General features: G+C 47.5%; 2 protein-coding genes across 2 annotated transcripts; one reads left to right on the top strand and one right to left on the bottom strand.

Annotated features, from left to right (window-relative positions):
* Positions 1–28888: 28888 nt before the first annotated feature.
* Positions 28889–56468, bottom strand: Styxl2 (serine/threonine/tyrosine interacting like 2). The gene is made up of 6 exons (XM_028864368.1): positions 56344–56468; positions 55662–55790; positions 42159–42253; positions 40278–40509; positions 38326–38543; positions 28889–32118 (listed from the first exon to the last, which is right to left on the bottom strand). Exons 2-6 carry the CDS (start codon positions 55769–55771, stop codon positions 29372–29374), a joined length of 3402 nt encoding a protein of 1133 aa, XP_028720201.1. The 5' UTR covers positions 55772–55790; positions 56344–56468; the 3' UTR covers positions 28889–29371.
* Positions 56469–59184: 2716 nt separating this feature from the next.
* Positions 59185–95587, top strand: Gpa33 (glycoprotein A33). The gene is made up of 7 exons (XM_037211293.1): positions 59185–59381; positions 76698–76852; positions 80977–81193; positions 86255–86410; positions 92771–92890; positions 93568–93703; positions 94147–95587. The coding sequence occupies exons 1-7, from the start codon at positions 59339–59341 to the stop codon at positions 94277–94279; spliced, it is 960 nt and encodes a 319-aa protein (XP_037067188.1). The 5' UTR covers positions 59185–59338; the 3' UTR covers positions 94280–95587.
* Positions 95588–110769: the final 15182 nt, after the last annotated feature.

Below are 110769 nucleotides of genomic sequence, written 5' to 3'. Positions count from 1 at the left end.
TGAGTGGGCAGCTGGCATAGAGAGGGGGTGCTTAGGAGAGAAATGGTCACTGTGGTAAGTACAGCTGGCCTTGGGAAAACTCGTAACTCAAATAAATTGGCCATGGGTGTTTCTTATACCCTTTTAGGTCCTTCTCCAACTTTGTATTTGTTTGATTTATTGCTCTGATTATAGTATGAATAAGAACCACAGAATATTCTTAAAGGGGAATTACTGGTGATATTTTATTAGTACTGAAATGTGATTTTATTTGTATGTTAATAAATAAAGTTGCCTGGGGGTCAGAGCTAATAGCAAGCCATAGCAGAGCTGGGCGTTGGTGGCACACGCCTTTAATCCCAGCACTTGGGAGGCAGAGCTAGGCAGATCTCTGTGTTTTCAAGGATACAGCCAGCATGGAGGCACACACCTTTAATCTCAATACCAACCATCGAAGACCTGGAGGTCTGTACAGACGGGCAGTGATGAGTAGGTCATGTGGTTGGGTTTACAACCAATGAGAAGGCAGAATAGAAAGTTAATAAAAAGCACAAACACACAGGAAGTAGGTCTCTTGCGAAGAGGTAGGACAACAGCACACTGAAGGGTAAGGTTTTTAGCTCTTAGCTATTGCTCTGACCTCTTGGCTTTCATCTCTGTATTGGCTCTATGTTTCTTATTTAATAAGATGGTTACATCTACAGGGAATAGTCCCCCTCCTACTTTCCATCACCTATCAACATAGATCATAAGTACAAATTGTTCCTGGCACATGCCCTTAATCCCAGCACTTGGGAGGCAGAGGCAGGCAGATCTCTGTGAGTTCAAGGCCAGCCTGGTCTACAGAGCAAGATCCAGGAAAGGTGCAAAGCAACACAGAGAAACCCTGTCTCGAAAAACCAAAACCAAAAAAACCAAAAAACGAAAACAAATACCATTTTCCTCAATCTTTTTGCCCTTGAAAATTACAGCCATGTTTACTTTGATGTTGATTTCCCCCCATTTTTCATAAAATGCAACCAACATTTACTGTGTGGGTTCGATGTACTAGACAGTTGCCAAGGCTCAGCGTTGAGCCATCCTGGGCTGTTAGGGTTACCTACAGGCATTCCAAAAGAAGAGGTCAGGAAAACTGTGTCTGCCTGGAAGTTCGGGATATGGGTGATTTCAAGCTCCCAGGGGTGTGAGTACAGATAGAGGAGATGGGGGTGAGGCAGGTGGGGGGCAGTTTTGGTTTTCATCGAAGACACCAGAATATTTCCTGCCTTTGTACACAGAGCCTAACTACTTTTATGACTTACTTTTTTCATCTTCAAACTTTTCACAGAACTTTCTCTCTATAACTTTTTTTTTTCTTTTTTTTTTTAACCAAAAAGGTGGCCACACTTTTAGGCTTTTCTTTATTGTTTTCCTGAGTGAAAATGGTCTAGACAACCCAGATACTATTAAGACTGCTAGTTTCATGATAGGGCTTTATCGTAAGCACTCCTTAGTGCTTGGTTTTCTTCCAATAATCTAAGCTGCAAGGAGTAGAGTCATCAGATGCCTGATGAACAGCTGTCTGAGCTTTCCCTTACCTTCTGCTTTCCCGGGCAGAGACCTATTCATCCACTGAAACATCTCCTTTCTTTGGCTCTCAGCCAGAATGTCATTGTGGCAGCCTGGCAGCCTTGAACACTTTGTGGAGTTCCCTGGAAGACTCCAGCTGTGAAGACCACTGTGATCATGACTGCTGCTGAACCACAGCTTCTTCTCTAGAAGGTTCTGTTCCAGTTAAGCTGGCCCAAGCAACTTGTGCTGGTTCTGGGAAACTTTACTTTGATATGATAAGCATCAGGGACTAGATGACCTTATCTGCAGTGACTCTGGATGGGTCCCAACCACCTTGTAGCCATCACTGATCATACAGGGCATGGGGAATGTGTTTCCTGGTGACTTATAGATAGTCTGTGAGTAGAGGACTGGCCACTGTACAAAACCCCCCATGCCTCTTTTCTGGCTATATAAATAGCATGCTTCTTGGTCTCTTCAGGCCAGACTGGAGCTACCCTCCTGGGTACTACCACCCTCTGTCACATTAGGCCCAATTAAAAGTTTCTCCCAAATGGTCTTTTATTACCCAGTTGTATTTGTCATGTGTGGTAGCTATAACTCATCTACCACCTCTGGGGTACCTTGCCTGGCCTGTGGAGCATTGGGAATTACATTGCACTGTCAGCCACAGATGTCTAGCAGCTAGAGGCTCATTTTGTTTCTCTCATAGAAATGAAATTTGAATATAGACAGCTGAACACAGAAATGCAGCTTCTGTGGCGTGACTCTCTCCACAAGCCGTCCTTTCGGCTCCCACTCACAAGGCCACCTTAAGGCCACAAATTAGATACTGCCCTTCTACCTATTGAGTCCCTTGTTCTGGCATTGAGAGGAGGGGAGAACGTCAAAGGGGAGAGACAGCTGATTCAACAGTCATTTTGTAAGACCTAGGCATTCAAAGCTAGAAATCCTTTAGTCATGGGGTTTTTCAATTTCCATAAGAGAAGCTGGGAATTCATTATTTCAGCTGTGTATTACCACCCCTCTTGCTCTAATCAGAGTCCTGTTACTGAAAAAGGAGACAGGTTGGATTCTGGGTAAGTAGTTAACAATCACATCACTGCTGTTAATATGGGTGATTCTGGGTAGATAACTAACGATGTTTCATAGTAGATACAGGACCAGAGATTAGTCCCTCCAGAACTATGACATGATACTTCATTTGGTCTACAGAAAAGATGGGTGACTGTCTTTATCCCACCTAGGATAGGTGGAATGCAATGCCTAGTCCTTCTAATGGGACTGAACAGTCACAAAGCCTTAAATCAACATCTTACATGTCAACATGGATCACGCCACAGCAGGCCTGTCAGCTCACACACCTGCTGTTGCAATCTCTCCACTGAAAAACTCGGGTTGGGGGTGAGTGGAAGTTTGAATTACTGATCAAGGGTCCTGGAATTTCCTCTTCAGCTGGCAGTTTTTACCACAGGAAAGTGAAGGATGAAGCAGAGCTTTGTGGTCCCTTCTTGTCCCTCACTGCCCCTCTTCCTTCTTCTCCCTGCCCTGTAGACAGAAGTTTCTGTCCCGCCTGGTCCCACAGCCGTTTGGTCCCAAACAAACACACAGAGGCTTATATTAATTATAAACTGTTTGGCCTGTGCTCAGGCTAATCATTAACTAGCTCTTATGACTTAATTCAGCCCATTTCTATTAATCTGTGTTTTGCCACATGGCTTTGTGGCAACCTGTGTTTTATTAACATCCCCCCCCCCCAGCAGCACTTAAGCACTTAGCATCTCCTCTGACTCTGCCTTCCTTCTGCCTGTATCTTTGCTTGGATTCCCCACCTGGCTCTATCCTGCCTTGACATAGGCCAGAGAAGCTTTTTTATTAACCAATGATAGCAACACACATTCACAGCATACAGAAAGACAATCACACAACACTTTCCATTTTCTGTCTAATCAAAAAGAAAGATTTTCATTTTAACATAGTAAAATTACATCTAACAAAACCGTTACTAGGCAAGAATTACAGTTACAATATCTAGTCTATTTGTATTTGGCAAAATTAAAGAAAATATCTTATCATCTATCCTATTTTTGTGAGTCTAAAGTTTTGTATCTAATTTACTTTTTATCATAACTAAGGAAAACTATAATTATAGCTATCTAGTCTTCAACTCCATCAAAGACCCCAGAAGTATATAATATTACCTGAGTAAACAGGAAGTGCATTGTAAGCAACTTCCAAAATTCTAGAAATGACAGAGACATCTGGCTGCCTGGACAGTCACCCAAGGTTCCTCTGTAACACTGGGGCACCCATCTTCAGCCTACAGGCCTAGAGTCTCTGGCAGACTTTTTAGTGAAGAAGGAAATTTGAAGCATTGTCTAGCCTATGGCAAAGTTCATTAGTCACTTTCCTCTGTGTCCTGCAGAATGTCTGGCAGTATTTTCTGTGAAACAGGAACCTGAAGGACCATCTCCCCTTGTTTTGGCAAAATTCAGTGGTCACTTTCCTATGGGTCCTGGATGTCCAGTTTGTACACCATATTGTCAAGCAGTCCAGGCAAGAACAGTTTCTTACCCAAATGGCTAACTTTTGCCACAAAGAAAGCAAACTCTACATGGAGTTTTTTCTATGCCCATCATCTTTGAAGTAACCGGTGCTGCCAGGAATAGATGTGTCTCAATGTCCAGAAAAGTCTAAGTTCTTAAAACATTTTAAATGGCATATTCTGTAAGTCTTGGAAGTGTTTGAAGATTAACTTACCTAACTGAAATGTATCTATGTATACCTAGAAAACTTAACTAACATGACTATAAATTTGATTGTCATAGATGACTCTTTATTAATCCATATTTCTTAATTATACATTACAATTTTATTTTTTTATTTTTATTTTTTGGTTTTTCGAGACAGGGTTTCTCTGTGTAGCTTTGCGCCTTTCCTGAAACTCACTTGGTAGCCCAGGCTGGCCTTGAACTCACAGAGATCCGCCTGGCTCTGCCTCCCAAGTGCTGGGATTAAAGGCGTGCGCCACCACCGCCTGGCACATTACAATTTTAAATGAGTTGCGTAAACACAATACCTTAAACAAGAGTAGAAATACACATACGGTATAACAAAATTAACTTTAAATTTGAATCAATAAACTGAAATCTATGCCAATGTAAAATATTTTGAGATTAACTGTTGTTTTTTGGATTAGATTCAATTTAATCTACCCCTTTATCCTATCATTTCTATATCATACATTTCTATATCAAATTCCTCTTTCTTCTTTTAGAAAGAAATTGACCAATAACAATTTGTAACCAACCCCCTAAATAAATGCAAACATCCATAATCCATTTTTGGGTGTAGTTTTCTAGGTTACTTCCTGCTGATTGGAGGTGCTGGTAATCTTATGGGGACCCAAAGAAAATTTGAGATTATGGTCAAGTCCTGACTGGAGTAGTCTGTGAGACTGGATCATCTCAGCCAGCAGCCTTGAAGCCTTTCTGGATGCAGAACTCAGAGGAACCTGCAACAGAGGCACTTAATGGGATTATATCGTTAGCAATCCATGGAGTCTGCTTAACGGACAAAGGAATTTATTTGTGAAAGAGAAATCACAAGACAAATAGAGGAATTTGTTGCAGGATCCTGGAAGGGTGAGGCATGATCCAATGCTGTTCTCTGGCGAGATCTGCCCAAGTCCATTCCAGCATCCAAAACCATGAGATAATGAAGAGAAAGCCGTGTACGTGCATCCCAGGTCTTAAGGGTCCCAAGCAGCCACACCCCAGGGGCACGTACTTCAAGCCATAGGCAGGTATAACAGTTACCTGCTACCTCACTAGGGGCAGTGCTTCAGAGCATGGCGAGAACAGCTACCCACTACATCCCCCCTCCCCTTTTGTCTAAATAAGAAAGTTCTAGCCTAACGCAAAACTATATACAATAGGAATGATTATTAAGTATTGTCTGGGAGAAATAAAGGGTAATGACCTAAACAAAATGGAACTACAACCAACAAGAACAACATCAAATAAGAGACACATACTAAAATCCAGATATGTCCAGAACATAGGTAAATGGCATGTTACAGAGATTATTCCAAAAGCTGTCTTATCCTGAAGAATCTGAATCTAGTACTTAATATGTTCTAGCTAAGATATGAAGAGATAGTAATTGGAACTATTAGCTTTCAACCCCATCAAAGACCTGAGAAGGAATATAATAATAACTGTCGGGAGACATGTCTCTGCTGCGGCTGGCATGAGACTGCAGGAAGCCCAGTGTGGCTTCTGTTTCTGTGTGTTCAGGATCCTTTTTAAGCTTTATCAGGTCTATGTGGATCAATGCCCGATGGTGAGTGCCACTTGTTAAGATCAATACACATGAGTCTATTTAATGGGTAATAGGGATTTATTAAGATATAAATTGAGGAAATACACTCACAAATACAGAACTGAATAAACAGCTGAATTTGTCCTCTGCTCTGTCCAGAAGCGAAGGTACCTGGTCTTCCGATCACACCAGGAAGAAGGAAGAAGGAAGCATGTGACCCCTCACCCTTACCTTTTAAGAGGTCACATACAAAGGCAAGAAGCACCACTTCCTTTGGGCCATATAGTCCAAGGTCATGGGCAGAGCAAATACCACTACATTTCCCCTTTTGGTCTTTTAGAATAAGAAGGTTCTAAACCTAATGCAGACTATATACAATAAGAATGATTATCAAGTATTGTCAAGGAGAAACAAAGGGTAATAATATAAACAAAAATGGAACTACAACCAACAAGAACAACATCAATCAAGAAACACATGCTAAATGTCCAGATGATAGGTAAATGGCAAATTACCAAGATTACTCCAATAGCTGTCCTATCCTGAAGAATCTAACTCTATTATGTAATATGTTCTTAGCTAGGATACAAGAAGATTGTAACTGTAACTATCTAAGCTGAGAGACAAGGGGGAGAAAGGCGAGTCAGCAGACGCTGAGTGGGGAGTGGAGTGGAGCAAGATGTAATAGAATACAGGTAATGCCACGATATGTGTGGAGGTACATAGATTAATAGAAATGGGTTAATTTAAGATGTAATAGCTAGCTAACAATAAGCTGGAGCCATAGACCAAACAGTTTGTAATTAATATAAGCCTCTGTGTGTTTACTTCGGACCAAGAGGCTGCGGGATGCAAAAAAATCTTCCATCTACAGCCTCCACCCAGGACCCCCAAATGTAGTCCAGGCTGGCTTCAAACTCATATCTTAGCTTTCTGAGTATTTACAGGTATGCACCACTACTTCCAACTTGCCTTTGATTCTTTTTAAAAAAAAATTATATATTTATAGTTGTGTGTGTGTGTGTGTGTGTGTGTGTGTGTGTGTGTGTGTGTGTATCTGTCTCTCTGTCTCTTTGTCTGTGTCTGTGTGTGCATGTGCCCTGGACTTCATGTGGAGGTCAGAGGACAGGGTTCAGAAGTTGGTTCTCTCCTCCTACCATGGGAGTTTTAGAGACTGAACTCAGGTTGTCAGGCACCTTTACCCCCTGAGTCAGCTCACCAACCTTGCCTTGTGATTTTAAAACAGTATACACTCCTTGCTTATTAATTAATTCTTACTAAACACTTTAACTCAAAGACCAGGGACAAGGGACACCCAGATGACAACAGTGGCCCTGGGAAGGGAGGGTGTCAGAGAAGCAAGGCCTCCTGGGACAAGCTGACAGAAAGAACATTCCTTGTGTTCCTCTGAGAGAAAAATGAGAAGCTGCTCCAAGCTTTGCTTATTCAGTCAAGGTGGGTAGGACATATGTCTCCACAGTTTGACTGCACCCAAGACGGTGATCCTGTCTTTCCTGGTTGAATAGGGAGTCCTTCTGCCCTGTCGGTATTGGATAGTGAGTGCTTCTACATGCCTCATCAGTATTGAATAGTGAGTGCTTCTACATGCCTCATCAGTATTGAATAGTGAGTGCTTCTACATGCCTCATCAGTATTGAATAGGGGGTACTTCTACATGCCTCATCAGTATTAGGGACTCTGCCTTGACACATGGCTTTAACCTACTACCAGAGTAAACATTCTTTGGTTGTTGAGATTGCATGTTTCTGAGTGAACCCCAGAATGTTTTGGTTGAAACCTTCTGGGCTAGCATCTTAGGTGTTGAATAGTGATGAATTGGGAACATGATACACAATAAACATAATAAACACAAGAATTGTTCTATTCATCGTCCATAATTCTATAGTAACTTGCCAAAGCAGAGTATAAAGACATCCCCCTAGGGGTGTGAAATACAGCTACATCAACCCACTGCAGTCATGGATAGCTTCATCCAGTGATTTATCTTAAAAATGCATACAGATTTTATGTTTCATTTTTTGGTCTTGGCTCATGCTTGCGTGCACACACATGAATACTGCATTCTATAGCTTTAGTTTATATTTCTTTGAAAAATAGATGTTCTTCTATCTTCATGGTGTGTGTGTATCTGTCTCTCATCTTCATGGTAGATTTTAGATCCTATTCTTCTGTAGTAACTGGCAAAGTTATTTTTCTAAATAGGGGCTGGAGAGATGACTCAGTGGTTAGGAGCATTTCCTGATCTGGCAGAGGATCTGGGTTTGGTTCCCAGCACTCACATGGGACTTTCAACAGCTCATACATAGCTTCAGCTCCTGACATCTTCTTCTGGACTTCACAGGTACCAGGCATGCATGTGGTACACATCTATACATGCAGGCAAGGACAACACACATAAAATAAAAATAAAGAAAACACACATAAAATAAAAATAAAGAAAAAAAAAGTAGATTGTAAAGTGCTGGATAGTAACAGTTTTGGCTTTGCTGTGCATGCACCCTGTGTCAAAATCACTGTCTTCTGCCTGTAGTATGAAGGCAGAGTAAAAAAAAAAATGAATAAATAAGATGAGTGGGAATAGTTTTCAATAAAACGTATAATAACCGGAAGTAGAGAGAGAATTCTGGGAAGCTGGGAAAGCGGGAATCTGTCTCCTCAACCAGACAACAATTACACCGGCAGAGTCTGTCCTATGAAACTATTTGGAAAGTCTGGAGCCCATTGAAGGGAAGGCTTCAACAGTAAATTGCAGTCAATTTTGGTCAATTTCAGCTCTTAGCACAGAAGCAGCTACCATCCCCCCACTTTCCAGCTTGGCGGCTGGCAGCTTTGACTGTGCCCCTGGAGCAAATTGTTTCTACCTTGTCTCAGGCAGGGGGAGGGAAAATGCTCTCGTCCTCCCCTATCGCGGAGCTGTGCTCATAATCACGGATTGCTGATTCTGATCACAGAGGCCCAGAAAGTTCTAGGCACTGTTGCTGCACCCCCTACGCCGCCGTGTGTCCTCACTCCTGCGGGAGGAGATTTTCCAAAGATTCAAAAAGGCAAGCGCTACAACTCCTGCGTTCCTGTCTTCTCACCCACTGCCGAGTCAGATTAAAGACTAAGACATTCATGAATAATGGAGTGGGCAAAAGTAGGAAGTGAGGCTGGGGGGAGGCATGGTAACCAGGGGAAAACAGAGGCGCAGAAAAGACGTGGATTTAGTTTCACACTTCAGGATGCTCCTTGTTATAGAGGTATCCTAAAATAAAGTTTCGTTTTATTCTTTTGTGTTAAGACCTTGCATTTCTAAGTCCCTTGCTTCTGCCTCCTGAGTTCTGAGATGCCAGATCTGTGATACCAACCCTGGTTTATGTGGTACTGGGAAATGAAACTGGAGCTTCATGAATGGTAGGCAGGCATTTGACCTAGTGAACTATACATACCCCCATCCTTGAAAAGAGCTATTAAGAGCTCCCAGAAAGGTCTTGAGAAGAGAGAGAATTTGATTCTCACAGTTAAATTATTTTATTCAAATAACTGATTTTCGACAACTAAAATCAGAAGCCATACAAAAAGGAAAATCAGACACAGTTGAAAAACAAACAAACCAAAAGGGACAATCTCTCGGAAGAAATCTGATGGCAGATCTGTCAGACAGACACTTTAAAACAGTGAGCTTGGAGACACTCAAGAAAATGATTTGCAGGGAGTCTTGGGGTTTCTATTACTGTGAAGAGACATCATGACCACAACAACTCTTATAAAGGAAAACATTTACTAAATGGGGTGGCTTACAGTTCAGAGGTTTCATCCATTATCATCATGGTGGGACACGGCAGTATGCAGGCAGACATGGTGCTGGAGAAGGAACTCAGAGTCCTACATCTTGATTCGAAGGCAACAGGAAATGAACTGTCTCATTCGGCTTGGCTTGAGCATATATGAGACCTCAAAGCCCACCCCCACAGTGACACACTTCTTACAACAAGACCACACCTACTCCAACAAGGCCACACCTCCTAAGTGTCAGTCTCTTTGAGGGTCATTTTCTTTCAAAACACCACAGGGTCTCTGGGATCACCATGACCAGCAGAATAAGGATCCAAGGGAGGCTGGGTTCAGTGTGACTCAGTAACTAGTGTTGGTTCAAACTTTGGATGAATTAACCCAGAGATGTTAATTTTAGGCATATTTAAGCACAGCACAAGTTTGCAAAATATTTCCTGGTGATAATTAACTCAATCCCATGTGCACAATAAAACTTAAGACATGACTAAATTATGACTCTTTGTAAAGTACATGTGACATCTTCCATAAAGATGGGGTCTATAGTGTTGCTGTTTGTTTTTTACTCTTTTGAGGGACTTGCCACCCAGCTCCCAAATAAATCACACACAGAGGCTTATTCTTATTTATAAATGCCTGACCTTAGCTTGGCTTGTTTCTTGCCAGCTTTCCTTAACTTTAAATTACCCCATCTACTTTTTGCCTCTGGAATTCTCCTGTTCTCTTACTTCAGTAAATCTTGCTCTTACTCCATGGCTTGCTGTGTAGCTGGGTGGCTGGCCCCTAGAGTCCTCTTCCTCCTCTGGTTCCTAGATCTCTCTCCTTTCTTCTTCCAGATTTCTCCCTCTATTTATCCTCTCTGCTTGCCAGCCTGCCTATTTCTCTTTACTGCCTCACTATCAGCTATTCAGCTCTTTATTAGATCATCAGGTAAACACAGGCAAATAACACAGCTTCACAGAATTAAACAAATACAACATAAACAAAAGTAACACTTCTTAAAATAATATTCCACAACACTATAGATTGACTATATGTGAGACCTTCCATAAAGTTAGGTTCTATAGATTGACAAGCTCATGATAAGGGTCTTGAAGAGGATCGAATATGGTCTCAGTCACACAGCACAGAGGTCACCAGGTTATTAACCATGTCTGTTCCCAGTCTTCTGAGCAGAAAACAAGTTATACATCTCTCCCTTGAAGAGGCAACTGTGTGTATTTAACATTTCTGGTTACCTAGTGCTTTTCTGTGAGCACAAGGACCTCTGTGTCTCCCACAATGATATACAAACAAAATGATAACATCAATAAGGAGATTGAAAACCTTAAAAGGAATAAACAACAACAAAAAATTGAAACAGAGCCCGCAAGACAGCTGGGGATCTGAGTTCAATTCTTGGATCCCACAATGGAAGGAGAGAATCAACTTATGAAAGTAATCCTCTGACCTGCGCGCGCGGTGCGCGCGCGCGCACACACACACACACACACACACACACACACACACACACATTTTTAAAAGAGGTGGGAGAGGAGATGGCTTAATGGGTAGAGGTAATTTGTATTGGACTCGACCGACCCACATGATAGGAGAGAAGTGACTCCCGCAAGTTGTCCTCTGACCTCCACACAATACTGTGGAATGTGTGCTCTCCCTTCCAAATGAATATGTAAAAATTATCTGGAGCTGAAAAGTAAATACAGTAAATGTGAATTCCACTGGAGGGATTCAGAGGTAGATTTGAGCAGATATAAGAGGGAAAAAAGTCAACTGTACTTGAAGATACAATGATGAACATTATTACTAAGTTTGAGGAATTGAAAGAAGAAAGTTTGAAGAGGAGTGAGTAGACCCCAAGGAACCCATGAGACCACATTAGGCAGAGAGACATAAGCACTGAAGGAGCTCCAGAAGCAGAGAAAAAGGAGAAAGCAAGACTATTTAGATAATCCTAAAATAAAGAAAATAAAACCCCCAAATTTAAAGAAATGCATGAACATAAACATAAACTAAGAAGTTCAACAAACAACAGTTAACACTAACTCAAAGAGTGTCCCACTATGGTAAGACACAGGCTGAGCAAACTTTCAAAAGATGTTCTAAAGAGAGCCCACTGTAAGGAAATCCACAGTAAGTCACCAGTAGATTTCTCTTTAGAAACTTTAGAAGAGGGCATCAGTGAAATAATATATTCCAGTTGTGAAAAGAAAACACAAAGGATCCAACATCCATCAAAATTTGTCTTTAATAGTGAAGGAGAAATTAAGGCATTTTTAGATAAACAAAGTTGAGGGGATTTGGGACCATTAGATTCTTGGGCAAGAAATGCTCATGGGTGGTGTGCATGTTGAAATAAAGGGACACCAGGCAACTTTCTCCAAAGCTTCTTCACGCAGCTGAACTTTGAGTCTCTGAAACCCTGAACTAAATAAACTCCTTTCTCTCGAGGTAGTTGGAGTCAGGTATTTCATTATGGTGACAAAAGGCTTACTAATGCCAGATGGTAAGTGTAATCTTTGTTGTGATCAGAAAGAAAATAACAATATATACACACAAAGGGGGATGAGAGAGGAATTACATTCAGTACAAAAAAAAAAAAAAAAAATCAAGCTGAGGAGGTTGCACAATGGGTAAGAGAGCTTGCCGTGAAATCATGAGGACCTGAGTTCAGATCCCCAGTTCCCATGTCAGAAAAAAAAATATGGGCACATGTGTGCCTGTGACCCCAGTGCTTCTGGGGTTAGGGAGGTGGGCAGTTTGAAAACTGGATCACTACAGCTTGATGGCCAACAGGCTAGCTCCAGGTTCTGTGAGAAACCCTGCCTCAAGGAAGAAAGGTGGAGAGTGACAGAGCAGACACCTGATGTCCTCTTCCTCTGTCCTCCACATGCCTACAGGTACGCTCACACACCACACACACACACACACACACACACACACACACACACACACAGACACACACACACACACACACCAGACACACACACACACACACCAGACACACACACACCACACACACATCTCTCTCTCTGTCACACACACAACACCAGACACACACACACCACATGCCACACACCATATACCACACACCAGACACACCATGCACACAGCTCTCTCTCTTCTCTCTCTCTCTCTCTCTCTCTCTCTCTCTTTCTCTCTCTCTCTCTCTCTCACACACAAACACACACACACACACACATACACACACACACACTTCAACAGGATACAAAAGAAGATACAAATGTAGGAAACGAGAGACAAAAATGTTAGAAAACAAACAGTAAAATCACAGACAGCCCTTCCTTTTCACCACTCTATTTAAATATAAATAGTAAACTCTTTTTTTGTTTTGTTTTGTTTTTTCTAGACAGGGTTTCTCTGTGTAGCTTTGCGCCTTTCCTAGATCTTGCTCTGTAGACCAGGCTGGCCTCGAACTCACAAAGGTCCGCCTGTCTCTCTGCCTCCCGAGTGCTTGGATTAAAGGCGTGCATCACCATCGCCCGGCTAAACTCTTAATTTATCGACAAGGATTGGCAGAATGGATCCAGCTGTGTACTACAGTGTCTAAAAGAGTCATTGCACACCTTTAACCCCAGCACCCGGGAGGCAGAGGCAGACAGATCTCTGAGTTTGAGGCCAGCCTGGTTTACAGAGAGAGTTCCAAGACAGCTAGGGCTATACAGCAAAACCTTGTCTCCAAAAACAAAATAAAATAAAATTTAAAAAACAAACAAATAAAAGTCATTTTATTTCCAGAAACACAGTAAGTTGAAAGTAAAAGAATTAAAAAAAAAAAAAAAAAAAAAAAAAAAGCCCATACTCCATAACTCCATGCAATCGGCAACCACTGAAGAGCAGAGGTGGGCCAGAGGTGGTGGCACACACCTTTAGTCCCCGCGCTGAGGAGGCTGAAGCAGGATCAGTTCCCAGGCCCCACATGGTAGGAGAGGACAGACTCCTGAAGGCTGTCCTCTGACCTCCCCGTGTGTGCTGCAGCAATTGCGCCCCTCCCCCAAAATGAAGAAATGAAAATCTCATCTTGAGAGACAGGATGATCTCTGTGAGTTCAAGGCCAACCTGTCTATATAGTGAGTTCCAGGACACCCTGGGCTACAAAGTGAGACCCTGTCAGAAAAAAACAAAACAAAAGCAAACCAAAGCAAAGCAGAGGTAGGCGTCTGAATAACAAACAAAACAGAGTTTAAAGGGAAAGGATTAGAAGGGACAAAGCCCTATACCAACAGAAAGACTTCAACACAGCAGACTTTTATAATAATTATAAGCATTCGTGCATATAACAGACCACCAAAGTATATCATGCAAAAGTGATGACCAGAGAGAAGATAAATAAGTCAACAGGGACATTAAACAATATAGTAAATCAACTAGATGTGACAGACTTTCCAGTTCACCCTGCCTAGTAGCAGCTTATACAGGATTTTCAATTGCACTCGGGACATTTTCCAGAAAAGGCCATTTTTCAGGCTACAAATGAAGTGAAAATGTGTTGTTTACACACAGGGGAATATTCTTTCAGCTTTAAAAATACGGGGAGTTTCAGCCTGCTAAAACATGGGTGACTCTGGAGAACATTATTCTAAACAAGATAAATTAACCACCAAAAAAGGAAATAGTGTGTGATTTCAGCTCTATGGGATGCTTGTGTGTGTGTGTGTGTGAAAATTCTCTATTTCTCTAGTGCTGGGGATAGAACAAGTGGTCTCACATGTGCCAAGCAGGCACATTAGCCCCGGGCCACACCCTAGCCACCCTGTGACCTCTGTTTAGTAGACACAGGCCTTCAGTGCTAGCGGAGAAAAAATGTGCTGGGAATTGATGGTGGTTAAGGTTGTAACTCTGAAATATATTTAGTATTAATGAATGAACAGTGCACTTCAAAAGAGTTATAAATTTAGTGACGCACGCCTAAAAAATAAATTATAAATTTTATGTTATGTTCACTTTGCCATAATTAAAAACTGGAGGAAGTTGGGTGTAGTGATGTGTGCCTGCTTGTTATCTCTTCACGCAATAGAGGATTTTGAGTTCGAGGTCTGCCTCATCTAGTGGAGATTCTGTCTCACACCTTCACCACCAACCCTTCAAAAAAAAGGGACAAAATAACAAACAAACAAACAAACAAACAAAACACACACCTGGATGTGGCATTCCCCTTTTTCTCTGTGCTGCTTCTGAGGTGATCACCACCTCCTCTCTGGCATCATGGCTCCCCTCAGAAGTGGTGAAGCCCAGGATGGTCAAAAGAGAACCAAAGAGTTCATCAGGCATGAGGCAGACTGAGATGTCAAAATGAAGCCTAACTGGTAGAAACCCAGAGGGGGGCATCAGGCTCGCACGCCGCAAATGCATTCAGGCAAAATACTCATACATGGAAGTGAAATAAGTAAGTCTTTAACCAAAACAAACAAACAAACAAACAAACAACAAAACCAAAACCCCCAAAATAAAATAGAAAACCAAAACCTAATCTTTTAGAAACATATTCTGGAAATAGAAGATGAAGAAACATTTGCTAGTTCATGTTACCGGGCTAGTATTGCTTTAAATACCAAACCAGACAAAGATATCACCAGAAAATATTATAAAAGCTCTAGTTCATAATAAATGAACTTTAAGTTCAATGTTAATAGTACAATCACATTATTTGACATGGACATCGTTTTGAGTGGCCAGGGTAGCTAACATGAGCATGACCAGATGTTTTAAGTTTCTCCCAGAGAAGCAGGCAGTAGCCTGGGATGGGAAGGGTTGTCTCGGTTGACCTCACTAAAATTCCTTCCCTGGAGAAACAATGTCTTTGCCCCTCACTAAAGGCTCAACAATAAACTGATGTACGATGCTACCAAAGTCCACTCTGTGGCACCATTAAGTTTATTGGCTTACTTACAGAGCATAGGCAAGTGGTTATTTACAGGAGTGTGAGTAGGGTCCCCCCATAAAATGCCAGAGTGGAAAGTCTTTAGCCATCAGGGATGACGGCTCTCCCATAGCTCCATAGACAAGCCCCTTCCTCTATCAGAGAGAATTCCATCATTCTCCCTACCCTTCCTTTAAGGACAGTGGTTCTCAACTTGTGGGTCGTGACCCCTTTACGGCTTGAAGAACTCTTTCACAGGGGTTGCCTACAGCCATCAGAAGACACCATATATTTACATTACAATTCATAACAGAAGCAAGATTACAGTTATGAAATAGCAGCGAAAATAAGTTTATGGTTGGGGGTCAGCACACCATGAGGAACTGTATAAAAGAGACAGAGCATTAGGAAGGTTGAGAACCACTGTTCTAGGAAGTCAACGAGTCCAGCTGGGATGATCTTGCACAATCAGGAGCAGCTGAACTCCCAAAGATGGCTGTTGTTTAGCTTAGAGGATAGTCCTGTCATAGCTGGGCCGACAGAGAACCAAAACGTGACACTCACACAAGCTGTTAACGAAGTATTGGCACAGAATGAACACGCAACGCTTACTGCCCTTAGTGTTATTATATTGAGTGTGTTTTATAACACCAGGGCACAGGTAAGGGTGGGGGGCAATATATACTGATGCTGACCTGAATTTGTACAGTTTCTAGAAGGCAATTGGGCTTGTATTAAAAGAAGGTGTTCTTGTTTTTAAGGTGTCTATGCACTGAAGTTGTAACTTTCTAAGAATTTATTCTGAAGACGTAACTGGACAAACACACGTGTAGCCACGCTGTCTTTCCAGCGGTGTTTACGACCTGGGGATTCAGTCCCAAGTTGTTTGTAAATTGGTGACTCATCTCAGCATGGTTTGTAACACGAAAAGCTTAGAAAAGAGAATTAATTGTTCAATAATAGAGATTGGTTAAAAAAACAGTTTCAGCACGAAGATGGACTACCATAAAGTTATTAAAGTTTTATAAACATAGAAAAATATCAACAGTGATGATCTTCCAGTAGTACATTACAGACAGTTCTACAAATTCAAAATATTTCCTTTTTCTTCCTTCCTTCCTTCCTTCCTTCCTTCCTTCCTTCCTTCCTTCCTTCCTTCCTTCCTTCCTTTCTTCCTTTCTTCCTTCCTCTCTTTCTCCTTCTCCTTCCCTCCCTCCTTCCTATCTTTCTCTCTGTCTTTCTTTCTTGGGAGAGAGTGTGCCCTAACCCCCTCCTTGTTGAGGGCAGGGCTCTTCTCGTTTCATCCACTATCCTGCTTATCCAGGCAGGCTAGCTGGACTTTGGTCTTCCAGGTGATTCTCCTGGTGCCACCTCCTATATTGCTGTAGGGATGCCAGGATTTTATAAGAATGCCACTGAGTCCAGTTCCTTCATGTAGCTTCCAGGGATGGAACCTAGGTCATCACGCTCACTGGGCTAGCACTTTTGTCCCCTGAGGGGTGCAGATACTTTTCATTTAGTTTCACTTTTTTTTTTTTTTCTGTATGTTTCATAATTACATCAATAAAAATGCCTTCAGTGGCATAATGGGCCGTGTGGCCTCAGTTCACATTTCACTATTCTTTTTTTTTTTTTTTTTCCGAGACAGGGTTTCTCTGTGTAGCTTTGCGCCTTTCCTGGATCTCGCTCTGTAGACCAGGCTGGCCTCGAACTCACAGAGATCCACCTGGCTCTGCCTCTCGAGTGCTGGGTCACATTTCACTATTCTTTTAATACTCTCTCATTGAGTTTCCAATTTGCTGAGTGTTCATTTTGCCTTTCCCAAAAGACTGGAGACTGTAGGTCTTACAGGAAGCGCTCCTACCATGGAGAGTTTATTCTTTATTTTTAAATTTTACTTATTATTATTATAATCATTATTAATTATTTTGGCTTCTCAAGACAGCATTTCTCTGTGCAGCCCTGGCTGTCCCAGAACTCACTCAGTGGACCAGGCTGGCCTCAAACTCAGACATCCACCTGCCTCTGCCTCCTGAGTGCTGGGATTAAAGGGATATGCCACCACCGCCCAGGAACATTTACTTTTAATGTGTCTTTCAGACCCAGCTTCACACAGCAGATCCACAGAGGGTTGAAGCAATTCCTGATCACACCAATGTCCCTCAGGTACAACCTCCTGCAATTCAAACATGCGCTTACCTAAGATCACCTGTAATAGGTGCAGGTCTCGCTTCTGTGCACGGTGAACAGAATAGTTCACTCAGCTGCAGAATAGCCCTACATGGGCTCCGAGTCTATTCTGTCTCACTCAAGTTTCCTAAACTACCAAGTACCAGCAACATAATTAAGAACTTGATAGTGGCAATGCTAACAAAGGCCACTCTCATTTACCATAAACATTCTCCTGTAATAAATATTAATAATGTGTGCGGTGTGCACCAACACAGTATGTCTGAGGAAGTATATTTGACACCTTTGGAAAACTGTAATACACTTTATACTGGCAGATTGTTGGGTGCTTCTAGCAAGGGGATTCTGGGAGCAAGGAGGGTTTACGTGTCCCATGCTCAAGCATGTTTATTTCAAGTGTCTTCCAAAACTCTCTGTCTTGGGACAGGTTCTACAACAGCAGCAGGAAAGGCAAACAGCAAACAGCCGAGGGTATTAAAAACATTATGCCCTTGAGCACATCTATATGGTAAACCCTTTCCAACAGCGTCTACTATTGTTTATCCAATGGCATATAAAATGCCTGCAGGAGGAATAGAAGCCAGGAAGCGCATCCTTGGAGACAGCCCTCTGGCCTGCCTGGACCGCTCTCATCAGCAGCTCCAGGATGGCAGGTTCAGCAGGGCGTCCCAGTCATTTCTGCTGTGTGTCCTCAGTGCCTGATTTTACAATGTGGCTTTTTCTTGCTCGCTCAATGCAGTCAGTGCAATCATTTGTGCTGGATGTTGTAAGAATCTGATTTGGTGGTGTTTTACTTTCCACCTGCTGTTTCTGACTCTCTACAAGTTCCTATTTGTTCTTTGATTTTTTTTATTTTTTTGCTTGCTACATACTCAATGAACTCATTCATTCAAAGATGAAAGCATGGCCACCATAGGTCGTTTTCCATACGGAACACAAGCTTAAAACAAAAAGCAGGAAGCAACAGATACTCACAGATCAAATATTGTCTTGAGGGAAAAGGAACTGAGAACACCCTAGACAAGACCAGGATATCCCAATGAGACAGCATCAATACCACAGACCATCCAATCAAAAAGTGTATGCCCCCCAGTTGATTTATAGTACTTGTCCTTGATTTGGGGAGCCTGAGGATAACAAATAAAGTGAACTAGGTATAACAGAAAAGTCTGTAGACTCCAAAATCCCATGCCATTCCTGTAGAGCATCTTGTAACTGGGGAGGCACAGGGGATGGGCAAGACTGTTTGCTCCAGGGTCAGGCAGAAAGGTATTTTAAAGTCAACCCTATCAATCCAGACATGTGGCTTTGTGCGAGTCATTCCACTTCGCTGACTCACGTCCTCATCTTTAAAGTGGTGTGGAGGTGTCTCTCTCATGAGGCTGCATCAAGTGCCCTCCTTGTTGAAGACTAATGAGACTTCCTGCAAACTCCCCAATGGGTGACACTGTGTTTGGTCATCCTGGTATTTCCAGCACCAGAACAATCTTGTCTCGCATTAATTGCCCAGGATGCTTGTCCAAAGAAAGAAGAGGGGATGAATAGAGCGGACAATGGAGTCTTTTATGGCATGTCTAAACTTATTGTTCATTAATAATATACGTCAAGGGCTAGGGATGTATCCCAGTTGGTAGAGTACTTGCCTTGCATATCAGAGATCCTGAATCTGATCCTTAGCACAGCAAAAAAATTGAGCATGGTGGCACCTGTCTGTACACCCAGCACTTGGAAGGTGGAGGCAGGTGGAGGCATGGGCTATATTGTAAGTTCAAAGTAAGACTGGGATACATAAGATCCTGTCTCAAAAACAAAAACAAAAACAAAAACAAAAACAAAAAAAACCTCTGTCTGTCTATCTATCTATCTATCTATCTATCTATCTATCTATCTATCTATCTATCTTTCTAATAGACAGGCAGACATCAGGACAAATTTATTTAATAGATCTATTTTTAGATCTATAGTCTAAATTTTGGCTTTGTGTGAGATCCACATCTGTCCTGACCCCACTTTTATCCAACAGGCAGCTATTTTCTCAGTTTGAGAGATGCTCTGAGGATGGGTGATTCGCTTAATGTCTCTCTTCCCGGACTCCTATGCACACACCCTGAAATCAATCTGGAAACAGAACCCAAATTTCCTGAGACCCTCAGCCCGGGAAAGCCTTGTTGAAAGTCCCCTCCTCCAGGCCTCTGCCACCCTCCGGAAGCCTTTGTCATAAATTGAGAGCTGTATTGCTACCTGTGCAGTAGAGCTTTGAAGGGGAGAGCTGTCTGAAAGACGCACAAATATTGTGACTCCCTGCAATGAAAGCGTCTCTCCCGGGAGCCGGGAAGAGAAAGCGTGTGGAAATCTTAACCTCTTTGAACATGCCATCCTTTACGTAAAGCTCCTCTTTAGGAGCCGTCCCAGGAGACTGCGTGCTTGTCATCTTCCCCATAATCCTTCGCTGTGCACTGTTTATTAGTGAGACGGCTAATGTGCAAAACACAGGAAGGCCAGCTCCAGCCACCGCTTTGTTCAGGAACTGTCTCTTTTGAGTGGCCAAGCCGCCCACAGCCCTGCAGTTAAGAGTCTAGATTTCTCTGTAATTGCAGTTTTAATCTCTCCCCAGGCAAGGATCTTTAAAAGGGCAAAACGGTACGGTACAAAAAGTGGTTTTAAAATTAGACGTTATCTAATTGTAAAGTCCTAAGCTCAAGTCCTCGGTTTCTTACTTACTGTATGACTCTGAGGACATTGCCTCGCCCCTTGTCAGTCTAAGCAGACCATTGTGACAAAATGCCCTGAGCTCGGTAATTTATAAACAACAGAAAAATGTTGCTCACAGTTCTGGAGGCTGAGATATCTGAGAAGAATGCAGCAGCAAATTCAGTGTCTGGTGAAGATTATCTGACTTTGCCTTCCCAACATGTCCTCTCACAAGGTGGAGGAGATAGGTGAGATCGATTCCCCGAAGTATCTTTTATAAGGTAATCCTGTGCTAAAAGCCCTACCTCTGAATACTATTTACTGTCGAATTAGAGGTAAGATTTTACTGTATAAATTGGGAAAAGACACAAACATAACACACCTTCTAAGTTCTTCCATCTGTAAAACCTGCTTCGTGGATTTTCACAGCAGTCTTTAGGGTGAATGGAGCTTGACTGAATGCTTGTCAATTGGCTTTCCATGGAATTTCCAAAGGACAGGCTGAGGAATTTTGGGGGTCTCACTTTCTATGCCCCTCTCTGGGCTGAGAGCAGGAAGCTGTCTCTGCATGGCCTTCCTGTTTCAGGGCTTGTCTGCCATGCACTCTTGTTTGAGAGGTGTAACCCAGGCAATGGCCTGCGTAAGGCAGACTTCTCAGCGCTCAGCCAAGGGCAGTGAGGTACGCATGCTGTCTGCCTTCTTGCCAGCCACAAGGTTTTCGTTGGCCTGTGTTCCCTGGAGGGATGCCTGGTTTTCCTGGAGCAGCCCCTTGTAAATGAAATCACAGCAGGATGGTTGTTGCTGGCCCCGTACAGAGCAGGGCCAGGACTAATTATTACTCTGGTGGCATCTGAAACCTCTCCCTTGCCCCCCCCCTTTCTCCCCCATTATGCTTCCTGCTCTGTCTTGAAAGGCACAGCCACTTGTCAAAACTAGGTTCTATCGGAGTGTTGAAAACACCCCTGTGGCCTGGAGAGAAATGTTTTCAGGGCCTTCCACTGGCCAGTTAGTGGGGCTGAAGTAAGATACTCTTCTCCCAGGCAGCGTGATAAACTATTGTACCTCCATCCCAGAACTCCGACCCGGCTTACCCTCTAACTCTGAGTGACCCTGACATGCGCACAGGCCGAGGCGGTATTTCTCCCATCACACTCTAACCTTCTGGTTCACTCATGGGGCAGGAGGTATCTGGGAATGAAAGAGAGAAAAAACTGATTCTTTGGGTTCTAAATGTGATCTATAATGAATTAAATAGCTAGTAATTAATTCTATGTTTTCAAAACAGGATGAATTTAAAAGCTTATGAACAGCGGGTGGTGGCCAGCAAACAATTCCCACGTGCCAGGAACTGTGCAAAAACACTTGTTAAAAGCTGCCTACCCTGGAGGCATGTGAAGTCTGATGTACAATCAGGTTGTCTTGACTTTGGTCTGGGTTCCCAGTTCCAGTGGTGTATCATATTGTGTGATCCATTATTTCATCTTTGTACGTCTCCAGGTCTTCATCATTTCCCCAGTGGGGCTGTATTTCCTTTATCTGGCTTCCAGGTTCCAATTTAAATGACCCCCTCTTAGAGACAGCTCCCTGAACATCCCAATAGAGCAAACTTCCCATCCCATTCCCCTCTTTCCTCCATCATGTCACCCTGTTGATTCCCTTCCAGCCTCTTATTATCTCCGTCCATTATAAACATTTGTTAGGAGTTGGTCCCCTTGAGACCAGGCTTGTTGTCTAATTGCAGGAGAAACAGCCCAGAATAACAGCCATCCTCAGGAGCTTACGTCCTAGTGGGGTGGGTCAGCCAGCCAGCCAAACAGACAAGCTGATAATAAGTAAATAATATCCTGAGCCTTCTACAGAGCCATTTGTTTATTACATTTCTTCATGACACTGTTGCCTCCTTAAGGGTGAGAGTCATTCTGTCTTGATTTCTACTGAATTCTCAGTGTCTATCACACTGTGTTTAGCATAGCGTATTCTTCAACACCAAGGCAAAACACAGAAAGAGTAGGGTTTTGAAGAGTAAAGGGGATAATTGTAGAGATAAAGGAGATAATCCATGCTAAATCTCTCAGTGTAGTGCCTGGAATGTGGTAAACACTTAATATAAGTGTTGGCTGTTTTTCAATTAGATTACAAAGCTGTGCTCTTAACTACTTTACCATACCATCTATAATAACAGACATAATAATAACTGATTATTATCACAGAATTATATATAACAATGTACAATTACTGAATTCTACTGCATGCCACGAACTGTCTAGGCACATTAAAAGAATCTTATTTAATTATAGTGCCACAATAATCCTGAAAGTTGCAGATCTTTAAGTACCAAATTCCTCTAATAAAATGGAGACTGGGATGAGCATCAAAGATGAGCAGCAGCAAATGCTGTGGGAGTTTAGGGGTGGAGACACGGATAGCCAGGGGGCTGAAAGAGACAAAACTGGGAAGGCACTTCTAGAAAAACCCTAGAGGGGGCAGGATGCTGGCAGAGTGTTGGGTGGTAGGGTGTGCAGCCCAGGCAGAGGAAAAGCCTGGGAGTGAGCACTGAGCCGTGCTCCAGAGAGTGGTCCATCCACACGTGGCCAGGAGGTGGGGTACAAGAATGAAACCTTGCAATAGGGCTGGCAATGGAGGGTAAGGTGTTCCTCAAAGGACAAGGGAAGGGATTTGAGATTTATCCCAGAGAAGATGGGGAGCCATTGAAAGCTTTAAGCAGAGGAATGAAAAGAACCAAAAGTGTGAGCTTTGCGAAGATTTATTTGGTCCTAAGAGAGACGACGGGGCTGGAATTGCTTACCAAGCTATTGTAAGTGTTGAACAGTGGGAAAGAAGAGGTCTGTTTGCGTGGATGGTGTTGGTGACAGATCTCATGGCAGATACTTGCAGCAACATTACCTGGCCCAGGTGAGGCAAAGGGAGGCATCAGTCTCAGCTGAAAGCTTCCAAGTTGGAGTCTTTTGGCCTTTTCTAATGCATTTAACAAAATGTTAAGTTCAGAACCAGATAGCTAGTAGTTCTTTAACTCAGTTTTTTTTTTTGTTTTGTTTTGTTTTGTTTTTCAAGACAGAATTTCTCTGTGTAGCTTTGTGCCTTTCCTGGAACTCACTCTGTAGACCAGGCTAGCCTCGAACTCAGAGATCTGCCTGGCTCTGCCTCCTAATTGCTGGGATTAAAGGCATGCGCCACCACCGCCCAGCTTAAGTAATTATAACTTTTTTATTGTTGTTGTTTTCAAGACAGGGTTTCTCTGTGTAGTTTTGGTGCCTGTCCTGGATCTCACTCTGTAGACCAGGCTGGCCTTGAACTCACAAAGATCCACCTGCCTTTGCCTCCTGAGTGCTGGGATTAAAGGCGTGCGCCACCACTGCCCTTAACTCAGATTTTTTATTTTTTACATTCTCATGAGTGTCTTAAAACTTTTTCTTACCTATGTCTCTATTCTCTGTTACTTCACATAGCATGTTCTTTTGATAGCACACTGCCCTGGTGCAATATTAGTACAAGGATGCCATACAAAGAAGGTTAAGTCTAAATACATTGAACTGAATTACTGGATAAAGCCACTCTGTTTGCCGGCTACTCCTGTGATGAACACTGCGGCCAAAGGCAGCCTGGGAAGGAAAGGGTTTATCTGCCCTGCATGTTTTGATCACAATCCTTCACTGAGGGACGCCGAGGCAGGAAATCAGGCAGGGAGAAACCCGGAGGTAGGTAGGAACCAGTGGAGAGTACACAGGAATGTGGTTCGTTTGCTCGTTCCAGTGGCTTGAGCAGCTTGTGGTCTTGCACAGCCTCAGGCCACTTTCTCAGAGGTGGCTCCGCCCACACTGAGCGGGGGCCCTTCACAGCGATCACCAATCAGGAAAACGCCCCATAGACTTGCCTACAGGTCAGTCTGAGGGAGGCACTTTCTCCAAGTTCCCTCTTCCAGATGACTGTGGCTTGTGTCAAGTGGAGGAAAAAAAAATGAACCAATGCAGCACAGCTACTGTCATGGCAGCCACTAAAGTTGAAGCCAGCTTGTGGGGTGTGGGGGGTGGTGTGGTGGTGTGTGTGGGGGGGGGTGGGGGGGTGTGGTGTGTGTGTGTGTGTGGGGGGGGGGTGGTGTGTGTGGTGTGTGTGTGTGTGTGTGTGTGTGTGTGTGTGTGTGTGTGTTGATATTCATGAGTGTGTACATCCAGGTGCAGTTGTGTTTGCACATGTTTGTGTGAGTGGGGGCCAGAAGGTGATGTCGGATGGCTTCCTCACTTGCTCTCCACATTATTTGTTTTGAGGCAGGGTCTTCCACTGAACCTAGACTCACTGGTTCAGCTGGACTGGCTGCCTTGCAAGCCCTCAGAGCCTTCTGTCTCTGCATCTCCAGCTCTGGGATGGGAGGTGTGTCTCTGTACCCAGGTCTGTATGCGGGTTCTGGAGTTCTGAACTCAGGTCCTCATACTTTCATGGAAAGAACATTACAAGCTAAGGCATCTCACTAGCTCTCAGGTTTTGCCTTTAGGAATCTAAGGATCAAGGAAAGGAATTCCAGTAGACCTGCTTCTGGCTTTGGGGCATGCCTACTTATTCTACAGATGGCTGAATGGGTGGCAGTTGGAAGATCTGGCTCCTGCATCAGCTGGTCTCTATACACACCTGCTCCCAGGTGCCACAAGGACAGAGATGTCTGAAGATGACTGTGAGCACGTGTGGAATTGATGAGAATAAAACCATGTCATCGATGACCTTCACAAGAACAAATGGCTGGATGGAGTCATGCTAAATCTGGTAGGTATTGAGGGACGTGTGACGATTTAAAATATAGATTTTACATGAAATTCATGGGTTGAGGGTGGTGAGTTTGTAGTTGGTACCCGAAGCAGATGCCAGGCACCCTGCAGAGCAAATGGAGCTGAGGAACAACTTGCCACAGTGAAAACAAAATTGGCATTCCTTTAAAATAGGAACTTGAAATCACAACTAGGAAGAGAAGGTGATCCTAGGATCAGGTATATATTTGTGTTTAAGAATCGTCTCATGGAGGATACTATGCCACATGCTTGATGGCTGGTTGTGGCAAGACTTTGATATTAGTTTTCACTGGTTAATAATTCTTCCAAAGCTAAAAGTTTCAGGGAATCCAGAGAAATTCATATTCTTGATTCTGGAACTATCCCAAACACTAAAAGCAATCCATTATCAAACTTGTCCTGACTGATGCACTGACCCTGACTTCCTGGTTTGTTGCCTGTCTGCTGTTCGTCCTTCTAGTCCACACCCACTCTTTGTTCCATCCTGGCTCTGCCCCACAGTGATACACTCTGTATACTAACTCTCTTCCCCTGGGTTTTGGTTGGATCTGACCTATGAGGAGATGGAAAGCAGTTTAGAGTGAGAAGGGGTGAGGCCGTGTTAGGTCGGCTGTTTCAGTTGACCCTCCACCCAGCTCTTCCCCTCTCTAAGGAGCTCCTTCTCCTGGCTCGCAGGGGCACCCCTGTCCCTGGGTACACAGGTGCCCTGTGGTTTCCACACCGTGCAAATAGTCCTTTATGACATTTTCCTTTGAATTGCCCTGTTCGGGTGTGGCCTTTGTTTCTTACTGGGATGCTGTGGGTGACATCTCTTGTCTTGTCACAGCTGCCAAGTTTTCATTTTACCTCCTGGGCTTCAACTTGGGTGAAGAAAAGAAAAATCAAGCCCTCTCCCATCCTTCCCCTATCCCACCTCTAAGTCCTGTGCAGGATTCTACTCTTGTGGGCGGCCTTTCTGTGCACCATACCCCGTATCTAGGAGCTTTCTCTTGGTGAATTCTAGGTTACTCAGGATGGACAGAAACCCTATTCAAAGTGTCTCCTCATCTCCTCTCTGTAAAAAGAAATCCTTGCTCTCTCTGGTAGTTGGTTCTGTGTAGCGGAAACTCTGTCCCAAATGTTAGTTCCTAACTGAGGCCTGATTCGTGTTCAGTGTCTCTGTTGTTTTCACTGGTCAGACCACGCCCTTCAAGTGGTGTGATGGAGATGGTCTCCTAATTTAACACGTTGCTTTGTGTGTCATACCTTTCTATCTGTCCCTGCCCACTGCTTATCTTTCCGTGGACAACCAGCCCTACCGGCTGGAAGTTACTAGCAGAAGAGAAAACAGAGGATATTTATTCCCTCACTCCTCTGACAGGTTGCTAGGGTGTCCCATCTATTCCGTGTGTCCTCCCAGACTCTGGAACCAGCTTCTTCACCCCATTTCTCAGTCCTAAGGTGGTATCAATCTCTTGTGGTTGCTGGTACCTAGTCATTTCTTGGCTCCCTTTATCCTCCCCTGCACCTATGGACGGAGTTTCTGCACTAGAAGAGTTGGTAACTTCTGAGTTCCCAGCTTGTCAGCGATCTCTTTGGGTTTGCCATCTGTTTCCTGCGGTGACTTCCACTGACCTCTACCTTTTAATGTCATTTAGAGACTAAAACACAGCATCACTGGCCATCACCCTCTTCACAGATATTTCTTCAAGCTCATCATAAATCAAATGTAATTTTCATTGATTTGATTTATTAAAATGTATTCTGGACTCTAGGAATAAGCTGAATTCTCAGAATTTTGAGCACAGGATCCCTAGCAGCTATTCCTGGAGTCACTGCGGGCAAAGGCATTTCCTTGGGGCTGGACACTGATCTTTTTCTGGTGTACTGTTCTAGTGAGCTAAATTGGTCTTCCTGTTGGCCATGCAAGCCATTATTGTCCTGTAATCCAGGACTCAACTAAAGGTGGACAGGTTGTCTCTTGGTCTTTTTCTCCAGGCTTACATTCAGGCCAATTTTTGAAATCAATTCACCTTTAATATGTGCTCAACATTCATTCAGCAAGATACGAACTGGGACTGACTAGGAATGGTTTTGATTTCAAAATCCATCGCCTATCTTGATATGAGTGAGATTAATATATATGTGTGTGTGTGTCTATCTATCTATCTTCTATCTATATCTATCTCTATATCTATATCTATATCTACACACACACACACACACACACACATATATATATATATATATATATATATATATATAGAGAGAGAGAGAGAGAGAGAGAGAGAGAGAGAGAGATGAAAAGTAATGGAAAGGCAAAGGGACCTCACTCAATGATACTATAATTGCTCCCTTCAGAAAACTGAGGTTCAAAGGTAGACACCCAGTTGATTGTGCAGACATAAGATGCCTTCCCATATGAATGAAGTGGGAGGGCCCTTGAACTCCCTCACAGACAGAATGTATAGAATGTATAGTACCAGCCTTCTTGTAGGGGGGTCAATTAGGCAGCATTTTATGAATGATGGGATGACCCACCGTGCCTCAGAAACTGGGGACTGGGGCTGACTAAGGGAAGGTCGGCAAAGGGAGGAAGGGGTGAATGGGGCAGGGGCTGAGCATTTTTCTCCAGGCCTCTTCTCCTGTGGTCAATGGAGGGAGATGAACCATGGGCAAAGGCAAGAGTGTGGAGCCGGCAGATCAACCCAGCTGCATTGATGCCTTTTGTACCCTTCTGAGTTTGTGCTGCTCCCATTGGCCTCTGGCCTTGGTGTTACCTTGTGTGCTTCCTGTGATGTGTGATGCTGAACTAGCACACAAGAAGGGTACATAAGCTCTGTGTCCATGAAACTCAGCTTCGGAAAAATTGATCGCATGATTATTACTTATTATCCTCCATCGGTGGGTCCCTCTCTTTTCTTCTCAATAAGCATTTCTTTACCACCTTTCTTCGGGAACTGGAGTTTTTGATGGTTGGCACCTCAGAGCCCTGCATGGCTCCTCATGGAAAGGTACAAATCCAATGATCTTCCCATTCTTCCCTTCAGAAAACCGAACTTCAAGGACAGATGCCACAGAGATGGCACCTGTAGCAGATACTTCCCCATCGGAGGGAAATGAGAGGACACGTGCTTTGAATGTTTGCTCAGCATTAATTCAGGGAGACCAAGTTCAAATCCTGCAACTTCACTTATTCAGGCTGTGTTTTAGAGATGCAAGGGCCTTGGGGGAAGGGTAAACAACCCACCAACCTAACCCATACACAGTTCAATGAAGGATACGGTAGGTCATCCACTGCATTGTCAAATGGCCCTTCAGTAAATTAAAAGTAAGAATGGCCATTCACTTCATTAAAACAAAACAAAATGTCATTACTTTGAATTGAGCATCTTTTTGTCTCTCTTCTTCGCTTGTTTTATTCCCATTCTAAGGGGACCCTCTCTCTACCTCATATGAGCAAACTTGTTCTCTATTTCCTTAGTTTCTCTCAAAGGCTTTCTAGTATGGCCTCTAGCTGGCTGTATTATAGCCTAAATCCTTTTTTGTTCTCTTTAGTAATGAGATGACCCTGGCGATGTTTGAAGACCCAGCTTTCATGGAACACAGCGGCACACAGGTGTGGCTGCCTCGTGAAAACCCAGGTGTGTCTTTTCAAATGAGGTTCCCCTAACAACCAGGGTTAGAAAGGACCAGAACAAAGAACTATTTGACAACATACCAATTTAATGCAGATCCAGAACACTGAAAAGAGACCAGCACAGCGGAGCATTGTAGGGAGGGGTCAGACCTGCTACGGAGTAGGTTCCCTGGGTCTCATTACAAAACCTCTGCAAATAGAACCACGCTCTGCATGCACGGTCTTCCTCGGTGGCTTTTCCAGACTCAGGTCTCCGCTCTGCAAAGGACACTATCAAATGCAGAAGGGAAGCACCAAAGCTTAGAGGGACTTGGGTGACAGAAAGCGCCAGCTGGTCCAGAATTTGGGCCTTACATGGAAGGCGCTCCCTCCTTCTTCCTGTGACTGTACGCTCAGACCCTTTCTTCTTGGGCACTTGCATTTCTGCGTGTCAGGAAGATCCTGTCCACTTGCTCCACCCTTGGCAGGCAGTGGTAAGGTGTTCCCTCATGTTACGTTGAATGACTTCTTTCTGTGTTCCCAGTGTCTCCAGTATGGGCCTCACTCAGCTCAGTCCTCCCTCCTCCTCTGCAGTTTAGTTCTGGTTTCTTCTTGCCGCCGTCTCCAAGCAGCGATGATGGCTTCGTCGTCCATTTCTTCTTCCTCTTGCTGGTTTGTGCTTCTCCGGTACTGGGACCGGCGCCCGGATGCAAACTTCCCTTCCTCTCCGCGTTCTGTCCTCTCCTTCTCTCCCTCCTCTTCTGACCTCGTGAAGCTCTGGGTAAATTTCCTCTTGGCCCCGAACTCAGCGAAGTCTGACTTAGATGACTCTTCCACATCTTCCCAGTCCCTGGGCCTGGTCCAGTTTGGGCGCCTTGGCCCTGGGGACTCTTCCCCATCAGAGGGCTCAGGGGTCCGGCGGAAGAAGTAGGGTTCTGGGCTCTCCTCGCGGGAGCTCGCAGTCTCGCTGAATGTGGACCTGGAGAACTTGTGCATCTCTCTGCCCTCTTTGGTGGTGGAAGATGAGAACCGTGAGGTGTTTCTCACAGTGTTGCCGTCTGCCTCGTGGAAGGATGTGTCCTGTTCCTCTGACCGGGATTTGGAGAACTTGTAACTGCAAGATTTAGATTCAGTTTCCCGGAGCAGGGAAGACCTGGTGTACCTCCCCCTGGAGCTTTCAGACCAATCACTTTGGGGAGGGGACTTTTCTTCCGTCCCGAGGCCTCTGAGCCACGTATTAATATTGCTATCCATCTCGTTGCCAGCTCTGTGGCCATTTCTATAGCGATCAGAGATGGCCAGGGAGGAGGAGGTGTCTGTCTCAGGCTTCTGGGAATTACTGCGGGAGGAATACCGGAAACTTCCGATGGCACTGTCTGTGTCCTCGTCTCGGTCACCCACGCCGCTGTCCTCATCATCCTTGGCCTTCTTCTTCTTGAAGAGAGAGCTGCGCTTGTTGTCTGAGGCCAGCTTCTCCATTTTATACTCGGACATCTTCTCCTGCAGCTCCAATTGCATCTCTCTCTCCTTCCGTCCGAGCTCCTTCAGGTCCACGTTGTCAGCAAAGAGACTGTAGATGGGCTTGCTGGTCCCCCTCACTTTGGTCCCACTGCCTTCAGCCCTGGAGGCCAGTGAGCTGGTGGAGGACAGCACAGACTGCGCGTCAGAGCTGGGTCTCACCTGGCTCTGAGGCGGTAAGCAGCCACTGAGGGAGGAGCTGAGCATGGAGACCTGGTCGTCCCCCAGGCAGCTGGCCGCGGGTGCTGCCTTCATGCTTGCCACAGAGGGAGAGCGGGACAACAAGAGCATTTCATTTTGCTTCTGGGCAAGGGTTTCATTGACTACGTTGGCGATCCAGTTTTGGATGCTGGCAATGGAAATGGTGTCTCCCGGCCCCACTGGCAGGTTAGGCAGGGGTGTGGGGGGCATGTTGCTTGCAGGCTGAGACAGGTGAGGGCGGTGGCTCTGGGTGCTGAGTACTGACGCCGTGTCCCCATCGGCACTGATGGAGGGGGCCGCTGACCAGAATGCAGACAGGGGGATGCTCCTGCTAGCTGAGCTGTCTGCTTCCCAGCTCCCCATGGACTGGCTCTCTTCCAGGGTCTGCCTGCTTCTCTCCAGTAACTCCAGTCTCCGCTGCCTCTTCTTGGCCAAGGTGACATCCTCTCCCTTGCTCATCTCCACCACCTCCTCCTTGTTCTCGCTGCCCACCTTTTTCTGATGCTTCAGCTTCCAGGCCTGGTAAGCTGTCAGGTTGACATCAGAGAGGTTCTTCTCTCCGGCTGCCTCTTCAGTGCCGTGCTCACTGCTTCCGTCCCCCACCTCGGAGTCTCTCTTGTGAAATCCAAATTGGATTCTCTTAACCTTCCACCTTTCCAGGGCAGTGAGCTTGTCCTTGTTCCTGCTGCAGAAGTTGTAGAAGGAGCTGGCCTCCGACAACACACTTTCCTCGTCATCCTCTCGGGCCCTGCCCCCGGCCTCTGAGTCCGCATCCATCTCCTCCCTCTTGCTCTTGGAGTGGTACTTCCGGGCAGCCTCCTTCTCAATCTCCAGCAGCCTCTCGTTCCACATGTCCCAGGTGCTCTCTGTGGACTCTGAGTCGGAGCCGCGTCTTCCGCGGCGGCGTTGGCTGCTCTTCTCCAGTTGCTCCTTCAAGATCCGGATGTCATGGCTGCTCACACTCTCGCTCAGGGTGTGCCTGCGCCTTCTGCTGGCATAGGAGCTCTCTTCCTCCTCCTCCTCTTCCTCCCGACTCCACTGACGGTGGCCTTTGGCTTGGTACCTCTCATTTCGGCTCTGCCACTCCTGGATTATCCTTTCCACATCCCCATCCTCACAGTCATCCCCATCCTGGGCAGAGGAGGCAGAGCAACTGCCCCCTCTACCCTGAGCAGCCTCGCCCTTGGGGAGGCCCTGCCCCTTCCTCCACTCCTCATACAGCTTCTCCTCCTCATCATCATCAATGAGGGTGACTGGCTTAGAGACCTGGCTGACCTTCCCCAAGGAGGAGCCACTCAGGCGGCTGGTGGCATCATCTTCTTCTTCCACCGTCAGTGAATTCACTCTGGCACCCAGTGTGCTCCTGGCATCCTCCTCAGCCTCCTCCTCCTCACCGTACTCCCCTTCCCTCTCCTCCATCAGCTTCTCGTTGAGCTCCCGCAGCTGCTTTAGGAAGCCGTCATTGGGATAGATGGCCCGCTTTCTGCGCACAGTCATCAAGGCCTCCAGGATGGCCATGCTGTGGAAGATCATCAGGTAGGCGACCACCAGCACTGCTGACCTGCTGATCCCCATCTCGCTGCTGACCAGGACCTTCCCTAAAAATAAAACGAGCACAAGAGACAGTGACATGATTGCTCGGCTCCCTCGGGCTGTTTTTCTGGTGGGCTATTTTGACGTGTCGAGCTTTGCGTGTTTGCTTTGACTCTGGTGTCCGTCCATGCTCCAGCCACACAGGCACTTGTCCCATTATTGTCACCTCTGAAGCACCGGGGTCCATTTCTACTCTCTCCCCCCAAACTCTTCCTCATCCAAGAGGGGGAAAGTTAAGGAAGTTAGGAGGCAGAGGACAGGGGCAAAAACTGGAAACTGCTCTTTACAGCCCACGCCGGATGCCACGCCCACCACCTGGCCTCTGCAGGATGCTGACAGCCACGGGCCTCGTTGACTCGCAGATCCACAGACACACACTCCTCCCTGCACAGTGGACCATCTCACTTTTGGAGAATTCTTTCATACATCAGGGTAAAGTGTAACGCACAGCAATAGGCAGCCAGTGTTTCTACACTGACGTTCTGGAATCAACAAGAAGAGCATTTGTACGGACCAGACCTTTTGTACCAAGGCCTTCACAAAGGTCATGATCATATTTGGTTTCCTCCTGGCTAATCTGAGTCCTTTAAGCATTTCCCTCCTGACTGTAGACATTCCCCTCCAAACATTAAATCAAAACATTGAACTTACTCATTTTATTATTATTATTTTTTTGATGAGGAGTTTGTTTTCAGGACAGGACAACTCACATAGAGTAGGTAGTTCCCGCGTCACATGTTTGGACACCTAGCCTCCACTCATACCATCTGTACTAAGCACCTTTTACTATTAGAATGAAATACCCAAGGCAGGTTGCTCTATAAAGAAAGTAAGTTAATTTTTGCTTGTGATTTGAAGGTGCATGGTCTGGAGGCTGTATCTAATGTCAGCCTTTGCTGGCGGGGCCTGAGGCAGTGTAGAGCACCACAGAGTAAGGGACAGGAAGTGTGTGTGTGTGTGTGTGTGTGTGTGTGTGTGTGTGTGTGTGTCCGTCCTCATCTCTGCCTCTTTAAAAGCTACCAGGATGGAATCATGAGGGCTCCACCCTCATGACCTTATCTAACCCTCATCATCTCATAAAGGCTGCATCTTCAAACACTACGGTTGGATCAAGTTCCCACTCTCTTATTATCTCAAAAAAAACTGGGATTAACTTTTAGGTCAGGAAACCCTAGGAGGGGGCACTCAAACCATCCAAAGCGTTGTTTGCAATATGGACAGACAGGTCAAACAATGGTCTTAAATTCTTCTCTATCAACTGAAACTTATAAAACAAAGTCCACCTGCTACTAAGCCATGCCTCCTCCATGTTTGAAGCATAAAGATAACATTACAAATCCCTACTGATACTTTGGGTCTCTTCAGTCTGTCCTTCCAGCCTACAGAAGCTTCCGAAAGGCTCAGCTGTACCATTCAGCAGACATGTTGTCCCCTGGCCTCCCCTTCTGCTTTGCATCTTTCATAAATGTGACAGACACTCTGTCAGTACCTTCGTTCTAATGGCTGTTTAAAATGCAGCCCGAGACCCCCGGAGACCTTCTTCCTGCCTGTCATCAATCTATTTGCCAACAGCCTTTGGAGATGTTTGCTAACTCGGCAGGAGTCCTATCTGATAATATGAATAGGGGATGAGTCTTTTATTATTATATCTTTGCGCCAGCAAGGCCATGTCTTTGTCACAGAGGAGGTCAGAGACGGAGACTGGAAGGGACCCAGGGCATTGCCGTACTGCTCTTGCCAGGCGTCAGCAGCCACTAGAGGGAGGTAACTGAGCAGAGTCAAAATAATAAAGGCCTCTGTTTCCCCGTTTTAGCCCTTCCTGCCACACCTGTGCCTCACTGAGGGCCTTTCCTTAACCATCCGGCCAGGTCACAACCTCCTGCTGTCAGTATCAAGATCCCACACTCATCCCTTGACAGGCCAGGTCGCTTTCGGGACATTACTGCCTAGTCTTTCTCATAAGGGCATCAGATCCTGTTTCGACTCATTCTGGTATAAAGGAGGTTTGGAGTGGGGCAAGTCTTCCTATGCTGTGCTCTCGTCTCTGGGGACTCCCCTGCGGAACCTCAGGGAAGCAGTCTGGAGGACCGGGGGGGGGGGGGTGAGATGGGCTTTGGAGCTTCTGTTCCCTTCATCTACAGCAAGAACAGGATTCTTCTCTTTTCTCTGTAAAGTGCAAGGCCCAGGCAAAGGGTGCACTTGGGATAGAGCTTGCCTAGCATTTGAGAGGACCTGGGTTCGATCCAGAGCACCAGGGAAGAGGCACTGAGCACAACTCCAGGGAGCACCCTCTATAATGGAGTAAAACTATGCTATTGAAGCAAGGTAGAAAGACGGGGGAAATTATGGGGCCACGGGGATGGAGACGAGCCCTCGCTGAAGCCTCTCGCCAGTGGAGATCAAGCGTTCCAGCACTGTTAGCTGTGCTGTGAAGGTTACCCACGTAACGACAACATCCCTTTCATCTGTGGACACTTTATGTTAAAATAGCAATGACCTAGGTTGAAAAGCTGAATGTATATGACCTTGAATTGGTGTCATTCCTCTCCCAGACATTTTCTGGGGGTCTGTTCACTTTGTTTATATCGAGGACACTTAACTTCCGGCATCCCTGGGATCTCGAGTTTTACCTTATCAACTGCAATCCTGCCGCGTGCCCTTCAGGAACCACCCTGTGATCTCATTTAGGTTAGCAACCCTTTAAAGATAATAGCCTCAGAACCCTACCAGAACGGTGTGCCTGGCTATTGTAAAGGCAGCCAAGGGCCACTCCATCAGAGCGGCCAATGCCCGTGCTCTCGGGGGTACCCCACTGTCTTCTTAAGCTCCCCTCTTTCTATCAACCCCTGGTTTGAAATGTGTTTTAAAAAATGTCTTTTAATAAACACCAAGTCTGCTTCATGATGGCTCATCCTGAAATCCTTTTGTGTCAAGGATCTGGTTTTACCTCAGTGGAGAGCGCCAAAAGATTAAGGGAACACCTCGGGCTGATGTAACCCGGGTAACCGCGTGGAGCTGTGCCTCTGTCCCTGCCTCGCTGACAGGATGAAAACTTTCTATCGATAAAATGGCTCCAGGAAGGTGGCCAATGTACACAGTCATCACTTTGTTCAGCCACTGGGCTGATTGGTGGGTGGAAGGACCATCTGGAGAAGAGCCCCGCTTCAAAGATTAAAGAGTGCTCCTGGAGATGGCGCAAGGCTTGAGTTCGACTGTGTCTGCACCCTCTCTACCCCTCAGTGTGTTTTATTAAATTGTGGATTTGCCCTGTATCCTCCCAACCCATAATCCCCCCTTTCTTCAGAACATACCTCCCCACACCCCCAAAGAAACAAGTGCTTGCCCAGAAGCCATCCAATTGCTGCTGTTGATGGAACTCACAGCAGGCAGACAAAGGACCAGAGTCTGTTAGAACTGAGGCAGATGACTAGCTAACGGCAGCCTTCCTGCCTGACACAGAGGGAGAAAGAACACAGAAACCAGGAGTCCTGACAAGGTCTAGTGTCTCCAGCCCGCCATGTTGGGGTCCTGTCTTGAAATTCTTTCCTGTATCTCTTGGCGGCTTGGCTTCAGCATAGTGCTTTTCTGAGGAACTGGAGCTGGTTTTACACTTACTAGCAAAATCCACCCTCCCTTCAACCCCTGTACGCGTGCATTGTATTTATTAGTTTTTTGAGACAGGGTCTTGGTATGTAATGATGCCTGGCTTGATGCTTGCTATATAGTTGAGGTTGGCTTGGAAGTTAAGACAATCCTTCATCCTCAGCTTCTTGTGTGTTGGGACTACACACATTTGCATGACCTTGGGCAGAGGGAATTTTATTATCCCAGAGGCAAAGCCAAAGGACCTGTCTAGGAGTCTCAACTTCCCAGTCTGTAAAATGTAAACAGCAACACCCCATCATGGGGTCACTATGATGAATATCGGTGTTCCTTCCTCCAACCCATCCTAGAGTAAAGGAAAGAAAGACTCCGGGGGAATTCTGATATTTACTTCTCTGCCTCCGAGTAGGACCTACCTTAAGGTGGCAGCCACCACCTCTGCACAGTCCTGATGCCTGTACCCGTAGGACGTGGTTGGTTCAATGCCAGAATGGGGACAGGAAAGGCCCTGGCAAGGTGGGGACCAGGCTTCCCAAAGGTTTAGCCTAAGCCAACAGTTTTCAATCTGTAGGTCACAACCCATTTAAGGGTTGCATATCAGATATCTTGCATATCAGATATTTATATAATTCATAACCATAGCAAAATTACAGTAATGAAGTAGCAATGGAATAATTTTATGGTTGGGGTCACTACAAACTGAGGAACTGTATTAAAGGGTCACAGCGACAGGGAGACTGAGAACCACTGGCCTATGTGGCGTTAATGCTCAGCTTTGCACTGGTGCATGAATCCTAGAAGCTAGGCGTGTTCATAAGCCAAAGGTAGGAAACTTCCTGGGCAGCATCCTCTTCCTTCACAGGCCTGCTCTAGCTTTGGCTCTAAGTTCTGCCAAAGCTCCCTGCTTGCTACGGCATCCATACTCTCCTGCTGTGATGGCCACCTGTTGCATGCACAGCCCATGGCCTGTTTGCTTTCCAGCCCTTTCTGACAGGAAGCTGGCCCCTGACTGAGGGGAGCCCCTGACTGAGGGGAGTCCCTGACTGAGGGGAGCCCCTGACTGAGGGGAGCCCCTGACTGAGGGGAGCCTCTGACTGAGGGGAGCAAAGGAACAAAAGCCTCCTTGCAACAGACATCGACACACTCAACCCCACAGAGATGAAAAGGCCTGATTTTTAAAAGTAAGTTTAAACTGGATTGGTAGCTCATGGCTGTAATCCTGGCACTTAAGAGGTTAAGGCAGGAGGATTACCTCAAGTTGAAGGCCAGCCTGGGTTACATAATGAGTTATAATATAGTCCAGGCTACAGAGTGAGACATTGTCTCTAAAACAAACACAAAAATCCCAGCGTTTAAAAAAAAAAATCAAAAGAAAGAATGAAAGAGAACTCTCTCTCTCTCTCTCTCTCTCTCTCTCTCTCTGTGTGTGTGTGTGTGTGTGTGTGTGTGTGTAATAAAATTTACACACATATTCTGTGTGGGTGGGTATTTTCCAGTAGGAGCTACCAATCCTGGTGATGGGTGGTGACAGCCAATACCATTTCCAGGAATCCCTAACAGTATTATTTCTTATGATGGTGACATTCGTCATGGGGCAGGCAGTGTGCTACATAAGCTTGTTTCTAAGTTTTTATTCCTTACAGCAACTTTAGCATTAGTTAAAAACAAGGACACTATGCTTTCTGGGCAAGGAAAATAGTCCAGGCATAAAGCTAACTAATAATGGACTCCAGGCTGGGCCTCCGGACAGCAAATCCTGCACTTTTACTGTCAGGCTGTTGTCCTTGCAGGGACACCAGCCTGTCCTGGAGAAGTGTGCAGGACCCTGGGCACTCCTCCTGACTCTGGTTTATTCTCACAATGCCTCACACAGCAGCCAGGTCCTGCTCCATCCCCTCCTACTTGACCATTCTCCAAGGCAGAGGGAGTGGCGCCTAGGCCATCAATCACCTCAAAGCCCTCTCATCCTGTGGACGCTCTCACTTCCCCATTGTCGCCTCCCTGACATGCAGCCCTCATGCACTGTGCTAACCAGCCCAGTCTTTTGATTCCTGATCACATCAAACTTGGGGCTTTTACACTAACAGTTCCCTTAGCCAAGAACGCCCTTCTACTCTCCTCCAGGCTAGCTCCTCTTCCCCGTGGAGCTCAAATGTCCTGTCCTTAGTGAGGTCTCCCCAGCACCCTCAGGGAGCTAGCCTGCCCCTCCAGTGTATCTTCCTAGTTAGTCTGCCTTGCATTTACCATGGCCACCTCCCCGCCCCCCTTCCCTCTGCCCTTCTATCCCTCCCTTCCCCCTTCTATCCCCCCTCTCCCCTTTCCTCCTTCCTTCTCTCCCCCTCCCCTCCCCCCTTCCCTCTTTCCTTCTCTAATTTTCCTTGCCCTCGCTGCCTACTGTAATATCTGCTACACCTCATGACAGCGTGAGAACCGTACTCACCACATGTCTGGCCCTTAATAATCGCCCACCGGACGAACTGAGCCTTCTTTCCTTTTTCAGAGAAAGCCACCACACAAAGACAGATTTCCTCCAGGCAATCAGGAGGTTTTCATACCATTCCCCCTTCTGGCCTCTCCAAAGCAGCTGGGACCCTGCAGGACCCGCTCACCTCTGTAGGTCAGCAATGCTTCGTCAAGGAACTCGGCCGCCTTCCGGAAATGCCGGGAGATGTCCACCTCTGGGAAGTCATCCACCTCCACTCCCAGGTACTGAATCTCCAGGCCAGTGTAGAATTCAGAGCCTGTGTAAACGCCGGTGCCGTGTGCAGCGTTCAGGATGTGGGTGATGCCCAGCCTCTTGAGCCGGCCCTTGTTCACAGCCACGCTCCTGGGGAGAGAGGCAGGGCGTGGTTGCCAAGAGTCAGACCCGGTATATGATGGGGAGCATGTAGCTGGGATAGTGCTCCCTCCTCGGCCCCTTGCAGTCTGGGGCTCACTGTTAACGCTTTAATAAAGAGAGGCCGATGCTTTAGGCTACAGCAAGACAGAGAAGAGACAGGGCACCGGCCAAGGAGAAGACCAATATACACTGGAAATGTACATGCATCAAAGCATAAAGATGGCATAAAAGGAAAAATTAGGGGCCCGGAGAGATGGTTCGGTGATTAAGAGCACTGGCTGCTCTTCCAGAGGACCAGGGGTCTATTCCCAGCACCCACGTACGTGGTGGCTCATAACCACCTGTAACTCCAGTCCCAGGAGATCCCTCTTCTGGCCTCAGGCATGCATAGATGTTCATGCAGGCAAAGCATGCATACAAAATGTTTTTTTAAATAGTAAATAAGTAAAATCAGAAGTCCTGTACTCTGGCGTCACATGCTGTGTTCTTCCAGATCCCCTCACACACATCATTTTATTTTGTCCTTATCATAAACTGAAGAAGTAGAGAGGGCAGTTTTGTTCCTGTTTGAAGATTATAAAAATGAATTCAAGAGCTTTTGCTCAAGGCTTGAAAGGAGAAAAAGACCGAATAAGACTAGTTTTCAGGGCTCTTTCTTCTGTAACTGAGTAAGCAGAGCTCAATTTGAAGAGCCCCCGAGGACAGCTTTGCTCAAAGAACCACAGAGGCCTTTAGCTGGGGACATCTGGAGATGTCTGTGACCACGGAATAAATGCTTCTGGACCTGCACATCTAGTGAAAGGTCACTTAGGACTTGATCTGGGAATCAGTTTCTGGGCAACGGATCACTCCATGATGGGGTGCAAGACCTGGTGTTCAAAGCTCTGTCCATGCTGCCTGCTTCAGGGTCCTCACCTCTGTCCTTCAATTCTGGCTCTTGGGTAATTGCATCAGGAAGATATCTCATTAAGTAGCCAATGAATCAGCAAAACTTAGTTTCACAAATTAGCCTACTGGTACCAATTATGCCCTGACAAGACCTTGAAGAGATGGACCATGAGAGCTGTTTTTGTGTTTACTCCAGAAACCACTGATTAACTTAAAACTGAGTTTTTTTCATTATAAAAACAACATCGAGGGGACCTGGATATTTCAAAAGAAACCCAAAGAAGAAAATAAAACCTCCTCTCAGGTACTTTTAACATTCTATCACGTTTCTTTCTAATCTGAGGTTTATGAGAATATGTACATACATGCGTGCACACGTACACACACACACACACACACAACCTAACCAGCATCATACTGCACACATACACTATTCTTATACTTATTGCATACATTCTCATATTTTGTTAAACACGTATGCACATGGGCACTGTCAGTGATTCCTAACATTCTCTTTTCTGGTTATTAGGATGTGGTGAGGTGGTGGAGATGATGGAGTTGGCAAACACCTGTGTCAGGAAGCTACCTGGAAGGGCAAGGCTATGCTAGAGGGCACTGACGGTAAGGAGGAGAGTGTGGTCATTTTGTCTGGGGGGTCTCTGTGTGCAGGGTGATAGGAAACCTTTCTCCACTGTCAGGCCTGGGTAAGTGACCAGGCAGGCGCCATTTGGTGGAAGGAACCATGGAGGCCTTTGGTGAGCTAGAGGAACTTCATCTCAGGGATTACCCAGAGGAGAAGAATAGGGGGCCAGGTCTCCCCATGAACACACTCACTTCTCAGCTATGAAGACATTAGGCCAGACCTCATCCACCTCATTCCGAGGGGCCTCTTGCCGGTCCTGGATCAGGGCCCGCTGCAGGTCCAGCACACAGGGGGTGTTGAACAGGCTTTGGTCGTCCATCTTCTCCCTGACACGGTTGTACAGGTCTTCCACCAGAAGCTGCTCGGCAGACTCCAGCATGCCTGGACACTCGGTGTCTGTTCTGAGACCCCGAGGCTTGAGTTCTAGAGGGGACATGTGGCATTTGTATCGAAGAGTTAGGAACGCCGTAGTCTTCCCCACCCTTTGGGAGAGTCTGGGCCAGCTAGCTACTGGGACCTTGGCACAGATGGGATGCCAGGAGGATCTGCCAGGAAGGATTTACTTAGGACTCAGGAGGACCATGGTATTGGTCTAGACTTGTGCTTAGGATTCACTGCAAGTGGGTATGGGGGAGGGGAAACTCAAGCTGGCTTCTGCCATTCACTTCTCTGTAATGCTGGCTGATAACATTTTAGACCTGGTGTTTGGGTACTTGAAGAATGTCTGCTTCGTGCCTTTAACTCCCACAGTGCCCAGGACAGTGTGGATGGTCATATATATTTACTAAGTGAATGAACGAATGATGTTAACATAGTCCACCCTATCACATCTGGAATGCAAACCCTCTGCGGAAATGTTAAACTTCGATGAGTCAATTATGAGAGACTACCTTCTGAGAAACATTTAACTTGTTTATTTGTTTCATTCGATGTTTGCTTCCCTGCACTGAAGTCCTAGTGTCCATGGTTCTCATCTGCCCTCGGACCTCATCTGTCTACGGTTCTTACGTCCCAGATTCCAGGAGGGTGGGAAGTGTGATCTCTTGAGCCTGTCTCAAGCCAGGACCCAGAGCCTTTCCGACAAGATGTCAGAAAACTCAACTTCTACCTAAATTCAAATTCCAGCTACCTGAGCCCTCTGTCACCAGTAACGATGCCTTGCTCTCACCAACCCCATCAGAAGTGAGGCAGACCACCTGGAGAGGTTGTAGGAGAATTGGAAAGAGTAAAATCGTGAAAGAGGATTGGCCCAAACTTCCTAGAGGAACAAAACAACCAAACCCCCAAAACATTTCAACCAGGATGGGTATCCTTGAGTGAAATATAGTATGTTGTCTGGCTCAAAATTTGAGTATAAATATGAACATCACTACCTATCCTGTATCACCCTAATTTTCCTCATGCCAACCTACCTTATCAATTTAAAATTTTAAAATAACTACTCCTTTTCTGAGTATGTGTGTTGGAGGGCGCATACACTAAGGTGCACGGGTGGAGGTCAAAGAACTCGGTTCTTTCCTTCCACTGTGTGAGATTAGAGGATCAAATTTGGGCCACCGTCCTTCCTGGCGAGGGCCCTTATCCACTGAGTCATTGCGCTGGTCCCACTTTATCAGCTTTCAAAGGTAATTTGAAGACTACCCTTAAGCAGAATGGATACAGATCTAAATGTAAACATCTCTTTGAACAGAACTCTCTGGGTATTGCATATTCCTATCAATTTCTTGGGCTTTTAGGTTTGTGTCTATCACAAGCCCTCCACACTCACCCCTACTCACAGCCCTTGAAGTTAACAAAAAAAAAACCAGAATGGACAGTTCTGGGATCAGAGTGGAGCTGCCTCCCTCCATGACGATGGACTAGAGAACCGTTCACATGGTATGGGATTATTTCCACTTGCCCCATCCAAGTTATTGAGGTGAATTCGGCAGACCTGCTCAGGTCAGATCTGCTGTCCTCAATGCGATGGGCAGCACTGGGCAAGCATGTCTGCCCCTTCCATCGGGCCCCCTGCAAGAGTCTTCAGATGCTACCAGGCCCTCCCTGTGCCCACTCAGATGCCAGCTTCTTACCTTCGTTGATGATCTGTTTGGCAGCCACAGCTGAGGAGAGATGAATGGGCTCCATGAAAATGCTTTCAGTTTCTGCATCTGAGACCACTGAGTACCTAAGAGAAAGAATATCCGTGGGCTAAGCTCAGCATCGTGTGCACGAAGGCATTCCAACAGTAGAAACCTGTTCTGATTTTAGCTATGTGTGGCCAACAACGAGGGATAAAAGGAGGCCCGCACTATGTTTTGAGGACGCTGTGTGATGTGTATTCGACAGCTTGGGTACCCGTCGATAGGAATCTGAGTTAGCACCTCTGGTTCTGGGTTGCCATGGAATGATGTGGTAGTCTGGGTTGTAGAAAGAGGAGTATATGTCCATGGCTGGAGAGCTGACCCTAAGGCCTTACTCTCTTACATGTGCTAATGTTCTACCCCTTCTGCCATCGGTACTACTGAGAATGTCGCCAAATGTGCCTCTACAGGGGTCTGCAGAAATGGTGGACTGGATAGACTGTTCCCTCCATCCCCAATACCTTCTCCTTGCTCGTACAGAGATGGGCGGGCAATAGAGGTGACATGATTCTGATTCCTGATTCTGAGCTCAAAGGATCACGGGTCAGACCGAGTCCAAGGAATCAATACAGTAACATGGGTAAATATCAAAGCTATTTCTCGAAAGAAATTCAACAGAGTCATGAAAAGGAGCACCAAGGAGCATGGAGAATTAGGGCAGAGCAAAGATTAGGATCCTGTAAAGTTCAGTAGTGAACTCCCCTCTTATGGAGGGGTTTTCCAGGTATGAGTGAACGTTGGATTTCCTCGCTCATCTGGTCTTACCTTTAGAAACAGAGTGACTTAAAAAGTGAGGAGATTTAACAGATAGCATTTCTGAGTGCCCACTGGGAATATAACCCTGACCAATGTCCCACCAGGTAGAATGAACTGTTACTCTTGTTTTATAGGTGAAGAAAGTGGATCAGAGCTTGAGAATATTGTCCAAATGGCAGAGTGAAGATGCCGTCAGGGTGGTACTCCTCGAGGTCCAGTCTTGTGCTCTGTCCAATGCCACGGATACCATTAAGGTTGGAATAGTGAGATGAGTCCATCAGAGAAGGCAATTTCACCCGGGTTCCCAGGCCATAGGAAAGTACTTTAGAAAATACTTGTGAAAATATGCATAGAGGGATGGATTTGAGCAGAATCTAGCTGAATTGAATGGAGCGAATTTCAGATAAGCTAGAAGGGAATGAAACTGAATTGACTGCCAGAAAAACTCTCCCGTTAAGTACCCGTGACACCAGAGTACAACCTTGGGAGACTAGTGTACTCGGTGTGAGGCTAGGTAAGCAAAAAATGCCTTGCTAAAAGAGAGCGGTAGCCTGTGGTGGCTCTACGCAGACTGTGGGCAGATCTGCCTTTGCAGCCCCAGGAAGAGCACACTGCGGCATTATCAGCCATAGCTCCCAAGGACTTCCCAGTAGCAATTGGTCATTGAGATCATTCCCATTGTACCCTCAAGTACTCCTTAAGAACAGAAAGTGCATCTTCAAATATGTATGGTTTCAGAGTTACTGTATAAAACTAAATGTTCCCCCAGGGGCTCACATGTTTGGACCGTTGGATCCTAGTTGGTGATGCTGTTTTGGAAGGTCATGGAACTTTTGGGAATTACCTGATAAAAGTAGGTCACAGGAGGTAGGCCTTGAAGGTTGTACCTCTCTCAGGTTCTGGTCTAGTGCCTCCAGTTCCTTGGTCTATGATGGAGGAGCGGTCTGTCTACTCCCTTGACCGGCAGTAGAGCCACTCCAGGGGTATATCATTCACAAGTTGTCATCCACATTGGCGTGGACTTTTTGGTGATGCAGCTGGTCCTATAAGTAACCTCTCACCCATGCTCCTGTAAGTAACTCCAATAAACTCACTAATTCACCAAGTTGGACTTTAGTGGTATCTTTATTTTGGTTTGCTACTGGTTTCCTATCTGGGGTAAGTAGATACTTGTTCATGTCTCCCCAGAAAAAGTCACAGAACACCATATATGGAGTCTGACTACCCAAGGGCCCTGCTGAGTTTTCCAGCCCATGCCAAGCCTCTCAGTGGTGGATCCACCATCCATTCTAGCTGATATCTCAAGAAACAGATTGTTTACTTAGTCCTATCCAGAGTCTTGGCTTGAAAGGAATTAAAGTAAAATAAAGTTATTATCTAAGTTCTTAAATTTTGTTAAGCACAATTAAATAATGAAAAGTGTTATTCCAAGGACTAAGAGGTGAGTTTGGGCACATACTAAGGCATTCCTTAATAGTGTTGAATCAAATCGAAGTCATTGACAGACCCACATATGTTGTGGGTATGAAGTAACAGCAAAATATTGCCAACATGGAGGCAGGGTAACCCCAGCCTCTATACTAGATCTGTGGTCATGCTGAGCCCAGGGCTTATAGCAGTCTTGGTTTTCACACACATTTCACAAAATCACAGCCAGTATTAAAATTTTTATAATGGTATGAGTCATATTTCCATGTCAACAATATTTTATTTATGCAGGGGTTTTTATTAATTATTTATCCATAACATTATTTATACTGGTATTAATAAAATATTAATCATTTTACTTGCTAAGGGTCAGCCCTATGTAAATTAATATTTGTAATGAAACAAAATAAACCCACGGTGAGGACTTTGGCACCACTGTGAGGATTATAAAGGGGTCTTCTTTGAACAGCCCCTCCCTCATTTCTCCCACAGGGTCGGTCTGTCTTTATTCCACTGTGGGCCTCCAGGGCTCTGCACCCCCTTTGGGGCTTTCTCACATCTGTAATCTGATGCCCCTGAAATTAACACAAGATGCGCCCTCACTTGTCTGATGTGGAAAGATGCCCTACAAGGAACTCAGCATGGGGTGTTGGTGATCTTGGTCTGGTTTCATCTACCTTGATCACACCGGTTCCCATAAACGATGGTCCTTCAGATTGTGAGGACTGGTGCTTTCGTCTGCTTGGTTTTTTAAAAACACCTGTTCTCACTGTGTTTCTCAGGCTGGCTTGAACTCTCTGGATAGCGTAAGTTAGCGTCAGGCTCCTTCAGCCTCCACCTCTTGGGTTCCGGGATTACAGACATGTGCCACGGCAGCCAGTTTTCAGGCTTGGTTTCAAGTGACTGATGTAGGAATTGAGGATCTGTCCTAAATGTACCTAAAACTCTGAGATGCTGAAGGAAGATTTGAAATTAAAATTTAAAAACAGAAATGGCTGAGAGTTATTCCTGCTCCTGGATTTAAAGATCGAACTCGGCTAATGAGTCAGCGAACACCAGAAGGTACCAGGAAGATCACCACTTTGGTGATGGTTGTCAGCTTCAAAACAGGAAAACAAGGAAGGCGAAAGCAGATTTCCTCCCTAGCCCCAATACATCTCTCCTTGGTTGCTCGGCATTATTTAGTGTGGAGTGTGGGATTTGGACACCAATATTTTTCTGAGTCCACCGCCGCCGCGAGGAAATATGAACCTAATAGTCCTAAGACTGTTCTGCTGCACAGAGTTTATGAAGTCTAATAATGAGGGGGGTGTAAAACGGAAGAAGACCTTGCATTCTGCAGAGAATCAGGATTGTAGGAAAAGAAGAAAGGAGAGAGAGAGAGAGAGAGAGAGAGAGAGAGAGAGAGAGAGAGAGAGAGAGACCTGAGCAGTGGCCCTGTTGATATTTGCAAGGTCAGTGAGATGGCAGCCTTGAGGTTTTGATTTATGACCACATCTGTGCCTCAACCAGTATTCCTGAGATGGAGTGAGGCGACATGCGCACCCTGATTAGAAAGCAGCAAGGCTGGCTGTTCCAGAAGGACAGGCAGAAAAAAAGAGGATCTAGGATCGATACATACCTCATCAGAGGATCAGGAAAGCAGCGGCTGAAAAAGCCTTGAGGGCGAATTGAAAGACAACAATAAAGGGGAGTTTGATGGACTTCCTAGCCGAGACCAGGAGACGCTGCAGCTTTCTTTAAACCTGTGTTTTTCAAAATTGCAGACTGTGGCCCATTTGTGCATGGTGAAATCAATTCAGGGGGTTATGCCCTGTGTCTGGGAGAGGGAAAACGGAAGGACAGAGGTAGGGAGTGAGGGAACCACCATTCGATGTGAGGCTAAGGGTAGTTTGGAAAAAAATTTAAAAATGTATATGTATAGCGCATACCTCTGAGTTGTGATATAAATGGTTTGTTCTACTGCAGATTATAAACAACGAAGTTTGAAAGCCAATGCACTAAACCACTGGCCGGGCAGCCTAGTGACAGAATGGAGCTGTGAGGTTCCCACCAGACCTGCCTGCAGCTAATCACCTTCAGCCAATGAGTCTCTTGCAGAAGAAATTGGGGTGGAGTCTCGGGTGGGGGTGCCCTTTTTGATTTGGCCTTTGTGGACAATGCCAGTTAAGCGCTGATAGGGGAGAGATGGGCAGAGGTCCATGTACACCCCAATTTCTTCAGGTAGCTAGGAGGTGAAATGGAGATTGTGGGTGAGGGAGACGCCCTCAACAAGCTACTCCACTGGACAGGGGTTTACATTGCACTGTTAACTCATAAATTCTTAAGAAAAAATTTCTGCCTGGAAGACAGATGACTCTAGCTGCAGGCTTTCCCCTGGAGAGTTTGGCTGCCAGGGGCTGGCTTGAAACCTAAGGCGTCTGATGCCAGTGTCCAGTTCAGTTAGAAATGGAGGTTTCCGGGCCCGCCCATTGTCTACATCCTTTTGTCTGGTTCTTAGGTCCCGGGATGAGATTCAGATGAGGCTTAAAATGTGAAGACTTCCTGCCAGGACCACAAGCACACTGCACATCAGGACACAGTTACAATTGCTGGGTTGATAGGGACCATTTGGACCATGCACTGAAGTTGTATGAAGCACTGTGCTTGTCTTATGGGAAAGTTTTGTCTGCTAGGGTGGGATCTAGGGCTGTCGTGGGTTGAGGGTGTCCTATCCTGCAAAGGTGTATACCCCAGTGCCTGCAATTTTTTTTTTTTAAATAAAGGATCATGGTGATATAATTAGATGAAATCACCCTAGATTAGGATGATACCCAAAGCCAATGGTCAATGTCCTTATAGGAGGAGACAAAGAGGGGGTAGAAATTGGAATTAATGCTACCACGAGGCAAGAAATGGTCGCAGCCAACCAAAGCTAGGAGACAAGGGAGGTGTCTCCTCTAAAGTCTCAAAGGGAGCAAGTCCCAGTGACCTTGGTTTTACACTTCTGGCCTCCTAAACTACAAGAGAGTACATTTATGACTTCTCAGCCATACATATTGCCGTAATTTGTTCGCAACCCTAGGAAACAAGTACAAAAACTATTCAGTTGGGCATAGTGATGCATTCCTGTAATCTCAGCATTTGGGAAGCTGACACAGGAGAACAGCAAACTAGAGGCCGGTTTGGGCCACATAGTAAGACCCTATCTTGACAAACATACCACGAAGAATCTGCTGGAGAGCTGTTTGCTATCTTGGTTTGTATATTTTAGAAAGAATCAAACACTGAGCTAAAGCAATAAAGCAAGAGGGACCGAGTCTCAGGGAAAACCGTTCAGGATGGGGATCCAGAGCCAGAAGCAATGCTCTGCTGATGAGAACATAGCATTTGCTTTCAGCAGAGTTAGACAAATGGGATATCCCCACCGGAGTGTGTGCAAGAAAAATCTATTAATATTGTGGATAACTGAAAGGGCTTCCTCTTTGGAAGAAAAGTGAACTAGACCACCATTTATCAAGTATCTCAAATGTGTTCATATATGCTGTATTGTCTCGTCTCAATCACTGAGAAAAAGACTATTCCTGGTTGTTATTTGCATAGCACATTCTCGTGGCTAAGATGCTAAAGAGCAGATCTCATCTGAGTTTTGGTTCCAACAACATCCAAGTTCTTTCCATGGTGCTATCCTGCCTACTACAATGGGTCCTCCCTGCTCTCATGGCTTAAAAAATGTAGAATTATTTGTGGTAGGATTTATGTACAAATTGCACACATTTAATATGTACATATTGGTGTGGTGAGTTTGGCATGTGTTTCCATTTGGGAGCACTAGGGTTCGACTTATCAATCCTTCCAAATTGCTGCATTGGTCCTGTGTAAGCCCTCCACCTTACCCCCACCCTGCCCTGTGCTCTCCAGGGAATCCCTGAGCTGCTCTCTGCCAATAGAGATGAGTTCAAACTTCTAGAATTTTCTAAGAATGGAGTCATAGGGTGTGCACTCATTTTTGTCTGACTGTTTTCACTGTGAGATCCATCCACATGTTGTCTGAGTTAATACTTCATGCCTTCTTAGTGCCGTATAGTATTCTCATTATGAGAGCACCACAATGTGGTTATTCACTCACTTGTTGGTAGATTTTTAGGCTGTTTCTAACTTCTAAGTTCTTATGAAAAAGCTGCCATGAGCATTTATGTACAATTCTTTACATGAAGCTCAGCTTTCGTGTCTCATTTCATAACTAGAACAGCTGGACTATACAGGTCCAGGTCTCTAGGCAGGAATACATGCAATTTTGAAGAAAATGATGGTTTGTGAAATGACTGCACTTTGTATTTCCAGCCTAAGATTGTTCCAGTTGCTGCATCCTCATGAACAGCTGGGGCGGCTAGTGTTTTTCATTTCAGATACTCTACTAGATCTGTAATGGTAATTCATTATGGACTTAGTTCCAATTTCTCCGTGCTTGTGGGTGATATGTATATCATGTTTGGGGAAACATATTTTCAAATCTCTTGTCTGTTTTAAGTTGAATTTTGAGAGTTGAAAATATATTTCTTGAATTTTTCGGGTGTAAAGAACTATATTCTAGCTATAAATACGTTGTCAGATAAGTAACCTGCAGGTGTTTTCTCCTAGTCAGGAGTTGTCTTTTCAGTTAGTGGGGTGCCTATTGTGTAAGCATGGGGACCTGAGTTGATCCCCAGAACCCGTGTAGAAAGCCTGGCACTGTACACATGTTTATAACGTGAGTACTGGGAAGAATAAGCAGGAGAATCTCTGGAGCTCACACTGCAGCCAGCAGAGCCTAGTGGGTGAACTCCCAGCCTGTGAGAGAGCCTGTCTCAATAACAACGTGCGTGGAGCATAGGGAAATGACACCAGAGGTTGACCTCTGGCCTTTAGATGCAGGTGCACATTTATCCCCATACATGATCATGCACGCAGATGCAGACACAGACACAGACACAGACACAGACACAGACACACACACACACACACACACACACACACACACACACTCACTTACACACACCACCACCACTACCACCACCAAACACCACCACCACCACACGCACTGAATGCACTCATGGGGTTGGCTTTCAGCTTCATTCTATGCAATGCAGTGGGACTGCCAGCTCAAACGCCTGTGCTTATAGTCAAACACAGTAATAGTTCACACTTCAGACTTCGCGATGACATGGCACGACAGTGTAACCCATGGCATGCCATCATCCGAGTGCTTTCCTTGAAGATGCCTGAAAACGGTAGCTGATTGGAGACCTGCTTGCAGGAAGTCGTATTGAGTGGACACAAACCATGAGGGGCATCAAAACCAGCGGGATTCAGCAGCAATCACTGAGAACCCGAGGAAATCGGCTGTGGATGCTGGACCGCGTCTGAAGGATGCTCAGCTTAGTCCCCTTGTATTTCCGGCTCATGCTAGTTTTACCTGGGGAGGGGGGCTGGCTGCTTCAGAGCTAAGGGTCCCACGCAGGTGCGATTTCGGTATCAGCAGGTGCTCTTGCCTTGTGGTAGGCTGACTTGATACAAAACAGTGTGGCTCTTCCTCCCCGCGGGCCTCCCCCCCCCCATCCCAGTGGTTCCCCTCACCTCTGTGTGCTCTTGCTATTTGCCTTGTCAGTCAACAATGGGAGAAGCCGAACCACACCAGGAGACAGTTAATAAAACACAAGTTCTCCAGGGCAGCATTTGTGTACCACGACTTCACTTATCCAGCCGAGCGTCCACTGGATGGCTTGTCACGTTTGAGTACATATTCCAGTGCACATTTTTTTCTTGCTTTTGTTCGGACGCATTGAGAGTGAGTCTGCTGTGTCCGAGGAGAGCCGACACACTGAACTTCAGTGGACGGAGTGTAAAAGCTCCTGAGGGTTCTGCCAGTTCACGCCCTCACCAGCAGTGCGGGGGAGTTCCCATTCATTCACACCCTCTTTAACATCGCCAACAGCAGCCTTTCGTTTTAGATGTGCCGGTGAGGGCTGGAGAGATGGCTCGGCCGTGAAAGGCTAGGCTCACAACCAAAAATGTAAGATATGCTGGGGAGCATGATGTAGTAGTAAACTGTGGTTTAAATTTATTTTGGGTTTTTTACTGATTTTTTTTTACCCTAATTTAACTATGATCAGAGAAATTTGTTGGTCCATGCCTAGCCCACTAATTGACCTATTTTAGTATATATTCTATATGACCATGATGAGAGTGAATATCTTGAAATTGTTGGGCACAGAGACACACATGCACATACACACACATGCACATACATACACATATATGTTCTATAAATGCCAACTAGGTTAATTTGTTTGAATATATCTGTATTCTTCATAATTTATTTATCTCATTCTATCATTTAATAACATGGGTTTAAAAATATTTGGTTAAAATTGTGAAAATTAATTTTTTCTCTTCTGTCAGATTTTTATTAATTAATTTTATGTATATGTATATATGTACATGTACCAGATGTGTGTAGTGCCCACAGAGGCCAGAAGAGCATGTTGTCCCCTGGGACTGTTACAGACTGTTGTGAGCTGCCATGTGGGTGCTGGGAATTGAACCTAGGTCCTCTGGAAGAGCAGCCAGTGCTCTAAACTGCTGAGTTACCCCTCCTGCCTAGATCTTTGTTTTGTTTTTGCTCTTGCTTTATGCATTTCGAGGCTATGTGGTTAGGTCACAGGTATTTAAAATGACTATGTTTTCCTGGTGAATTGAACCTTCAATCACTGTGGCATTTCCTTCTTTTTCTCTAGCATCCTTATCTTAAACTCTGCCTTGTCTGGAATCAAGGGGCTTCACTGGTTTGTTTTCTGTTTGTGTCGATCCTTGTGGCAGCTGTATTTATCGTCCAGAGATGACCACAGTATTTCCTCTCCTAGTTGTTCTCTTCATAATGCAACCATAAAACTCTTTTGACTGAGTGTTGAGTCTTTATTGTTTCCCTTTGAAACTCTGTGGTGTGTGTGTGTGTGTGTGTGTGTGTGTGTGTGTGTGTGTGTGTGTGTAAAGTATAGCAGAAGAGATGTGTGTCTTGTGGTCTAGATATAAAGAAACTCAAACACTCTGTCTTGTTCTTTGGAACACAGTTCTTGGGATTTTGCAGCCCAGTTTTAGCAGCCAGCATGGCCCACATGGAGAAATTGCAGAGGAAGATAAACTCAGGAGTTCTGAACACCAAGCCCAGTTAGTCACCGCATAAAATGACGATTGTGAGACATTCTCATGACACCCGGCCCCACCTTCTGAGGTACCCTTTGCCTTAAAGTCATCCTAATCTTCCAATACTTCCAGCTCAGGCTTCAGACATCCCAGACCAAAGGCAAGCTCACGCCACTGTGCCCTTCCAGGTGTCTAATTATCAACACGATTCATTTTTTTCATGTCACTGATTTCTGAAGCTATGAGCAATCAGTAAAACATAAGATTTCTCCTGCTAGCCTTTGTATATCCTAGTCACCAACAGCACACGGGCTTTGAAAAAAAGGGAGTCTGATAATTTTGCTCTTTTAATTGGAATATTTGATCTATTCAAATTTAATGCAATTATGCATTCATTTCCTTTTAAACCCACATTCTGCTTTTCCTTCTTACCTTTTCTGTATGTTTTATTCCCCTCTTCCTTATTTTTCTTTCTTCCTTTCTTGCTGATTATATTTGACCCTTGCCTTTTGCCCTCTGTAGTGGGTAGCTGTTCTAGCTTTGACCTTGAAGTACTACTCCCAGTGAGGCTTCCGGTAACTCTCATGCCTACTTATGACCGGCTCCTGAGGTGGGGACAAGATGGGAGCCCTTAAGACCCAAGATCCAGATGTGCTGGCTTTCTTGGTTCCTGGTGATCCTGGATGCTGGATGGTAGACCGAACAGAGTTCTCCAGAGAACTCAGTTGGACTGCACCTCCCCTCTCCCAGATCAGGTAACCAACCCCTTTACTAGCTGTAAGTTACCCCCCAAAATAAACCTTCCTTTTAACTACGTGGAGTTGCCTTAATAAATTCTCCATTAGCCCTGGCTAGCTGCATACTAGTTATGGATTCTTTGGTAGCACTTTCTAACAGTCACACTGGAAACCACAACATGTTCCAGACTTCTACCCGAATGTACAGTATCAGGTAATCATTCAAGATCATCGTCATCAGGTTGAGACAAGGAAAGAAGACACAAATGAGGGTTGAAATGGAGCTGTCCGGGGCACACAGATCACAATCTACCGAGTTTTTGACGGGATCCTATTTTCAAACAAAGTGTGAACTTTGGGGTGGCATATGCTCCAATGTTTCAGGTGCAAGACATAATTTACAAAAGCCATTCAGCCTTCAAGGAAGTCTCCCTTTCCCACCCACTTCACGTGTGGCAGTGGAAGACAATGAACAAAGAGAGGATACAGAGCCCTGCTGTGGAGCGAGCGAGAGGCCCAGGGGAGTGGCAGGGAAGAATTCCTCTTAGGAGGCATGTCCCAGTTAGAATACATTCCTTCACTTCTGGAGTAACCATGTTCACCAGGAACAGGACAGCTGCGTCTTCTCTCCTTTCCTAGGATGAAGACTTTCCTACCCACCATCCTGGAGAGACTATGGGGTGCTGCATTCAGGCTTGAGACAGGCTTTGGGCACAAAGGTGATGTGGAAGGGGTATGTGGCTGGGACTGCTTCGTATAGACAAATTCACTTCCTCTTCTCCCTGGGCCCATGAACCCAGGACCTACCACCTTTTGCAAGCAAGTAGGGCTTTGCTGAGTTCCAGCTGGTGGGCTCTGAACAGCACCGTGGGAAACGCTCCTGTTTTACACCCTTTACCATGTACTACTGAGCACAGTGACTTTAGAAGCCGTGTTTTACTTAGTGGACCCAGAGGACAGTAGCACCTCGGTTCCTGTCTGTTTGCTCAGGCACCTGTCGTGGCGCTTTTCAGAATGAGAAGGGCACCTCTGTTTGGTTTACCAGAAGCATCACTGGCATGCACAGGACTTCCACACACCAAGCACACACAAAGCTACCTTTGCCTTGGGGAAGTGTGGTGGTTTGAATAAGAATGGCCACCATAGATTCATATGTTTGAATGCTTGGCCATCAGAGAGTAGCACTACTTGAGAGGCATTAGGAGGTGTGGCCTTTTTGGAGGAAGCGCGTCACTGGGGGTGGGCTTGGAGGTTTCAAAAGCCCAAAGCAGGCCCAGCATCTCTCTCTTCTTGCTGCCTACAGATCAAGATCTCAGCTACTTCTCTAGCACGGTGTCTGCCTGCATGCTGCCATGCTCCCAGTCATTATGACAATGGACCAATGTAATGACTAATGAAACTGTAAGCAAGCCACAATTAAATGTTTTCCTTTATAAGAGTTGCCACGGTCAAGGCGTCTCTTCACAGCAATAGAAACCCTGACTGAGACAGGAAGTGTGGATGAATACAACTACATCTTAAATTTCTAGCTCGAATAGCTTTTTCTAGGTGCAAACATAGTGCTATTACATGATGCCGAATGGGAAGTCTCCAAGCCCCTTCTGGACTGAATGCCTGACCCATGTGTGATGAGCTCACAGGGCTAGGACCACCCCAAAGCTCATAGCTCACCTTGATGAGCTATCTTTCTCCAACAGGGAGCTTTGAACACTGAGCAGAGGTCAGTGAGGGAGACTCCAGGAGAACTCAGGCAAACTGGGGTCAAGAAGGGTTGCTTAGAAGTCAAGGTTCCAAAAGCTAGGGGTACAGCTCAGGATTGAGGCCATGCCCAAAAGTTCTGAGAGAGCCAAAGTTACACTGTAAGTTTTAATTACTATGCCCAAGAGATTCATGAAACAAACATATCCCTGATCCGCAAGCCTCTTGCCCGAGGACAGACAGTTCCTGAAATGCTGGTGGCTATCGCTTATGGGATATAACAAGCCACATGTTTTCACTCCCCTAAACAAGTTTGTTTGACCCATCTGCCCTGGATGTGCTTGACCACATGTGGGCGGGAGGTTCACTGGCAGGAAATGCATCAGGATGTATGCTTGCCCCTGATTGGACCTGATGGGAAATACTTAAGCCACGGCAAATTGTAACTCAGGTCATTTTTCTGGGAAACCAGAGATGGACCTGGCCAGAGAGTCCATCAACCTGGCCAGTATTAAATCAAAGCTTTCTTCAAATTTGGCTTTAAATTGTGGGAGTGGTCTTATTCACCACCGGTGGGATTAACAGTTCTGGTTCAGTCCCGAGTGTCGGGTGAAGAATGGAGAAAGGTCAGAGTTCCCTGACATACTGTAGTTAGACTTCTCTTTGATTGACAGGGAGACAAGAACTTAGGGATTCTTCACACCATTTGCTGACAGAGCTCGGCTCAGAAGGCACGTCTCAATCATGGCAGAAGAAACAGGCACATACGCTGTTGTTTTAGCATTTCTTTTTCTTTCTTTTCTTTTCTTTAAGACAAGGTTTCTCTGTGTGGCTCTGGCTGTCCTGGATCTAGCTTTATCTACCAGGCTAGCCTCAAACTCAGAGACTGCCTCTGCCTCCCAATTGCTAGGATTAAAGACATGTGCCGTCACGCCCGGATTCTTTTTCTTTCATTTTTAAAGTTACACTTGCTTATCTCTGTGTGTGTTGGGAGAAGGGTACGTATGCTACGGATCCTATGTGGGGGTCAGATGACAACTTGCAGGGGTCAGCTCCATCCTTCTACTGTGTGGACTGTGGGGGATCCAACCCAGGTGGCCTGCCTTGGCGGCAAGCGCCTTTACCCAGTGAATCATCTCTACAGCCCAATGGCATTTCTCTAGTCCCCTGTGTTTTCTTAGAGAGTCACATGAATTTGTCAGCCCACATCAGCCTAAATCATCAGTGCTCTTAATGGGACTGAAATGACTCACGGCAGAGGGCAGAGGGCTCTTCTAGGTGATGTCTATCTCCCGCACTGGCATCCTGCCACTTGCCCCAGGGTGTTTCTATCCCTTGGAAAGCAGCAAAATTATTTGAGCACCGGGGCCTGGCCCATGGGCCTCTTCCCTCCTTCATCTCTCCTCTTACACTTTCTGACGTCTCAGCATTCACCCAGCCCCGGTCTGGTCCCAGTGAATCAAGCACACCCTGTAGGTCGACCTGCCAAATTCCCCACTCCCAGGTTCAGGCCAGCCACAGCACTTCCCAGAAGCCTTTGGTCCTTCCCTGTGCACTGTCTTCGCCCCACCCCCACCCTGCCAGACCACGGTAGCACAGATCCTGGAGACACCAATGTCTGGCCCTCACCGTTGCTGAGCGACATGTCTGAAGCTCAGTATGGCCTACTTACTGGCTAGGGGAGGGACTCCGGAGGTAGCGGGCCTGTATGGCTTTCACATCGGCTTCATCCTCCTCGTTTGGAACCACCTGCTCCTCCTCTGGGTCTCCACCAGTCGCCATGACAGCCTTCAGCTTCTATCTGTTTAGCAGGAAAGATTTAAGCCATCAAGTTCCAGAGCTTTGTAGGGGGGGAGGGGGTGTGTCACCAATGTCACCTTGGTGGCCTGAGAATGGGGAGGGTTCTGCATGCTAATGTCCCAGTGGGTAAAGGACCTATAGGAAAACCAATAAGATGGAGCCCAGCTATCGGTTAGCAGGACACCATGAAGTGACAGTTCGTCTCCTTTCATGGAAGTGAGTCGCTGAGAGGCAGAAGTTTACCTCAACTGTAGAGCAGGAGGTTAAAAAGACAGCAGATTCCACAGACTAAAAAGGACTCTCATGGACCCCCTTCCAACTACACAGATGTGCACACCCTTTATCCTTACTCGAAGGGACAGCAGGCCCCCCTTCAGGGACACTGTGTCAGTCAAGGCCTTGGACCGAGGTACCCTCCCATAGCCTATTAAGGCACAAAAAGTCCCCGACGATGGTCCCAGCCATGGCTGTGGCCTGACTCTCAGGGCAGACTGGCACTCCCTTGAGTCTGGGTTCCAGCTCACCACAGCAGACTTGAGAGGACAAACACTCACCTCAGGCTGGTGTGTCCACACCCGGGGCCAAGGACCCCAGGAAAATGACCAGAAGCTCCAGCTAGAGAGCGGCCACGCTTTCTCCTCTCTGGAGGGCTTCTTTCTCTGAGGGACAGCTGTTAGCAAGAAACCTTAGCCGGTCTCTAAATTTAGCCCCTGGCCCCATCGAATGGCAGCTCTCAGGGAGGAAGGAATGCAGCCTTCACTTAACCCTTTCCCTCCTGGCTCATTCTCAGACACTGATGTTTAGCAATGGATTTGGCATAGGCTCACGCTGTGGAAGGAAGGACCTAGAGAAAGCCCATCTCCTCCTGCAGGAGGCTGCCCGTTGAAAGTGCTTTCTGAAATGAGTCCAGATCAGCACAGTTGTCATAAACAAGCTTACCTTGGCCTCACGGCATCTTGAGGAGGCCTAGGAAAGAAAAGTACTGAACAGGCTGGTCCTTGATAGACAGGTGTGGGGAGAGCACCATGTTACCATTAAAGAGAGGTCACGGCTTACAACCAGCCTGACATTTTTAACCACAAAATATCTAAGGACCATACAGTGGGCAAGTTGTACCTCCCCTTCATGTTTTTGCCTCAACATTCACGGCCCCTGGTAAAGGCCAGTTGCATAACATAACAATTCGGAGAGTTTCATGGACTTCAAAGAACTCATGACCCACCCTGTGTCATGGCATTCCTGCCACCATCCCTATATTCCCGGGTAGTACAACAGTTCACCCTCTCTTCCTATAGGTCCTGAGACTCCGTGCACCCTGCCATCTATCAGTCTCCATGTTTCCACTGGTCTCCAGTTCACCCTGTTCACATTCTGTGATTACACCTTCATCCAGACATCTTTCCATCTGTCTCCACATTTGTAAATAAGTACCAATGACCCCCTATACACCTGGCCCTGGGCTTGACTGAGTTAGTTAGACACATAGCTCAAAGCATCCTGTCTTCCTAGCTAGATGGAAGCGTGCCCAGTTTAGTACCATCCAAAATTAGCTGAATGAACGAATGAGCTCACAGTTTATTAGAAGGCATGAGAGACAGACTAAATATAACTGAAGTGTAAGGTAGAGTGTGGTTCTGGACCTAGAAGAAACTTGGGATGCCGCACTGAGTCACAGGAAGGAGCAAGCCCTCCTGAACTGGGAAGCCACAGAAGGCTTCAAGGGAGACGTGATGTATGAGTAGGCGTTTAACGGGTGAGTTAGATGAAATATAACTGATATAATAGTGGAGGGGAACTTCAGAGAATGTGGCACACAGTTCTGGGGCAGGAAAGAATGAGCTGTAGCTATAAAGAAATGTCCAAGTACAGTCAGAACAGAGGTTACAGACTCAAGGGAAGATAATTCTTGAAAGGGAGGGGACGTTGAGGAATGAATCCTATCACACCTTAAAGGACAATTTAAGGAGCAGACATTCATCTGTTAAGTTCTGTGGAGTCAGCAATGGGACTGGAGTAGAGACCCAGCATCAGAGGACTGTGTCTTAGGAGGAATAATCTGGCAATGGTGTCCTGAAATCTCGGAACAGAAAAAGTATTTGATACAATTAGAGAATGCATTGGTGTGACTAAAGCGTCATAAATAGAAATCAATAACCTTGTGAGCCGACTAGACCTGGTAGCTAGAAGAGACGGCTTCAAGTAATTTGCACAGGGAATTCAGTACAAGGCACACCTGGAAACACATCTGCAGTCACTGCTGTGTCCAGAAGTGAGTTTCTCAAGGGTACAGAGAGGTAGGTTCAAGACCAATAACGTAGTAGAAGTGTGAACAAACTTGGCAGAGATTGCATCCAGTGTGATGTTATTACCCACTAAACAGAAGTCAGTCAGCAGTGCTGTATGTGTGTGTGGATGCAAAGACTAGGATATTTTGTTAAATGAAAAATGCTGAAATGACATAATATAATGAATGCATAGAGCGTCTGTGGCAGAACCTGATCAGATGGCTCTCTGGAAAGCTATTTCTTATAACACTTGTCCTTCCTTCCTTCCTTCCTTCCTTCCTTCCTTCCTTCCTTCCTTCCTTCCTTCCTTTTTTCTTTCTTTCTCTCTCCTTCCTTCCTTCCTTCCTTCCTTCCTTCCTTCCTTCCTTCCTTCCTTCCTTCCTTTCTTTCTTTCTTTCTTTCTTTCTTTCTTTCTTTCTCTCTTTCTTTCTTTTGAGGCAGAGTCTCACTATGTATTCTTGGTTGTCCTGAAACTCACCCTGTAGACCAGGCTGACCTCAAACTCACAGAGACCCACTTGGCTCTGCCTCTGGGTGCTGGGATTAAAGGTGCTACGGTTCATCTGTTACATTTAAAGGTGACAAATATCTCAATGTCTTGGGACTGAGGGATTCCCAGGATGCATGACTTTGGTGTTGAAAACTGAGACAGGAGATGACTAAGACATGACTATCTTCTTGGTTTCTTGTGTATTTACTGCTTTCCCAGGCAGAGTACTAACTCTGAGTGTAGGAACTTCCTGTGCCCTCCAAGACCAGGTCTCTGTTCTAGTGTGGGTGTCAAAGAAAGAGGAGGAGGAAGAGAAAAAGACCGTGCTGGGTCTTAAAATGTGCCTCAGCAAATGTGGACAACACCCTTCTTTTACTAGCTTGGAATTATTCCGAGATTATTCTCTTTTTATTACAACTTCCTTTCGGTTATGTGAGGCCCACACCTAGTGAGAAGCCCAGGACTTTGCACCCCTGCGAAGGAGGGAGGAAGCAGGAAGATGGCTGGCTGGCTCCAGGGAACAGCGGGGATGACTCTTGTGGGGCCTTGGGTAGCGTGGGTGGAGCGTGCACCTCGCCCCATAGGTGAGCTCACCTGCCAGTCTGTTGACAGGGTGGGGTATATGGGCCCAGGCTGGCATAGGTGAACAGGAGCAGAGCTGCAGGGACTTCGGGGTGAGCCAGGCCAGAGCCGCTGTAACTTAGCCTGTCAGCCCAGACCCGTCCAGTGCCTTGCCGGTTCCAGCCTGGGTGTGGGGCAGAAAACGAGCAAGACCATGTCGGCGAAGGTGGGACCTGTGCTGTGGATGCTCTGCACAAGTGAGTAAGCCCCTCCTGCCGGCTCCTGGGGGATGGGTGAGACGTAGGATCGCTGAGGGAGAGGTGCCCCAGTGTCCCTCACCTCTCCCGGTCCCACTGAGCAGAACTGTGCATTCTATTGTTTGGGGGGGGGCAGTTTCCAGGCCTGTTCCAAGATCAACACGGTTCTTATCTCAATTAGTTCGTAAACAACCCGCATCCCATTGCTGGAACAAGTAACTCCAAGGGTCGGAAATATGTGACTGGGGAGACACAGCATTTGAAGTCAGGGGTTGTTCTAAAAAGTCCAGGATGTGGCTCTAGATAGATTCATTATCTGGGGCAGTGGTTCTCAACCTTCCTAACGCTTCGACCCTTTACTAGAGTTTAGATACTCCCTACCCTGCCCACCCTGAACATTCTCAAGCAGAGAAGCGCCCCCCCCCCAAATCAGCGGATCTGTGGGTTTGCGGCTGAATCTAAACTAAGTGCTAAATAGCAAAGTGGTTGTGTGGAGATGGGCGGCCTGGGTGAGGCTTGGGACAGAAGTCCCAGCCTCGGGGTGGCTAGGCACGGAGAGCAGCAGACTGGATGGGGAGGTGAGAGGGCTTAGTTCCGAGACCCCTTAGTCCAGTGAGTTTGGCCATCAGCTTGCAACCCAGAAACCGTTCCTGGCTTCCAGGATCCAGCAACCATGGGAGGAAGTGAAAGCTGAGAGAGAGAGAGAGAGAGAGAGAGAGAGAGAGAGAGAGAGAGAGAGAGAGAGAGAGAGAGAGAGACCCAGAGGCCCCAAGGAGCCTGGGACACAGAGCCCAGGGGACTTTGGTTTAGCTCTCTCTCTTCAGGGCTTCCTGGCGAGCCTGGAACCACCAGGGACACCACCCTGCGCAGTCCTTCCAGGCCTCCAGCTTTCCTCTCCTGTTACTGAGCCAGGCTTTGGGGCAAAGGACAGACTGCTAGGAAGGAAGGATCAGATCAAGGGTTGCTTTGAGGGGGAGTTAATCAGCCTAGTTGGTTCACGTTCTGTGGGCAGGTCCATTTTCCTGAGGCAGATGGCACCTTATCATCAACCTAGATGGTCTGGCCACTCACTCCCTCATCCACTCAGCTCTTTTCTGGGCACAGGGGTTGGGTAGGTGCCCTAGGGATGGGGAGTCTGGATTCACCAGCCTCGGCCACCAGCTCTGAGGCTCTGAGTGGAGGATGTTAGCCTCAGGGGAGGGATGCTGAGAGGAAATGGCCACCCACCCCTACCTGGCTCAGGGGTTCTCTGACCCGAGCCAGGACTTTCCTCTATACCCTGCACACACACACACACACACACACACACACACACACACACACACACTTTCCTCTATACCCTACACACACACACACACACACACACACACACACTTTCCTCTATACCCTGCACACACATACACACACACACACACACACACTTTCCTCTATACCCTGCACACACATACACACACACACACACACACACACACACACACACACACACACACACCAGCATAAAACCCTGTGTTCTGTAGCCTGGTACTAATCCATGTGTGCATAAAAAGAAGTAATATTGGCTGAGGGGAAAACCGAAAACCGAGAACACAAGTCGCTTACCCAGCCTAGCAATGAGAAGTGTCCTTAATTCTAAACTGCCTGGAGCAGGCTGGTGGCTGCCTCCTGGAGTGTGAGGCATGTGACCCCTGGGTGAACCCAGCCAGCAGAACTAGTTCTGGGGGGTGTTTCCTGACACATTGATAAAGTATATATCCTGTCCTCACCCCCTTCCCCTCTCCCTCCCGCCAGCTCAGCTCCCAATCACATGCCCACCACATTCTTCTCCTCCACGACTCTAGAGGAAAGGTTGGTGTGATGGGGTAGAGGATGCCAAGAGCTGGAATAGTCGTTGTCAACCCCCTGTACCATTACAGATCAAACCAGAAAGCCATCAGGCAGTGCTCTCGACTGGGCCTCAAGGGAGGGCATCCCTTCCTGCTTTGTGTGAGGGGAAGCCTAGGCAGGAATCACAGAGGACCCCCTTCTACCCTCCTCTCCCTGATTGTGCCCATCGTAGATTGTGCTGATGGTTGGGAGGGAGACACTGAGCTGATGAGGTAGCCCCAGGCTCACTGAACTTTGGGGAAGAGAGACACTGAGCTGATGAGCTAGCCCTGGGCTCACCAGGGAAGTGGAAGATACCACATAAGGTTATATGGAGGTGGTATAAGTTGGCACCTTAGGATTCTTTTCAGATTTATTTTACTTTTATGTATATGAATATTTGCCTGCATCTGTGTATATGTACCACATGCATGCCTGCTGGATCCCCTGGAATTCGGATTATAGATAGCTGTGAGCTACCAGGTGGGTGCTGGGAATCTAACTTGGGTCCTCTGCAAGAGCAACAAGGACTCTTAACTTCTGAGCCCCAGAGGGTTTGGTTTTTTCTGACTAAAGAGGCAGGACGGTGACTCAGTAGGTCAGAGTGCTTGCTGTGAAGGCGAGAGGACCTGAGTTCAAATCTTTAGCACCCACATAAAAAAAGGTTGGGACAGGTATCATTACACATGCCTGTAGCCCCAGCATTGAAGAGCGGAGACAGGCAGATCGCGGAGCTTAATAGGCAGCCAGCCTAGCTGAGACAGGGAGCTTCGGATCCAGTCAGTGGTGCGCGCCTTTAATCCCAGCATTCGGGAGCAGAGGCAGGTGGATCTCTGCAAGTTCCAGGCTGACCTGGTCTACAGAGCAAGTTGCAGGACAGTCAGGGCAACACAGAGACACCCTGTTGCAACCCACCCCCCAAAAAAGAAAGAAACCCTGTCGCAAAAAAGCCAAGTCAAGTGATAGGGGAGATATTCACCGTCTTCCTCTGGCCTTTGCATGGGCATACCCATCTATGTACACACATGTTCATATGCACACACACACGTGCACACGCACACACACACACACACAACTAAAATTGGCCTGCTTTCATTATCATGTGCTGATACTCCTAAATAGAGTCACTGACAAACTACAGCTTCCCATCAGGTAGATGCCCCTCCCCATCTTAATGCTATCACAGCTGGGGACCTGTTTTGTCTGGCTGTAGCATGTGCAGCAGGGGCAAATTACCTCACCTTGTGACATCTCAGTGTTTAGTCTGTAAAACACAGAGGCTAATTTACGATGCATCAAATGCCCACCGTACCTGCCCCAGGGTTCACACAGGCAAAGACCTGAGAACCCAGGCCTGTATGGAATCACTGGATGGACGCGGCATTGCTATTGTTGATATTATTAGAGAGAACAGATACAGGGACAGAAGTCAATGAGACGCTAGTGGTCCATCATCTAAGAGCTCTGATCTGACCCAAACAAGCCAGGAAATGACTCAGAAGTCACTGTGGATGAATCCTAAGTTATCACCCAAATAGCCACCCTGTGCCTGTTCACATTACTGCCCTCCTCAGGCTGCTAGAAAAACCCTCTATTTTGTGTACAAAATTGAGGCTCTTCCAGAAAAGATGTGTAAGAAGGATTCCAGCAGGAACTCTCCAGAGGGAGAAGTCATTGGTCAATTCTGCCAGGAGCCAAGACCTGACAGTATAAAAACACATGTGCACGAGCACGCACACACACACACACACACACACAGAGATACACATAGAAACAGACACATACACAGACACACACACAGAAACATACACACACTGAAACACATAGACACACAGACACCCCCCCCACCCCCCGCGCACAAACACATCAACACAGAGACTCCACAGAGACACACATAGGCATACACACAGAAACATACACTCAGATACACATACCACACAGACACACACATACAGACAGACACACGCATATAGACCACACACACAGACACAGACACACACATACATAGAGACCACATACACAGATACACACCTTCCCAAAGTATAGTGAATATCTTTGTTGTTTCTATGTTAAATTAGACCAACACTGTTTTTCATTGAGGAAAAAAAGAAATCTGTCATTGCAAACTATCATACCAGATGAGAAAAAATGTTCTCTGTCTCTCTCCCCTGACATTAAAAGGTTTCAATAACCCTCTGGGTGCTGGGCCACAGTGGGATTTTGGGAAGTCTGTTTTCAAGTTGCTGGTTCATCGAGGCTGTTGTCCATGTTAGAATCTTTTTGGGCCATGGCCAGGAGTGATACAGTCCCCAGCAGGGTGCTGCTTTCTGCTTGCCACTCTGAAGCGCCACATTCCAGATGACTTCACAGGCTGGGAACTCCTTGGTGTCTGTTCTGTTGGTGCTGAGTCTGAGCTCTGTGTGGTTGCCTAGCCCAGGATGGGCAGGTATAGAGGGCACAGCCTCAGGCGTGAATATCTGTTAACAGTCAAATCAGAGAGGGCCCTTCATGTGTCAGCAACTCCACCCCAAGAGCATGCATGTGGGCCAGAGCCAGGGCAGTGCGAGCGAGAGGCTGGAATCCTGTCTTCCGTCTGCTCAGGGTCCTGGCTCTAATCCTTAAGGTCCACCTCCCACCTGATGCCTGGGCATCACCTGCTGGCAAGAGGCAGAAGCCAGTGCTCACAGATGAAGCACAAAGCTGCCTGTCAGAGATGCAATCGGAATGACAATGTCTCCACTAGCATCAGTCTCAGCACCAGAGGGGACCTGTGAGGTATGGCCAGCTAAGAGGGATGTGTTCCGGGGTGAAGAGTGGCAAGGTAATGGCTGTCAACTCTGATCCATTCGCATCCACCAGGTTCCTTTGTATTTTCCGTATCAGAATCCAGGCAGACTGGCTGTGTGCTTCTCCACCTGTTGACAAATCACCCACATGGTTCTGAGATACAGCCTGGGTTTACAGCTACAAACTGCAGTGTAAGGAGTACGTTTCATGATCAGTGGCCCCGGTACCCCGAGTGTGAATTTACTCTCAATTTTCATCATCTGGTATTATCCCTGAGAGCTGCTGTCTAGGTCCTGGTTCGGTGTCTTGACTCAGGGAGGCCAGCTGCCTGCATCCTTACACTCCAGTGTGTACGCGGGGTACCTGGGATCTTATTAAATGCATACTGATCTGGAAGGCAAGGGTGGGGTATGAGGCTCTGTATTTCTAACAAGCTCCCAGGTGGGGGCGAGGTGGGGCATGTGCAGGGACCACGGTTTGAGAAGCAGAACTCTTCAGATTCCAGACCAGGGCTTCTCGAACCCCGGCTGTGATGTTGGTCACCAGAAGGCCAGTGAGTCTGGCCCTGTGCATGTGAGCATGCCTGTACCCTAAGCAGTGTGTCACAGTGCTAGTCTCTCCCTCCTTCCTAAGAGGCTGTGTTCTGAGACACATCCTCGCCTGCTTTCCTCCACGTGGGGTCTTGGCCCTCTTACGCTTCTTCTGGAGCCTTATCCTCCTCTGCCCCTTGAGTGTCAGAGGTCCCTACACTCAGTTCCCCCAGCATACTTCTGTGACCGCGTGCGTACCCAAAGCCTTAGCTGTTCCTCGATCCCAGCTTACTTCAAAATGCCAGCCTTCCACCTCACCTCTCCCTAAGCTAGCGTCCTGTAAGACCAATAGGCATATAACTTCCTGACTTACATATCTCAAAAGACTTCTGACTCATGGGCTAAAACCAGACTCCTGATGCAAGCCTGCTAGCCTAAGTCCTTAGTGATCTCTGTGTCCGAATGTGACACTCTGTCCATCCAGGAACAGAAGGCAGAGACCTAGCAGTGGTCTGCTACATTTTCTCTTGCAATATTAAAAAAAAAAAAAATCACCTCAGATTTACTGCTTAAACCATGCTGATGTTTCATTTGCTCGCAGACCTGGACTTGAGACTGGGATTAGCAGGTCTTTGCGATGTGCAGCTTGGCCGGGGTGGCTTCGCTGCTGGTGGAAGGCCTCTTTTCATGACGGGACCCCCCGAGGCAGGCAGGCTGCTTCTGTTCCCTGTGGCTTTCCGCAGTTCACAGCCGGAGCTTCCCGAAAGCTGAGGCAGGGGCCAGGTGCGAACACCTTGAGCCTAGGACCCCAAATTTGCCATAGCAAATCTGCCACATTCTGCTTCTCAGGTGGGCATAGAATCCAACCTAAGGGAGAGAGGAGCCCGATTTCTTCTTGTTGTTGTTGACGATGGCCGATGTTTTTCAAACAGGGCTTGCTGTGTAGCCCAGGCTGACCTGGAACTTCTAATCTCTATGCCTCTCTCTGTCCCCCAAATGCTGGGATCACGGACATGTGCCACCACCCCTGGGAAATAATTTTCTTTCCCTTTCCTTATTTTCTCCTCTCTCTTTGTCCCTCCATGTCTCCCTCTCTTTTGTGGTGCTGGAGGGTCTTGTGAACTCTAGTGAGTGTTCAACCACTGAGCCACACCTCAGTCAAACCTTGATTTTTTTTTTCTTTTTCTTCTTCTTCTTCTTCTTCTTCTTCTTCTTCTTCTTCTTCTTCTTCTCCTCCTCCTCCTCCTCCTCCTCCTCCTCCTCCTCCTCCTCCTCCTCGTCCTTCTCATTATTATTATTAAGAAATTTTCTATTTATCTTACATACCAACCACAGATCCCCCAAACCTTGATTCTTGATGAGAGCGGCTTCTAAGCCCCTGCTCTTTTACCTAAAACCAAGTCCGCACTCACGCTGACAATGTTAGTTCTCTTCCACCGTAGCCTGAATCTGCTCATTTTGCTTTATCTCCTTTACCCACTGGGGTCATGGCTGTCTAGGCTTGGACTCGACTCATGTTTATGTCGATGGTGACCCTAGAGTTGCTTTGTAGGGGGTATTTGTGGGGTGGCCACAGGCAATTTGGCTGAAAGGAAGCTTCCCTCGTGGATCCAGTATTTTGTTGGCTTCTGGGTTTATCTTGAGTGATGGTGTGTGTGTTGGGGTGGGGGCAGTCTACAGAAGGATTATCCTCAAAGTCTCACCAAAGTCATGTTGCTACACCCTGGCTAGTTCTCTGACCCTGACCACCTTGTACACATCCTCCCTTCTCCCATTTCTTCTTATCGGTGCTGCTTATCCTCCAAGCTCTGTTCAAGACAATGGCTTGTGCTCCTGAGACCTTTCTCCATTCTTTCACTCTATGTGTGTGTGTGTGTGTGTGTGTGTGTGTGTGTGTGTGTGTGTGTGTGTGTGTATTGGGGGCCTTTGTCAGCTTGGTGGTTTCACATTTGTTTTGAGATTATTTATTTCCTCTGACTCACCCGGAGGACGGAACCCTGAGAGAGCAGAACTGTGCCTGTCTCTGCCACCACCATCTTCCTGCCCCTGGCAGGAAGCCTACAGCCCTGCTGGGTGCTGTTAATGAGTGCACATCTGCCCTCTTGCCCCTTTCCAGCCAACAAGCCTGCTGGCCTTCACTGTCTCCTCTGCCTCGCCAAGCTTCACTTTTCTTTTTCTTTTATGTGCATTGGTGTTTTGCTTGCATGTATGTCTGTGTGAGGGTGTCAGTCTTGGAGTTACAGGCAGTTGTGAGCTGCCCTGTGGGTGCTGGGAATTGAACCCGGGTCCTCTGGATGAGCAGTCAGTGCTCTCAACCTCTGAGCCATCTCTCCAGCCCCAAGCATCGCTTTTCTAAGTTTACTCCATCCTCTCCAGAACTGCCTGTCTTGAGTCCGTGCCGAGTCTGATGCCCGAGGGGGACTAGCTCATCATGCTGCTGAAGCGTGGCTCTGGTGTCTGCTCCTCCCACAGCACCTGCACTGTAGCTGAATTTTGCCCCGCTGCTCAGAGTAGGAAGCCCAGTTTTCAGACACGTGGTTTATGGAGACATACTGGACTTGGAGGTGAATGCACCGGCCCCCGAGCTGTCTTGTGTTGGCAATGCTCAGCTTTGCTCCCCTGCTGTCTTCTCCCCGCGTTCCATGCCACTTTCCCAGGTCCCCCTGTCCTCAGAGCAGCCCTCTGGGAACCTGCCTCCCTCCTCAGAGGCTTCCTCTCTTCGCTGCCCGGTGACCTTTGGGACACTTCCTCATCTTCTGCCCTGGTGAGTCAGACATGCCCCAGACATGGGCAGACACAGACATGATTCTAGGCAGGCACTTCCGGTTAGGACAGTCCCCCTGGTTCACGGGAGGAGATGTGGAGAAGTGTAGCTCGGTGCTCCGAAGCTCGCTGCCCCTCACCTGCCCACCAGCTTGCTATACGTACCCCATGAGGGAGTGGGTAACTCCTGCGCGAGCTTCATCCTCGTGTGTGTCCTGATGCGTTCCCACAATCCCGTGCTTTCCCAAGCCGCTTGCTGCCTCCAGTCTCTCCCCTCTGCCCCCAGTCTCTTCCTTTCTCGAAGCTCATTTTCTGCAACCCGTAGGCTGCCCGAGCCTCTCCCTTGTCAGTCTGGTGGCGACTACGGAAACCTTCTCCAGATTCTTTGTCTGGCTTCAGTCTCCTGTGCCGGGCGAGCTCTCGGACACGGCAGCTTCCTGTGCTGCCTCCATCTCCTCACCTCCACTTGGCTTTGCGGCTCGAAGAGTGTCCCGACGGTTCACTGCAGGAAGCTTAGATGGAAGCACACATCGGCAGAACCCCCAACTGCCCTGGGATCCCCAAAGTCCAAAGATAACTGTTACTGATGTCGTTTCTGCTTCGCTTTCTTTGAGAATTCACGCCGTGTCAATGGTCATGCGGGATGGGGATGGTGTGGTGTCTACAATTTTCCTCCCGCTTCTTCTCCTTATGCGCACGAGTCCAACACAGTGAATGGCATCCCTTGAGGGCTGTATCCAGTTTCACCTCCTCAATAAGCTTTCCCATTAAAATCATTTTCCTGATTGCCCTCTCCCTCTCTCTTTCACGCTTACGCTTGACACTCTATTAGGCTCCATTAGGGTACTGGTTGACAGTGACATCTACTTGCTTCTTATTAGGGATTATGCCACAAGCCACTCAATCAACAAGGTCCTAATTAGTACCCAGCTCTGCGCAGACCTCTTGGGCACTGAGCCAGTGAGTGGCGGTACTAGAACAGTCTGAAACAGAGAGTCTGCTCAGAGGAGAAAGGTAAAGAAGGCGCTTACACACAGAGACTTATCACCACGTGGATTGTGCTCAGGAAAGTGTAGCAATAAGGGCTGGATGTAGTACAGGGGCCTCCAGAGACCATGGTCTGTGAACAAGACTGGGATTTCTTCAGGGCCTGGCATTGGACTAGGGTTTTAGAAGAAATTTATTCAGTTGACTTGAATTTATAGGTTCCTAAGGGTCTGTGCTGATCCAACAGTTCAACAAGCACACTAGAGCTCTAAACAATGTCCCAGATGTGGCTTCTCTGTCCCCTGTCCCCAGCTGAGCACTTGGGCTGAGCTATGGAGCGGGTAGGACAAACTTTCCTGTCTGTGGGAATTGCCCCCTTCTCTTCAGAGACCCGCTCATTCTCCTCACCAGAACATGTCTGCCTGGGCTGGACGGGTCCCTTCCAGCCTTCAGCATCTTCTCCCTACAAGAACATGTGGTTTGTCTGAGCGAATGGATTTTTTTCTAAGAGGCCACGATCCTGCTGCTTTCCCCAGGGCTCCCATAATGCGCCGCGTGTGCCTCAGGCAGCCAGCTCCATCAAGCATTTCATTATCTTCCTGGGATGTATCACTTTCCGTTTAGCTCTCCAGAGACAGCTTGTTATCTTCTTAACAAACCTTAATTATTTACAAGCAATCATTGAGGCCTCAAGCTGGGTCTCCACACCCTTGCTCCGCAGGGAGACCTCTCTCCACTTAGGACGTCTTGCTGGCTGGGCTTTCCTTCTTTGCAGGGGAGGGACTCACTAGGTCCTTCATTTTATATTCATGCAGTTTCTTTTTCTTTAAACAGATGTCTTTTCTATTTATATTTTTTTAAAACTAAATGGTAGCATGAATTGAGTCATGTGTTTATTACTTTATACTGCCTGTGGAATGGTAGGCAAGATTACCACCAAGGTGTGTCTCCAGTTTTATTTGGGGACAGTTTCTAGTAACACAGGGATGGGTAGGGACAGGTCCTTCCACCAAGTGTCTTGAGTTATAACCTCCCCCCCTTTTTTTGAGACAGGGTTTCTCTGTGTAGTTTTGGTGCCTTTTCTGGAACTCACTCTGTAGCCCAGACTGACCTCGAACTCACAGAGATCCACCTGCCTCTGCCTCCCGAGCACTGGGATTAAAGGCTTGTGCCACCACCGCCCAAACCCACCCCTCTGATGTGAAAGTTATCTATGACTCATCCACCACTGTCAAAGGACACTTGCTGGAGGTTGGCCTGTGACTTGGGGCCTTTGCCAAGCCCTGGGGATCTGGTGAAGGCAATCCCAGACAATGGGAGTTCTCACAGTTCTCGCTTCTCATCCGGGTAAAGGATGGAAATTCCATGGCTGGCCCAGCAGCCCTCATGTGTGCCTCAGGAGAACCAGCAGGACTTTGGTGTGGCAGGCTACAGAAAGGCAACATCTCTGCTTAGGAGAGTGAGGACATTTTCTTCAAGGCGATGCCCGTTTTCCAAACCTTTTCCACGAACTGCTGTAACGCAGGAAGAGTCTCATGAGTCTCTCCTTGCAGATAAAAACACTTTTCCAAACCCTGTCACCTCGGATGTCCCCAGGGGTTAGCACATTAACGTGTTATTAGTTCTAACACCTTATAACAATCGTGTTAGTTGGCCTCAGTGTAACAAAATGTCCGGGAAGAAAAATCTGCTTAGAAGGAGGAAAGATGTATTTTGGCTCAAGGTTTTTAGTCCATGGTTGATCGGATCCATTGCCTTTGGGCTCAAAGTGAGGCAGAGCATCATTGTGTGTACACACAGTAAGAGCTGACCTCATGGTAGACGATGAGGGGAGGGAGGGAGGGAGGGAGGGAGGGAGGGAGGGAGGGAGGGAGGGAGGGAGAACTAGGACAAGATGAACAAACTAGGCTCTTTAGGAGCATGGCCTCAAGGACCCAGTCTTCCCCCTCCAACCTTTCTTATCATCCTCCAATAGAATGTCAAATTATGTCGTTATCAATAAATTAATCTATCCATCAATGAGGTCAGAGCCCTCATGATCCAATAGCTTTCCCCAAGGCCCCACCTCTGAACACAGCTGCACTGGAGATCAAGCTTTCGATACATGCATGAGTCATTGCGGGAGATTTCAGATCTGAGTCACAACAGCAACTTACTCTATCAGAGAGGTGTGCTCCTTGAGCAAGGCAAGAATCAAAGTACGATGGGAAGGAAGACAACATCTGGAGGCAGGAATCGGTGACAAGCTGTGGGAAGTGTGGGCTCTTGGCAACTGAAAGGGGGATATTAATGTCAATGGGGGGCGGGGTTGGAAGCTTCTAGAAATGACCTCTTCCCCAGTTTTCTAGTCAAGGGTTAGATGTCTCACCTGCCTTTGTTTAATCTCCTGAGTGAGGGTGCAAAGAACCACAGAAATGAAGAGTTGAAGAACTAATAAGAACAAGGTCAACAGGAGGGAGAGAAAGGGCCAGGGTTTATTAAATTATGACAAGGCCAGTCAGATGTTTTGTTGCCAATTATGTCAGAATGGGAGAACACTGACTGTATCAGCAGAAAGGATAAAGCTGGTTATGGTGAAGCCCACAATGGCATAAAGTTCTGGAACACAGGGGAGCGTCACACCCACAATTATGGAAAATGTAAGCACGCCCCAGGGCACACAGTCAGTCTTTTAAAACCTTTCTCAGGTTTACAGCTAACATCCAAATTATGCTGTACACTAGCCAAAGGTTCCTTTTATTATTATTCTTTGAGCCTTTCCTTATTCATCTCTCTCTTCCCTCATACATCTATTCACATGCAATGATTTTAACCCCCTGCTAAAATGATTGCTAAAATCGATCTCTTCCTTAGCTTCCGTCATTAGTGATGACTGCTGCTTTCTGTCGGCTAACTTGTGATGGTGGGTGGTTGTCTCTTGCGAGGAACTTCTAACCAAGATGCATCCCAACAGGAGACTAGGAGATGACAACGTACAAGTTGTTCAATAAGGGGAAAAGCCCGTAACAGTCGCTATCACGTACGGAGCACTGATTATGACTTAGGAGCCATTAGAGCAAAGACCCGTTTCCCGTCCCTTCAGGCTCACGCAATCCACCTGTCAAGCGAGGGCTCTGGTGCAGATGGCCTCCATAAGCTGCTAGGGGCTACACCTTGGGTGGAGGAAGGAATTCTGAGATACCGCAGCTGTGGAAGCTGTGTCTTCAGGCTGTCTGCTGCTGCCTAGCATGGACGCGGAGAGCTGTGCTGTGAGAACAAAGTGGTGAGCTGTCCCAGGCTTTTTCTTTGGGGCCACCAACCAGCTCCCAAATCACGACACAGAGTCTTAGGAGTTTTGAATGCTTGGCCTTGCTTAGGCTCATTTCCGGCTAGCTCTTTTAACTTAACTGAAAGATAAACTTCTCTTTATCTACCTTTTACCTCAGGGCTTATTACCTTTCTTCTGTATATCTTTCTTTCACTGCTTCTCTGTGTCTGTCTGTCTGTCTGTCTGTCTGGAGTCTGTCTGGCTTCTTGCCCTGGGCATGTCCCTCCTTCTTTCCTCCTCTCATTCTTCCTTTTTTCTTTCCTTCCTTCTCCCAAGCCTAGATTTCTATTTATTCTCTCTGCTTGCCAGCCCCACCTATCCTTTCTCTGCCAAGCTATTGGCCGTTCGGCTCTTTATTGGACCAATCAGGTGCCTTAGGCAGGCAAGGTTAAACAAATGCAACACATCTATACATAGTTAAACAGATGCAGCAAACACAAAAGTAACACACCTTTACACAGCTAAAGGAACATTCTGCAGCATAAACAATTGTAAGACATCTGACCTAGTTAAAATGATATTCCACAACCGTGAACAAACAAGAATAATCAAAGGGGTGTTTCTGAGTTAGAAAATAAAAGGGGAAGCTGGGAGAGGAAAGATTTTTGTCTTGTTGGGAGGAGGATGCACAGAGTCCCCGATTAGCCAGACTGCTCTGTTGTGATCTGTCAAGGATGTGGAATACCTCAGAGCTGTAAGGTATTTTCCAACAGCAGGTTTGTTTCCAGCCTGGTTCTTCTCCTACGTAAAGCTCAAGTTCATTTCTCTTCTGCTGGAAAATGTTCTGCCTGGAGTTGACTAAGGGGAGTGCATGGAGGCTGGAGAGGTGGCTGGGCAGTGAGGAAATGCTTGCTGATCTGCCACAGGACTTGAGTTTAATTCCCAGCAGCCACACAGGGTGGCTCACAACGGCCTGTAACTCCAGCTCCAGAGGATCCAACACCTTCCTCTGAGATGCATGGGCATTCGGTCCCATACACAACACCCTGTCACACACACAGAGAACTAAGTGTGTGTATGCGTCTAGTCTATGTCCATAAACCCTGTCCTAGCAGGAGGGGCAGCATGCATTTCTGCCTTGCCTCCCAGAAAAGAGCGGGGTTCTGGTTCACCTGGTAGACACATACTTGACTGTAGACTGAAGAAAGGATGTAAGAGTTTCATTCACAAGGAATAGGGTGAAGGAAAGGATTCTGTTGGAGGTCAGGGCAAACAGTCCTTGATACCTCGGGCCTAGGCAATGTGATCATTTTGCCCTGACAGTTGGGCAGGCAGAAGCACCAGACAAGTGCTGACATTTGTCAACTATATCTAGGTAGAACAAATTGCTTAACAACTCTGAACTACATGTTCAATTTTGTCAACTGAATACTAGAGACAACATCAAAGAGAACATAAGAATAAATGAGCCGGGCGTTGGTGGCGCACACCTTTAATCCTAGCACTTGGGAGGCAGAGGCAGGCGGATCTCTGTGAGTTTGAGGCCAGCCTGGGCTACAGAGTGAGTTCCAGGAAAGGCTCCAAAGCTACACAGAGAAACCCTGTCTCAAACAAACAAACAAACTAACTAACTAACTAACTAACTAACTAACTAAAGAGTAAATGAAAAATACTTATACCTGTGCCACCAAGCTGTAGTTAATGTAATGTAGGATGGATAGGAGCTGGGAATTCTCCTCTTCCTGGCTGTTGGCGTACTATGCCATTCATGACTTAGCCATGAGTGAGTGGACAACTCGATGCTGAAGGAATAGCTTAATGAGTTGGCTCTCTTTGATTTGGTGCTGAGACAGAGTGTGCTACCTGGACTCCACCAGTGCTAGCAATTGTGACATGCAGCTCATGTATAAGACAAGAAAGAATCATTGTGCAGGCCATGAAGAGGCCTGAGAAGTCACCTTGAGGACAAGGCTCCAGGGAAATGGGTCCAGGCAAGAGGTGAGGTGAAGATCAATGGCAGTTGCCATGACTACCACCAGCCACCCAGGGAATGGCATATAATCATGCTCTCTGAACAGGATGTAGAGCGGCAGCTGGGACCTGGTGGGTAGAATCAGAGGTCTTTTCCAGCAGTCTCCTGGTGTAGGATGCATTGCTAGTAACGACAATGAATGTGTTTTCTGATAGATGAAGTTGGGGGGAGAGACTTCTGGGAACATGGAGGAGCAGTTGGTGAGACATGGCCATGTGGGAGACTGCTTAGGAGCAGGCTTCAGATGCCCAGGAAGGCAGGGTTTAAATGACTTCTCAGTGTCATCTGGCACTGGTGCCTCCTTGCTCCAACTACGTCAGGAATTTACAAATGCCAAGGAGGATGAGGCTGGCTTTTAGAAGTTTCTTTCATCCTCTTCCCCAGTATCTGTTTCTCTGATTTTACAAAATGACCCCAGGAGTTCTCATCGTCCAGCTCCCTTGTTGGGCAGTGCCCACTGTAAAAGCACTTGGCACTCACTTTAAGTACAGTACTTTGAGTGAAACCTGCACACCAAAGTATGGACAGCCCCATTCCCTGGAGGTGTTTGAATTTTCAAGAAAATCTTGTGTTCTTGAGTTATTTCTGTTGCTCTAACTAGTATCCCGACAAAAAGCAACTGAAGAACAGGTTTATTTGACTTTACAATACCTAGTTACAGTCCATCATTTTGGAGAAGTCAAGGCAGGACTCAAGCAACTAGTCACAGCATGTCTGCCTTCACGGGCAGAGAGAGAATGAATGTGTTCTTGTACAGCTTACCGCCTCTGCTTCTACAGTTCCAGGACCCCAGCCTAGGGAATGGTGTTGCTCATAATGGGCTTGGTCTTCCTACCTCAACGAACAATCAAGACAGTTCCCCCTAGATCTACCACAGTCAAAATGGATCTAGAGCATTTCTCAATGATGACTCTTCCTGGGTGATTCTAGGTTATGTCAAATTGACAGTTAATAACCAGCACACCTTGTTAGTCTGAGCACAAGACTTCACAGTAGTGTCTTCAGAACTAGGCGATGGAAGGCTATCTTAGCAGGATGTTTTCCTTCCTTATGGTGCAACCTCCTCCCAGGAGCCCTCAGAGGAGACTTGTTCAAACTGCTACCTTCAAGCCCACCAACCCACCTGTGCCTTTAGCCACATCTTGTCACAGCAGGTGGGTGGCTTGGGGTGGTTTCTAAGGTCTGTTCCTCTTCCCACCTTATGCTTTGGGCTCCTTTTTTTTTTTTTTCTTCAATAAACAGCCTCAAAATATTTTTAAATTGTCAAATACACCATTTCCTCCCTGAAGACACACACCTGACTTGGTCCTAATGTTTATTTTTGCTGTCATGGGCTCCTGTCCTTTCCGGAAAAGTTGTCTACTTACCCTTGTCCTGTTGGCTCCGGATCTTCTCCCATTTAAACTCCATCCTCACCTCTGCACTCCAGCTGCTCATGCCAAGTTCATCGCCACGTTGCCACATCCAGCGGCTGGCCTCTGGAGCTCCCTGTATAAACAGATCGTTGACATTTGAGCAGTTGACCCCTGTCTTAGTCATTGTCCTATTGCTGTGAAGAGACTCCATCACCAAGGCAGCTCTTAAAAAAGAAAGCCTTTACCTGGGGGCTGGCTTAAAGTTTCAGAGGCTTAGTCCACGGTCATCAGGGCAGGGAGCGTGGCGGCATGGCAGCAGGCACCGGAGCAATTGCCGAGAGCTACATTCTGATTCATAAGGAGGGAGGGAAGGAGAGAGAGAGAGAGAGAGAGAGAGAGAGAGAAGCCCACACCCAGTGGCACACTTCTTCCCACCAGGCCTCCTAATCCTTCTAATTCTATCAAAGAATTCCACTCCCTGGTGACCCTGGTGACCAAGCATTCAAATATATGAGCCTACGAGGTCGTTCTTATTCTAACTGTTTGGGTAGGAGCTCCACCTCAACCCCGGGCACCCTGGCATCCCTATACCCAAAGAGTCTGGAATATTCTGGTGGAAGAGCCACCTCAATTCCCCTCCCCCATCTCTTTTCCTAAACCCACCCTTTCAAAGCCCGCCAAACACAGCTCCTCCCCCAGAGAGGCTCAAGACCACTCCTACAGAGTATATAAGCTGCATCCTAGAAAACAGACATGTGGTCTCTTGTCCTGTCCCCTCTCTTCAGGGCTGGGAATCACCCAGGAGCGCTCTACCCATTAAACCGGGCCTTTTCCTAACTTGGTCTGATTTGGATTGCTGCGTCGGCAGAGAGGCCTATCAGGGTGCAAAAAACTTATCACAAACCATCACAACCAGCTTCATGCTCAGGAGACACCTTTTCTACTTGACCTATGAGAAACTTTTTCTTGATTTTCTTGTGTGTCTGCTGAGCTTGGTCACCAAGTATTAGCCAGGTCCCTAGAGTAGCATCCCAAAAGAACCAGGCAAAGCTTATTCCGTTACATAATTTAGCTTGGGAGCCATGGAGTGTCCCCACACCAAAGTTTGAGATCACCCAGATTCAAAAGCAGAGACTCCACCTCACAATGGAGGAAATGCACCATCACTAAGGAAGAAGAGTGTGCATGAGAGGAAACAGTGGTGTGGCCATGCTGGGTTTTGTTTTGTTTTTATTAACTCTTTTCTGATAAACAAAATGTTCCCAGGAATACTCTCTTTTACCTTGATTTAATCTTGCTCATAAAGTGCTTCATGACATGTGAACGTTCCATTAATATTTGTTAGGTAAGTAAAAACACAAGTCATGGTTACAACAAAGAAGTCTTTATCAAGAGCTTTTGGTGCTCGGCACTAAGTAAAACCTTTCAGCCCTCAGCAACTGAGGAGAAACCTGAAGCTAAGAGCAGTCCACACAACTAACAAGGGCTCTGTCAGAGACTGGAAGCCAGGCTGGCAGTCACCAGATGCAGGGAACTTCTTCAGGACACTTCAGGGTAGGGAGAAGGCAGACCAAGGCACTGGAGTTCCCCCCTGTCCTGGTCTTAGGGATAGCAGCTAGCATGCCCTGACCAAGGTGGCTGTCGTAGCAGCTTTCCTGTGGCCACAGAACTTCTCTGGACATCCTTGCAGGGGTCTGGAGACAGCAAGTGTGTACGTATGCCTGTGTCATTGGCTTTCCCCTTGCATTCCAGTCTGGGCAGCTGCCGATGCTATTTCTGTGGAAACCACGCAGGATATTCTTCGGGCTGCTCGAGGAAGTAGTGTCACCCTTCCGTGTACCTACAGCACTTCCGCTTCAGACCGTGAAGGATTTATTCAATGGGATAAGCTTCTCAGGAGCGAAACGGTAAGGCTCCAAGATGAACTGGGGCATCGCAGGTCGTGATTACCACCTGACTGTGACTGACCTCGTGACAGGCACAGACCTTAAAACCTTCCTTCCATGACTCCCTCTTTTCTCTGGGTTGAGATTTACATTTAGAGTATATGAATCTGTTCCTGCACTCTACCACTGAGCTATGGACTCCATATCTTATTTCAAAAATATTTTATGAAGATTATGTATGCATATATATATGTATATCATTGGTTTTTTTCCCCAATATTTTGCCACCACAATAAATATTGTTATAGGTGATATATATCATCTGGCGGATTATTCTAATGAATTTGCAAAGCCATCAGACAGCTAATTTAAGGAAGCCACGCAGACATTTGTCTAATCCCAAACTCTATACATCTGAGTGAACTTTATACAGTCAGAATGGCCATGCAGAAGCCATGGACCTTCGCTTAGGGTTTTAAACTTTAACTCTCAATTACATCTGCATTCACTTATGACCCTAGTTAGGATTCTATTGCTTTGATAAAGCACTAGGACCAAAAAGCAACTCAGAGAGGAAAAGTTTACTTTGCATACACTTCTGCCCCTCAGTCCATCATCAAAGGAAGTCAGGGCAGGAACTCAAGACAGGAACCTGGGGCAAGGAACTGAACCAGAGGCCATGGAGGAGAACTGCTTGCTCTTTGCTCCTCATGGCTTGCTCAGCCTGCATTCTTATAGTCCCCAGGGCTACGTACCAGCCGGGGGGGGGGGGCATTATCCACAGGGAGGGGCCCTCTCACATCAGTCATCAATCAGGAAAATGCACTGCAGAATTTTATGGAGGAATTGTCTCAGTTGAGAGTCCCTCTTCCCAATGACTGTCTTGTGTCAAGCTGACAGAAAACTGACCAACACACTTATTCACCACAGATAAATAGAGAGAGAGAGAGAGAGAGAGAGAGAGAGAGAGAGAGAGAGAGAGAGTTGAAACTAAAAAAAAATTAGCTTTACCTCTTCTTGTGTGATTTATATGTCCTTTTGCCTGAATCCTGTCCTTCCTCATCACCTACTGCTACTCCCTCTTAGTCCCCTTCCTGTAGTCTAACCTTTAGGGGAAAAAAAAAAAAAAAACTTTTAATAACATATCTGCCAGAGACACTCACCAGGTCCCCAGCCACCCAGAAAAAGAGGCTTTAGCCTTGTCCCTGACAGAATCCCAGGATACCTGCATCCTGGATGACAAGATGGACAAGGAGGAGTCAGTCTTATCTCTAGGTACCAAGGGCCCCGATGAGCCACCACCCCACCTCCTGTCTGCTCCAGAGTGAAAAGAGCAACATCCTTGCTGCTGTCTTGGGCTTCCGGAACTGAAGGGCACTATGCCCCCCCCCCCACACCAGATACATCCAGCGAGCCGGGTGCAGTGTCTATGGCTAACTCCTTCGGGACACTGGCATAGACCCTGAGGTTATTTATTAGCTCCTGGATGCTCTACTTCCGAAAGGATTTGAGGCAGCTCCTTCAGGACCAGTGACCAATGCAGAGAAAGGGATTATTATCTGTGAGTCCTAGGAAGTGGTGTGGTCAGGAAGAGGCCTAGGGGCAACCTTGGGATGTCTTTGATAAGAAGATGTTATGGGGTGGAAAATCCAGTGCCAGCCAGGGTCAGGAAAGAGCTGAGCATCCACAGACTTCATAGGCCTAGACACCACCTCCTCCTCTCCCTCCCTTTTGCCTCCCTGCCTCAGCCAGCCATTCTAAGAGGGTTGTCAACCCTATCAGGGCTATCAGGTATGGTTGGACAACTTGTGTCTTGCACAAGGGTACCCAGCTGAAGGCGCTTGTGTTCCAACAGCTGTGTCTGTTGGAAAGCTGGAGTGCCTTGTTCTAATTGGGAAGGTTCAGCATGTTCAGGATTAAGATGTGGCACAACATCCTTACAGGATGTGATACTGAAGCTGGGGTCATTTGAGGATGCAGACCCTTTATAGGTGTACATGGGTGACAGAGAAGGCTCTGGTGCCTTGGTTTCTGGTATATCAGGAGGAACTAACTGCATCTTCCAGTTTGTTCAGCCACAAAGAGGCATTCTAACAGCAGGAGACACAACTAACCATGCTATCACGTGGTTTCCTTGCTTCCCCACATCTGACTCCTTACCTATCTAGTTTCAGTGACATTCAGCCGACCCATCTAGCCATATTGAATTCCTCCCCTTGGGTGTCCTACAGACACTGTAGGCATCTCACATGTAAGCAGAACACATACTTTGGGCTTAAAGCACTCTCTTTGCGTGGGTTGCTTCTGTTGGGGAGGATACCATCAAACGGGCATGCCTAAACCCTTATATCCGGGATTATCTGCTCTCTAACTCTGTATCCCAGGCCCACCCCCAATTTCAGCTGCCCCCTTCTATCACTCCTCTACCTCATTCTACTCTCTGTCTGTGTTGCCACAACCCAATGTGACAATAATCAGTTTGTCACCACGGTCACTCAGCGATCTCCTTCCTGGTTCCTTCTGAACATGTCCCCTTTCTCCTTCCAATCATTTGTACCCAGTATTAAGAGCTAACCTTATAATAAACAGAATTCTCCAGCGAGGGATATAGCTCAGTGGTAGAATATGTGGGAGACACCTAGGTCCAATCCACATATACACTGGAAAACAAAACAAAACAAAACACAACAAATTCATTATTGCTCAAGTACAGTATTGCTACCAGGATGAACTGTGAACTATCTGGTGTCACACAATGTCTCAGATGTGACGTAATCTGCAGAGTTCAGGCTCTGAGTCACAACACCCAGGGTCATCTCAGCTCTGCCATTCACTTACGCAGGTGAACTTGGGGAACATGCTTAATCAGCCTCTTAGCGCCTCGGTTTCCCCCTGTGTAAGATGGATATGATCATAATGTCTACTGCACAGGAGTGTGGTGAGATCTAGTATAACATACATAAGTAGCAGCTATGGCCTTTATTGCCCAGGCTCAGCTCTTCGTAATCTGTCGCTCACGCACACTGTGCCACTCGGGGTTGAGAATGTTGCCTCTACAGTCTAACGCATTTACCCGACACCCACACACACTGCTCCACTCTCCCAGCTGTTACCTGGTTGATTCACAGCTGCTTTTCAAGCTTCAATGCAATTGTCACCCTTTTTAGGAATCCTCCCCCGACTGGCCAGTCTCGAATCTCATAACCATAAGACACCGTGGTTGGTTGTTTCTCAAACTCAGTAGTCTCTGAGGACAGAATTCATGAACTGTATGCCAGGGACATGATAGGTAGATTGTCATAATGGCTAGTAACGGTAGACACCACACCAGGCAGACCCCAACTGCTCTGCTTACAGCTTTGGTCCACACAATGCTATGAGATGTGTTGTCATCAACTTCTCCATTTTGTAGGTGAGGACGCAGGGACTCAGAGCAGTCAAGCGCATAGCTCGAGGACATTCAGCTAGCAGCAGCCGAGTTAGGATTTGATGGAAGCAGTCTGGCTTGGCCGTCTGTGGTGTGAGCCACAAATGTGCTGCCTCGTAAACATCGACGAACAAATAAGTGAATAAACACATTCCAAGGGCAATAGTGAAAATCCAGTGAGCTTGTAGTTCGAGCGTGGTGGCCTGGTGCCTGGTGCAGGGTGGGGCTCAGAAGTGCTGGGAGAGGGAAGGCATGAATGAAGGACGCGGGCCATAAACGCCAGTGCTACTCCAAGACAGCCTCGTCTGCTCTCTGGTACTCCAGGGTGTGCACTTCTATGTGGTTTCTGCTTTGACTCAGGGATTCATGTTGGCTTAGAACTTGCTGATAGCCAAGGGTGGCTTTGAACTTCTCCCCATCTCCACCCCTGGAATGCTGGGATGATTGGCATGCACCCCAAGTGTCCCCACGTGGTGCTGGGGATCGGACCTAGGCCTTTATGTGTGGTAGGTAAGTACTACCAACCAAATTACAACTCTGGCCCCTAACATTTCTATTTAAAGCTTTAAAATCTAGAGCTAGCTACTTAGGAATCTGCCAGGGGGCACTGCACATCTGTTTGAGACACTGTTGGTCCACGCATCTGGGCTCTGGGGGTGAAAGACTGGGTGAGGGCAGGCCCACGCCAGGGCCTGGCAGCATTTCTCCTTTCTCTTAGGAAAGAGTGGCCACTTGGAATTTTTTGACGAAAAGCTACATCTACGGGACCCGTTACGAGAACCGTGTGAAGATATCTGACGATGTTGACCGGTCAGACGCCTCCATCACCATTGACCAGCTGACCATGGACGACAATGGTACCTACGAGTGCTCCGTCTCACTCTTGTCAGATCTGCAGGGTACCCTCAAGTCTCGAGTGCGCCTCCTGGTCCTCGGTGAGTGTCTCCATCTTTCCCTCTAGGAAGAGGGTGGGCACAGGAGTCCTGGCAGCAGAGTACCGCCATAAATCCAGCCGCAGCAGGGGCTGATCGTTAGCCCTGCATTCTACTTGGCCTGGCCTATTTCAGAGCGGAGTCAGGGTTCCTTTTCTCCCTGTGGAGCCAGATACTGTCAGGGTTCTCGGTGAACAGCAGGCTGTTTCTGAGGGCAGAGGCGGTGGCTTTGGAGTCGCCCCTTGCTCCCTCTGCTTTTTTTTTTTTTTTTTTCTGGTTTTCGAGACAGGGTTTCTCTGCGTAGTTTTGTGCCTTTCCTGGAGCTCACTTGGTAGCCCAGGCTGGCCTCGAACTCACAGAGATCCGCCTGGCTCTGCCTCCCGAGTGCTGGGATTAAAGGCGTGCGCCACCACCGCCGCCGCCGCCTGGCTCTCCCTCTGCCTTTTACCTTCCACACCAACCCTTCTTTTTCCCTGCCGCATTCATTTCTGAAGAGAAGGGAAGGGAACTTCCAAATAATATTCAGATTCTCGTCTTACCTCAATCAGTACTTGCTCCTCAGAGGGCCAATCGTGACTACCATAGGTGATGGGTCTTTCTGATCGCCAACTCAGCTTCACACTGTAGTCTTCCCATGCCACCTCTAACAAAGGCACCGTCACAATGGGAAATAAATGTGTCCCAAGATACCTTCCCTTTCATGGGAGAATTGGTTTGAATTTATTGTTTTGGAAGGACCAGGAAACTCATCTGCTTTAGTTTCTGAGTAAATGAGGCTCAGGGAAGAGAAAGGAAGTAATTGCCTCAAAACTAATTACTGGGGCTCACATTTTAGTGAGCACCTTGTCTATGTCCAGTATTATGAAATGCCCCCACTCCCCCACCCGTCCTCCTGGGAGGTAGCCACTTTGTGCAGGAAAACAATGGATCCTTCCTTTCTCTTTTCCCTTTACACTGCCTGGCAGAATTTCTTTTAAATTGTGTATGGTTGTTGCTGGACTTATAGAAAGCACTCTAGTGTGTCAGAATATACAGCCGCACACACTAACGCTGCATAAAGAATAATTGAGACCTCTTCCCACCCTGCCACTCTGAGGCAGCCAGTGGTAATGCAGGCAGGCGTCCTTCCAGCCATCTCCCCGCTTTCTCTCACGGTACCCCAGGCACTCACATGCTTTGCTCTTCCCGTTGAAGAAGTGAGATAATATAAAGCACTTAGCGATTTGCTTCTAGACAATGCTCCATTGCACACCTCTCCAGGCCAACACACGCAGACCTGCTGCGAGAGAGTACATTCCATCTCATGGTTGCACAATGGCTTACTCAAGTGTTTCATACTGCTGGATATCGAGACTGGTTTTGTTTTTGTTGTTGTTGTTGTTGTTTGTTTTTCTGCACAAACAATACTCAATATACCCCTCTACCTCACTTTGTGTGTACGCATATATAAAAATCATACATGCATATACATATAAGGATAATGTATACACAGACACATAAAGTTTGCGTTTTTTAAATACCTGCCTGCCCTGTCTTTTGGGCAGAGGATTTCAGCGAGTTGAAAGGGAAGTGGAAGGAACCCCTATAAATCTGAAGCCTGATTCTGCTGGTCCTCCAACCACACTTCTGTCCTCACACCAAGGAGCAGCTACTTCTAAAGAGGAACAAATTAACCTGAAGAATGAAGGACACACGTTTAACCTGGGAATATGGAATTCATTGAAACTAATCTTTCGCTTTTTAAAAAAAGAGACCTTTTTTTTGGTCCTACATGCTAATAAACCCAGCGAGATTTTTTGTGAAAAGTTTTCTTTCTCCGTGTTTTTATAGTCAGATGCTTTTGAAAGGAGAAAGGCTTTAATTATACGGGCGGCTTATTTTGGGCAGGATAGCAGGAAACTCCCCAGCCTTAGCCTCTAGGAGCTAGCCTTGTCTAGCTCACCTCCATGAAGTTGCGAAGCTAAAAAGAAGACTTCGAGGCCTGTGTGCCAGGTGGGATCTTTGCTCTGGCCTCTGGCGCCCCCTGCTGTCTTTAGAACGAACAGCCGGCATCGAAGAGGCTTTGGAGCCCGGGCGTTCGCCTCCATCCTCTATGGCCCCTCTCCCAGTAAATGCGCAGGTAACATCTACATGTTACTTGTAAAACAGGCCATGTGAGGACAAGACCCCCTCTCCCACCAATACTCTTAGTCCCCGCACGTGGGACTCTTTGAACTAGATAGGATTCGAGGGCCCAACTGTTTGTGATTGGTGCGCAGGAGATCTGGAGACGGAGGGCAGGGGTGCACCTGGGATGGGGTCAGGTAGGAAGTTTAGGGCCTGTGGTCAAGAGCCTGGGGCAAAAGCTCTCAACCTAGTCCTCCTGAGAAGCAGGTCTCCCTTGCTGGCCATCACCTCCGCTTCCTTCCGAGGGCAGTTTCTGGAGTTCCTTGCCTTCCTTGCCAAGGAGTGGAGGAGTAAGCCGCCTAGTCTTTCACCGTGTCCATTTGCTTTTTATGCTTCAGTAGCTGGTCTCCAGAACTCTCCTTCCTGCTTCTGTCCTGTGTCCCCGTCCCGCTCCTTGCAAAGAAACCCTAGCTCAGAGAATCCCACTGCACTCCACCACTTAATCTGACAGGGCATGTGGGATCTCGCCGCTGCGAGCCTCCTGCTAAAGGCATGCCTGAGGCTGGCTAGGTAAGGGCACCGCAGGGTACCACAGTAGGGCCCAGAAGAGAAAGGGAAGCCCAGCAGGAGTACCCAGAGGGTAAGTCCACCTCTCCTGCACCCCGGGGGCTGCTTGCTGGCCCAGCAGGATGCGCAGGAGGTTGACAATTAGCCAGCTGCTGGCAGGGTTTCTGCCCACCTGCTCCTGCGGGCCTGTCTTTGATCCTCAGAAGCCTGGCTTTTGTTTGGCAAGAAGGGAGTGCCTCTAATGTGTCTGGTGGTTCCCTACCTGCCTGGCCCAGCTGTGTTAGCAGATGTCAGGCACTCCTAATAATAGCCTGCCTGTTTCCAAAAAGAAAACCTGCAGCTGCTGGACTGGAAGAGAAAGGAGAGTTAGGGACCATTCTTCCAGCAACTTCCGGGTGGGCTAAGGCTGGCAGGAACCCCCAGGATGAGTGGCCGAAGCAAGCCATCGGAGCGGGCATGCCATGAAAGTAGAGGGACAGGCCCTCTACCCAAGGACATCAGTGACAACTTTCCTGTGTGTGTGCTCCCTTCCTCGCCCCTAAAGATGCTTCCTGAGGTCTCGTGGATCCATCCTGCTTCCCCTGCCTAGCATGCTCATCTCTGCTCCAATTCCTGCCTCCACCTTCACCATGGTGACCTCCAGGTCACGCCCATATGAGGTGTTGGGTCGCCATCCTCTGCTCCAGCCGTCTTGTCCCCTGCTCTGTCACTGTTTCATTGTCCTTTTATCCTCCATTGGATTCCTTGACTCTCTCACAGCGTCACCCCAATGCCCAGCATCGGGAGGCAGAACCCGGCTACCTAATAACCTTTATAGAACCACCCGCTTCACCCAATGTGACGTTAACAAGGCTGAGGGAAAGACCCAGGCTTGGGGTATCAAGGAGCCAGGGGACCAAGGACAGATGGTTGGCAGTGCCTGCTGGGGCTTATAAACATTTTCTGTGGCCTTCCTTGATCACGTCTGCCCACTCCATCTCTTCAGTCACATTCGCCACCCACCCTGCACTGCCCGGGGTCCGGCTTGCTATCTAGCTGCTTGTGCTGATTCCATTTTATTAGCAAAGCAGGGGGAGAGGGCGGTGGTAGGCCCACAGAGAACGTTCTGAAGGAGCTGCAGCTGAAGGCTGCAAAGACCATCTAACCTAGTGGGAGGAAACCCTGGCCCGCTCCAGCTCACAGCCCACCCTGCCCTTATGGTTCTAAAGCTTCATTAAAACCAGAAAATGCAAGGGGGAGGGAGAAGGTCTCCAGAAGGAGGGGCTGGGGGGGGATAAACATGATCAAAATATATTGCATCCATGTATTCATTCACGTTTTCAAAGAATAAAAAATATTACACCATCCCCCAAAAGAAAAAAAAACCAGCATTGGAGACAATATTGTGGTCTACAGAGCCTACAATTGCCCTGTGGCCCTTTACAGGTCAGGCTCGCTGTCCCCTAACTTTAGAGGTCAGGAACACTGTGATCAGTGCCCAGTCTATAGCAGAGAGAGCTCTCATGGGTCAGCAGAGCAAGTCCTGGGTCTGGAGTCAGGAAACCTGGGTTCTAGTCCCACCTCCGCTAGGACCCAAGAACAAGCGTCCCTTCTGTGCTCCATGGCCCCCGTCTGTAGAAGTCTGTAGAATGGCTGTGCTGGCCATGTTTAAACTCCCACAATTCCAGAGAGCACAAGAAGCCACACTACCAACCAGCCTGTCCAGGGGACTCTTTCCCTGAGGGGTTTGTTTGCAAACAAACTCTACATGACACCAGCGACAAACCAAAGCGATTCTCCCGAAGCTCAGCTTGGGGAGCTCACGATACCTAGCTGAGTTACACGCAAAGCGTGGGTGAGCCCACGGCAGCCACAGCGCTGGAATCACACCTCAGCCCGGACCGCGTCTCCACGGCTGTAGAGATGGACAGTGCCCCCTTCCGTGAGCCTTCCACAGTCCGTGTACTCTAGATCGAGTCAAGATCATAAACAGTGAGGGCAGAATCACCTACACATGGCCACCGGCGCAGGACGGCGTGGCTGAAGCTGGGGCGGGGGTTCGAGAGCCGTCCTGAGCCCCTCCTTCCCTGAGGGCGTGTTAGCACCCCGCAAGCCCCGCCTGAGGGTCTCGGAGAAGCAGTCACCGCTTCTCGGAAGAAGCTGACACTGTTAGGCTGGGAAGAGGGCGCTAGACCACACAGCCTCCGGGGGCTGCCGTTTGAGAGGGTGAGATGACAGTGGATATTTTGAGGGTGACTTAACTTTATAATGTTGACTCTCACCGCCAAGCGATGAGCTTCTCTGCCTGCTTGCCTCTCTCTGTGTGTGTGATGGGAGCGGTGGGTTGATAGCTAGATACTGGGGCAGCCAGTAGTTGTCCCCATGCAACTCACGACTCTCTTTCTTTCCCAGTCGCACCCTCCATCCCGGACTGCGGCATCCAAGGGGAGCCGGTGATTGGGAACAACATCAATCTGACATGCCTGTCTGCCGAGGGCTCTCCCACCCCACAGTACAGCTGGTCGAGCTACAACACCCAGAACCAGCCGCGGCCAGTCGCCCAACCAGGTGACAGGGGCATCAGGGAAGGCGGGTGCGCCCCACATACAGGTGTACCCGAGTGGCGAGGGCGACCAGAGGAGACAGAGGCTGACGGAGCTATCAAAGCCCCCTTTCCCCAGTCCCGTCCTTGGGCTGATCGTCCCTCAGAGCGTTACCCATGCACCTCACAGCTGCCAAAGACAGAAGTGGCTCCGAGAAGCAGATGATGTCTGTTCCCCACCCCCCACCCACCCCATCCCGCCATTCTCTAGAGGAAGTGTGTCCTGCTAAGCCTGCTAAGCCTTGTGCGCAGAAACACTAGGGCTTGCTTGTTCTTTGAAGCACTATTATGGCCTAAAGCCCACTTTTGAGGTAGGGAATCTCCTAGTCCCCTTTCCCATCCAGACCAGTCCCTCCCAGACACCACCACAAACGCACCATGGACTATTAGGGTCCTTGGTCTCAGGACAGGCTGTGGCAGATTTAGCCCTAGTTGCCCGGAGACCCATTTTGTACTGGGCAGCCGATATTTGACCTTTAGGTCAGGAAACAAACTAGAAGGAGGAAAAGGAAGAGATGTAGGTGGGAGAGGAAGAAAAGGGGGGTGGGGAGGAGGAGAGAGACGGGGAGGAGCTGGGACTGTGTAAACACCCTGCTGCCTTTGTGGCCACCTGTGTGGAAATCCCCTGGGCTGCTGGAGTCCACCATCTGCCATGGTGGCACCAGAGAGCTGAGACAGGAACCGAAAGGTTCGAAAGATGCTTACCAGGTTTAGCCTTGAGGTCTTGCAGTCCTGTGTGTGTGTGGAAATGGAACAGAGAGGTGAGAGCAAAGCCTGTGGGTGGGCACCGTAGTCCGATATTTCTTTGGGCCACCAGTTTAATGATAGACTCATTATTAAAATATGAAAACTTGACCTTAGCTTAGGCTTGTTCTCAGCTAGCTCTCATAGTTTAAATTAACCTATTTATATTAATCTACCTTCCGCTACATGGCGTTATCTTCCTCCAAGTACAGCATGTTTGACTTGCTTGAGTCTGCTGGCAAAATTTGCATGTCTAGAGTCCTCCTCCTCTTCCTCCCTCTCCCCAGAAATCCCACCTGTCTCTCCTGCCTAGCTCTTGGACGTTCAGCTCGTTATTAAACCAATTAGGAGATGCCTTAGGCAGAGACACATCTTTACAGTGTAAACAAATACTCCACAGCAGGACACACCTATTTTGAGAAGCTGAACCGAGGGAGGAAGAACATCCTGAACCCTGAGGAAGGCTGATGGATGAACGCCCCTCTCCTTAGGTTTCCGTCAAACCAGAGTGGATTTTATCATGCTATTACTCATTTGGAGGCCAAACAGTAACTTCTTAAAAACAAAGTTAGTAGCCAGGCTGGGCGGTGGTGGCACGCGCCTTTAATCTCAGCACTCGGGAGGCAGAGGCAGGCGGATCTCTGTGAGTTCGAGGCCAGCCTGGGCTACAGAGCGAGATCCAGGACAGCCAGGGCTACACAGAGAAGCCCTGTCTTAAAACAACAACAACAACTACTACAACTCCACAAAAGCAAACAACAATAACAAAAAAAACCAATAACAAAATCAGACTTAGTAGAACTCACTTGACTCGATGTCAAAGGGATGATGCAGTGTGAATTTCCACAACCTTCTAGCTTTGCTGGCATGCTTCTGGTTTGCTGATTTTAAAAACATTTTAAAAATTGCGTTTGTTTAGTGTGCACATATGCGCAAGCGCACCACAGTGAGAGGTCAGAGGGCAACTCGTGGGAGTCACTTCTCTTCCATCACGTGAATCCCAGGGACTGAACGTGGACTCAGGTTGTCCGAACTGGCCGCGGGTGCTCTCACCCACAGTCGCCTCACTGGCCCCTGGATTGCCAGGTTTGGAATGTCTGGGATTTTTGTTGGAATCACCTGGCACTTGTCCTCAAACACTGTGGTCTTCTGTCTCTGCCCTCTATTCTGTATTCATGGCCCGAGGACACAGTGATGTGTGACTGTCATCTATCCAAGTGTGCACAGGGGGGTCCAGGGCCGGAGGTCGTGAGGTCATGAACTGCAATAGCTGACATACAGTGGTGTGTGAGAATGTGTGAGGGATCCGGGAAGTTTTCTTCACAAAGAGGATGTGTGAGTCGCCCTATGACCTGGTGCTTAAGAGCAGCCAGGGGTTTGAATCCTGGCCGTGCTGCTTGTTACTTTGCTGTCTGTGCCTTTGTCTCTACATCTGTCAAATGGGCACAGCACCAGTGATCCTCTCAGGCTGTTGCTGTGAAAGGGAAGCCAAAGTACGTAAAGTGCCAAGATCAGTGCGTGGGCAGCTCAGGACTCAGTCAGCTCTAGGTGTCGTTAACTATGTGCAGCAGGCCCTTCAGAGAGGAGGACAGCATGGGAACCACGGCATCAGTGGGGCTGAGGGGTCGGATGCCTGTCCATGCAGAAATGATGGTGAGGGGCTGCTGATGGGAAAGACAGGAGAGATGGAGAGGGGCCTGTGTGTCAGCCTAGGAGGTCGGACTTTCCCTGTAAGCACTGGGCTCCTCCTAGAGGCCCCACAAATGGGCACCCAAATCACAGCTCCTCACCTCCACCTCAAGAGGTCGTCAGGGGCCACAACTTAGTTTCTTGACCGACTAAAAGTGGGTGAATCCTGAGGGTGTGGGAGGAGGTTAAAGCAAGATTTGCTTCTCTGCTTTATCCAGCCCTGAGTTCAGATTTTCTCGTCTTGGAATTCAGGCCCAGAGTGACAGAAAAGATGGCTGCCGTGGTAAGACGTCTTGATGAGAGCAGCTGGTCACACTGCATCTGCAGTCGGGAAGGAGAGAGAGAGAAAGAGAGAGAGAGAGAGAGAGAGAGAGAGAGAGAGAGAGAGAGAGGAACACACACACAGAGACAGACAGATAGACAGACAGACAGACAGACAGACACACACACACACACACACACACACACACACACACACACACACACACACACACGAATGCTGCCACACAGCTCACATATTCAGCCCAGGATTCCAGCCCAAGGGATGTCACTGCCCACGGCTAAGGCAGGTCTTCCCACCTTAATCAATCTGGACCGCTCCACACAACCATGCCCAAGGCTGACTTGACCTGGAGTGCCTCACAGGCATGCCCAGAAGCTTATCCGCTAGGTGGTTTTGATGCAGATTGGCAGTATTAACGATGGCCGTGATGATCACCATGCAGCCATGTGTCTGGACAATGTGATGGAGGCAGGACACCCTTCCCCAGGCCTCGTGTTCCCAGAGTGCCCTTCAGAGAGAGCCCAAGAGTCCTGTTTTAACTTTGTAGCTGTAAGTCACTCACAAGTTCTCCCATCCTGAAAAACAAAACCACAAAGCAACAACAACAAAAAACATAACAAAAGCTGAGCTGGTGCTATTACCTTCCTTGAAGTAAGAGACAGTTTCCCACAGGAGGGCTCTGAAAATGCTTTAAGAACTGTGTTCCAGCGAGTGAGTGTCAGGAGTGGAAGGAACAGGAATTTGGAAGGAGACTGGAACACTTTAGAGGAGGAGGTAGTGAGAATAGTGAAGGGTCCACCCCCACAGCCTGGGATGAGAGGTTAGCATCCAGAGCTTACTGACCAGCCTTGGTGGGAGGGGACAGAAAGAGCAGATCGGTATCTTGGGGTGGTCAGGGCTTCTTAGCGCTTCAGCAGAAGACAGACGACTGTCATGCATCCCCTACACTGACCACAAGGTGTCGCCATAACAACGGGGAACTGGGTTTCTGACACTAGTGGGCTCTTTCAAGAAGGGAAGGGAGCCTGGGATCCCCAGTTCAACCAAAGCCAATTGGCGGCATGGGGTGAGCGCTATTTCATCCAGAGATGTTTCTAGAACCCATAGTTTGCCTCAGAGACTAGGGGAAGGATGGTGCTGGCTCATGCATCAGGAACCCCCGTGATCCCACCCCTAAGCAAGGCCTAGAGCTGCCCCGGGGTGCTGTGGACACCCGATTCTCACTGAGCAGCAAGCACACTTTCCAGGGGACCTGATGCCAGCACAAGACCTCCTAAGCACATCTGGGGTCACTGAGCACTCTGTAGACTGCTCCTTCAAAATCCTCTTAAGAATAACCAACTCCATCGGGGCTGGAGAACGGGAACGTTAATACTCTGAATCCCAATCAGGGGTTCCCATTGCCCCCCCCCCCTCCCGGCATAGTAAAACAGCTGCAGGCCACACCCCCAAAACTTCACAACCATAGTGATTTCTACACTTGCTTTACTTGTGGACAACTCTTCAGTATCCTATACAAATATCACATGTATGTATACCAGAAAGCACTCAGGAGCGGAGCTCTGCAATCCAAGGCTGTCACGGTTTACAGAAAATATTACTTTGAGCTTTCAGGGAAGAATACGAAGAAAGTGGTGTATCTGTGAGAAGAGGAGGAGAAAATAGTATCAGTGAGCTGCGATTAAGGGGGATTTTATCTTATTCTCTCTTCTTTTAGCGGCTTCCTCTGACCCCCAGACAAGAGTAAAACCCTTCACCGTGAGTTCAGATACAACCTCCATTTTGAACCATAACCACTCAAAAAATCACCATTGTTTCATGTGTGTCTTCCTTAGTGGATTGGATAAGCCAGAAGGGCAGAAACTCTCCTCATTGAGGAGTCCGGAGCCGTGAGGGTGACGTAGGTGTTTTCAGTTGGAAGTGAGTTGACACAATAGTTTTATGTCATACACGGATTCTTACCATAGGCATGCATTGTTTTTTACAGTGCACACGTGTTTTTTAAGCATTTATTTACTTATTATTAGTGTGCATGCACATGTATGTGCACATGTACATACCAGTATGAAGGTCAGAGGGCGCCTTGCAGAAGCCAGTTCTCTCCTGTGGAGTTGGAGGAGGGGGATACTTGCTTGACAATACTTCCACACAAGAATGGCGGAAGGATGAGATGACTGTGATGTGGAGAGAGGGTAGGACATAGAGAACTGCCAAGCATGGAGGTCGGACCTTGTGTGGGCTGCTGCTTGGCTTTGCACATGGGGAGCAGCAAGAGAGGACACAGGCAGGATTGCAGGACCAGAGCTGACGTTTGTCACCATACTAAAAGCTCAGAACGCAGGGCTGGGGTGGGGAGTAGTGCAGTCAGTAAAACGCTTGCCACGAAATCATGAGGACCTTGGTTTGATCCTCAGCAGCCCACATAAGAGCTGGGCACAGCAGCGCCTGCCTGTGATCCCAGCCCTGGGAAGGGAGAGACAGGGCTCCCCCAGGGCTCGATGAACATCCACCGAGCAGCCGAATCAGTGCACTCCAGGTTTATCGGGAGACCGATCACAAAAAGTAAGATAGAAGAGAGACTGAAGACACCTGGTGTTAACTTCTGGCCTCCACGTGTGTATGCATATGTGCATGTATACATATGTGCACGCACATACCTACATGCACACACACACACACACACACACACACACACACACACACACACACACACACGAGCTGGCTACTGAAGATTAGAGAGCCTCTGAAATGTCTGTGGGGTTGGAACAGGTCTCTCTTGATGACTTAGACCGTACCCTGGGGGTGGACGGCAACACTTGGCGGTAGCAAGGTCCTGATGAGGCTGGCCCCGCTGTCATGACCAAGGTCCTGATGAGGCTGGCCCCGCTGTCATGACCAAAGGTCTCTGAGAACAGGACACGCACATAGGCTGTCAAGGTTCAATCCCACGGGAGCATGGATTCAGGGCGAGGCCTCTTGTGAGGACACCTGTTCCCTGGGCTCGACATTGGCTGTTTTCACTTTCACTTCCCAGATGTGGCAGCCGCAGCTGAGGAACTAGACAGCTAGAGGGGTGATGGGGGAGGAGGAAGAGTTTAAACTGGCACTGTCCCCCAACTCGCGCAACACCCCCCAATAACCCACAACCCTACACCACACACATCACATATACACATTTCCCCGTAATACATATATTTGCCTCCCAAGTACTTACTGCACGTCAGTCATCCTGCTGGGGCACTTATATTTATTACTGACACCTCATTTTAGGCTCACAAGTACCTTGCCAGGCAGGTATTGTCTTTTCTAATTAGAGATGAAGAAATAGGTTTCAAGAAGGCCAAGTTACTTGCCAAACACATCACCAAGTAAGTGGACAAAGCCAGACTTGACACCCAGGGTCCTGGGTGTGAAGCCCTTCGGCACTGTCCACCTGCCATGTTGACCCCCCAGTGACCTTAGAGGTGATTTCCCCTACATCACGGATTGGAGTGACTGGCTCGGAGGGGCCCGGTGATGAGTCTGTGGCTCCCGGGGCCCAGGCCTCCCAGCCCCGGGCTGTGCCTCCTCCACCACACCACCGTCTCTTGACCGGCTGCCCTTTCTTCAGTCTCAGGCCAGCCCTTGATTCTGAAGAACATCAGCACGGAAATGGCGGGTTACTACATCTGCACCTCCAGGAACGACGTGGGGGTGCAGTCCTGCAACATCACCGTGACCCCCAGACTCCGTAAGAGCAGGGTGGGCAGGGGAGAGGAGGGGAGGGGAGGGGACCAGGCCCAGAGGTGGCTGCTTGAGGCCCATGGGAGGCGAGTGAGGTGGTTGCTGTGACCCTGGAGAGATGACTCCTGGCTCAGACTTTCCCCTCACTGAGGTCAGCCCTGCTCCTCCAGTGCTTTGGAAATTGAGCCTGGGACAGACTCCCGGAGACCTCTTCAGCCATGCCTGCCTCGTGGGCCACTCAGGGAGTGTGAGAGAAGTGCCTAGAACCAACGGCCTTGGCCTAAACCCTAGTCTCTTTTTGTGGAGAGAAGGGGAGACCACAGCTATCTCATGCATAAGCCAGAAGCTGGCAAAGCTGACCGTTAGGGAGCCCAGTATCAGAATGCTCCCTCTGTCTGTCCTTGCTGGCTCCTCTGTCCTTAAGAGGGTCCTCGGATCTGTCTAGTCCCGATCTTCCAGGGCCACGACCGAGTGTTACCCGAGGTCTGCAGCCATGGCTCCCTAGGCTGGCAAAAGAACTGGAGTGGCCCAGAGGCTGGGAGGGACCAGCCTGCTGTGCCCCGCACGGGTGCTGTGGCTCCTCACCTCCAGCCTGGCTTTCACCTCTGTGGCCAAGGGTTGAGTCCGGGGCGGTGGCGGCCAGAGCTGGGGCTCAGGAGGTACAGCTGCCCCACCCTCTTGCAGCTTCCATGAACATTGCGCTGTATGCGGGCATCGCCGGGGGTGTGTTGGCGGCCCTCATCATCATTGGCATCATCGTCTACTGCTGCTGCTGCCGGGAGGCATCGGACAAAGCCGAGGCCGTGGAGGAGGCGAGGCCGTAAGTGCGCTGGGACAGGCGGCCCCTTGGGAGGAAGCGGGTGGGAAGATGCACCCCAACTCCCCAGGCATGCCCGCTTAGCACCTGGGCCCACAGTGCTGTTTCAGTCTCCCTCGGCTGCAGTTGAGGACTGAGCAACCCACCCAAATCAAGGGCGGGACTGTAGCCCTGCGCTTGTCCCCTGGGCCTGCGGTTTGCATCTCGGGACAGGCCTTCTCGTGGCAAGCTGAGGGTCGGGTAGAGGCTGACACACACATGCTGCTTCCCCAGGCTCCTCAGCCCACGAGTGGAGTGTTCTTCTGAGATCTCACTGCACACTCGTAAACCAGCGCTGCAGCAGAGTCCTATTGCAGCCCAGGGGTGGGATGGTGGTTGGACCAGTGAACTCCCCTACCCTATCCCCACGAGGATTAACCTTCTCTTCTTTCTCCTCTGCTCTGTAGAAACCGAGCCGCTTACCAACAGCCTCAAGCGAAGCGGACAGAAATTTCCAGAGGGAGGGACGAGGAAGACGACTACAGGCACGGGGACCAGCGGAGTTCAGGGCGTAGCTCTCCCGAGCAGCCCTTCCAGTGAAGGAGGCCTGTTGCCCAGTGGGAGAGGAGGGCTGGGGCCCAGCCTCGCGCTCCTGGCCTCTTTCCTCTCTGGCCCCATAGTCCCGGCTCTCCCCAGCCATCGGTGAAGCACATCTTCGTGTGTGTGTGTGTGTGTGTGTGTGTGTGTGTGTGTGTGTGTGTGCACGCGTGCGCGTGCGCGTGTGTTTCTGGGGAGCATCATTGGCCTGGCTACGTGGGTCCTACCTGTTACCCTGGCAACCACACTGAAAGAACCCCTCCTTATTGCTCTACCTGACTCAGGGCCGATCCTTCCTCCCAGATCAGACAGTACTCCCCACCCCCACCCCCCACCTCTCTTATGGCTGGGCCCCACCAGCATTGAGCAGGGCCTGCTTCTATTCAGAGCTCCCCATGCAGACAGTGCCAACTTCAGAAGTGTGGGAGTCCGCCCTGTCCACCACGCCCAGCACTCAGGGGAGAACCTGTGGATGGGCTTGCACTCAATATTTTTTGTTGAATGAAGGAAAGAAATCAAGGATACGGTGGAGTCCCTGTGATTTACCCAGCTTAATTGTGCCCTCCATGCTTGGGGGCCATGGTGGGTGGCCTCCAGCTTCTCCCTTGGCCTCATCTCCCTCCAGATGGCTCCTGCTCCCAGACACACACGCCTTCTCAGGACTTCCCCCAACACAGTTCCATCCCTGCCTGTCAAAATCTTGCCTGACCTTAAAGCCCACCACTCTGGAACCCCAATGTTTTTCTTAATCCTGTTGTGACTGCTCACTAGGGAAGCAGCGAAGTCACTTTGTCCTGCATCCAGACCTGGGCAGCATGCATGGCCATCAGAGTGCTACTTCCTGCTGTATTAGGGTGGGTGCCCCTGGAGCAGGGTCTGGGCAGCTTCAGCTGGGGCCTTGCCCTCCTAGGCAGGGCTTTGCCTCCTGGTGTGACTTGGTAACCCCACCCAAGCCCTTGTCTGGTAAGGGGAGCAGACTGATTTAAAATGAGACACACACACACACACAAGCTTTCTTGCCTCCCACCCCTGCCTGGCCATTGGCCTCTGAATGACAGCTGAGCCTCACTGCCCTGCCCTCAGCCCCCCTACCCTGACCCCCACCCCTTTGGTAAGTTCTTTCACTTTCCAGGGCTCAGGCCAGACGGGTAACTCCAAATGTGTTTTACTATCTGGATCACCAGAAAAAGCAAGTGTATAAATCCCCTGCCCCTTCTGATTTTATTTACATGTATATTTTTATACAATTTGCTGAACTCTTTGTTTCCCTCAAAAGGTTTCCTTATCAATAAAGTTACCAGAAGAAATTCACTTTTCTTCGTTCACTTATCTTTTGTTCATGCCAAGTATACCTACTGTCTAGCGGGCTGGGAGGCAGGGCGACCAGGTGGAGAGTCTTTGGGTTCCGTTACTTGTGCCCAAGGTAAGGGCAGGCAGTAACTCTCAAGGCTGTTGGGGACAGGCTAGAGCTCAGCCTGGTGGGGAAGGTGTGCTCTGAGAGCCTGCAGGGTCAGAAGATCCAGCAGGCCTGGGAGTCATCCGTGCCTCCAGGATGGTGACAGAGATGCCCTCGCTTGTGACATCCTACAGTGCCCCTTCTGAGGAGATGGGCAGAGAGTTCTCTGTCGCCGAGAACTATGGTGCCTCTCCCGCAAAGCTTGGATCCATACTCAGTGCTCAGCTTGACCACAGACTGCTGTGGGATGGTCTGGATGTCAAATTACTCTGATTGGTCAATAAATAAAACACTGACAGACTCGTGAGACACTTTCAGGGTCATCTCCTTCATGGCCCTTCCTGTGGAGCCCAGTGCTTTTCCTGTGCCAGCATCTGTCATATGGTGCTGCCACGACCTGGGTATATGTTTTCACCTCTGCCTCTGCCTCCAAGACTCATGAGCATAGGAACCAGCCCAGGTGGGCATTTGGTAAGGGCTAGTTAAACGGGTAATGGTTACTGTCACAGTGTCTTGCTCAAGGGCTGCTTTGAGGAGCCACTGTCCCTCGTGGTTCATGGCTCCACAAGCATGTCTGGAAGCTACTCGGTCCTCGGTGGTCCTGTCCCCCAAAGCCCTCCATCTCAGCTTGGGTTTAGGGAAGAGCACAGGGGAGAACAGAGTCTACTTCAGCACGGATTTTGTGAGTACCTGCTACGCTCTGTGCTGCTCCCAGGGGGTGCTGAAGAGCTGGCATCCGTGGCAGGAAGCAGACACGGGAACAGACGGGGAAGGACTGGGGCAAGGCGGGTGTGTGTTGGGGTGTGGGGAGAGCGAGCCTCGGGGACTTGGGATGATTCGAAGCCGAGGTGACACTTGGCTGCATCTTGACAAAACAGAGCGGGTGCTGACACTCAGTGGTCCTCCAGTGCAGGGCTCTATTACTTGGGTGTCAGCTTTCATTATCAGTTGGCAACACTACAGATTCCTGCTGAGGTCATTTCAGTCCAGAAACTGCGGCAATTAGATTGTTGTGGGTTCCCATACAGCCACGGCTAGCCTGGCCCAGGTGCTCTGAGGCTCTGGGTGGGTGCTCAGACAGGCCTCCGGAAGATGAAATGCAGTTTATAAATTAGCTACTCTTCGGGGGCTGATAATGAAGTTGCTTTTGTGGGTGACAAAGTACCAGGTCTCCAAGGCAGGGTTCACAGAGCCTGGCACACAGCAATGGCAAGCACTGAGGCCGCACTTGCCCTGGATCAGCAACTGTTCTCTGCATTTCCCACATCTCCTCTATGCTCCTCACAGCAGCAGTATGAGGCAGGTACTGTCTCAGCCAGCGTTCTATTGCTGTGAGGAGACACCATGTCCACAGCAACTCTTATAAAGGAAAGCACTTAACTGGGGGGCGGCTTATGGCTTCAGAGGTTTAATTCATTGTCATCATGGTGGGAAGCATGACAATATGCAGGCAGACATGGTGCTGGAGAAGGAGCTGAGAGTTCTACATCAGGATCTGTAGGCAGCAGGAAGAGAAGAACCCTGGGCCTGGTTTGGGCCGTTTAGACCTCAAAGCCCACCCCCAGTGACACACTTCCTCCAACAAGGCCACACCTCCTAATCCCTCTCAAGTAAGGCCACTCCCTAATGACCAAACATTCAAATCTATGAACCCAGGGCTGGGGGCGGCATTCCTGTTCAAACCACTGCAGGTACTTCTAGTATTCCACAATGTGGAAACTGAGGCATGGCACATCAAGCATTTAAAACACAGAGTGTCAAGTTGCTATTTCCGTCTGTAAACTCTTTGTCCACCTGACGGGGGCGTGTTCTCAGCTGCTTACTGAGTATGGAATCAGAACAAGAGAAGTTGGCTGCCTTCAAGGAACTCTCATCATCTATACCAGTGCTTACAAGCAGACATTATATCACCGGCAGAGATTCTAAAAGCTTCTCTGGTCTCGGTTCTATGCCTGTAGATTATTTCAGGCCCCTGGTTGTCTTCACAGGCAGTCTTGCTGAGCAGCTGGGTCCTGTGGGCGGAGCCTCTTTGGCCCCGCCCCCTGTGTTTGCATATGGGGAATGTCTCCCTTCAGGTCTCAGGTCCATTTGCAGGGGACCCAAGCTGGTGTCTGTGACGGCCCATGTGTACTGAGCAGCCCCAGCTGACCACGTTAGCATCCTCTTCCCTTTTTTTCTAGTCACACACTTTCTTCAGACTTGAGGAAACCTTCCTCTAGTTCCAATGAAGTCGGCTTGGCCTGGGAGCTCCTTTTTATGGGTGGATTTCTGCTGTGATCAGGGATGTATTGGTTTTCAAGGTCATCTCAAGTGGGCACTCTTTCCCTGATTGCCAGGCTGTTGAAAGGATTTTTGTTTCGATTAACATAAACCAAACTGCTACAGAGATGGACTTGAAAATTGTAATGACTGAAAAAATCAACAGAAGTTACTTTCTCGCACACTAACAAGTTTTGAGGCGCTCGAGCTCTCCATCTCCTGTTTGTCTTTAAAAATCATTTTATTAGATATTTATTTAGTTATTTTGTATATGCAGGGCAGAAGTGTGGAGGACAGAGGACCACTTTCAGGAGTTGGTTCTCTCCTTGTCTCATGTGGGATCCAACACAGGTCATCACACACCTTTACTCACTCAGCCGTCCACTGCCCCTCCTGTCTGCCTAAGGGGGGGATAGTCCACCCTCAGGGACCAGGGGTTGTTTGCCACCAGCCAGCAGAGGAGACAAAACACACAGTAAAGGTCCAGTGGCCTCTTTGGACTTTGGTCCTGAGGTGACCACAGAGATTCTGCTCAGGCCACACATGAGTCGCCACGTTACCCCGCACACCAGGAGGCAGCAAGATGCCAACTTGTAACCTTGACATGGGCAGAACAAGAACTGGCTGTGGGTTTCTGCCACCATTGCTTTATTCCAGCCTCCTCAAACTCTTCATTTCACAGAGGAGACTAGGATGTCCGGGGGTTGATGTCATCAGGGGTGACATTAGGTGGTAGGGTGAGGACGAGACTCAGATCTGATGGTGAAGGTCTTGCTTGCTCTTGCCACCTGATCACATCTTCTCCTGGCCTCATGCATGGGCAAAGGGTGGGCACAGAGGCCGAACTAGGGCTGCTCAATTTAAATTTATATATATGAGCTACATAATGAGATCTTACTCAGAAAGCAATCAACTTGTGTAATGAGTTTTCTGTGTCATCAGGTATGATTCATCGCTTGCACCTTTTGAAGGGACAGGGTGACTCATTCAGCTTTGTGAAAATGTTAAAGCTTATTCACTAAAAATTTCACTTACCGAAGTATGAGTTTCCCCCCAGAGGGATCTCAGAGATATTCAGATCCTATTTGGAGAGGACAAGTGTCATTCTTCACCTTTCAAGATGGAGAAGACGGTGGAGAGGGTGTGGGGGTCAGCAGCACATCTAGCTTGCAGAAGAGGAGAAAGGAGGGGCACCTGCATACATGCAGGAAAGTGGCATGATTCTGCGGGACTTCCCCCCGACACATTTTCATCTTAAACTATTCTATTTTTCAATCTCAAACTTGAAACAAGGTCTAAGTATGATACAAAGACCTATGCCTGAACATTAGGAAGTAAGTGGCTGACACGTCGTTCACTTTAGTGTGACACACTAAACACTTTAGTGTGTTTTCTTTGTGAAATGATACTCTCCTGTAAAACTATAATATATCCACCCACACCAGGAAAGGGCACCATCACCATCACATTACAGCTCCATCCCCAGAACCTATCAAGTCCACAAGTTTTCCAGGAATGCCCATGGAAGCAAGAAGGCCCAGGTTAGAATTGCTCACTGGATTTACACCTCGTATATATTTATTCTTCTTTAGGTTAGACCAATTCTTTCTTCGTTTCCTCCCTCCCTCCTCTCTCTCTCTCCTTCCTTCTTTCTCTCTTTTCTGTCCTTCTTTCCTTCCTTCCTTCCTTCCTTCTTTCCTTCCTTCCTTCCTTCCTTCCTTCCTTCCTTCCTTCCTTCCTTCCTCCTTTCCTTTCTTTTTTTTTTTTTTTTTGGTTTTTCGAGACAGGGTTTCTCTGTGTAGCTTTGCGCCTTTTCTGGGACTCACTTGGTAGCCCAGGCTGGCCTCGAACTCACAGAGATCCGCCTGGCTCTGCCTCCCGAGTGCTGGGATTAAAGGCGTGCGCCCGGCTCCTCCTTTCCTTTCTTTCTAGATTTTTGTGACTTCAACACTCCCAATGACTACAAGCCAGCTTTGTGAAACACCTCTGAGTTGCCTGATGGTTCCTAGTGACTCAATCTGTGCCCCTCTGATGAGGAAGCCACACAAGTGAAGCTGTGCTCTTGTCCCTTAATCCCATCAGTTGAGGCAGGCCTTAAGGATGTCAGCTTCCCTGTTGTGGGGATGTCAACTTCATTCATTGGGTCAAGATGGTGTCTGCAAGATGTCTCCATGCACTTCCCTTTGCAAGCACTTCCAAGTACTGGAAGAATCTCAAGAAAACATTTTCTTCTCAAACTTTATTCACATATATAATGTCTCTGTAGAATTTTGTGCTTCTATTTCATTCTCCAGGTTATAGTCCACCATTGACTTTCCCCCCTGATATTTGAATTATTCCCTATTGGCTGGGGAGCTCTTCCTTGGCTGTTGACATGTCTCTAGCATTCTACATGCACCGTCGTACTGTGAGGTTGCTCTGTATCATTGCCATCCCAGCTCTGACATCAGCTGTTTCTCCATGGATCATCTGTTAGTTTAGGATAATGGTTTCCAGAAAGTGAGATGTGTTCATCGCTCTTAAGGAATCACTGCTCTCGGGCCTTCTTAGCAGCGGACAGATCTACTGAGGGAAAGGCATGTGCTCTTGAACTTACATCTAGGTTTTAGGGTTGAAGATCCATGTTCCTACCCATGTCTCTGTTTCCCATCCAATATGCCACAGGTTCATTTGAGTTTCTCTTGGCTGCAAGAAGCTGAATCCCCATTTTCTTCCATCTATTCACTTATTTGAGCAGTCTCTCTGTGCTGTAAACCACTTCTACCCACTGCCTTTCCCTCTTTACCATGTGTGACCTAGCGGAGCTCAGGCTCTTCCTTCCCCGGGGAGGAGCCTGGCTTGTGAAGACAGTCACCCACACTTCTTCTAGAAGCATGCAGCTTCTGGTTGCATATCCAGTTATCCTATTCATGCCGACTTCCGGGTGTAGCGTGAAGGGTTCAGACACGAGTTGAAGGTATTTTTGTCTCTACAACTGCATATGTAATTGTGTCAGTAACATTTACTGACAGACTTATTTCTCCCATGAACCTGTCTTGGTACCTTGGCAAAAAAAAAAAAAAATCAGTTGAGGCTCTAGGTGTGAGTTTGTTTCTGGACTCTCTCTCCCTTGTGATGTGTGTCTGTCTTTATGCCAATACTGGCCTGCCTTGGCTGCAAGAAACCAGTTAAAATCTCTGTAGCACTTTTTAAGGGTTCTTTTTGACCATTCTAGATTCTTCGATTTTTGGTATCATATGAGAATGAATTTTTACATCTATAAAATAAACTCTTGGAATTTTGGTGAATACATCAAGCTGAGAAGTGCCATCAGGAATGCTGACTCCGTCTAGCTTATGAAAAAGCCCATTCCTCCTGTTATTTTAGATCACTTTAATTTCTCACAGGGATACTCGGCAGTTCAGGGATAGAGATTCTGCAGGCATTGTGTTCCATTTAAAAATGCTCGATGGTTTTGATACTATTATAAATGGAATTGTTTTTTTACATTTCCATGTACTTTGCTTAATCAATTTTGCATCTCTATTATTAGATACATACATTGAAAATAATTATGTCTTCCCATTTAACCGATCCCTTTGTCAGTAGCAAAAAGTGTTATTACCTAACTATGGCAATACTCTGTCTTGAAGTTCATATTAATTAACAAATGTTAAACATAAACTAATGTTTATAGATTATAAGCTACTTGCTATCATTGCTTGTTCTGACATTAATAAAATTTATGAGGATGTTATAGATATGTGAAATATATCATTATGATGAGGGAGTGAGAACTATGGTTAACACAAAATCTTTACTTTTTAAGGTTTATGTGTATGTTTGCATGTCTGTGTGTACTTGCCCTTGTGCAGAGGTGCCTGTGTAGGCCAGAAGGAGTTGTGAGCCTCCCCAAGTGAGTGCTGGGAGCTGAACTCAGATCCTCTGTCTGAGCAGCAAGCATTCTTAATCCCTGAGCCATTGTTCCAGCCCATAAAATCATTTCATGCTTCCTGATTTTAATGATACATCTGTTTTCATAATTTTACATTTAATGTATTTATGTCACTATATTTTAACTAGATTTCCCTTTTCTAATCTATGCTGACAAGAGACAAGATCTTGCTATTTGGCCCACACTGGCCTTCATCAGGATCTGTTTACCTCGGCTTCCAGGGTGCTGGGATTAGAGACACGGACCACAGTTCCTGGCTTCGATCTCTTCCTTTTTGAGAGTTTGTTTATGTGTCATACAATTAGTGACATCACTTTTATTCTGTCATTTGTTCTTCCTTGATTTTCTCTTATCCTTTCCTTTGTACTAATTAAATATTTGAGAACATTTAAACTCCTCTACTGGGTTAGAGGTAATGTGTGTGTGTGTGTGTGTGTGTGTGTGTGTGTGTGTGTGTGTGTTATTATGTACTCAGCACATCATTAGATATGCCGTTTTTTTTTCCTATCAGGGAAGCAGAACATATTAACATCACAAAGACTCCACTGAGAGACTTAATAATATTGGCAGGAGAAGCCCATGAGGACTTTTTACTTTGGATGTGAGGAGAGTCATGGTTCCATCTCCAACCAAATACCCTAGTGAGGTAACGTGAAATGAAAGGTTCATTTCAGTTCATGGTTTCCTAGGTTTCAGTCTGTCGTCACCCGACTCCACTGTTTCTGGGCTCGCACACAGTGAGACAGAGCATCACTCTAGGGAACATGTGCTGAGGGTAAGGGACTCACATCATGGAGGACAGGAGGCAGACAACAAGAGAGAATGGAGTCCAGGACACGATACATGGATATGCATATCCAGTACCCTACTAGAGCCAGGCTCTACATCCTGAAGTTCACACACCTCCCCAAACAGTGTGTCTAGCTGGAGACTCAGCTTTCACTACACAAGCCTTTTGCAGGGACAGCTCATAGCCTGACTGTAACAGCCCCACCTAAAGGCCTATGCAGCACTTACAACTAAGGAATCTGTCCAGGGCTAAAAGAGGTGCAGAAACAATCTGCCACAGTGCATGCAAGGAGAGTAGGATGTCCCTGAAGTGATTTTTCAGCAGTCTTCCCCCGACTCTGCTCTGAACCCAGAAGGAAAGAGGAGAGGGACTGAGGGAGTGAGGAATGGGAGAGGGAGGGAGAGAGGGATGGGAGAGGAAGGAGAGAGGAGAGAAAAAAGAAAAAAGAAGAGACATTCTTTGCTCGGTCCTCAGTAGCCATGAAGTCACTTGGCATTTTAGGCTAGGGAGCACTCCCTCAGAGCTGCAGAGAAAGCTATGGCATTGGGAGGAGGAGGAGGAGATGGAGAAGGATGGGATGGGATGTTAGGTCAGTCTAAGGAGCTACCAGGGTGAGAGCTGGACTCTCTAGACCCATTTTGCTGCTATATCCCTGAGCAGCATGACATAATCATGATCCTAATAGCCAGTGTTGTCCTCCCGGATCTTGTCAGGGGTCACAGGTAGGTGAAACATGTAGCCCACAGTGGCACCTCTTCCTTTCATGGATGGAGTCCATCCAGTTTTCATCCTTACTGTCAGAAAGGCATCCCTCACAATGACTAGAAGTTATTAAGAGAGTCACAAGTCCAGGTCTTAGTAAAGATCTTGGGCTGGTGATACGTGGCAGTCGAGTTGCTTGCTGAGATTGGACCAGGCCCTGGGCTCTGTCCTCAGTACTGCAGAAAGAAAAATCTTGGCAAATAGACCAGTGACCTAAGGGAAGGATAGGCTGGGAGCCATTAGAACAGGAGACGACCAGTTCAGACTGAGGCCTGACTGACTGCCTCTTAGGCTTTGGATATGAGGCATCCCCTAAAATACTTAGGAAGAACCACTGGAGCTGATAGGCTTGGGGGAAGTGACTGGATCATGAGGGCTCTGACTAACCAGTGGGCTCTCCTATTGATGGACTCAAATTTGGAATTCTTGGAACATGGTGGAAACTGTAGGAGGTAAGACTGGAGGGAGCAGCTTACTGGGAGCATGCCCCTGCAGGAAATACCTTCCCCACGGCCCTTCCCACCTCCTGCTTCCTGCCCACCACAAGATGAGCAGATGTGTTTTTTTTTTTTTTTTTCTCCACTACGTCTATCTGTTATACTATTCTTACCACAGGCCTAAGAGCAACGGAGCCAGCCAGCCATGGACCCAAACTTCTCAAACTATGACCCAAGACAATTCTTTGCTCCTTCTGAATTGCTTCTCTCAGGTATTTGTCAGATAACCAAAAGTCTGAACAGCACACTGCTCGTGCTCACTGGACGACAAGGGCAGTGATCCAATGTCAGGCGACACCCCACACCCCCTGAGCTCCCTTTCCTGAAGGGGGAAGTTAAAGGGGCTATAAGAAGGCAATGAGGATCTTCATAAAGTTCAACAGAAACAATATGATTCAGCCATTGCAACTATCTCCTGTTTCCTTCTGTTAGTAGGTTACTGACCCATCTAGCACCTGGATCTTCTGTATTTCCCATTGCTTTATTCCTTTATGGAATAGTCCCTTAACACCATCTTCTAGTTCACCAACTCTAGGACAGGGACTGGCTTAGTCCAGGCTCCTCTGAAGGCAGAGCCTAGCATCAAGGTGCTCGTCTTCAGTGGTATCAGGGAGCAGGAGGGGTGGAGCAAGGCGAGTGAGGTAGAGAGAAAGACAACAGTCTGTCCTTGCACTGGCCACTGCTACTGACAATGGTCCAACCCCACAGGGGACCCATCAGGAGACTTAGAATTGCCTAGAGCTGTTGGTCCCACTAAGGGATGGGTAGGCAGTGCATTTACCTACCAACTGCCATTCCAATAACAAGGATTCTGCAGGGATTCTACTGGTGACAGACTATAGTCGGACTTTTTTGTGACCACCATCTCCCAAATAAGGACACAGAAACTTCTTATTAAGTATGAAATCTTGGCCTTAGCTTAGGCTTGTTCCCAACTAGCTCTGAAAACTTAAATTAACCTGTTTATATTAGTCTACATTCTGCTATGTGGCTTGTTACCTTTCCTCAGTACCCTGTGTCTGACTTCCTCCATAGTTGTCTTCCCATCTCAGATTCTTTCCCAGAGTTCCTTTCCCTGTCCAGAAATCCTACCTATCCTCTCCTGCCTAGCTATTGGTTCAGCTCTTTATTAAACCAATCATAAGGCACCTTAGGTAGGTGAAGTAAAAGAGAGACACATCTTTACATAGTGTACAAAAAGATTATCCCAACAACAGACCAAGTTAAACTAAACTTGGCCTAAGTCTTTATATAAGGAGCTACAATCTAACTCAACAAATAAACAAACGGAAAACCTAACAACTGAGGAACTGGTCTTTACAAGGAATAGTTGGATCCCAACCATCCACAGCCACACGCGTCAGCCAGTCACAGGTGACCAACTGTTCAAACTACAGATAAAGCCAACAGCTCTGGCCAATCCAACCGTTTTTTGTACCTGCTTCCGTTTTCTGTATGTCATTTCCTATTCTCTTGCTATAAATGTAATCTGCAAATGTGTTGAGTTGGAACATTCTGTTGTGCGGGCAGATTCTAGAGTTGCAAATAAAACCCAATTAAGACTGCAAAACTGGATTTGTTGTGATGGTCTCTCTAATAGGGTTTTTCTGAGGCTGTCTTTTCCCTAATACTTGCTATATGCTCCCATGTAGGTAGGTGGCATTTGCAGGCAAAAAAGAGTACAGTATGCACTCCAGTAGCTACAGAGGAATAATTCCCGGACCTGTCCATTACAGCTGCACTGAAGTCAGGTGGCGAAGTGAATGAGGTCTAGAGACCCATAAATGTTTGCTCAGGCCCTGAGACTACAAGTCTGCTTTACCCCCAGGAAACCCTGATCCCCAGAGAGACCCTTCTTGGCAAAACATTCTGAAGTTCCTCTTCAGGAGCCCCCCCCCCCCCGACTGCAATGGAAACCTCCAGGGAGCAGAGGCTGGAAGCCCGGTCAAGGGTCCTTTCTCACTACTCAGCAGCCCCTTGACGCCTCTGGCCACTGTGTCATGCGCCCATGTCCAGAAGAGACCGATGATCGCGCCTTTCCACAGTGTCTGAACACACTGATAGTAAGACTCTCATCAGCACTATCAGTTGTTAGCTGCAGCTTGTCAGTTAATCTTGATTTTGCTTGGTAGCTGGCTGTTGGTAATTACAGGTTCGTTTATTTCAGGTACTGATATTAACTCTCAGATCACATACTGTCCTTAACACAATTGCAACACACACCTACAGATTTCAGGGTGGCTAAGAAGGGGATACAGTGGCTGCAGAGTCGAGAAGATGTCCTGAAGTTGGAGGCAAAGGGTTGACACAGGCTTAGGAAAGAGTCTTTGGGGGACAAGGTAGGAAGTTATTATTATTATTATTATTATTATTATTATTATTATTTTATATGTATTTTCTATTATCAGCTTGATACAGTACAAATACTTATCCTAATAGTGAAATGTTTCACTGAAGCTTGCCCAGTGATTGAATAAACTCAAAACTTATTATAAGCCACAGTCATCCTAGGGTCCCCCCTGCTATGTAGCCTCCCTGGTTCTGTGGGTGGCAGTCTGATTGTTCTTTGCTTTATATCTAGCATCCACTTATGAGTGAGTACATACTATGTTTGTCCTTCTGGGTTTGGGACAAGATAGGAAGTCTTAGATTCATATGCAGGTGTCAGATGTGGGTCGGGGTACAGGCCACTTTGATGGTCAGCTCAATATTCACTGGCTGTCACACTGGGAGAAACCATGCTGGAACTGGAACTTGGGGACAAAGGCAGGGGTCCTTTCCTGGGACAATTTTACTGGAAGAGGCTCATGGCAAATGTGTTCATAGTCAAGCTCATAGTCAGTCTGCTTGTCAAATTTCAGCCTTGGGGTGCTCCTTGGCAAGGGCAGGGGTTACATCGGTGTGCTATGGATATCTCTCTATATAAATAAAACACTGATGGCCAGTGACCAGACAGGAAGTATAGGCAGGACAAGGAGAGAGGAGAATTGGGGAAACAGGAAGAAGGGGGGAGAGACACTGCAGCCACCGCCAGGACAAGCAGCATGTAAAGACGCCATGTAAAGACGCCGGTAAGCCACCAGCCACGTGGCAAGGTGTAGATTTATAGAAATGGGTTAATTTAAGATAAAAGAACAGTTAGCAAGAAGCCTGCCACGGCCATACAGTTTATAAATAATATAAGCGCCTGAGTGATTATTTTATACATGGATTGTGGGACTGCAGGGCTTGGGGAACCTGGAGAGAAGCCCTCCAGCAAGATCGGTGTGACTGATAAGCCCATGTATCTGGTGTTTCTGACATGGCATAGTTACAGGTATCATCATTTATTCGTACAGAAAATGATCAGTTTGTGCCTCCTGGTGTGCTGGCAGATGGTAGTTGTTTATGTAACCAAAGTGCAGTCTTTCTTTTGTGGTACTTAGGCTCAAAAATGGAGCAACTTGGGTGAAAGCCCTTGCCTTACAAAATGGAATAATTATTCAATACAACACAGAATAACCCAGAGCAGGCCTAGCTTGGCCTCACAGGCCTGCAGTATTGGGCTATAGCAGCCTACTTTCTCATTGTGACCGCCTAGGGAATGATTTGCCCAAGGTGGCACACGGAGGAGAAAGGGTACAAGGTGAAATGCTTTTTCCAGGCCGAGAGGCCGAGGCCTCCGTCTCTCCAGGTCAGTCAGCAGCCAGTTCTGAAGCCTCCAACCGGTTCACGTCTCTCCATTCTCCTGGCTGCAGCGGCACTGTTCTCCCTTTTCATGCTGCCCTGGGGCTGCACCTGCTGATGTCACTGGCTTGCAGAAAACCTTGGATTGGGTTCTGCTTATCAGCGGTCCCTCAGGCCAACTCTGCAGAGCCACAGGCGGAGTGGCCTCTGCTTGGGCAGTGTTTACATCTGACATTTTAGCTTCCATAAAAGGATACCCTCTTAACCTCCTTCCCGCCTTGGCTGGATTTTCCAGAAAGAACATCTGCACCTAAACTAGGCAAAGAGTATTTGTGGTCCCCAAACTTCAAGAGACTAACTTTGGGCTCAGTGCCAAACAATAAGTCCAAAACCCAGTTGAAGACATTCTACTTAGAGTGAACTGTATGATGAAGGCAATAGTTACTCTACCCTGTTCTCAGGGCAAGCTCTCGGCTCTATTGCCTGTTCCATTTTGATGTGGGAATTATTTTACATAAATACTTGGCTCAATTCCACTGGGTGTTGTAGGACGTTGTCAGAAATAGTCTTAAGCCTCCACCTTTGGTTTATAGTTAGGATGCTGCTGAAGACATGTCTTAGTACATTGCAAGTTACTTGTTGAAAAGAATCCACCTGAGGTTTGTCTCTCAAATCTGCCCACTGGGAAGGCCATTGCTACACATAAACAATGGATTTGCCAGGCATTATTTTAATTTAAAGACACCTCACACCACGGTTTGTCTTTTCTTTGCAATGGTTGCTAGGAAACTTCGGGTGAAAGTTGAACCACATAGAATTTTTCAAAATGGAGTTGGTGAACAAATTTTGTCTACAGTTTCATCTCTTTTCTCCTCTCTTATCTTCCCTTTGATGTTATCTTTCCTTAGTTTTCACCTTTTGTACGTTTAGTGACTCTCCCTTACAATCTTTGAAAAACAAGGCAGGCTTGAATTAGCAATGAAGAGGGATAGTAACAACAGTTGGGGGAGTGAGGCTTAATGCGTGGGGCTCTGAAGAGTGGTGGCTGATTTTGGGCTTTGGGGTCACAGGTGTCAAAGAGGGGAGGAGCCAGGCTTGGTGGCATCCTGGGACCTAGAACTTGAGAGGCAGAAGCAGGATAAATTGTCAAAAGTTCGTCTACTTTATCAGTCAGGGTTCTCCAGAGTCATAGCACTTATGGAATGAATCTCTGTCTCTGTCTCTCTGTCTCTCTCTCTCTGTCTCTCTCTCTCTGGAATTTATTGGAATGACTTACAGGCTGCAGTCCAACTTGCTGTGAATGGAAAGCCCAAGAATCTAGAGTTGCTCAGTCCCACGGGTTGGGTGTCTCAGCTGTCTTCTGTATTTGCTGGAATCCCGAAGATGCAGACTCCCATCCCAGGGGAGGATGGATTGCTGACAGGGTGGGGGAAGCAGGCGAAGAATGAAGCCTTCCTTCTTCCATGTCCTTATACAGGCTTCCAGCAGAAGGTGCGGCCCAGATTAAAGGTGTGTCATCAGCCTCAAGATCAGGAGCAAAGGCGTGTTGTCTTCCTGCCTCAAGACTGGGACCACAAGTGTGTGCCCCATTTCTGGATTGTAGCTCATTCCAGATAAAGTCAAGTTGACAACCAAGAATAGTCATCACAGAGCAGTCTAGACTACAGGGTGAGACCCTGTTTCAGAAAAAGAAGCCAGTCTCCCGGTGTCCGAGACAGAAATCAAACCAAACAAAAAGAAGGCTGAAGTAGTCCTGGGTGCGGAAGAAGTGTCTGGGATTAGGGTGTGTGGCGAGAAAGGTGCTGAGGACCCATTCTTGGGACATCCAACAGCAGATGGAGGGCAGAATCAGCAGAGGAGATGGGAAAGGCCTGCAGAAAGGCTTGAGGAAAGCCCAAGGCAAGGTGGTCCACAAAGCAATAGAATACAGTACTTTCTTCCTTTAAGTTACTTTCTAAAAGCCTTCGTGTTTCTATTCTGTTCTTCATAAAACCAACCAGAGGGATCTCACATTTGAAAGGCTCAACCAAGCACAGCTTATTCAGGGTGTGACAATCTTCTGACCGCTCCCCTCCAATAAGTCAGTGTTAGGCTATCCACAGCAACAGGCTTTTCTCTTCCCCCACATTCCCATCAGCCTTGACACACCTGTGAGTATTGTGTGCAGCCCGGGTAAGGCAAGTCTTCCAGCATGTTCAGGCTGAGAGTGTGCTCTGGACCTCAGGTGTATTATGATCAACCCACGTCAGTCTATTAAACGGGTAACAGAATTTATTAAGATATAAATTGAGGAAATACACTCACGAATACAGAATGGAATAAACAGCGGAAGTTGTCCTCTGATCTGACCAGGAGTGAATCCACCTTGCAGGCAGGAGCAGGGAGAAAGGGCATTGTGACCCTTCTCCAACTCCTTATAAGGGGTCACATACAACGGCAGGAAGCACCGCCTCCTTTGGGCCGTAAAGCCCAAGTTCATGAGGGGAGCAAATACCACCACACAGGTGGATGACCTTCCTTCCAATGAGAGAGGTCCCAGTGCTCTGAAAGCATCGGATGACCAAAGTGACACCACTGTCCACTTAGCATCTCTGGAACAGCAGGGAGGCAGTGAGAGTTTCTGCAGAGGGACACCTGGATTCTTAATTTGGGCTGCTTACTCTCCCTGCCTCACTTAGCAATCAAAATCCGAGAAGCAAGCCGCCTTCAGTTCCTTTAGCTGCCAGAGAGAAGCTGGGCTCTCGGGCTGATGGGCAATCACTTCAGAGGGCTCTAGAAGGAGCAGCAGCAGCAGCTGTCTTAGAGCAGGGCCTTTGTGGCGAGGATTCTGAGTATCTCATCTTGCTGAGCATCTAGGAAGCGGCTCCGGACGCCCTCGTGAAACACTAACAAGCAATTTTCTGGAGAAACCAGACTCAGCACACCCCAGCTTGTCAGGCCCACCCCGACCCCATCTCTTGCACATGCGCACTCGCTTCATGCTGCCAAAGGTGGGGCGGGGGCGGGGGGCTTGGGGGGGGGAGGAGGGATGGCCGCCAGGAGACAGAAGAAACTGGAAACTTTACAAAGCAGAGAGAAAAAACCAGACCCATTCCAATCTTCTAATAATGCCATTTTCTTTTCAAACTG

The sequence above is a fragment of the Peromyscus leucopus genome, chromosome 15 (genome assembly GCF_004664715.2).
Source record: "Peromyscus leucopus breed LL Stock chromosome 15, UCI_PerLeu_2.1, whole genome shotgun sequence".
Lineage (NCBI taxonomy): Eukaryota > Metazoa > Chordata > Mammalia > Rodentia > Cricetidae > Peromyscus > Peromyscus leucopus.
This window is presented reverse-complemented; position numbering and strand designations above follow the sequence as displayed.

Excerpts from the sequence above, each read along its gene's own strand:
- Styxl2 (XM_028864368.1), bottom strand. The coding sequence starts at position 55,771 with ATGGCGACTGGTGGAGACCCAGAGGAGGAGCAGGTGGTTCCAAACGAG. Across the intron at positions 40,510-42,158 it reads CAAACAGATCATCAACGAAG|AACTCAAGCCTCGGGGTCTC; the intron begins GTAAGAAGCTGG and ends TGTCCCCTCTAG. Across the intron at positions 38,544-40,277 it reads AATGTCTTCATAGCTGAGAA|GAGCGTGGCTGTGAACAAGG; the intron begins GTGAGTGTGTTC and ends CTCTCTCCCCAG.
- Gpa33 (XM_037211293.1), top strand. The coding sequence starts at position 59,339 with ATGTCGGCGAAGGTGGGACCTGTGCTGTGGATGCTCTGCACAA. Across the intron at positions 86,411-92,770 it reads GCGGCCAGTCGCCCAACCAG|TCTCAGGCCAGCCCTTGATT; the intron begins GTGACAGGGGCA and ends CCCTTTCTTCAG. Across the intron at positions 92,891-93,567 it reads CACCGTGACCCCCAGACTCC|CTTCCATGAACATTGCGCTG; the intron begins GTAAGAGCAGGG and ends ACCCTCTTGCAG.